Source organism: Sebastes fasciatus, chromosome 3 (genome assembly GCF_043250625.1).
Source record: "Sebastes fasciatus isolate fSebFas1 chromosome 3, fSebFas1.pri, whole genome shotgun sequence".
NCBI classification, from domain to species: Eukaryota; Metazoa; Chordata; class Actinopteri; order Perciformes; family Sebastidae; genus Sebastes; species Sebastes fasciatus.
Window position 1 is genome coordinate 38,043,397 of NC_133797.1, and position 112,311 is coordinate 38,155,707.

Here is a 112,311-nt window from a genome sequence, read left to right on the forward strand (position 1 = left end):
CTTGTCAGGAAGGAGGCTAAATAATGCTCCAAACTTGCAAATTTGCATCATTGCTGGTATAAATAGTCACATTTGCATGTCTTGTATTCGTCATGCGCCTGGTGTGTAAAGGCCTTTATTCTTTAAGTTTTAATCTGGTAAATTCTTGAAACTATAACAAATGAAGACAGGCTTTACATAGCCACGCAGCTTGCACATTTAAGCATTACGTCTATGAACATTTAATGGTTAACATTCAGATCTGTGAGACTTGCATCTTGACTTGTTCTGACAGATGTCAACTGATTTGTTCTGGTCTTGAATGATCTCAAACATCTTCAGGTTCAGATTGAATTAAAAAAGAGAATTGAATTTCAAAATAGCTCTAAATGTCCAGTTTAGTGGAACTCACCTTTGAGACTGATAGAAGTGTTTACATCACTGCTTTTAGACTAAATGAACTGAATCAAGACGCAGTGCAGGCTCACTTTGTAGTTCTCTCCAAAATGGCTTCCCACACTGTGTGGGTTGGGAGCTCATGTTCCTTATTCTCATGAGAAAAGCACAGTGGATAAAGCTGTGGATGGCTCTCTTCCTCTCTGAAATGCAATACAATGTTTAATTGAATTAGCTTTAATTGCCATTCATTTGCCCGTGGACCAAAGGTCTCCTCTTACCCAGGGCCCGTAATCACTTCCATGTTCTCTGGGGTGGAATTTAACTAAAAGGAAAAAGTCTTTAACACAGCCGCGACACAGGACCACCGAGCTCTCGCAGATTGTTGAAACTGTTTAAAACATTTTTTTAAAGTATGTGAAGTGGAGTTCTTGTGATATACTAATGAAAGAATGTGATGATGAAGAGGCAGAAATGGGAACGTTTCAGAGGTTAAATAATCATCTTTTTGTCAAATTATTTTTACAACGAAGAATTTTCTAAAGTTTGCAGAAGAAGAAGCAGCAAAGTCTTTAAATTCCATTAGAGTTCACAGGTTTCCAGGTTGATCTGAATAAAAGGAGGTGCAGTCAGCAGAGGTAACATGCAGGTAGGTGATGTTGCAGTTAAGGACGCACCGATACCGATACCAGATCGGATATTGGGCCGATATTGACTCAAATAGCTGGATCGGGTATTGGTGACAACGGAGCCGATCTCATCTCATCTCATCTCATCTCATCTTCAACCGCTTATCCGGGGTCGGGTCGCGGGGGCAACAGCTCCAGCAGGGGACCCCAAACTTCCCTTTCTCGGGCCACATTAACCAGCTCTGACTGGGGGATCCCGAGGCGTTCCCAGGCCAGAGTAGAGATATAATCTCTCCACCTAGTCCTGGGTCTTCCCCGTGGTCTCCTCCCAGCTGGTCGTGCCTGGAACACCTCCGTAGGGAGGCGGCCAGGGGGCATCATTACCAGATGCCCGAACCACCTCAGCTGGCTCCTTTCAACTCAAAGGAGTAGCGGCTCTACTCTGAGTCCCTGAAGGATGACTGAGCTTCTCACCTTATCTCTAAGGGAGACGCCAGCCACCCTCCTGAGAAAACCCATTTCGCCCGCCTGTACCCGCGATCTAGTTCTTTCGGTCACGACCCAGCCCTCATGACCATAGGTGAGAGTAGGAACGAAGATTGACAGGTAGATCGAGAGCTTTGCCTTCCGGCTCAGCTCTCTTTCGCAATGCAATACCGAAAGTGTGCCGATTCTCCGGCCAATCTCACGTTCCATAGTCCCCTCACTCGCGAACAAGACCCGGTTTCCCAGGCAATCGACCGATTTCCTGCTGAGAACCACTGCTTCAGATTTAGAGGTACTGATCCTCATTCCAGCCGCTTCACACTCGGCTGCGAACCGATGCAGTGAGTACTGGAGGTCACAGATCGATGATGCCAACAGGACCACATCAGCTGCAAAAAGCAGCGATGAGATCCTCACCACACCGAACTGCAAACCCTCCTCCCCCCGACTACGCCTCAATATCCTGTCTTTTAATATCACAAACAGGATTGGTGACTTACTGCCGAGAACCAGATCTGTTCAATTCAATTCTATGTTTATATACTATATATATTATATACTGGAATTTGAATTCCTGTTTAAGTTTTGGCCAATTTGTTGCTGCATTAAAAAGGTTTACATTTCAATTGTAATTCTTGTTCGTTTTGAAGATTTTTTACCAAGTTACTGGTGTACGATTTATTATTTTAATAATAAATAACTATTCTGTAAATGTATATTTATGTATTTATTTGTTCGGAAAGTAAAGTCTAAGTCAAGTCTGATGTAGCCTTACACATCAACGAATGATCCCAGTCACTTCCAAACAGTGAGGCATACAGCTTATTAATATTAAGACACTGGTATCGTATCGGTACCCAAAGCCCAGGGTCGCTATCGGGACTGAAAGAGTTGGATCGGTGCATCTCTAGTTGCAGTGATCTCGGGGTCTTGGAGCAGCAGCTGAGGGTTTATTGGGCTCCAGTATTTTTGCGGGACAACAATAGGCCTTCAGGGCCGGGCAGGGTCATGTTGTGATAGGAGATGACTGCACAGAGCAGGGATTACCAGCGACTTGCACCTTTTTCAGGCCTTCACAGCAAAGCATAACAGACGAGACTAACACTACACCACGGCGTGCCTTCAAACCATCTGCTGCAAACATGCACACAATGTGCAAGAGGCATAAATCATGCATGAGCATGGGAAGGAGCATTCATGCGTGCAGACTGAAACACAGATGCAGAGAGCAGTTGCAGCGCTGATGATGCTTGTACACAGTAAATTAAATCTATCATTTCATCTCCATGGCAACGTGTCCTCTGACAACAGTTTGTATGACACCTTGTGAAAAGCTATTCCTCATTTTTCGTGCATTTTCCGACAAATGTCCAGCGTCAATTTACGCTCCGGTCTTTTTTAAATAAACTTCCTTCTTCACAGGAAACAACTTCATTAGGGTTAGGTAAGAAAACCACTAAGTTAGGTTTAGGAAAGATCATAGTTAAGTAACGCGACACTGGTAGTGGCGTAACTTAACTACGAGAATTTGATATGGCAAGTTTACGTATTTATTTTTTACATTAAAATCCATTGCATGTGCTTCAGCTCAAAGCTAACTCCAGTTGCTTCCCCCGAGCTACAAGCATCACGGAGCTACCTCTCATCCCTGCAGGCGGTGACTATTTGATGGTCAATCGACACATTTCTTTGATTTTGTTATTGTTTATGACTCAAAACGTCTCCTGATGTTCTTGGAGTACTTTCCATCTTTATCTCCTCTCTAAACACTTCACTGCTGTGGGGCTTGTTCCCCTTGACCTCCACCTCTCAACAGGCGACCTTTTGACCTCTGGCAGGAATAGGCCATGGCCAGCCTCTTTATGCCCACTTATAGCAGCAAGAAGGAGGTGTTTGGGGTGTAACTCATCCCATCCTCTTGTCAGCTTTAACTACTTGCTTTCTATCCTGTCTCCCGCTCTGCTGCTGCTTTTAATTAGCGTCACTCCACTCAGCATGTTCTCCCTTCATTTTATGAGACATTCTTTAAATCTTGCTCATTCTCGGGCGGAGTAACACAAGTTACATAAATATTTTAAAATGTTTACCTTCCAGTTTCATTCCTACCTATAGTGGCTCTCCCTCCCTCTCTCCCTCCTTCTGTTTCTTCCTCCCTCAGGAAGTGTCTGGTAAGCCTCTGGGCCTTTCCCCTCCCCTCATCTAAGTGATACCAATTAAGTTATTGAATAACAAAGGGCCTGTTTTACTGCTGTTTGTCAGGCCAGATGTGGAGCAGGTTTTGACATGACCTGACAGGAAGAAGAGGAGAGGGGGAGAAACCGAGGAGAGGGAGGAGGACAACATCAGGTACAGGCGTGACTTTGTGCGGTACGGCTGAGGGTAGGCACAGTTTATGGAACTTGGGAAACATCCAATGGCAGAATTTGGGCTGACCAGCCAACAATGGGCTGATACTTTCAGGGCTTCTTGGTGGGCTCCAACATAGGATGTCCGGCGGTGGGGGACCTCCACAGTACCATCTCCATCTCAATGCAGGAGTATGATGCACCCGTATCCACCATAAAGGGGTATTGTTGTTTGTATATTTACACTGGTATGGTGGGCTCTTCATGTGGTTGTGATGAAATAACTGGTGCCATTACCTCCCCCTTTGGCTCCTTCGGGCATCCCTATTGCCAGTTTGCGGCAGGTCCCAGCCACGGGTTGGTTGGGCAGTCCGCTATTTTGTGACCTGGTTGTCCGCAACCCCAACACTTGAACGCTTCTTCCAAGTCTCTACTGCACCTCCAATGTAGTTCACCTGGTCCTCCTATAGGGGCATTGCATGCGTTTGGCGCTCCTCGTCCTCTCGGTGCACCTCTGCCTCTACCTTGATCGGGCAAAAGTTGCCTTTGCTACCATTGCTCTGATGGTAGTGATGATAGTGGTATTCTACTGGACGTGTAGAAGATGCTTGCTGTGGTGCCTGCGGGTTCTGTGATTGAAATGGTTGCGTTGTGGCGGGTGACGCAGCTTGTGGTTGGAGGCCTGGCTGTGCAGTAGCTATCACAGGTGCCTATACTTCGCCCTTATCTTTATCCTTCTTCTGTTTAGTCAACTCTTCTAGTTGCGTTTCCATGAGTTTGTTGGCCAGCTGTTTGTTGGTTTCCTCAACTTGCCTTTTTTCCCTTCTGCATAACTCCACATAGTGAACAATGTGCTCGGAGAACAACGGCCAGTCCATCTTCATCAATCCTACGACATTATTCAGACGCTTCTGTACTTCAGAAGGCATTGCCTTCTTCAACATCAGTTTGAAGAGCATTTCACTGATGCCGTTGACGTTCCAAGCGCTCCCTGTTTCATCGCTCCATTTGCGCTGGAAGTTGTGCAGGAATTTAGACGGACATTCTCCTTCTTTCAGCACTTCTCTTTCCAACCAAGACGGGTCCATCTTTTCAGGGTAGTATCGCCTCACTGGAGAGGATCAAAGTCTGGTGCAAAAGCAGAGTTTATTGTGTTCTCCAAGACAGCAACACCAACAAACTCGAGCCTATCCCGGAATCAGACTGACTAACACTGCACAATGCACTGTCTTTTATACAATTCTGAGGGGCTACTCCTCCTTTTCCGTTGGCCAGTTCTTATAGTGTCTGTTATTTTGAGAGCGTTATAAATAGTCACGGTGATAATTCTTTGATCCTGTCTGCCTCTGGTATCTTTGGGACTTTCCACTGAGACATCTCACCCATAGAGTAGCAATCACTGACTGTGGGCAGCGCACACACATAACCCCACTCACCAACAATTCTCTGCTGCACCACTGGCTGCAGGTCCATCCTGTCATGTCCCCTTCATGGGTTTGACGAGCAAAACAGGGGCGTAACAAGTTCCCCCGTTAAGAAGAGCGTTTTCTCGCGTGTTTTATTAATGTCATGTGATCAGCATAAATATGTTTATTATTTTTCATTGTGACTTTGTTGCAAATTAACTTGTTTTGTTTGAGGGGGGGGATGTTTAGACGGAGGAGTCGAATTTATAGGTAAAATACGCCTCTAGGTTAAAGGGGCTATAAATGTCTTCTCTGCTGAAGAATGTTGTTAATTGTAATTTTCTATGTAAGTAATACGCCCAGGGGAGGGGCTGTTAGTTTAAAAGGGGGTCATCTTGGCCTGGTGAAGTCAGTCAGATCTTGAAGTGGTTACAGAGAAGGTAACATTCAGTGCATTTACAGATTACATTTTGAACTGAACTGAACAAACTGAATTTCTATCTTTGGTTGCTTATTGCTAAATCTCTGAAAAGTGGTGTTATGGTTTTTTTTATCGAACTCCGAACTCTGTATATCCGCTGAATGTTATTGGGACTTGCATTTGATTATCTTACACTTAACACCCCAGATCCACTTTGTTTGAACAAATCCAACAGCATCCAATCAAGTTTCAGGAAAAAAACATGAAGAACTAACGTTACGTTACTGAGCACCAGTTGGATCCAGTTATTCCTCTTTTAAAACTACGTTACATTTGGTAAGGAGTGCATATGGCTTGTTTAGGACTCGAGATCTGAGTTGGGACTTGACTTGGGACTTGGGACGAGACTCAAGCAAGTTCATGACCTTCTGTCAGGTTGTTTTACACACTTTGGACTTGTCAGTGGCCTGTGAGACGGGCAGCCATCATAACCATTAATGTTTTGAACTCAGGGAGGAGCGTCATGTTTTTTCACTGTGGTTTCTGCAACCAAATGTTGAGCCTGTCTTCTCCAGATTCACTGTTTCCTATACGTGAGATGTTGGTGGTGGTTAGTGGAGCTGTGAGGAGGAAAACGAATGCAGTGGAATATAAGTTCAGTGTATGATTCATACTTTAAAAAGTCATCCGGTGTCCTTTAAAAGCAGGAAATGTAAGGTTTCATATTGGGTGGAGTGTGTCTCGTGTCTCCAATATTTCATAAAACCCATTTTGTTCCCCGCACTTTTATGAGCATACTGTGCTCTTTCACTCTTCCTCATTAAATTGAAAATAGTTTTTCATTTCTCTGCTGAGTACAAAGAGCTCTGTCCTGCATTAATCCTCCCATCCTATACTGTATGTTGAAGAGCAGCCAAGTTCAGGAAGTCTCAACTATCATGAGAACATTGAGATTTTTACATACTTTACTTTTTTAGATTTTTCTATCAGGCTGCTCTGAGCTTGTTGACGGACAAACACCAGCTCATTTCCTGTCACATAGATAAATCCCCGAGAGCCTCTGAACAAATGAGTGACCTCCACTCTCAGTTATGAGTTTTTCCTCCTCAAACAAAAGACATTGTGTCCGTCTCTATTGAAACGGCCGAGTGTGATGAAATATTTCATCTGGTCAGACTCTATGTGGTTAGCAGGTGCAGGCCGGCGGCGAACAATGACTTCACCTCGGAGACCAGACAGACGAGGTCAGCTATGTGAGAGCAACACACACACAACACACACTGAATACGCACATACATATTTATGTTCTCATAAACCATTTATAAGAGGAGGACGAGGAGGAGTTTTTCAACCCTGTCCCCGAAAAATTCTGTTTATATTCTACTTTTACCAAATACATTTTGGAGAATACCTAAAAGCTGTATGGTGTCGTGTTTGGTTACGTTTAGGCTACACTTCTATAGAGTTAGGCTTCTCAGTATTTAAAAGGAACTTTTTAGGAGGATCCATTAACCGAAATGGAATATCACCACGGAATGTACACTATATAAGAAGTGGACGTCGCAATCTTGTTTTTTTGGCCATCACCATCTTGGTTTTTGGTTGTTGCCATCTTGGTTTTTGACCATTACCATCTTGGTTTTTGGTCGTCACCATCTTGGTTTTTGGCCATCTTGGTTTTTGGTCGTTGCCATCTTGTTTTTTTGCCGTCGCCATCTTGGTTTTTGGCCATCTTGGTTTTTGGTTGTTGCCATCTTGGTTTTTGACCATTACCATCTTGGTTTTTGGTCGTCACCATCTTAGTATTTGGCCATGTTGGTTTTTGGTCGTCACCATCTTGGTTTTTGGCTGTTGCCACCTTGGTTTTTGGTCGTCACCATCTTGGTTTTTGGCTATCTTGGTTTTTGGTCGTTGCCATCTTGGTTTTTTTGCCGTCGCCATCTTGTTTTTGGTCGTCACCATTTTGGATTTTTGGCCATCTTGGTTTTTGGCTGTCGCCATCTTTTTGCAACCAGAAGTGACAGGAGAGGGTGGAGCTAAGTACAACCGAACACTGAACAAGACATTTTTAGGCGACCAAAAAGGTTACAATTAACTTTGATGATCTGAAAACACACCGTGAAAGGGTTAAAGTTGTAAGACGAAAACACGGACACTCGCCGTGGTAGCGACCTGTCAATCACAAGGTAGCCCCGCCCTAAAGCATCCCCTGCTTTATGGTCTATCTGACTCTAAATGGGACCATAATTTACTAAATGAACATCATGCTGTATTGAAGAAGACTTGAAACTAGAGATTGAGACCATAAACTCATGTTTACAATGTTTACTGAGGTAATAAATCAAGTGAGAAGTAGGCTCATTTTCTCATAGACTTCTATACAATCAGACTTCTTTTTCCTTTTCTGTCAGTCTGAGATACAAACTCTGAACATCTTTGTGTCAGTCTAATCCCATTGCATCCCTCTCTCTCCTAACACACAGGGAGATTAGAGATCAGGGTTGTGTGGGATCAGCGGTGAGCTGTGTGAACACTGAAGAGCTCACAGGTGGAGATTGAATATTAAACTCAGCAGCAGGCCATGTGCAGACCGCTGAGAGGAGATATGAGAGAGCGCCGTGCTGAAAAACAACCAGGCCTCATGATGTGTTGATGTGTGTGGTGATGGGATGTCTTGGAGAAATCAGCGGGGAAATGTTTGAACACAGACTAACAAAGAGGTGTGTGTTTGAGAGACGAGGAGTGTGTTTGGGGTGGATGTGTTCAAATATTCTAAACAATTAGGGGAAAGGGGAGGAAAAAATCGATTCACCTATGTATCGCGATTTTGAAACCGATTTTTTAATGCCAGAATCAATATATTGGCTTGATAGTGAACTGAACTTCACAATTTGGTGGATTGTTGTAAAATGTGATTTTCTGACAGCATCCTGCCTGTATTCTCCAGGGTTTCTTAGCCAGTAACCTGCTGGTTTCATCACAAAAAACAGGTCATGCAAGTATTTAAGTGACATTGATCTCATTGTTCTCAGCAGGCCGAGACCTCCTAATCATCTAGCATTGTAAAAGCTGTGTTATGTCACATTTTAATTAGGAATAGATGGATTAGACCAATAACTGAGGAACACGAGCCAGCGTTGCACAAGGCCAGCTTATCAAAACCACCGCTGAAACAGCAACTCCCATGATGCAATCTCATTAGGTGGCTATATATAATATATAGTATATATAAAACATAAAGCCGATCTGCATCGTCTTACTAACTGATAAACTTCACTCTGTATATATGTGTGTTCCTAACGTGTTCTTTCAAAACAACCGACCACAGACGGGAGCTTTGGTGTGACGTTTTTCTGAAACGAGCTACCAGAAAAAACAGATGAAGAAATAAGTCGGTCCCTCCAGGAATTTGCGATCGCAACAATTCATGCAAATTCAACCAATCCCCATGAACTTTGCGCAACCTTGAAATTTTGTCCAATCACCGCAACTTCTGCACAAGTTTGACGGATCATATCAGTCCCGCTGGCCGACGTCACAAAACTCACTTCCTCCTTCTTTCTGGTTGCGAAGATCAGTCATAATCTGGGCTCACGTTCACTTCTCCCATTGGACTGAATAGACTCAGGACCTGCTGCTGGTCTCCTAAAGGTGCAGGGCGGTGGCCATACAAAATGTCAGCGTCGTATATTTCCAATTTGCTGCCAGTCACATTTACATACGTGTGCCGCCGCCTCAGAATAGTTGACGTCGGCACACAGCGGCACAGACAGTAACGTTACAGCCACACACACAACATATCGTCAGTGTGGAAGTTCTTCAGCGTGAGTGAAGGAGACATAAAGCTGCAATAACTGCTTTGCATCGGGGTGCTGCATCGCCTTTAACGGGTTTATTTCACGACAATGACCTGCACGCCGTACATTATCCCTTATATAACACACCGAATAATAGCCTAACAATAAAGTTTAATTTGCAAAAATTATGTTTTAAGATAGTTCGCCTAGCAAGTCTTTCAAATTCAAACTACTAGATTATTTAGATTAAAAAAGTCCTGAGGAAGAACCTGTGATACATTAGAAAGCTCCAGAACAGCTTGAATACTGATGAAACTTGTCATGAGATTGTTTTTGCTAATCTGTTATAATAGTTAGCTAAATTAGCTTGTTAGCTTTTCACTATCTTAGGATACTGTCATGAATATGAATATTCTGTCAGTTCAACATATTCTCATACAACGGTTTGTATGACATCTCACGAGAAGTTATTCCTCATTATACGTGCGTTTTCCTACGAATGTCCAGCGTCAATATCCACTCCATTCTTTTCAAAATAAACTTTCGTCTTCACAGGAAACTACTTGAATAGGTTTAGGCAACAAAACCACTTATTTAGGTTTTGGAAAAGATTGACTTTGTTAGGGTTAATTAACAATTGTGGGGATTAATTATATGAATTACAGTGCATTACTTTTGGCAGGTATAGCTACGAACATTGTATGAGCACAGCCTGTTCAGCTGGCTAACATGTGCTCTACGACAGCGTTTTGTTCTGAGGTGGATACACTGAGAAATGTTCCTGTTGTTCTTCTCTGGTTTTCTCATTCAGCGTCTCCGTCTCTCCTCCTCTGAGCTTCACCAGCAGATCGAGCGCTGACTGACGGCCGGAATGGAGAACGTGCAAACGCTCTGGCAACGCTCCCCGCGGTACCTCATAACGTTTAATCAAAACCATGCCCGCCACTTGCCCCCGACTTTCCACCGCAGCTCCTCCGGTATTCTTAAGCACAAATTAAAGCAGTCCTTTTTTTTTTTCATACAGTGGAAAGTTTACACAAAGGCGAGCCTTATCCCTGGAGCCTGCCTCGCTCTCTCCGTTTCCAAATACCTGCAGGATGAAATCAAACTCCCTTTTGAAAATGACATTATAAGTCTCCCTCTCTTTCTCTCCCTTCCCTCTGAGCTCGTCAGATCAGCCCAGCTTTGCCTCTCTCCAGGAGAGGATCAGCCTTCACTCCGTGGGCGTCAAGACGTCGGTCCAGCTCTTAATTAATGCAAGGGGGTTTCAGGGGAGGAAGGCTAAAGAGTGGGAGCTTTCTGCCAGAGAAAACACAGGAAGCTGGAACAGGTAAGATACTGTTTAGATGGATGGATGGTGAGTTCTTGGCTGATGACGCATGAAGCTCAACCAAACTCTCTGGCACCCTCCAAGTTATACGGTCAAAGATGGTGATAAGAGACCCAGAAAATACAGTGTACACAACACTGGATTAACTTCCAATGAAATGAAATACATGAAGAGTTCATTCATTATGTCCTTGAGCCATGTGTGTCTCCGTGTATTCTAAATTTCGGCTGATATACGAATCAGACAAACACAGACGAACAAGTTAAAACCTGAACTGAATGAAACTTGAGCTAAGAAAATGTGTGAACACAGGGTTCACTTTGAAGGTGCTAACGTCAAACAGAAATACTGGTTTTATGGAAAATATTGAGCTTCAAGGAGGGGAAACTTCAGAGGTCAAAGGTCAGGATCAGCTGCAGAAATGAAACCGGAGGGGGATTCAGACACTTAAGCCGCCCACACATGATCAGAGGTAAAACTGCTCTGCGCTGGCTGTGCCATTGTTTTCCTACGGGGAGAACGGTGCCGCCCGACTAGGCTGAAGCTCTACCTCTTGGCGTGGAGCGCAGCTCGAAAAATGAAAAAATAAAAATGCTTATTTGCTTTCATTCCGAGACTCAGATTAAAGACTGATCCACTCATGTCTGTAAGTTAAAGGAAGAGTTTGACATTTTGGGGAATGTGCCTTTTCGCTTTTGTTTGGTGAGAGTGGATGAGATGATCGATACCACTCTCTGTCTGTCTGTCTGTCAGTCTTACACATCTACCGTACAGATGTGAGAGTAGTATCAATCTTCTCATCCAACTCTTAGGATGAAAACGAATAGGTGTAATATCCAAAACTATTCTTTAAAACTCGGTATGGGTGTGACGATTCATCTACTAAGTCGATGTATCGACTTATATTCCTACGATCCAACTACATCGATAGGTACTCGGCAAGTTGTCCTTCACGGGAGACATATATCAATATAAAATCGATTTGCAATGTAAATAATCAATTGTATCGATACTAAGAATTTGCTACTACTACTACTCATTCAACCTGATGAGTAGTTAGTTGTACTTTTTTTGTTAAATAATAATATTTAACAAAAAATATTTTCAACATTTTCAATATTGCACTACCTTTTTATTGAAAATGAAACAATAGCAGCGGCTTAAACCACTGTTCATCAACCTGAAGAAATGTTGGTTGCACTTTATTTCTTGTTTAATATTATTGTTCTACCTCTTATATTTAAAATGAGGACAGAAGCAGCAGGTTAAAACACTGTTCATTTAACCTGAATAGAAGTATATTTTTTGTTAAATATTGCACTGCCTTGTATCTTGAGAAGTGAAGCAACAGGACCTGAAGTTGCACTTTTTATTACTTTCAAATAAAAGGTGTATGTATTTGCCATTAATCGTTGTGTTTACTTAATATTTTATAGTTAACTTAATAGTTTACAGTATATACATAATAAATTTATCCCTGAATACAAGAAGAACTTTGAGGAATCCTGACCGGCACTGTCCCGTATCCAGCTATTCGATTTCAAATCATTGAATCGTATCGTATCGCTCTAGATGAGCCAAATATTGCTGGTGAATTGTATCGGAACCATGGACAGTGATATGTATCGTATCGTTGTAAAATCGTACCGTTACACCCTTAAAACTCGGCCATGCTGCTGTTCGACGACAATCAGATAAAATGGAAAACAGGAAAAACTAGACTACTGAGCCATCTGACAGAAAAGACCACAGATATGTGGACGGTGCTATCCAAAATCTGGTCTGGATATATCAGATGCTAAACAGAGAAAACAAGGACAACAAACAAATTGAATTTTACTCCAAAGATTTTCTTATGTAAACGCACGCCAAAACAACTGATGAGGTTGAATGTGGAACTTCCTGTGAGCCAGCGTTCCTACAGTAGTATTCAGTTATGGGTTTGTGGACCGATGTGGGACGTTGAAACAGGCCATCTAAAAAGGTGTAAATGTGTGTAAACTGGTTTAAAGTGAAGCTTACAGCAGAATCAGTTGAAACATACAGGAACCTTTGTTGGATTAATGAAATAAGAAGAGGGAGTTCACTGAATAAAGGAGGGTGTTCCTGCTGTAAATCTAAAAGGTGTAGCAGCTGATGGATTTACTGCAGCCCTGCCCAGTGATCCAAGGCTCTTGTCATAATTTGTTCTTCTGACTGAAGGTTTTATTCAGAGATGACGAAACAATTCCTGTTAAATTTATACCCCATAATCTAAAACTCATATTTCTGTTTCCTTCAAGTTCATATCCATAAGTTTTTTTATGGCTTCTTTGGGCTGGGCCGTTTTCCCCTCCTAAACCTCATGGCAACCATTCAAGTTTGGAAGGCTTCCTGTAATTCATGTTATTCAAAAAGAGGCTTTAAGAAAGAGAGGAAGAAAAGAAGGACTGAATATGAGTCCATGTGTTTTACTGTTTTATACATAAACATAAACAGCTCCGTTCACCACTGTTAGAGCCTGAGGCTTTAAAACTCAGAGAGAGAGGGAAGTCACAAGAACACTAACGAGAAAAAAGCGGCCGAGAAGACAAGAAAGACAAAAGAGAAGTCTGACAACAGATGTGTGGATCAATTCCAGTCTGAGAGACGGAGTCAAGTCCCAGCAATCGACCCTGTGAAGGCAAACAGCAAGGTCAACATGTCACATGACCCTGACTACCTGAATCAGACAGGCAGTGTGACAAACAGCCGCGCCTCACCCGGGCAAGCCTTTCCCAAAGGAACCAGTGTGTGTAGAATATAACGTATGGGTTTATGTGTGCAGGCAGTAATGGGTTCTGTAAGTCTGTGCATGGAGTAAGAGGTTAGCTTAGCTTAGCATAAAGACTGGAAGCAGGGGGAAACGGCTAGCCTGCTGTCCAAAGTTAAAAAAATATGCTTAGAGAAAATCTGTTGCACTCTCCCGGGAACAGAGTAAATATTACAAAATGTGGTGCCCCTTCATGACATTTTTTGAGAAACCCACTACAGTAATCTATGAGTAGACTTTTTCTTTTTATTATTATTATTATTTTTCTTTTATTATTTTTTTGTCTCATTTTGTATATATATTAATTTTTTATCTTTTCATTTTTTTTAAATTTATTTACCTATCCTATTTATTAATTTTCTATTTCCTTTATTTCTCGACTTACTTTTTCCTTTACTATTAAGGTATATTATAGATATTTTCTCTGTATTGTTGACTATAATTTTAACTTTATTTATCCATAATTTTATAGAGAGGAAATCCATACATTTTACAAAATGTGGCGCCCCTTCTTGACATTTTTTGAGAAACCCACTACAGTAATCTCTGAGTAGTTTTTTTTTCTTCTTTTTTTATTATTACTTTATTTATTTATTATTCATTTATTGTATTTTTTTTTTATTTTTTAATTTTAATTTTTAATTTTCCTATCTTATTCTTTAATTTTCTATTTCCTTTATTTATCGACTTACTTTTTCTGTTACTATTAAGGTATATAATATATATTTTCTCTGTATTATCTCTGTTTATTTATCCATAATTTAGAGAGGGAGAGAGAAGATCTGTACATTTTTATTGTTATTATTATTTTATTATTATTATCATTATTTTATTATTTTATTTTTTTAATCTTTTTTTCCTTACCCTATTTATAATTTTTTTATTTCCTTTATTTATCATCTAACAAAGTGTTGACATTTTTGAGAAACCTACAGTAATCTCTGAGTAGCTTTTTCATTTATTATTATTATTTTATTTATTTATATTTATTTTTTTTATATCTTTTTTATCTTTTTCTTTTAATTATTCTTTTTTCTTCCCCAATTCTATTTTTTTTTTATAGTTTTTATGATGTACAATCATGTATAGATTTCTATTTTTATCAATAGAAATTCTGCTTCTATTTAGTTGTTAACTGTGAACATGAATGCAAATAAACTCATTCTATTTATTTTATTACTTGATATACTAGTACGGTATATTATCGATATTTTCTCCGTATTGTTGTCTATAATTTTAACTTTATTTATCCCTAATGTAGAATATATCTTCTGTGATTGTCTGTGTGTTTGTTGTTTCTGTATGCAGATGGATGTTGTGACACAGGGAAAAACTAAAATCATTTCCCTGTACAGTTCCGGTTTTATTCATTATTGACAATCAGTACAAAAAAAGATGCATCTCTAAAGTTCACAGATGGCATCATAGTAACATCTTTATTTGAACTAATGGACAAAAGTCATTGAGTGCAATACATATGAGTCTATATGTGAAGGTGTGAATGTCGAGCCTGCAGCAGTCGGACAGAGAAAAATAAACTTGACATTTTATTGGTTGCTGTTAATGACGAAGCCTCCCACCGCTGTCGGTCCTGTCACGCCTCATCTGCAGCTCACAATGTGACTTTACTTCAATTTGCTCCCCTTCCTACAAACAGCAGGTCACAGGTCTCAACACCACCTCCATCACCACCTCCATCACCAGCCTCATCACTCTTGGTTTTCTTGCTCAGCTAATTACACTCACTATTCAAACATCAGCGTCCTGCCGACAGATCTGCTTTCATTGAGACAGAAAGAGTTGTTCTATAAAGACACAGAAACTGAAATCATAACAAGGTCAAGTGTTCACTCTGTAAACGGAGCTGTCGTACTGTATTGTGCACCACACACAACCGTGAACACATTTTAACAGCGATCCCAGTCATTCACGAGCTGAACAACATTCCCTTTATTATAAATCTGGTTTCTTCTCATGCGAAGGGCGAGCATACAGAGCGTGTTTTACAACACACAAATCAACGGGCTGCATGATTTCAATTGGGTATTATATGAAGTAGATAAAGTGTGTGTTGTTTGTTTCAGCCTGAGGCCATTCTGCCAATAAACAATCCAGTAATTTCATTTTTTGGTAGATCTTTGGAGGAAATGCCAAGCTTGAAACGGCCTTTTCAAGGGTGTCACATGAACGTATTAGTGAACACGTGTAGAATATGTTGCGTGAGTCTAAAGCTCATTTGTACTGTTTATACATGCCTCCTTCATACAATGTTTTTATGGTGTAAAACTCACTTTACATGCACATATAGTATCATCACAGTGCTCATTTTAGCTTTACAGCAATTCTGATTCTACTGGGGTTAGTCTCTTATAGCCAGAACTACCTCCTAACTAAGATGCAAAACAGATGGCAAAAGGTAGGTGTGGGAAAAAAACTGATTCACCTATGTATAGCGATTTTTTTTTTTTACTATTTTGAAATACATTTTTTAATGCCATAATCAATATATTTGCTTCATTTGAGTCTATGTGGAGGAAGAAGGAAGTTATCGCTTTTGTTGTAATCTGAGTAACGTGACGTCATATCCGTTCCATATCCGTCAACCAAAACAAACCGCAGCGAGCTGAAACGACAAAGTAGAAAACAACGGAGGGTCTGTGTGGATACGACCTGCACCCTCACATTTTAAATCCAAAGTGGTAAACACTACACATCCAGTAAAGTATGGAAACACTTTGGGTTTCACACATTGCAGGAAAAGCAGAGCTAGACATCACGGCTAAAGCTGCATGCTAACTATGTCATGGACAGGAAACGTTATCGTATTGCGGTAACGTGCGGTCAATATCCTCCCGTGGAGCCTCTGGTGACTCCCACCCCTAATTCGTAAGTCAGTATATTTTCTTTTCAAACTGTTGTTTTTGTCATGAATACAGAACGTGAATATTACGTGACGAAAAAGCGACTTTTTTCCAGAACAAGGTTGATTTTCTGAGGTTTCGCACTGCGAATAAAGACATCAACCAATCACGTTGTGCTGAACGAGCATATTCAATACGTACACTATAGTGTCCACCAACACGGAGGCTCCCTAGTCCGAACCAAGACGGCAAACTTTATTACCCCTGTCAACTTTGACAAAGGCAGCGCAGACCAGATCCACTCCTTCCCTTCTTACCTTTCACAATAAAAGCCCTAGTCGTGTTTTTTATTCGTCACGCCTTCAGCGTGTAAAGGAAGGAAAGTGAGGACATTTTAATATGTTGTTTAAGGGTTAAACTTAGATATAGGTTTTAGTTAAATTAGTGTTTGGTTTGGAGTTGCAGGCATTTATTTTGTAATGTTTGAGGTTAGGGGTTCTCACAAGCTTCTCTTCTCCTTAAATTAAAGCCATAAAAACCTACAAGTCAAAGAAATATGCTCAAAGAATGAAACCACTGTCATCACATGTGATGAATTACACAAAGTGGTTTTGAAGGGTTTTAGAGTCAGTTCAAGCAAAAAGAGAGAAAATGACCGATTTGCAAATATGTGTGTTTTCTGCTAAATCGGTTCAGTGTGGCGACTGTTTCCACCACAGCACATTTCCTCAAAGCTGTGTGACACAAACAGCCATTTGTTTTTAGGTTCGACTCCACCAGAAAGAAAGAAAAAAAACACACTCGAACGTGTACTTAATCAAGGCTGCATGCTGACTTGGCCAGAAATAAGTGTGAAATGATTACCCTGCAAAGTTTTTATTGAGAGGGCCTCGTTTTTAGTTTGAAGAATGAGGTGTTGAAGTGAACGACTTGTGCAAGCTCGAAGCAGATTTTAAAAAGAAACTATTTGTTTTTCCATTGCTGCACCACATAGCGTAGGAGGCTGCATCACTTAGTATTGATCTTGTTTTGGTTAAGATGAAGAGAAGGATGAAGAAGAGACGGAAAAGACAGATCCCAAAAGTCTGAAGATAATTAATTAGCTTTCATGGAACATATGACTCACACACATTTCCTGTCAACTGTGATTCTCCTGCAGTTTGTCTAAACACAATCAAACGTACCACACCAGACCTAAGTGAGAACATCTAAAGACCCGTCAGTGACAGCTGATGGACCGTGCGATTAATCGCATGATGGTCCATAGTTAATCATGATTAATCGCAAATCAATCACACAATTTTTTTATCAGTTCAAAATGTACCTTAAAGGGAGATTTGTCAAGTATTTAATATTCTTATCAACATGGGAGTGGACAAATATGATGCTTTATGCAAATGTATGTATATATTTATTATTGGAAATCACTTTACAACACAAAACAATGACAAATATTGTCCACAAACCCTCACAGGTACTGCATTTAGCATAAAAAATATGCTCAAATCATAACATGGCAACCTGAAGCCCAACCCCAACAACAGCTGTCAATGTGTCAGTGTGTTGACTTGACTATGACTTGCCCCAAACTGCATGTGATTATCATAAAGTGGGCATGTCTGTAAAGGGGAGACTCGTGGGTACCCATAGAACCCATTTTCATTCACATATCTTGAGGTCAAAGGTCAAGGGACCCCTTTGAAAATGGCAATGCCAGTTTTTCCTCACCAAAATTTAGCGTACGTTTGGAGCGTTATTTAACCTCCTTCGCAACAAGCTAGTATGACATGGTTGGTGCCGATGGATTCCTTAGGTTTTTTAGTTCCACTCTAGCTTCAAAACCAAAGCCATTGTTTGCAAAGTTGTAGAATATGAATTGTAAACTGGTAAAGCACCAAACCATCTCCGATCTTTTCCACAACCCTTTCCCACTGCTGTAACAGCTGAGAGGTCGAGGCCAAACCACCTGCAGGGTCACCACCGGGGGTTAGTCTAAAACAGGACCAGAGGTGAGGAGGGTCGTCTCTCCGTCTACATGTGGAACGCCAGGAAAAAACAACTCGCCTCTATTTTTATCTTTGAAAACAAACAGGATGGCAGAACGGATTTCTTGGAAGAAAAACGCTTTAAGAAACATCAATCTGATGGAGCGTCGACCTCCATCCTCCCGAACCGTCGTCTGATCTCATCTGCTGCACTGCTGCAAAAACAACACGGCCCCTAAAATTAGGTTTAACACGATAAACTGGCACCATTACTGCAGCGGCCCCTGAAATTAGGACCACTTTGGAGAAACAGTCAGGGCTGAAATGACTTAACGACAACAACGAATTTGCCATTTGTGTCTGAACAGTTTTGTTTTGATTTGTGGGCTTTAGGCCCCAGAAGAAGAGCCGGATCAGCTTTCACAGGATGGAAGAAAAGACCGTTGACGAGAAAAGTTTACTTTGACGAGGAACATTAACACATTTTAGATAAGGTTACTCCTAAAGAAGTGGTTTGACATGTTGGGAAAGTTCATTCACGTTCTTGCTGAGATGAGATTGATACCACTCTCACGTCTGCACAGTTAGTAAGAAGCTATGACGTTACAGCCAGCAACCGCTTAGCTTAGCATGGATAGTGGAAACAGGGAAAAGGATTGACTGGCTCTGTCCAACGGCAACAAAACACGTTTTTGCTAACCCAAAAACGTCGGGGGGGTAGTACTTTCTGAAAGTACCGGAACCTTCAGGGTGGAGTTTGCACGTCACTGATTGGTCAAGCACACACAACGCCGCTGCTTCAACTCTACCGCTTCATTCATAAACAAGGAAGAACTCTTTCTGTTGTTCTTCTAGTAGAATGAGTTAGTGTTGACCGCTGCTACCATACGTATATCTGACAAATGCATTTTTTTAAAGAGGGTTTGAACAGGTCCACCTGACGGAGTATTATTGCTCCTCTGTAGCCGACTGAGGTGTGATCTTGCTGGTAAAGAGCAAACTGAACTTCTTAACATCGACCACATGAATCAATGTCATGTTTTTAACAGTCCAGAATTTATTAGTTAGAAAGTTTCTCACCACATAAAAGAACTTTAAAGCAAGTAAAAAGACAACAATGATACCTTCAATCAGTCCCGACAGACAAAACAGACGTCCTCACAGCAGGGCAGCTGATGACAGCGTTTTGTTTCTTCTCTTCTTTATCTGTTAATTTATGGGTTTGAGCTGTCAGAGCACTTCAACATAGTTTCAAACTTAAAACCAGCACAACACCAGACATCTAACCATATGCACGGACGGATGGGGAAGATAAAGAGATGGATGAGTGACTTGTGGTTGGATGGATGAGATGAAGAAGAAGCCAAGAACAAAGGTAAAGACAGATGGGAGGATCATTTCACAATGTCAGTTTTAATGTCTCCGGAGAAAGAAAAATGGAAAGAAAAGACAAAGTAAAAGACAATATGTGAGACGAAGAGCAAGACTGAGAGAAGTATGTAGAGAGGAGAATAAAGGAAGAGGGATGAGAGAGAGATTGTTACCACATGACAAGACATATTAGATTGTCTCTGACATGCAGAGGGAAACATTTTACTGACTTCAGAGCATTCATTGGATTATTTAAAAAAAATTAATGTCACAAAACTGAAAACAAGGCTGCTCTTCTTAAATGAAAGGTTGACTTTGAAAATCTGAGCAGGAACTTCAACATCTGCTCATCACATCTGTCCAACTCAGCAGAGGAGACACCTAAAGTATAAAAGCCACAAGAGTTCCCACCAAACAGGACGTTTCCACTCAAAGTACCTTGAAAATACTACATATACTACTACAAACACACACAGGTCTGATGTTTACACCTAAACTGCTTTCTTTAATAGTGACTGTGGGATTGAAACTTAACTGGAGAAACAGACACTGAAACTTTCAGTGTGCTCTGTGCAGTCCACTCCCTGGGAGCTGTCGCAATATGTTTGAGGAAATGTAGGAAATTCCTCACTGATCAACCCTGATCTAGGCTCTGGTCATATTAAAATAACAATACTAAAGAGCCTTGACTCAAAACTACAATCTATACTCACATTTGCTGACAGTTCAATGCTCCTAATCAATAAAATGAGTGCACCGACTAGGGATGCTAATTTTGAAAAGAAATGTAAACCGATAACCGATCCTTGTTAACCGATTATTAACCGTTAACTGACATGATTAGGGCATCGTGAATAAATGCCACAAGGCTACAACTCCTCCGCTCTGTGCTCCGCTCCAGAACCGAGCCAACTTTCTGTATCTGTAACGCCGGCTCAGACTCTCTTAAGGTGGACCAGCTTTTCACCTTAAACTGACGAGCCGCTCCTCTGAGTTTTGCTCAGCTTTCTAATTAATTAATAATATTACTTTTAACCGTTTAACCGATAGCGTTAATCGGTTAAAATTCTTAATGTCGGTTAACGGTTAAAGGGACTGTATGTATGTTTTTATACGTAGAAACATTTTTTATATTTTTGTATTGCCAAAGAGTGAACAGGTTGTAACCTAACCTAAAAAATGAGACCTTCCATGACTTTCTGGGTTTCCTCTATCGGCCTGTAAACTGCTTTAAATGTGAAGAACCCGAGCTGTTTTTCCGGGACAATCCAATGGATGCGACATCATATGCACTATCGAATGCCATTACTCTGTTCAGCTCTGCTTCAGGGCTAACGGTGTGCAACCACAGCTAATGTTCGGTTAGAAATGGAGTCCGCTAACGCAAACAAACGACCAGCCCCAACTACAACTCAGACTGCAACGCAAACTCCACGGAAGCACAGAAAAAACAAAAGTTATATCTGGTGAAGCCCGTCTTGCATAACAGGAATGTGACCGACATCGGGGGGGAAACTAAGATCAACGTCGGACAGGCCTTTGATTCATGGAGGGACCTTAATTTGGTTTTGGATATCAAAACAGACCCCGAGCTGACAAAATTCCTATTGATATTATAGTGATATTGTGGTTTTAGCTGGCTAATGTCGCTAAAGTTAATCTACATGATGCCTGTCAATCACGTTCAGTCTTGTGTGTGTTCACTGTTCTGACCGATGCTCGCTCGCGTCTACGTAGTGCGAGCATGGGAATTTCCAATTCTTACATCTAGCCCCTTTTAACGGTTAATTATTAACATCCCTACAGTAGCACTGACTGAAAACTGCAGGCAAGTTGAAAGAAAATAGGTCCATAAAAAGTACAGTACGTATTGACAGAACTACTGGAATGCTTTGAACATCACAGGTTGATATGAGAGTAATAGTATCTGAGGTTTGGATGAGAATAAAAACAGTGTCTTTATGTATAGAACAGTAGTTTCTTTGTACATCGCAGATGAAACACACTGACAGTAGATGAATGTTGTCTGTCACCATCGCCTGCTGCGTTCTTTACTTCTATACACAGAGATGTGTAAATACGTGGCAGCCTCGGGGCATCACGGTGGCTCAGGTTGCTTTCATCTCTGCACCGGTATGTTTTTCCCACATGCAGCGCAAAGACCACCAATGTTGTTGAACTTGGCTCCCTTTCAATATGAACAAAATACGACATGCACACCAGCGCGGCGGTGTTCGTTTCTCCTGTAAAAACCCACTGGGTTTCAGCACGGTTCTGTTTCACAAGCTGCAAAAAGATTTTCACATGTCTGTGTGTGTGTGTTTTACTTCCCAACTGGATGCTGACAAGAACACAGCGACAGGAGGACAATACATTGAACAGCCACACATTCACATTTGTTGAAAAGATGTTTTCTCTGGCAAATCTGCCTTGGAGGGAGCGCTGTGGTTTTTTGGGGTAAAGTACAGATGGTTCTGAATAGTTTGTAACAAATTGTGTACAATTATGCAAACAACCACAAACTTAAAACTGCATGAAGTTAAAGTATCATAAAGTCACATGAAGCCTTGAAGGTTTAGTTCCCGTCATCGCAACTTAGGAAAAAAGGGTTGACGAAGCCCCTAAAAATGTGGTTTTAATATGCGAGTTTCTCTGTATGACATTAAGAAGTCACAATTAAATAAGCAACAGTTAAAGTTAAAGTTTGAAAAACAAACTTCTGAAGTAAGTTTAACCTTCAAAAAGGCTGCTCCATCAGGACTGTGTGGCTCTTTCCAAATACAAAAATCTCTCATGAGAAATAATCAAAACTAACCTGGTTCAAACATTTTGACCTAATCAACCTCAAAGTTAGAGCTGATTGTGAAAACAGAATATCAGAGCCTTTAAAGCTTGATAAATGATGTATACAGGGTTTATACATTCTGGCACATAAAAATATACGCATGCATGCATCTCTATAAACCAAGCTAATTAAACCGTACAACATATTTGGAGTTAATGTGGGAACAACTGAGCACAAACTCTCCAAGACCTCACATACTTCACATCCATCCCTTCATCCCTTCTTCTTCACGTTCTCCTCTTGATCATTAGTTGATAATCATTAGCACACCACACACTGACAGATTCATTCATGAACAACAAGTCCGGACTAAAAAAAAACATAAATCCCGCAAAATATCTCGCGTGAAATTGATGAAGGATGGATGGATGAAGTCATGGAGACACGTTAAATAACGATTGTGTTGTTGCCACAAATCAACAAGTTGGTCCTCCATTTCTGAGCTCCATCTTACTATTACACTCTTGCACCACAGGAACATCTGGAAAGATCATCTTTAGATCCATCAAACAATCAGGGCTTTGCTGTTGATTATCAGGAGGAATCAGACCCAGAATCAGATTGATTCTCGTGTAGTGTGCGGCATTAACAGTTTACACTTATTCGCATTCTTGCCGAGAGTTAGACGAGAAGATTGATACCACGGTCATATATGTAGGCTACGATGAATGTGAATCTACAGCCAACAGCTGGGTCTCTGGTCCTTTAATAAGAAGCAGAAAGTAAAAAGATGAAGAAGAACATGCAACAAAACTGCAAATGGATCTCTGAGGGGTAACTTGTTAAAGCTGTCGCTCTTTTCCTCCCTCTCTCCAACCCTTTCACATATTATTCTTTCCTCTGTATTCTTCATCTCCCCACTTTATCTCCCCCATCCTCTCATGCGGCCTCCATCAACAGACCTGGTATATTTTTCTGACTCAGCTCTGCTCGCTTCAGTCAGACTCTGTGTCCTGAGGTTGTTGATGCTGACTCCTAATGGCTTCTCCAGACTGAGCATTATTCTCAATGTGCTGTGAAACCACTGGCCAAAGACAACAACGGGGCCCAGATAATCACTTTGATCATAGCGAGGGCCCGTCTTAATGGCTGCTAAATGCTGTAGAGTGGAAAACTTTCTGGCATCAGGCCGACGGTTTGATTCTTGCAGGAGCGGAGGACCCGACTCTTTTCACGCAAAAAGCAATTGTGGTGTTGTAACTATGTTTTTGGGGTTTACATTTTCCAGGAACAGTTTTTGCTAAGTATGCGTGCTTGTTTGAACAGTTTTTGCTAAGTATGCGTGCTTGTTTTAGCACCATACTGCTTCATACAATTTGATAAATTCACACTCGGAAGCTGCCCGGTGCACCACAGTCTTCTACTGTTGGCAACTGAAGCTCTACTCTGGAGAAACTCTGGGTTTTGGTGGACCCCATGGTACCTTATTTCCCTCTACCTCTATGTTCCCCCATCTGACGTCACCGACGTCACCGACGTGTTTAAACCATATTAACTCCACAGCGGATGCAGCCACAAACACACATATCACAGCACAAAGAAAAGCTTTGGTACAATGAGCGTGTTGTTGTACTCACCGGTCTGAAGTCCTCCCCAATCTGATTCTGGTTCAACTTCTCTGCTCGTTCTATCTCAACGCATGTTATGCAGCCTCTCTGGTCCCAGTATAACCAATCCACCAAAAGCAGCCAGCAAAAGTTAGCAACAACCTGGTGAACAAAAAGCAAAAAGGAGACAACAAATCAGTGAAAATGTTGCTCTGTGTCTGCTGGATGTGTTACATTTGTTGACATATTTGCCAGGGAGGAAGCAACAACTTACATTTCTTTGTGTTACTATAACAAGTCTTTTTTTATTATCTTATACTAGTATTTTTTTTATATCAATGCACTTCACAACATTTCAAGCTGCATCCGTTACAGAATAAAAACAAAATAAAATGTGAGAGAATGGAACAGAAGACAGAAAGGAGATAAATCAGCTGCAGTTGAGAAGAAGCTGCTGGTTTGTCTGCGGCCACAGGAAGGCACTGGTTTAATGCTCCACCCGGCGAGCACGCTAAGTGACACAAATCAAACACACCTACGATGTTGTATCCCGAATAGGTGCATGTAGGTCTGGATAACATGGTAAAATGCTCGTGGTGGACCTTCCGACAGTGATTTCTGCGTTCACTTAGTCGGCTACCCAGTGAGTGATATCTCTCTCTGTGAGCATGCGTTTATATTACATCTAATCATGTAATCAATTATTAATATAAAACTATTGATTAATGCAGATCTAAGTGCTTCACCCAGTGGTGCAATCTTCCGGTAACAACCCCTCTACCCTTTTTAATTGTCTACCTTTTAGCTGACCTGAAAACTGTTATTCAGAAGTGTGTATTCTTTGGATAAGCCCGGTAACAGACGGAGGAGATCAGTTTCAGATTGCATGCAATGTGAAATAGTTGAGCAACCCACAGTGAGAAGTGGACATCTTGAGCTGGACATATGAGAGTAGTTAAATTGCTTCTGGCAGCTCTTTGAGTGCAGTGACTGAAAACAAAACAGCAGAGAGAGCGAGAAAGAGACTTCATAAAAAGAAGTGCTGAGTAAGGCCAAGGGGCACTGGGCTGTGAAAGATGAGAAATGAAAAGGGGATTGAATTGTCAAGAGCAATCTGAGAAGTGAGAGATGTTTTCCTTTTCACTGGAATTTAACTGGTTCTTGGTGGATTATTTGCTTTAATAACATCAGTGATGCAGAGGATTTCTCCTCAGTGACCTTTTCTTTCCTCATCTTCCCTGAATCCTGCTCTCATCCTCCAACACTCAGCACATTCAACTCAAATCCAACTTCTGTACCAACCATCTATATCCAAAGCGTCTCCAAACCTATGGAGGACGGAACCTGCCAAAATTGAAAATAAATTAATGAATAAATAAAGGACTCGATAAATAAATGTCATTAAATGTAGCAAAAATAATATTAAAAATAAATATAGTCATTAATTAATTGATAAAATGTGACATACTGTAAATTGATATTACTGTTTTAATTTGCTTAATTATTAATTATTAATTTATTTTTATATTAATTATCTTATTTATGTATGCTTCTTTTGAATTTTCCCCTTTTTTATTTATTGAGGTATTTGTTTTATTAATTTTTAAATAAATTAATTCATTTTTGCATTTGTTTTTTATTTACTCATTTATTTTTGCACTTATTTTATATTTATTTTATATTTATTTTTAAATATGTGTATTTAACAAAAAAATAAATGCAAAAATAAATAACAAATAAATGCACAAAAAAATTAAAACATTTAAGAATTAATAAAAATAAATACATATCTGTGAATATTAATATTAATTTAATATCCACTTAATATTAATTTATTTTTGCATTTATTTCTTAATTATTTTATAACTATTTTTAAATATGTGTATTTAATGAAAAAAATAAATGCAAAAATATATGTACAAATAAATTAATACATTTAAGAATTAATAAAAATAAATACATAAATAAATAAAATGGAAAAGTCTCTCATGTGAGTACACACGACTCAAATCAAGGACCTGGGCCCGATTCCCTCCTTTAATCAACAGTCATCAAAGCTACAATTATTTTTTTTTGGTTCTAAACATTATCTTGCCAGATTTTCCTTTGCTGTGAGGTTGATTAGGTTAAGAGCATTTTTTACATCCCCCAATCTAAATATTAAAAACGTTCAATATATATGAACCGATATACTGTTGTGAGGGGGAAACCCTGAAGACAGCCACGGAGGCAAAATCACACTCATTGCTCTCCACACACTATAGGAACAAAACTGTTAGATTTATCATTACATGTGGTTTTGTGTGGGCTCTCTCACATTTTACACATCTGTTAAGATTTTTATAAATCTCTGTGTGGGCCAGCCCAGTTATTTCCTGTTATTTATTCATTAAATTGTAAACAAAAAAAGTTTAAAAATGTGCAATGGACTCTCAAGTAAACACTTAGATTGCCATGACACATTTAGTGAAGAAATTCATTGACCCAAGAGGATAAATGACTAATGATGACTTCAAGATGCTTTGAAATACACTCTTCTCACTCCTCATGATGAAAAACTAGTTGATGCACATTGGAGGAAGTTTCATTCTACATCAGATGACCTTATATTGGATGCGGAGATGGTTCTGGGGTGAAATATTACACAGCTAGCTGTTTATTTGGCAGCTGAGCGCTCCCCTGCTGACAGGAAAGGTAGAATCATCACAACCACCAAGAGAAAACGTGTTATTCCCTCTCTCCCATTTCACTAATAATTCAGAACACAGTATTTTCTCTTTAATGACCTGGGAAAGTTTGCAGGGGAGGTGTTCAGAGACTTAGGGAGGGAGATATCTGGAGACAAAGTCTCACAGATATGTCTTCCAGCGGTATGCAGCTGAATCAGGTTTGAGGGGCAATAAAGGCGACTGGAGCACACCGACTGATTGATTTGCAGCCTTTAATAGTTTTTTGGATGTCTGACGGGAATCCTCGCTGTGCTTTTTACTCTTTACAGCCACTTAGCAAAGAAATATGTGCATTTAAATGTGCATTACGGGGTACGAAGGGTTTGTACTTGTCTTGCATGAAAGTCTGATGAGCATCCTTACTATCGGTCTTGCCATATGATGGTAACACTACTTCCTGCACTAAATGCTAAATGAGTTGCCGAATCGTCCAATATGGACATAGTTGTTGAGGACTGTGCTGGGTTAGATTAGTGTAGACGTCTAGGGATTAATGTAAGATAATGTAATATCCAACTAGTACAGTATTAATCAAGGTACCTGGCGTGTGCTCTCTTGAAAAACATGATAAAACAACTTTCACAACAACGCAATCTCATCCCTACTCATCATATTTTTGCCAGGGGCAGCCTTTTGAGTAGTATCTTGACTCTGAAGGTTCATGCATGTGTGACATTGTGAAATGGTGGCAGGTTTAGGCAACAAAACTATTTGGTTAGGGTTAGGAACATCATGGTTTGACTTAAAATACACTAAAATACGACGCCACATCTGTAGCTTAGGTTATGCTTGTAACGTAACCTAAGCTTCGGATATAATGTCATGTGACTCACTGATGTAGCGTCACGTGACATAACGTCATCAGTAAAAATCACTCAACTTTTGGTTTCAGGCGCAACAGGAGCGCAACCTCCCAAGCACCTTGGATAAAAGGATGAAAGCGACACGGCTTGCGTTTTCCACACGTTTTTAGATGCAGCATGTGTGCGGCCCCTAATAATGATGCGGATGGATTTACATTGGAGTCAGTTGAAAGCCTGGTGCATCTCATACAGACGCTAAAGAGTGCCTTGTGCGTTGGTATGAAGACGCCCAAGGATGCTGAGACCAAGCGTCTTTGTGTATTGGACGCCCTGGGAGACCAGGGTTGGAACAAAGGACAGTAATCTCATCTCAGAAAATGTAAAGTCTTCTTTCAATCAGCTAATAATCCTTCAGTCCTGTTGTCTTGTCATCTTAATCATCAAATCTATGTCACAGTTTACAGTAATGTCTTCTAATTCTCTGCTTTGAAGTTTGCAACCAAAAAAAATGAATGTTTTAAATGTTTTTGGATCTTGAAAATGTAAAATAACTAAGCTTTCAGGACTCCTCTTTTTCTCGCAGCACGTTTACGTGGAAATGTTACATCTGTATCATCTACTTCTTCTTCTCGTCTTTTCAGAATAAAGCTCAAAGTCAAAGTTGTGCTTCTGATCGTGTGCAGTTTGTTTTCTCAGTTCCTCCCAGTCGTTTAGGTCATCACTGTGCGTCAGGTTGGCGGTGCGCTGGGTGCCGTCCCGCAGCTGTGGAGCATCAGGCTGGAAATCCCCTCGTCCTCCGTCCTGGGCCTCCGAGTGTGTACACAGGGAGCATGAGCGTACCGTATGTGGGGAGGTGTGTGTGTGTGTGTGTGTGTGTGTGTGTTGAGCTTGGCTGCCAGTGTGTGTATTTAGGTGCTGGCTTTTGTGGACGAGGTATTTGTGAGTGTTTTTGTTTTGTGTGAGTGTGTGTAGGTGGATGGTTTGGATTCTGGACTCTCTCAGCACACATGTGGACCCGGCATGTGGTGGTGTGTGGCCCACTGAGAGGAGGCGTGTGGCATCCACTGTGTGTGTTAGACGGAGACCGAGTACAAAGTCAGTTTGTGTTAACTTTCATAACTCTGTTATCTTTTATGTGAGAGAGAGAGAGAGAAAATGAGGACAAGGTCTGTTTGTATAATAAACCTTCCTAACTTTCTCTCTCTGCTTCCTTCCTTCCATCCCTCCATCTTCCTTATCGTTCTCCGTTTCACCCCGGCGCCCCCGCACACGTTCATACGCTGGCTCACTGTTTACACTTGGACCCACAGAGCCACCTCTCCCTCTCTCTTTCTCTCTGTATTCCTTCACTTTCTGCCCTCATTTTCTCCTCCCCCCCACTTAACTTCGGTACACTACCCTGGAGAGTTGTCCCACTCCCCTCGAGCTCCGACGCCCCCGCCTTCCCCACCGCACGTTCACACAGAAACACTCTATGACCAACACCATTTGTCTCCAGTTAGTAGTGTGTTGTTTTCAGCCACCTCTCTCTGTGGATGAATGGTGGAGAGAGAGGCAGAGCTGAGGGTTCCTACAGGATGCTGTCTTACAAATTCAAAGTGGCAGTCCATAATAGTTTTTTTGTTATTCCATCTCCATCTTTGGTGCCAAAGTCTCCTTCGTGTTTACGCACTGCACTTCCCACCAGTCGACCACTTGTCAATCAAACAATGTGGGTGGTAATGGGACATCTCAGTCATCTGTTTGGCCCTGTTCAGACCTGGTATTAACATGCATCCTCAGTTATCGGATCTCAAGTGGACAGCTCTAAGTACAGGTGTGAACGCACTCAAGACGCATTGAGGACACATTGAGATCGGATCTTTCAGACCACATTCAGAGGTGGTCTGGGCCACACATGACCACACAGAACTACAGTAAGGCTTCTTTACATCAAAAGAATCTTGTTTATATAACTTTTAAATGAAGCGCTTAATGCGGGGTACACACTACACGAGAATCAAGCTGATTTGGGGTCTGATTCCTCCTGATAATCAACAGCAAAGCCCTGATTGTTTGATGGTTCTAAAGATGATCTTTCCAGATGTTCCTGTGGTGTGAGGTGCAGATGTTAGGAGTGTTTTTTACATCCCCCGATCGGCTCAGAAGTCCATCCTAGCCGCACCGATTTCAAATCGTAAATATTAAACATGTTCAGTATTTATGATGGGATCTCCTGCTGTGTGTAAAGGAACCCCGAGGACAGACGATGACGCCGTCACGTGGGAAAGAACGACAGCCAATAGAGAACCAAGCTGACTGAAGAAGGAAGGAGGGCCACCGTTGTCATGGCGGCCGCGGCTAATGCATGAGCTAATGCTAAACGTGAAGCATAAAGTAGTAGTGAGATGGAGCTCAGAAATGGAGGACCAAGTTGTTGATTTGTGGCAACAACACGAGTGTTTATTCAACATGTCTCCATGACTTCATCCATCCATCCTTCGTCAATTTTCTGTACAAAGTCAAAACTAACATCGCTAATTCTTCCTGCTCGTCGTCCGCCATGTTTCTTTACACTAAAGTCACGTTTGATCTGTTTTTTAGTGGGGACTCTTGTTGTTCATGCATGAAACTGTTAGTTTGTGGTGTTTTGGCTGTTTTGGCCAAATTGTTGCTCTCCACACACTACAGGAACAAAACTAATACATTTAACAGAACATGTCGTTATGTGTGCGGATTTGAATTTGATTTGAAAAATCTTTTAGTGTCGGGCCAGCCTCAACTTATTTACTTTATAGCCACTGATGTACTTTTCCAACACTGGTGCTGAGAAATTGTATATAAGTCTGTTTATATTATGTATTAATAGTCGATAATCTGAAACAACCAGAAGAAATACAAATACTCCTTACAAACACTGAAATACACACAGAGGGAGGAGGAGGGTCTCCTTCGTCATCTGTATCTAAATATAGTCGATGAATTGGTTTATTTATTCCATCTCATTTTATTTATCTGTTTGTTTTTGTTTTCAGGCAGGAGTATCTTCCCACGATCTATCTGGGATGGAGCCAGCAGGGGGAGGAGGACGAGAGTCGTCCTTCACCCCTGATCACACACACACACACACACACACACACACACACACACACACACACACACACACACACACACACTAACTGTACACACACTAACTGTACACACTCAAACACTGGCAGTGAGCCGCTGGCTTCACACATTCATCTCTGTTCTAACTGGCTCCAGCTCATCACCCTTCCCCCCGTCTATATTATGACTGATAACATTCTAACTATAAAACAGTGTGATACTGGTGCATACGCCAAATCTAAAAAAAGAGATGACATATTAAAAGATAATATGTGACATAATTACTCCAGCGGAGCTACTCAACGGCAAATACAGTGATGACACTACGATATATGATATGGTACAAATCTGAATAAAACGTCCACTTTCAACATCCGTCCAGGATGCACAGTAGAAAAGAAGTATAGGACCTTTAACAATTAAATTTAACTGAAAAATTCTGACTTCGATATGATACCCTGCCTAAATATCTCTATACCGATACTGAAACGATACCACGGCAAAAATCTAAAACATCAGGAAAAGTAATGAAACAATAGATGACAGAACATGGAACTTAAAATTATTTTTTTCTAAATTAAGAAAAGTTTAAAATCAAAAATGTATTAATTAAAAAAATTTAAATGGTATGCAGTAATCTGATGTCCTCTATACTTGTGTTTATGTGATTTATTTGATAGTTAATTTTATATTGGCATTTATTTTTGAGAATGTACACATATATTATATCCGTATATTTTTCTGATTCTCTATTTTTATATATATTTTTATTCTAAAATGGAACAACTGTAATTTCTCCCCAGGGATCAATAAAATATTTCTGATTCTGTTTTTTTTTTTGTAAAACAGCGCCCCCACTAGCGCATCAGTAACAGTTCAGGCGGAGAGTGGTACTGCAGCACGGAAGACAACAAGAGTTCTGTGAGAAGTTGATGAGAGAAAAGTTGCTAAAATCAGGAAGACACCACAGTAACTGTAGAAAGAGCTGTGTTGTGTCGAAGTAGTGTGAAGAGAGAGAAGAGTCACTCTCACCGGACTGCTTTTCCTCTACGTTACAGAGACACACAGTAAAACAATACTTTAACAACACTTGCTCTTTGGTGGATTATGTGTTACAGGAGATGTTCGGACAGATTAAAAAAAGACGGTTGATGTTATCGGTACATTTGATCGGTAATTAGAGACGCGCTGTTATTTTCCTTGTTTTTTTAAAGGAGTTCTGCTGATAGAGACACCAGTTGGAGCGGGATTGTGCAGCCAGTGAACGGTTCATGACCTGCTTTAATCTTCTTTTCAACATCACTTGTTGACTCCATCCTTCTGGTTATCACTACAGTTTATTTTTTGACTGGATCCCAATCCTGATGGCGCTGTAGACACACACACATGCGGTTGCACATCGACGCAACTCACGGCTCGTATTAAGACACTGTCATTCTTAAAGTACCGGTACTAATATAACGGGATATCGTGCAGTCTTTAACGGCAGGGTATCGCAATACCTTTCTAGTATCCGTATACCGTGCAACACTACTTAACCATCACTGCTTCATTTCACTCACATGTATCACACTTCTTGGTCATTTCTGCTCAGATACAGTAACGCGTCAGCTGTCCGTTGGGTTTATTTGCCTTCCAGCAGACCTCGGGTGACTTTCAGCTTCATATTGTTGTGCTAGAGTCCAGAGAGGCAACACTGGGATATTTACTGAGGCAGACAGGTTAAGTGCTTCTCTCTGTCCAGTAGCTAAAGTGGGACTCAGACGCAAACCACTGGAAACTGACTAACTCTCCCCACAACTTGTTGCTTTTGGAACCAGGAACCTTTTTGGGCTGCGGTTCAGGAAAGAAGTGGACTATTATAAGTTGGTGAGTTAGTTGGCGTTCATGTCGAACCTGCTGAGCTCAGAAGTAGTCAGTGAGATGTGACTTATTCCAGCCGTGGGTTGAGCTGACATGTTGGGCAGGGACACGTGGAAACATACTTTATATATTCAAGACACATCAGTTTTTAAATCTATCATGTATTAGTTTTGTTTATAGCTCCAACCCGCAGATAATGAATGACCTATGAGGAGAAAAATGGTGAAAAAGGGGGGAACGATTGGGTGGAGAAGGTTGTGTGGGTGGAAAGATTCAGAGGGGAGATTTATCATAAACCAGGACGGCGTTTGGAACGAAGGAGGAGGACGAGGGAAAGTCCCGAAAGGTGGAGATGAAGAGAGAGGAGAAGCTGGAAGAAGTGAGTCAAGGCCTGTCTTTATTATTGTTGGAGAAGGAGACGTGTGTTTCAGACTGTGTGTGGTGACTGACTGCTTACTTGATATCTATGGAGGACAGAACCTGCCAAAATCCAAAATAAATCAATAAATAGATAAATGACTTGATAGATGAATAAATATTAAATTAAATGTAGCAAAAATAATATTTCAAATAAATTTAGTCATTAATTAATTGATAAAATGTGACATAAATTGATATTTCTGTTTTACTTTGCTTTTTTGTGTATTTATCTTTGTGTTAATTCCTTTATTTATTTATTCTTCTGTTTAATTTTCCCTTTTATTTACTTATGTATGTATTTTTATTAATTCTAAAAAACTATATATTTATTTATTTATTAATTTTGCCTTTATTTTCTATTTATTTTTAAATGTATGTATTTACGCATTTATTTATTTATCTATTTATTTCTGCATGACTTTCCATTTGCATTTCACCCCTTATTTATTTCCCTAAACTTCTTTATTTCTGTATTCTTTTCTTTACACATTTCTTTATGTATTTCTGCCTTGTTATGCAAATGAGGGGGCTATCACAAAATTAATAAAAATAAATACATAAATAAATAAAAATTAAACGGAAGAGTAAATAAATAAGGAAATTAATACAGAAATATCAATTTATGTCATATTTTATCTATTAATTATGGCTACATTTATTTTTCATATTATTTTTACTATATTTAATGACATATTTATATATTTATTGAGTCATTTATTTATTTATTCATTTTTTGGGCTAGAAGGTAGCCAGCAAATTGGGGAAACTCTTGCAAGATAGTTAAGGTTAGGTATGGATCTCGAATGGTTCAGGTTACTCGAATGGTTCAGGTTAGGAAAGGTCGTCGGGCAGCGAGTCTCGCGAGAGTTTTTGCAGATCTCATATCAGATTTGGCTATTTGCAGGCTCCCTCCTATCCACGACCGGGGGGGCGGGTGAGATGCTGCGAGCTCACCTGCAGGCATACGTCATAAGCAGCGTTGACAGTTTTTGTGTAATTACTCTCACTGCCAGAGGGAGGGCTTTAAAGTAGAATTATAAAAAGTAACAACAACAGTGTGGAAGCACAGAAGAATGACGACCAAATGAATGAAAATTGCATCTTGCATCATCTAATCATGACGTCCCATCACTATGCTGCATCGCTCCCAATAAAACAGCTTTTCAGTTGCTTGTAACTAAACTGTAATCTGCTTCTCAGATAAAGACGCAATGATTCGTAAGCCTTCGTGTGTGTGTGAAAGCAGAGAAGGATCGAGCCAGGGAACAACACTGAGTAATCAAGCGAGCTGAGGAAGATCCAGGCTGTATTTCTCCCTAAGCTGCTAAAAATACCTGTTGGTATGAGAGCGGCGGGTCGAGGGAGGCGGGTGGTCTGTGCTGCTGATACGGCGGGCCGCGCCAGAGCTGCGTTCTCACCGGTGTTGTCTTTCAACAGTTGGCACTGAGCCCCCCCCGCCAGAGTAGACCTCCAGCCTCATACTGCTGAATCACTGATGTTGAGGTTCACGTGAAAGAGTGTTTATCACAATGTGTGATGAAAGATGTTTAACAGGTGAAACAACTTCTCACCAGTACTGTTCGTGTGTTGTGTGCGTTCGTGGAAATGAATGACAGTAAAAAAAACTAAATGGTCCTTTAAAAAAAGCAACACAAAGGCTACGTTCAGACTGCAGGCAATCTTGCCTAGACTCTGTCCACACTGTTATTTGCAAGTGATCAGATCAGATTTTTGTGTCCAGACAACACCAACCATGGATGTATAAAGAGAACCGGATACAGCGTTGGAGGCGGGGCCCCATTCATTCCTTTGAAAATAGCTCCACTTCCGAGTGGAAAAGTACCCGGATCTTCTGCATGCATTGGGCTCACAGAGCAGGCGCAGTAGCGTCCGCGCAGTCACATGGCTTGGTCACGGGGTCATGGGGTCACAGCCGTCACGCTGTCGTCGTGGCTCGCTAACCCCGCCTCCCAGCTCTCGCTCTAGCCTCGGTATGGGTCTATATTCAGCAATTAGTGCGTTTTACAACTTTTAGGACCTAATAATTTAAATAAGGACTATTCCAAGTTTTCGTACTGGGAAGTTGATTCACCTCAAAAAAAATTATCCGCTGAGTTACTTTTTGGCCCAATGGCATCATGTGACGGACACGGAAGTTTTAGTACCGCCGTTTGGCCACTACGAACATTTGCATCAATGACCGGCTCTCTTCCTGGGGGCTTGGTCCAGACAACACCAACCTATCTGCATGGGTTGCTGTGGTAATGACGTAGGCGCCAGTAGCTACGTCGCTACGCTTGTGACGCCGCTTTCCAACATAGAAGCATCAGAAATGGAGGTCCATCATCCGCTTTAGTTATTGCCATCTTCAATTTCCTTGAATTTAGTTTTCAGATTTTGTATTTTTCTTTGGCACTGCAACCACAACCTACGGAACCCCCCTTTCTTCCACGCCACGAGACATCTCTTGATAAATTGTCCTCCAGCTTTGCCTCCTCCCAAAGTGCCAGAAGAGAATTTATTTCACTGTCCACAAACTCCCCTCCTCTGTTGTCCTCCATACAGTAGCTCTCTGCTAGTAGCAGCATGGATTCTGCTCAGCACTTCCATCACTCTGGACTTGACGTCGTCGCTGTGCGTCGCGTTGAGAGTGACGCAAAAAGACACTTTGAAATCCGCATCTGTATCTTGCATCTGTAGAAATCCAACCACGGTCTAAGTGGTTGGCTTTGTTAACTCCAAGGAACAAAATCAGATATGCTACAGAACAAGAACATGCAGACTGTTGACATACAATATAAAATATTTAGGCAGGAAAATACAGGGAATTAAAGCCCTACGTATGTTTAGATTTTGGCATTTCTGACTTGAAGAGTCCTGGTGATAGCGCCAAAGCACACACAGTGACAAACATCAGTGCAAGTTCACGCCGCCACACCAGGAATGACTCTTATTTCTACAAACACGTATGAAAGATGCAACTATCACATACTGGATTTACTAAATATCCAGTGACTTGGCCAGCAGGATTTCATTAACTGTTCTTTTACTTGAGTAAATTATTCCACAACTTTGTCATTTAAAAGCTCCGTCATAAGCGAAGACGTTACGCTTCACAAAATCTCATATTTTATAAGAAACATCATAAAAACCAGAGAGAAAGAAAAAGAAGGCAGAGAGATAGAAACAGAAAACAGGCCTGAAAAGAGTGAAACCAATTAGTGGCTGAAGAGAGAGAAAGGGTGGTCTCCTGTTTGAAACCACCAAACATGACCTCAACAAGATCCAAATGGAAATTAAAATGCATTAAAGTCATTAGAGGTCTTAGTAAAGAGACCACTGACCACCACTGGGATGTAAACAGCACAGTGTTCATTACGTCACTCACTGATCTGGTGAAACCACTAACTGAGCCATTTAACCCTCTGAGACCCACAATAGACCCGGTTTTGTCTTTTTTGGGGGGGTACAGGGGGTCTTTAGGGGGAGATAGCAGGTCAACAGTAGATGTCACATAGAAGTGGTGTACATCATCTGAAAGCTGAGAACCTGAAGATTAATTTGAGATGCAGCTCAGCACTGTGTGTCAAGTTTGTCTAGTCATAAATCAGAAATAAACGTGAATTAATTAATCTCTATTATGTCTCATAAGTCGTTGCAGCAATTTTAGGTTGATATCATTTGTTACACAGATTTGGTGCTAAATTTAACACATTTTTACCTATTGAGAATTGATCAAAATAATCAATACTTCCTCCAAAATACCACATTAACACACAATGACCTTGAGGAACACCATAGAAAAAGCCATGCTGTGATTTCGGATCAAAAACTTTTGACATTTGGAGATTTCTGCAAGAATTGCATTTTTCTGAGATTGGATGGCGAGCACTTCTGTTGTGTAAACTGCTCAGAAACCCCCTTATTGTCAATCTAGCTAGGAAAGCCATCCATCCTCTGAATGCTCTAGGTCTCTAGTTTGTGGCTGTAAAGTTTCACGAGACTGATTATACTAGAGGTCACCACAGGTCATTTTATACAGTGACGTCCAGTTTCATGGGGACTAACATCATCACACATGAATACAGTTGGGCTCATTGGATCCACAAGAGTCTCAACTTTACAGTGATACCCAATTCATGTAATTCAAGACTGTTTAGGGACCCCAGTATGCAGAAATATTCAAACACACCATTTTAGAATAGGAGACAACACATTTATACTGCATGAAAAAAACTGCATATGATTATCATAAAGTGGGCATGTCTGTAAAGGGGAGACTCGTGGGTACCCATAGAACCCATTTACATTCACATATCTTGAGGTTAGAGGTCAAGGGACCCCTTTTAAAATGTCTATGCCAGACTGGTACCAATGGATTCCTTAGGTTTTCTAGTTTCATATGATATCTGTGTCTTCACTCTAGCCCTAAAACTGAACCTACTAGAGCCTCTCAAAGAATGTAAAGTCAGTCAGGATCGCGGGTCTCAGGTCTGACCTTAATTCATCATTCATCATGTGTTGTTGCTGTCATACAGTTCACATGTTCCACACTTTAACTCCTGGAGACACCGCTGTGTTGTCAGCCACTGAGCTGCAGGAGGACGTATGTATCTCACTCTATTATTATTATTGTTATATATCATTATTCCTGAAGCAGACGTCACACTGTGAGCTCCATTAACGTCTTCTAGTGAGACATCTGGGACACCTGTGTTGACGGATGGACGGTCAAGAGGCTTCTTGCCAAAACAAGTCATGTCATCAACACCTAAATCAGATTTACACACGTATTGTTGTTTCATTAACATCTTCTCTATGTGTATATTTACTCAAGTACTGTACTTAAGTAAAGTACCTCAGAATCGTGACTGAGTAGTTCAATGTTATAGTACATTTCAAAGGGAAATGTTGTACTTCTACTACAGTACTTGTAAAGTGCAGTACTTAAGTTGACATTTGAGAGACATTTGAGGATGTCATCTTGGGCTTTGAGAAACACTGATCAACATTTTCTGACATTTTATAGACCAAACAACTAATCGATTAATCGAGAATATAATCGATTGATTAAACGACAGTGAAAATACTCGTTAGTTGCAGCCCTAAACACACACATACAGACACACACACACACACACACTTGTACAGACTACATGTTTAAAGAAGACACACGATGAGCCCTGGCTCATCAGATGACAGATGATGAGTCTTTGTGGAGAGGAAATGAGCTGGATCAGTCGTAGCAACAGACCTGTTACCACGGGAACGCGCAGTGTAAACACACACACACACATATTCAGACTGTAATCAAAATCTAATGCCAGAGGTTTTCAACTGGGTCACTAACACATGCCTCTCTTTACTGAACCGTGATATGGATATTTTATTGTAGGCCAGTGATTCTCAAAGGGGAGTCAGTGGCACTCTGCCAGAGTGTCCGGGAAAAGTTTTCACATTCAATCATTTCAGTGATTATGTTATTATAATGTTACACTTGTTACGTAACGTTACAGAAGAAAGTCCGCTAAGGACGGTTGTTATTTATTTACTTAGTTACATTACGTTATGTTATGTTATTTTAACGTAATGTTTTATGTAACGTTTTACGAAACGTTTTAGTAACATTATTTTAGTAACATTGTTTTACTTAACGTTGTTACGCTTGTTACATAACGTCAAGTAAGAAAGTCCACTCAGGGTGGTTGTTATTTATTTACTTAGTTACATTGTTAAATTTTTATTTTAACACAAACCGTGATCTTTTTTCTAACCATAATTAAGTACTTTTGTTGCTTAAACCTCACCAATCGTTTCAAAACGTTAACAACGTGGCATTTGTTTCTGCAAGCGTGATGCGAGGCTGATTCGAAGCGTATTTATGAGACTTTTTTTGGGGTTCAGAAACATCGACATTCAACGTATCCTGTAGTTTTCAGAAACGTATAATACCCAAACTTTTTCTGACGAATGGGTTGGTGTAATAGTTCATAGATTACGTTCTAATCGAACAAATCTATAACTCTTAGAATCTGCAAATATGTTTAATATGCGTCTAATATCTTTCAAATCAATTTCTCGTTTTGTTTTTTCACATAACGAAAGCTATAGAAATGTAAAAAAATAGGCTACGTCAAATTATTCCAAGGGACAAACATGAGAGGTCCCCGGTATATTCTCGGTATGTTCTCTATCTTTAGGTTGAGGACCTCTGGTGTAGGTGAGTATGTGAGTGCTCTTCTGTACGTTATACGTCTCAGTGCTTCTGCCATGTGAGAATGATTTAAGGTGGCAGGTAAGGTTAACATGAGGGAAAGGTGATGAGAGACTGAAGGTTTACCAAAGATGGAAAGAAAGATGGGCAGAGAGAGAGAAGGAATGAGACGAACAGCGGTGAAGGGCAGCGGTCACATCTGGTCAGAGTTAGTGATGAAGAGAGGAATGGATGCAGCGACAGGAGGTCTCACTCACGTGTTTTTGTTACAGTCCTTGCATAAATGTCCAAAATATTCTGACGCACGCACACAAATACTTTGACATTCAGCCACATCATGTTCTCTAAATCCTAAAAATCTACATACACTATATTCATCATCATTCAATCCAAACAATAAACAGAGCCTGCTGTAACTGTAATACTTTCATGCTCAGAGAGATTCCCTGAAGATTTCTCGGTTCAGCAGGAGTTCAGAGAGAGATCAGGGTCAAGCCTTTGTATATTCCAGGAAACATTAAAACCGACCTCCGAATTAGTTACCACTTATGAGAGATGCCCGGATAAAAACAAAGGGATTTTGTCAAACTCTACTCTCCAGCCGGTTCCCTGATTGGTGTTTGATCGTTAATGTTTCGGTTTCATTGGTGTGTGAAGGGCTTGAGCCACATGAAAGATTCAGCTATAACATTCATTCACGCCAATTTAAATATGTGGCCTGCCTTTTAACTCCTTAAAATGGACAGTGTGTAGGATTTAGTGACATCTAGTGGTGTGGTTGCAGATTGCAACCAACCCAGTACCTCTCCGCTCACTCCTCCCTTTACAAGACTGAGGTTACGTGAGCCGCCAAGTGTAAAACTGTGGTAACGCCGTTAACATCCTTACCATAATAACACTGCTTTAGGAGCTACGGAAGTCGGACGGCGTCTGGCGGTAACTAAACCGATTTATGGCAAGTTGTGGACTCGCCGAGGTGAGGTTCTGCAGTAACGACTAAATGACCAGTGGGGTAGTAACATTACGAAGTAGGAAAGCACATTGCTATTGCCAGGCTCATTTTCTGTAACCAGTGTAGCGTTAAAGCATGGTGGAATTAGCCAGCTACCTATTTAACTAGCGGACAGATGGCTAGTTAGCTAGCTGGCTAATTCCGCCATGCTGGTGGAATGTAACTAAGTACATTTACTCAAGTACCGTACTTAAGTACAATTATGTGGTACTTGAACTTTACTTGAGTAATTCCATTTTATACTACTTTATACTTTTACTGCACTCCATTTTGGAAACCAATATTGTACTTTTGACTCGGCTACATTTCTTTGACAACATTAGTTACTATTTACTTTACAGATTTATATTATTAATATATAATTAACTAATAATTATGATGTATTACTATAGGTTAAGCTACCCAGCAGTATAGAAAGTAGTTGAAAGTAGTTCCACCATCAGTAATTATAATCAAGTGATATAAGATATACGATTCTGAAATGAGCCATTTTGCATAATGAGCACTTTAAGTATATTTTGATGCTAATACTTTTGTACTTTTACTTAAGTAATATGTTGACTGCAGGACTTTTTCTTGTAGCAGAGTATTTTTACACTGATCTTTTACTTCAGGAAAAGTATGAAAACCACAGAGTACGTCTTCTACCACTGGAGGAAACAACGATTTATCACAGCTTTGACTCGTTCCGCTTTATTGTGAATTTCTCTTTTACTAGTTCCTCTTTCAGACAATCCCATCTGTTGAAGGACCATCAGTCTCCTTCTGTCTCTAAAACATCTGTAACTTTACACACCGCCGATCAAACACCTGCAAATCCACTGAAGGAAATCATAAAACGTCATCAGCAAACACAGAGACACCTCAGATAGACGCTGTTACCGCTCCATCATGAATCCCACCTGCGTGTGGTCGGCCATCAATGGCACCATGTGGGCAAAGCAAACAAAGACAGAGGTGTTGTAAATGTTTCAGTATGCTGTGAGAACTGTTGTGTCCTGGTGTTTATAGCTGACTGGAAAGAGGAAGATGTTCATCCCATAAACAGGAGGTTTGGTTTGATCACTATAGCAACAAGCACTGCTGACCTATCTCCATTTTTGCAGACTTCTTGTTTCAGTCAAGTGGCCAAAATAGGTCACATTGCAAACAGATGTTATTTTTAAAAAGAAAAACAGCTTGGTCCAGACTGTTAAACATCAATCTGGTCCCGAGTGCTGGTTCACACTAATCCATCTTTCCGTGCTGTCACAGCAGAATTATGGGTACTTGGGTTTGCATTTTTCAAAAGTTGAGAGGTAAAAGTGTAAAAACAGGGACTATTTTTATAACCTCCATAACACACGAATGTTTCTCATTAGAGAATACGAACTGGGTCTTGGACGCACAATGATGCATGAAGCAGCAGGAGATCTGGAGCCGCTAAATACACTAAAGTCAGGAAAAAATGAACAAAAAAAATGTTACATTATGGGCCAAATCTCGTGTTGCTTTCCAAAAGTGGAAAGGCATTTCATGTCCAAAGATCTTATGACTTCGGGGAGACGAGCGTCCAACGGAATCTCACATTCACATCTCTTGATTGCAGCAACAAATCTTCATCCCAGTGATTCGAGGCAGAACTTGGCACCAGACTGAGCTGGGAGTGTAAAATGGACAGAGAGAGGTAGGAGAGCCCAGTTTGAGCTGCAGACGTAGTTCAGGGAGTTGATAAGTCTTTCTTTCCTTCTGACGTCCTCTTGAGTAATTAACATGTAGCCTTTACACGCTCCATTTACAGAGACAGAGTCCTCTGCTGCTGCTGGGAGTTGGAGGAATGTGCTCCGTATAAACATTAAATTACAAACTGTGTGTTTCTGTATGCGTGTCCCTCCTCATGCAATCAGGATAATCAACACTCGTAACATATAAAAGGCCCAGTGCAGTGTTAATATGTGCTGATGGTTTCTCTCCGCACGACCACAGCTGTTACAACAGAGACGAAAAATAATAACCCCCTCTGTGTCCACAATGCAACACATCTCTCTTCCTCTGTTGTTTCTCTCTCTCTCTCTCTCTTTCTCTCTCTCTCTTTTTCATCTCCACATCAAGTTATTTACTTTGTGCCTTTTTGTTCAAGACGTGATGCATTCACATACATAGATATTTTATACGCACTTATTTTCTTATAAAAAGGTGCAAGGAAAGGGGGGGGTGATCCAAAACTACGTTGTTGAATTCACATTGTTCCGTTCATTCTTTGCTCGCCTCACTTTAGTGACAACATTACTGTAAGACGGTTGCATTTTACAACGTCAGCAAAACCGCACCTTATCCACATTTCTTTCCATCACTGGTGTGGAATCCAAAATGCTTCTCAGATGGTTCGTGAAGGAGGCTAAATAAGGCTCCAAACTTACGGTAAATTTTGGTGAGGAAAAACTGTAATGGCCATTTTTTAAAGGGGTCCCTTGACCTCTGACCTCAAGATATGTGAATGAAAATGGGTTCTATGGGTACCCACGAGTCTCCCCTTTACAGACATGTCCACTTTATGATAATCACATGCAGTTTGGGGCAAGTTATAGTCAAGTCAGCACACTGACAGCTTTTACCATGTTATGATTTGTTACAATTTGTCATTGTTTTGTGTTGTTAATTGATATCCAATAATAAATATATACATACATTTGCATAAAGCAGCATATTTGCCCACCCCCATGTTGATATTGCGTATTACATATTTGACAAATCTCCCTTTAAGTATCATCAAATTTATCCTCTTGTATAACTCTCAGTGAGAGAAAAAGTAGAAATAAGTCTATACTAGTTAATAAATAAAGGATTTACCAGAACACTTGCTTATTTTTTTTATTTTAACTAAACAACACCAAGTATTCTGTTACTACTTTCTAAATGTATGCATATAATCAGATATATACATAGATGCCTGGCTGCAACCTGAACTCTTGTTCTGATGTTTGAGTGTTTTCTCTCTGCTCTGTTCTGTTCTGTTCTGGAGGAAATGGAGACTGATGTTGTAATCAGCTCCAGCGCAACACTACAACACAAGCCTGCTCTCCCTCTCTCACTCTCTCCCTCTCTCCCTCATCTCATCTCACTCCGTTACTCAACCGGTCACTCATTCACTCCCACTCACTCTGTCTGCTTCCCTCTCTTTTCTTACCCCCAGCTCCACCTTCTTCTGTTTCACTTAACAAGCCCCAAAACAGAGCGGCAGAGGCGATGAAGAAATGTTGAAATGTTGGGCCAGGTTTCAGAGCTTATTCCCCGACCGCCTCCCCCTCCCCTCCACCACAGGCCCCGTCTCTCCTGCCAACACAGAATCACAGCAGTATGAGCAGCGTTTCCAGACACATCTTGTGTTATTTAAACACATGCAAACTCACACTGCAGCTAATTAGGTTCTCCATGCTTCGTGCACGTAAAGGGTCATTAGTTGTCATTATGTGTTGATAATACACACAAAAGCACACACATTGCTCACATAAAGCACACGACAGACGCAAGCTTCTTCCTCCCCCTGCTGACATAGCGCTGCTCTGAGTTCACCTTTTCCGGTCAAGACCGGCTGCACGTCTGGAACCTCACAGCCCAACAGGACTGACCCAAGCCTGGGGAGAGGGAGCGCCGAGTGTGGGAGTCCAGTGGAGAACCAGAGAGAGACAGAGAGGCAGACAAATGGCACGTTTCCACCAAGCAGTCCAGTTCGTTACACATTAGAACGGTTATTTTAGCGTCTCCATTAGCAAAAGTTGTGGCTGGTACCAATAGAACCACTCCATCCTTGGTACCAAGTCAATGCTGAAGTGCCTTAAACCTGCATTCTTTCTAACAGCCAGCAGGGGGCGACTCCTCTGGTTGCTTAAAGAAGTCTGATTGTATAGAAGTCTTTGAGAAAATGACCCTACTTCTCACTTGATTTATTACCTCAGTAAACATTCTAAACATGAGTTAATGGTCTCAATCGCTAGTTTCAAGTCTTCTTCAATACAGCATGATGTTCATTTAGTAAATGATGGTCCCATTTAGAGTCAAATAGATCATAAAGCAGGGGATGCTTTAGGGCGGGGCTACCTTGTGATTGACAGGTCGCTACCACGGCGTTGTTCGGTCTGGGAGTTGTCGTTGTTTTTGTCTTACAACTTTAACTCTTTCACAGGTTTGTTTTCACTTCATCAAAGTTAATTGTTATCTTTTTGACCAAGATGGTGACGGCAAAAACCAAGATAGTGACAACTAAATACCAAGATAGTGACGGCCAAATACCAAGATGGCGATGGCTAAAAACAATGATAGCGACGGCTAAAAACCAATATGGCGATGACCAAATACCAATATGGTGATGGCTAAAAACCAATATGGTGATGGCTAAAAACCAAGATGGCGATGTAAATACCAAGATGGCAACAGCCAAAAACCAAGATGGCGATAGCAATCTGCAACCACACCACTAGATGGCACTAAATCTTACACACTGTCCCTTTAAGAAGACATTGGCATTAGATAGAAGCTACTACTCGTCTCCATCATGGTCTCACCGATGTGGTAATTATAGCAATACAATGGATGTAAAAAAAAAAAGACGAATGCTTGACATTTATTCATGTTGCACCAAAAGGCATTTAAATAAACCCAACTTCAACAATCCTCCATTGTGTATGATGCTACAATAAACAACAACATGTTATGAATGTCTTGAGCCAACAACAGAGGAAACAGTTTTGTTCCATGATGAAGAAACACTGTTAAATACCAACTTTGTGGCTGCAGCCAAAAAAAGGTATTCTGTAACTAACTGCTTATTTTATCCACTTGGAACAGAATCCAGACTCTTGGTTGCTTATTTCCACATCATCAGTACCGCACTCATTACAGTACTCTCTGGGTTTTTACTGCTCCACTTTCCACAACTGTAAAAGCCAGAAGAAGGAAACAGTGAGCAGTCAGTGTTGATTTTCTTTTGACTTGGTGTGCTCTGCAGAGCAACACGCTACCAACTTCTGTTCTAAGAAATAATGAAACAGTTTTAGAGGACAGTTTGACTTTTTATACCAAAAAAAAGACTGCCTCGTCTATCAGAATGCCTTTGAGCAAGGCACTTAACCCCCAGCTGGTCCAGTGAAGCAGTAGTACAGTAGCCCTCAAGTCCCAAGACAAGTCCCAAGTCAGGACTGACAAGTCCTAAAACAAGTCAAGGCTGACGAGCCCCAAGTTAAGTCCCAAGTAAAGACCGACAAGTCTCAAGTCAGGTCCCAATTCAAGGCCAACAAGTCCCAAGTAAAGACTGAAAAGTCCCAAGTAAAATCTCAAGTCAAGACCGACAAGTCCCAACTCAAGACCCAAGTCAAAACCGACAAGTCCCAAGTCAAGTCATAAGTCAAGAACCAAGTCAAGACGGACAAGTCCCAAGTCAAGACCCGTCAAGCCCCAAGTCAAGACGGAGGAAGTCCCAAGTCAAGACCGACAAGTCCCAAGTCAAGTCCCAAGTCAAGACCCAAGTCAAGACGGAGGAAGTCCCAAGTCAAGACCAACAAGTCCCAAGTCAAGACCCAAGTCAAGACCCAAGTCAAGACCGACAAGTCCCAAGTCAAGTCCCAAGTCAAGACCCAAGTCAAGACGGAGGAAGTCCCAAGTCAAGACCAACAAGTCCCAAGTCAAGACCCAAGTCAAGACCAACAAGTCCCAAGTCAAGACCCAAGTCAAGACAGACAAGTCCCGAGTCAAGTCCCAAGTCAAGGCAGACAAAAGAGTTTGACTTTTTATACCAGATGGAAAATGAATGAGTGTGCGTCTATCTATCAGGTTGCCTTTGAGCAAGGCACTTAACCCCCAACTGGTCCAGTGGAGCAGTAGCCCAGTAGCTCCAGGTGTGAATGTGTGTAACTGTAAATGTAAAGTAGGATAGTCCTTCTAGTAAAAGACACTGTCAGTTTGAAGTGGAGCGGCTGCAGTCTCTCCTCTCTGACTCGACCCCCTCTGGACAGCCAGTCCAGTTGTGTTTACACCGCCGTGTCAACATCTGTTTACATTTCACCCAAACAAAAGCTGCACCGAGCGCTCCACAGAGCCGAGATTAAGGCAGGCGTCTGCTGTAAAGCTGACAGGAGGGGAGAGAGAGAGAGCAGGACCCTCTTAACCTCCACTCATACTGCTGCTATAGACACACACTTTGATCACACAGGGAAGAAACACTCACACCCTCCATTTACACCAGTGACATTTAGAGTGCTCACACACACACACACCGAATGATAAACACTAAAACCACAAGAGCTCAGAGTGTTTGTGTTTTCTATGCCATAGTGACTAAAGAGGCAATAGAGGACTGGTAGTTGCACCACAGTCTAAACATTATGGTCACGGAAGGCAGAGGAGGAGGCTGACTCGCCATTAAGCCTCCAACATACCAAGAAGTTGACTTTGTTACAGCATTAACTGACATCCTGTCGTGTGGTAGGTGCAGAGCCAGCGCTATAGGCATAGACGGTTTAGGCAAATGCAAGGGGCACCATCCATTCATAGAGGCTCCCAAAATGAAGGAAGAAAAAGAAATCCAAACATTTGCTATTTTTTTAATACCATTTTAAAGGGACTCTATGTAAGAATCAGAAATTGCTTGTTAACAGCGACACCTGTGGCCGTTAAGTCAACGAAAGTCAGCTTCCTGTTGCTCGCACTTGTGCTCGCTCTACATAGACATGAACGAGCATCGTTCAACACAGTGAGGCGACACACGTCAGCTAAAACCACAATATCACTCTATATTTCACCTGCTTGGCAGTAATGTTAGCTGACCAGACCAAGGTCTCTCCATGAATCAATGCTGATCCTAGTGTTGGCTTTTCCTGCCTCAGCCTCCCGACCGCTGTTGGAGGGAACAGGGGATCTCCGAGGTTTGGTCGGAGACGATAACGCTACTCGCTGCGGAGCCCCGTCACTTCACAAGACACGGAAAACCTCTGTTGGTCTGGAGGAGCTGCAGCAGTTATTTCTGCACAAACGTCCACTAGATATTCTCAGATCTAAACTAACTCTTCTGCAGTGTGTAGTGTGCGCGCATGCACGTGAGGTGGAGCGAGCTGTGCGAGCGAGAACGAATGCGGTGTGTGAGTGAAGGCAAGCAGGCAGAGGAGCAGAGTACAGCAGAGACTCCGGCCCTCGAGACCAAAGCTACGGTCTCCCCCGCGTCCTCCGACTGCAGCCAACACTGTTTAACAGACGGGCTTCACTAGATACAACCAAGAGGTTTTGGTGCTTCCATGTAGTTTGTGTTGGAGTCTGAGTCTGAACAGCGTAGCCACACGTGAGCGTGCATGGGACACCAACCCGCAATGATTTATACGTGTAAGAAGTTACAAACAGTCCCTTTAATATAATTTCGAAATATTACAAAAAAAGCCCACAACATAACTATGTAGCCTATTAAATAGGCCATATTTCTGGGTTTTTGAGTTAAAGGGAAACAACGACCATTTTTAAAACATTGATACTATTCTGGAGGCTATATAACATGTTGGAAAAAATACTGAGTTTATTTAAAATATTGTTTTAAGGTTCATATACACATTCATTTAGTGATAAAACTGCTGGCGCCTCTGGACGTGACTGATGTGTGTTGGCGAGGTTCATTTTTCCCAGTAACTACAACCCATGATGTACGACGACTCAGGACACAACGAGTCAGAGGTAAGAAGGTCATGTTGAGGGTTACAAGGTTGTTCAAGGCCACATTGCCCCGTAAAGCTAGTATGGTTCCCACGCCCCCCCGAACGCTGGGTTTATTCAAAATGAAGAATTATTCAGACCATCAACCACAAAGTGTCTTCAACTTCATTCAGTTAGTCAGTCACCACAATTTTCGGCAGGTGATGTTTACCTCTGACCTCCCATTTGGCAACAGAAAAAGAAGAAAATACCCCTATAAGATCCCATATATTATGGTATTTTGTTGAGGAAACAGAGCGCTGAAGAGAGAACATTTTGAGAACATTTAGAAACCTAAAGGGACATCTCAATACCAACATTATACATGAGACGCTGGACACTTCCATGTTGACAAGTTAAACTCGTGACCCTTTCAGCAACTTAAACATTTATACACGCCCGACCGCCAAATGACAGAGTTCAGATACCAAAATGAGAAAGTAAGAGAGGACTTTATTTTCTACTGGGCATTCTGACACCTTTGTCTTAAATAATCTCGTCTGAATAACACAAAGTGACTCTATTTCCATTCCAAGTAATTACAGAGCCGGAGCTCTTTGCGCTTGTGTGTTCCTGTAATTAAAGACAAAGCGGGGGCAAAGTGAGGAAGATTCCCATCCGTTCTGGATGCGAGGCCGCAAAGCGCTGGTTAGACTGGCACATTGCTTCTGTCTGAGTCCAGTAATTATCACTAGATGGATAAATGGAGGGAAGCCCAAAGCAGAAAGATGGAGCTACTGAAATAGAGAAGACTTTCTTTTCTTGAAAACATGAGACTTTTTCCTGGCTTTTATTTATCCAGAGAGTGTTTCCGAACTAGGGCTATAACAAAAAAGGAATTTTTGGATTTGACTCAAAGATTTGGCTGTTCAATACAAGATTTGACTATTCGTCCTTTTTTTTTTTCTTCATATAGACGATCTGACAATCAGAAAATCCATGGCCTGAGTTTCAGTGATGATTTTGACCACATTAACATCAAATGAGGTCCGGGGCTCCTGGCACGACTGGCAAACCACCCAACCCGTGTTGAACCACAGACCCCGCCTCGTTTACCATGCTTGGGTGTGACTTTTTTTTGCTTTTTTGTCATCACCATACATGTCTATGCAACTAATGTGTTTGTGCATAAAGTTCTTCATAGATCTAGCCTCTAAAAAAACTTCAAGAATTTCAAGTTGACGATGATTCAACTTTCAGGGGGCAGCCCGACTGAGAACGCATTCAATTTCTAATGTCCAAATCCAAGCTCAAGACTTCCTGTTCAGGTTAATCATTCATTTACCTGTGCAACGTTTTCCAAGTGGTTCATGTTCAACCAGCCATCTCTTGGTCAAATCCCACTTTTCTTTAGACTTAATTGACTTTTTCACCAATTAATAGACCCTAAAAGTGACACAGTTCAACAGCTGACAGGACAAAAGTACAGCAGGTACAGCACTTGTCTGGTTGCCTGGAAACCACGGGAACAAGAAGTGGGAATTTTTGCAAATCTCACAAATCGATTTAAATTCTTATCGGATATCAGGATTTAATTAAAAATCGATTCTTGAGTCAAAACCAATTCTTGATTCCACAAAGGGGCGCTAGTTTCAGGCTGTTTTTCTGTTCCATCAACATAACACTATTCAACCCGATATCACGCCAAAGCGTGTAATAGACCCGCCTTTCCACCAGAGAATAGTGTATCAGTATCATGTTTTGCCTCACCGAGGCGTGAAAATTACATGCCTAGGTTTAGGAAAAACATCATGGTTGGGCTCAAAATAAGTACGTAAACTAAGTACAATACGTACGGAAACAACGGAACATAACTACCGAAAACACGTCACAAATGTCCCTAACGTAACTGACAAAACTAAACAGCGGTCTCCTGGTTAAAGTCCTGTGTTTGTTGGACCCATCCACCTCCCCTCCCTCTATCATCAGCAGTCTCTCTCTCTTTTTATTCTCCGTCACTAGCTCTGAGCGTAGCATATTCACGTGGATCTACATGGTGTAGAAATGACACGCCAAAAGCAAGAAAGGCGTTCTTTCTGCTTTTACATTATCGTTTCATTCATACGCCTTTTCGTGCGACCAAGCTGCATTATTAAATGAAGTGATTCAGACGCCCAGTTCTTATGTGATTTTTCCACCCACTTATGATGGGGACTGCTGGAGACGAGGCTTTATTTAAATCATGAATATCTGCGTCTCAGAGCGCTCAAATCCAGACAGAAATGCTTCAAGGTTTACTTCACCTTCCTGCCAGAGTCCCACAGAGTTAAACACTCCCTCGGTTCCTCTCCGTTTCACTTCACCGCTCGCAATAAATGAGTTTCAAATAAGTCAAGAAGAAAAACTCAGAGTGGACAATTTAATTTTCCTCCCAACCATCAAGTATCCTATTGAATACATTCAAAGGAGCATCTATCTCTCAGTAAAATGACCACCAGCTTCTCTTTCTTTCTTTCATTTCTCTTGGCTGTAATCATATTTTCTGTCTCAAAATCCTTCAGTTGACTGTTTTCCTTTTGTCTATTTTCTTTGTCCCATTTTCTCCCCCAACGCTTCTTGCCAGACTGTCATTATAAATAATTAGTTCTTAATTGACTGTCCTGGTTAAATAAAGGTTAAATAAATGTTGAGAAGCAGATTGGACCAGAACCACACCTGCAGCATGGGAACAATCAGCCGGGTTGGGTTGCGTTCCTGACCCAACAGAACAGCTCTGGCTCGCTGCAGCGGTGATAAATCAAACAGACCCACCCGCCGGTCAGCTAACTCTCTCTGCTCTCGGTCTTTTCTTTTCTCTGGCAGCTCTGAGATACTGTGACTACAGCGTCTATCTAGATATTCTTAATGCAGCCAGAGCAATAAACAAGATGATCTTACTTGTTGAGGCATTCTGACAGCTTATCGAGTTTCACATTAATAAAGCATAAATAGCATCGTGGCTATGGGGAATCCTCAGTTTTGATTGGCTGGAGTGTATTTGTGAATAAAAACACAGTACACAAAGCTGCATCATCTGTGATTTAAGTTATTACACAAAGCTGAAAGGCTACACAGTTTTCATTTAAAAAAAAAAAAGGTATTCCCAAATTATTGAACATTACTAGTTGACAAAACAATTGTTTTGACATTTTGAAATATTATTTGCTTTCTTGCTGAGAGTTAGATGATATTAGAAGATATGAGCTGCAGCCAGGAGAAGGTTAGCTTTAGCTTAGCATAAACGCTGGATTTACACACTCTTTTTTGTATGGATTAAAAAAACAAGATATAACGTGTAAATTAGCAAGTTTAGACTATAGACTGTACAAGAAGTAGACGTAGTCAATGTGACGTCACCCATTGGTTTGTGGACTACAGTTTTGTAGACTCAAGTTTCGCATTTTAGCCACCATCTTGGTTTTTGGCCATTTCGGTTTTTGGGCCATCCCCGTCTTGGTTTTTGGCCGTCACGATCTTGGTTTTTTGCCTTCGCCATCTTGGTTTTTGGGCCATCCACATCTTGGTTTTGTGCAACCAGAAGTGACACAAGAGAGTGGAGCTAAGTACAACCGAACGCTGAATAAGGCATTTTTAGGCGACCAAAAAGGTTTTAATTAACGTTGATGAAGTGAAAACACACTGTGAAAGGGTTAAAGTTGTAAGTCAAAAACATGCACAACTCCCAGACCGAACAACACCGTGGTAGCGACCTGTCAATCACAAGGTAGCCACGCCCTAAAGCATCCCCTGCTTTATGATCTATTTGACTCTAAATGGGACCATAATTTACTAAATGAACATCATGCTGTATTGAAGAAGACTTGAAACTAGCTATTGAGACCATTAACTCATGTTTACAATGTTTACTGAGGTAATAAATCAAGAGAGAAGTAGACTCATTTTCTCATAGACTTCTATACAATCAGACTTCTTTTGCAACCAGAGGAGTCGCCCCCTGCTGGCTGTTAGAAAGAATACAGGTTTAAGGCACTTCAGCATTGGCTTCACTTCTAAGACCTGGATGTTGTCTCTGTTTTCGAGCAGCTGATAGGTGGATTTTGTTACCTTTGGCTATTTCCCCCTGTTTTCAGTCTTTATGCTAAGCTAAGCAAACCGGCTGTGGCTTCATATTACTATACAGAGAAAGGTATTAATCTACTCATCTAACTCCAGACAAGAAGGCAAATGAGTGTATTTACTAAAATGTTCTTTAAAAGTCCATTTAGTCGCTGCTCTACATGGAACAATACTGAAATTTCAACTGTTCCCTCTGCTTTATTTCTTCTTCAAACACACACACACACACACACTCAGTCCTTCCGCCTTTAAACAGCAGTCAGATTTACCATAAGTGGCTGCAGTTAGTAATAATACTCCATGCTGTGCTTGTTGCTGACCATGCTGCTAAAACTGTGTGATTTATAGCGGGGGGTTTGTTTGCCGTGAGGCCGACAAAACCCACCAGAGGAGCCTGGTCGGGGGAGCGAGTGGGTGGGAGAGACTTTCCTTCACTGAATGATTTAGTGTGCAGTCCGGTCGGCTTCTCTCAGGGACCGAGAGCCTGATGATGATAAGATCCTGACACATGCAGAGGTGCATGTAAAAACATACATGCACATGCGTATGCATTTAAATAAGTATGAAGCCAACACATTCACATGTGACAGCATGCGTCTCCAGCCCAGTATACAATGACTACATGAACTTCAGAACACTCTCCACAGAGTACACCAACACTGGTTTAATCCACAACGGATATAATCATGGTTAGTTATCACGATACTTGGGTGCCAATTTGATATATTTATATTGTGATTTTTAAGTATTGCGATTCAATATTACGATTTATTGCGATTTTTGTTAACGTTTTTAACACTAGACCACGGGAAAAAAGTTGAATCATACACTTTTAGGGACTTTTACTTTAGAAAATATCTAAATTAATACAGTAGAAATGTTTGATTTTCAGCATGTATGTAGTCAGAGATGTCCTGAAGTCATTATCAGGAACTATTTATTAAATCTTTTTTCCAGCATCCCAAAAATCAAAGAATAAAGACATTTCTCTCACATATTAGTGGTATTTTCTTTTTAATTTATAAGGGACAGTTTTATACTTTATTAATTTTATTTCCCTATATGTATTTTGTATATACAGTTCCCTTTGTTAACATCTTATTTTGAAAACCGGACGTAGTCACACGTGTATACTTGATAAATCTCCCTTTAAGGTACATTTTGAAGAGATAAAAAAATGTGTGAGTAATTTGCGATTAATCGTGATTAACTATTTTAATCGATTGATAGCCCTAATTTAGAATAAATTCCAGGTATGAAACGCTGGATGAAATGAACGTACAGTACATTACACACACAGCTGCAACGCTCCAGCTCCAAACCATTTCAGCACATTTTGTTTTTTGGCTAAACGGATGGTCTCCCAGAGACTGTCAGCTCAAAGGGGCCGCTGGTTTTATGGAATAATTATCCAACTACGGGTTTTCACCGTGATATTTCTTCTCTCCCAGCAGGACTATAAATCAAACCCAAAACCTTACAAACGTGTGTTTTTGCAGGCAGGGCAAAGTGGTCGCTGGGTTTGAAAGTGAACAGCGTTACAAATCTGAAAAACATTACCAGGCATGAGGTCATCCGTTAGTGTGCTCTGAGTGTGTCACTGTGTTTCTGAAGCTGGGTGAGAGCTGGAGGGACTGGGGCCAAACCAGTACATCAGCCAGTCAGCTCTGGATTGATATGGAACCACCATATGGGAATCATTTGGCAATCTGGTAATCTGATACTGAATCTGGGGTCAACCTTTTAATAGTAGGTGAGGAGAGGAACATCTCCTTGACCCCTGAGATGGACGTAAATACACACAACACACGCACACACACACACACACACACACGGCGGTGTCGGCCCACATGCATGTGGCAGCGATCTGGAGCCCTAATTAGTGGAGGATGTGGGGTGGAAGGAAGGGGAGGGTGAAATTGGACCTGAGGTTCTTCTGATTGAGGGGAAATGGGAAACAGGCTGGAACCAGTGTTACCCTTCAGCCTCACACACACACACAGTGCAGCTGAATGATGGTTACTGGATCAGCAGTGAAATATCTCTCCGTTGGCCCGCTGCTCGGTGCACATGTATCCCCTGTGATTAAGGCCTCCAGTCCCTGGATGCCAATACCCGTTGGTCCAGAGACATGTGAGTTTGGAGGCTGTGGTCACAGAATGAATCACTGGCTAATCTGATTGGGATTACTCACTCTTGCCTCTCTGTGCTGTTCATTCTCTAGAGATGACTCAAGTTTTAATAAGTCAGATCCTTTTATAGAATTTAAGAGCTGACACGTTTATCCTGAGAAATCACATGTAGAACAGATGAGGAGGTTAAGAGATCAGACCTTAATTATGAGGTTCTCTGCGAGGACACGTGGGCCTTGTGGCGAGGAAGAGGAGGAGCCAGGATCTAGATCCATCGAGGCAAGCGTCCATCCTGCTGAAGAGTCCTTTAGCATTACAGTGATGGAAGGTATAATATTAGAACAGAGAAACGAACAGAACCATCTATAGCACACCATGATTATATAGCATACTGTAGAGATTAACAAATAATAATAACCCACAATAGACCCGTTTTTGTCTCTTTTAGGGGGGTGCAGGGGTCTTTAGGGGGAGATAGCAGGTCAACAGTAGATGTCACATAGAAGTGGTGTACATCATCTGAAAGCTGGAAACCTGGAGATTAATTTGAGATGCTGCTCAGTTGCTCAACATCATCACACATAAATACAGTTGGGCTCTTTGGAGCCACAAGAGTCGCAGCTTTACAGTGATACCCAATTTATGTAATTCCAAGACTGTTTAGGGACCACAAAAAAAGCTAAATAACTGCATGTGATTATCATAAAGTGGGCATGTTTGTAAAGGGGAGACTCGTGGGTACCCATAGAACCCATTTTCATTCACATATCTTGAGGTCAGAGGTCAAGGGGCCCCTTTGAAAATGGCCATGACAGTTTTTCCTCGCTAATATTTAGCCCAACTTTGGAGCGTTATTTATCCTCCTTCCCAACATGGTAGCATGCCATAGATTGGTGACAATGGATTCCTTAGGTTTTCTAGTTTCATATGATATCTGTAGCTTCACTAGCCTTAAAACTGAACCTACTAGACCCTCTGACAGACAGTAAAGTCAGTCAGGTCTCAGGGGGTTAAAACAACAGAGCTCAGAGGCCACTTTTAAAAGACAGTAAAGCATCAAATGGCTTTAGGGATTGAGCTGGAGATGCTCAGCACATGACTGAACAAATCTTTAAATGTAAATGAACTCATTCACACACACACATGACAGATACCGTCAATATTTGACGCTCTGAACGGGCTGGTCAAACCCCCTAACTCGTGAACTGTGCAGTAAGACTCTGTAGATGAACCACTGAGGACCAAGTCAGCGTCTACTGTCGGAGCTCAGAGATAAAACCCTGATGATTTGTGTTCTGTACATCCACATAAAGTTTCTGGTTTGTGGGCGATCCACTATATAAAAGGATTATTCACCATCCAGGTCTCAGCCCCTGCGCCTCACTTCCTTCCAGGGATGAGGAGCTTTAGGCCCCATCTATAACCTCAAGTGTCCTCCTCAAGACCCGGAGAAGCCAGTGGGAACATGGACAAATCCCAGGCTTAGGTGCTCTCCACATAAAACACCCCCCTGTTCCCAGCGGACAGGCTGAATAATCCCGGTGAACCAGGTGCAGGATGCATGGAGGGCACTAAATCTCTCCCTGTCACCAGCTGTGAGACGTCCATACATTCATCCTCTCTAATGCTTCCTGTCACAAACAGTCGCTGCCTTTCTGTCCACACAGATGCCATTCTTGAGGTCAAAATATAATTACCCATCAGCCTGCAACAGTAACACAAGAGAACACACTCAGCTTTTGACCTTAGTGTGCAGCCCCGTGAGAAGGTGTTTGTACTGTAGTCACTCCCCATGATGCCTTCCCACTGTTCCCAGTTACTCCCAGCAACCAGCTGTCAGTCACGCGTGATTGGCAGACGAAAGCTTTTATCTGTTTGTATAGCCGAGGGTCTATACGGGGTCCTTGCCTTTATGACCGCCAGACGAGGTCAAAGTAAAGTCTTTAAGTTCTGTCCAACATTTAATTAGCTTTTATAAACGTTGGTAGAGTCAGTCTGGCTGGGACTAAATGTGTCACTCCATCATGTTGTAAAGGTCCCATTCAACATTTAACATAATGTACAGCTCTGGATTTGAATGGCGAGCTGTTGAGTGAAAGCCTCCCAGACCTCCTGGCTGTCAGCTTTTCAGGAACTTGTTTTTAACTTAGTGTCGATCTTTGTTTTGGGTTTCATCAGCCCAAAAAGGTCAAAGGTCACCTGTACCCTCAGAGGAGCATGCATTCAATTAAATAAAAGTCAAATGTGTCTTAGAGCAGCTATTCTCATTCTTGCCAACCTTCCTGATTTTCTTGGGAGACTCGCGTTTTTCATCGCCCTCTCCCGGTTTCCTCCGTGGGTCACAATTCTCTCACACTAGGGATGCACCGATATCACTTTTTTCAGACCGAGTACAAGTACAAGTACTAACATTTGGGTACTCGCCGATACCGAGTACCGATACGAGTACTTCTTTGTGCCAAAGAGCCTCGTTAACAGCCAGCTGGAGGATGTGAGCGACACATGGCAGGCTGGGGAGTCCCGCATACGAGGCGGTGCGCCGCGACCGGCTCTAAGTCGGCTTGGAAAGGCTCGTGGCGAAGGTGCTTCCTGTGGCCGTGGCCAAAGTGTCACCAGGGCGGACTGTCACCAGGGCGGACTGTCCTCAGTGCGCCCCAACCGCGTCGTGCCCCAGGGCGGGGCTCGGCCCACGTAAAAGGCGCCAGGGGTCTGCGATGTCGGCAATCCGCCCGAACCGTCTTGAATCACGGACCAAGGAGTCTAACGCACACATGAGTCAGAGGGTGAAAGTAAAACCCCGTGGCACAATGAAAGTGAGGGTCGGCGCGCGCCGGCTGAGGCGGGATCCCGGCCCAGCGGGGTCGGGCGCACCACCGGCCCGTCTCGCCTTCACCGTCGGGGAGGTGGAGCGTGAGCGTGTGCGATAGGACCCGAAAGATGGTGAAGAGAGATTAACGTCACACTGCCGTAAAGTGGTATCGGTGCCGTTGTAATAGGAGCCGTTTTGCGATTACGAGTACATGAGCACAGTATCGGACCCGTTACCCGATACTGGTATCGGTATCAGTGCATCCCTATCTCACACCTTCACACCTTTTTGTTATCTCAACCTGTTTTTGGCGCTGTACAGTGTTCATAATCCCTGCTGTTTCCACCAAGACAACAATACAGCTACACCAAATGTCTTTTACCGGCGGAAGAGAGCTGCTCGCAACAAATCAGCAGAGTGAACACATGGAGTTTAGCATGCTAACCTGATAACATTTGTGCTCATTTCATTAAGCATACTGTCAACATTCACACTACTGGAATAAAGAAATGTTTGTGAGCATGAGCTCCAGGTTACCTGCTGGTTCTGGGTCCAAACTGCCAGGCAGGAAGTGAGAGTATCCAATGTGCTTCATAGTAGAGGGACAGGCCATGTTGGAGAACAGAGCAGGGTTTCATTGTTTCAGGGAGTCGTCTTCATAAAGTTCCCTCTATGTTAGGACCATAAACTGGATCTAAAGATGGACGACGTGTCTCCTGTTGCTCCCGCTGTACAAGAGTGAAGCCACAATATCCCGGACACAGGAGCTGCCATCTTCAGAATTTGATGTCACTTGAAGCCAGAGTCTGCGCAGTAGTGAGAAGTGAAAGTCATTCTATTTGATCATCTATTGAACACGTGTTTGTAGATTGTTTTCATGCTAATTCTTTTTGGTTTCATTTACAGAAGAATCTCTCAAAAAACATCATACTAACAAAGATTGAGATATTACTCACTGTCAACAATCCCAGTCTTTCAGCAGATGAGATTTACATAATTAATTTGATTATTATCCTAGCTAAATATTACATACATAAAATTATATGGCTTAAAAGAATACCCTCCTTTTTTACTTTTAAAGATACTGATTTTAAAACATATTAGATCATGATTGATAACTTAAAACTCAAAAATTCTAAAATTTTAAATTTATTTCAACTGTTTAACAGACCCCGAATGTTTTTTGTTTGTTTTTTATTTTATTTTTATTCATCTTTTCCTTTCCTTACATTTTATTTGTTGTACAATTTATATTTTTTTTAAATATTATTTTTATACTGTAAAATATTTTTTCAGGATTGTAATGACAAATGTGAAAATGTGAATATATTGTAATAAAGTATTTAAAAAAGAAAAGTCAGTTGTCCCGCCCACACACCCGCCTGAGCCAATCAGGAGCCGAGCACGGCCGCAGCTCGTTACCGTTAGTTACCTAGCTGCTACGTTAGCACGACGTTAGCTGTTTGGCTAGAAACACAACAACTAACAACTAATAACATCTCTAGAACTACATTTATGATCAAACTGACTCACTCAGACTAGTGGCGGTTATAGAAAGTTATAGTTAGGTCTCCTCTCGAGCATCCGGCTGCGACGACTTCACTCAGAGCGGCTGTCAATCACAGCTGTCAATCATCTTCTTCTTCTTCGTGTGTTTTAATGGCGGGTGGCAGCGGTCGTTAAAGGTGTGTTAGCGCCACGTGCTGGCTGGAGTGTGAGCCTCAGTTATTCCCTGAGGGCTAGTAGACTGGAAAAAACTTTTTTTTAAGTCCCAGCAATGAAATGTTGCAGTGCACTGCTTGATAAATATATATGTGTTATTACGCATTTTGACATAAAAAATAATTACTAAATAATATGATTTAATACAATTTATGCAGCTTTTTATGGGTCCAAATACCACTTTTCTTCAAAATTGAGCTGATTCAATTACAATATGACATTATTTCAAATGCAGATGTTTCATATATATATTACTTTACACCATATTAAAATTATGTTTTTGTTTACAAATCATTCATAGTATTTACATACCGCGACACTGCACAAATACCATAGTAATAGTTTTATTCAAAGCCATGGAAACAGAAGTTAGCAAGTGAACACATGGATGACAGGTTGGGTCACCCAGATAGGTGACCCTCAAGATCAAGAAAAACAAGGTGAAGACCGTTTCTCCTGAAGTATTTATTGTGAGTCAGGGTGTAGAGAAAGTCATGAAAATCCCTGTTTTAAAAAAATGTTTTGTCTTGAATATTTTAAAAATATTATAGAAATTTAAAAAAGCAAAATGTAAAAAATGAATATTATTATATTAATATTATTTTATATCATATATATAGAGAATGGATGAAACTCTGCACGTATTAAGAGAACAGATACATTTATCATTTTATAAGGAAGGACATTAAGTAAGAACAAGTGATGAAAACTATAAAAAAATTAATGCATCTGGAAGAGCTAGGATGGACCTGTGACGTATAAAAGAGGCATGACACATTCTGGTCACATTGTGCCGTGTTGTGAATACATAAAATACAGCAGCATAACAAAACAATTGACAGCTGAGCCACACTCCACATTTAACTGACTTTAAAATGACGGATCCGAGTCAACGATGTCTCATTTTGTTAAATGCCTGTTGAACTTGACTCCTCTCTCCTCCTCCCCACTTCCTCCGCTCACATCTCAGGTGGGAGGGACTAAGACGTGAGGAGAGGAGGCAAGGAGAGGAATGGAGGCTGTACAAATTGAGAAATGAGAAGCTCCTTGAGTCAACCTCACCATAACCATCCTGAACTGCTTTGTTAGTCTGCTGTAAAATACAAATAAAACATACAAGACGACGTGACGATTACTCCTACTTCTGTCTCCTCAGCGAGGAAAGGAATAAGAAAGCACATAACATAAACTATAGCGTGGGGATGAAACACAGCCAGCTGTCTGTTCTACATGTAACTGAGACTTCACATCAGGTCACAACAACATGTCCTGTTTGGGGAAGACTGACCACTTTGAGTCTGACCACAGCTGGAAAACCCCGTCTGAAGAGTGACCTCTGTGACCTTCAGCTTCTGTTCAGACGCTGCACACGGGGATGAAGAGGGAGGATGAAGACACATAGTGGAGGTTGTACAGCACTGAACAAGGACAAATCCAGACTCACACCACCATCTACTGTTGACTTTTAGTATTACAACACACACGTTAAAGCTTAGTTAAAAAAAAAAAATGAAAGAATGAAAGTTGAAGATGATTTGCTTCAGCATTTTATTAAATTACAGTTTTGTTGCCACACAGAACAACAAATCATACCGAGTACATCTATAGGTCTCTTTTATTTCTTGCTATAATATTAGAATATTCTCCCAATGCATTTCACAGAACTGGGTGTTCAGTGTGCTGTGGAAGTTTTAACATCAAGTGAGTCTCAGGATTGATTAAAAAAACTAAACCGTCTTTACAACTTTGTTGCTTTGCCAATTACTATTCTGCTTTTCATTACGCTAACTTGTGCTTCCTCGCGTCCTCTCTCCTCGTGTCCTCCTCCGCCATCATGGAGGATCTTCCAATCCCTTAAAGGCAGGGTTGGTAAAGATTTTGGAAAGATTTTTTGTTATATTAGTTGAAATTCTCATTAAGTCACGACAGCAAGCAATCAATCAAATGCTCTGACAAAAAAAGAAAAGAAAACATCCAGTATCTGTGGCTGTGGCAGGACTGGAATAAATACAATAAGTAATTATTTTTCTTTCTTGAGAATTAAAAGTAAAATTAAAAGTTTAACATAAAAATGCTTTTGCAGTTTCCTTATTAGTTTGTTATTTTAATTCTTTATAAGTCACCAGAATGCAGGAAACAAAGTCTCTGAAACTCAAATTTTTCTGAGGGAACCTCCGTATTTTTTAGGTCTCAAGGTTGGCAAGTATGATTTAGGGACTTTTGGAGCTAGTGCTGCTTTCATTGGATAGGAGTTGGCAACACTGGGCTGTTTTTTTCCCCCCACCTGGATCATTTTTAAAAATCTAGTGTATTCTTGCTGGTTTCTAAAGATCGCCCACCCTGCCTTTAAATACACCTCATGGAGACGAGGAGAGAGGAGGCTACTGGAGGAGCTTAGAGCGAGGAAACACAGGTGTATTCTACATTTTATCAAGTGGCGTGACGTATAAATGACGTATAAATGATGGCACACAGTTTGAAGCAACTGACACTAGGGAATGGGAGATTTCTCATTTGGCAGCTTCGGCTCCTCACGTCTCTCTCTCACATCCTCGCTGGAAGACGTGAGTGAGGGAAGCGAGGAGATACGTTAGCATAATGAAAAGCATCCTGTGTCTGTTTCATTCTTTTAACTAAGTTGTGAGGTGACTGAAACACTAAAATCGTAGGTGCAGTGTCCTATTTAGAGAGAGGGTGACTGCATAGGAGAATCACCAACATTTGTGCCTTGGAAAAACTAAGTTGAAATGTCGGCGTCGACGATAAAGTCATTCGAGTGTTGTGGGTGGTCGTCCTCTCTTTTCACGTGGTTTTATTTAATAGAGAGTTACTGTCTCTGATGAGCAGTGCAGGTTCACATGAAGCAGGGATGAGAGCTGTACCACAGTTGTCCTCTGTGGTCGCCACCTTGTTTCTCCTCCAGCTGTTGTTGAGTTCCTGAGCTCAGCACCTGTCTGTCTGTCTGTCGGTGGGTGTGTGGGTGGACCTGGCGTCTACGTGGTCTGTTTGCCGACCGCAGCCTCAACAATGTGTGACTGTGTCAACACAAATACCACTCCGCCTCTCTCTGGACAGCATGGAGGCCCCGTCAGTGGATTTCTTTTCTTCATTCACCGTGTTTACTGTGGGTTTCTACCTGGAGAGAGAAGAGAGGGCGAGTTAAAGTCTGACACATAACTGGAGCTGTTTCTCATAGAGTCCCCCCACCAGCTCTGAGAGGTTTACACATCCACGAAAGAAAGTCTGTTAACCTTTTCCACTCCAGCCCTCTTTATCATAGAGCCGTTTTTGTCTTTTTTAGGGGGGTGCAGGCGGTCTTTAGGGGGAGATAGCAGGTCAACAGTAGACGTCACATAGAAGTGGTGTACATCAGCTGAAAGCTGTGAACCTGAAGATTAATTTGAGATGCAGCTCAGCACTGTGTGTCAAGTTGTTCTAGTCATTAATCTGAAATAAAAATTTATGAATTAATCAAAATAAATGTCGAAAGTGTATCCGAGCTTATAGAACATTAGTCAGAAGTCAGATGTTCTGTGACTGTTTGAAGGTCCCACCTGCAGCCGGAGTGTCAGCTGAACATTTTCTTTATCTTGGAGAAGAAGCCTTCCTCTTCCTGCTGCTGCTGCTGCTGCTGCTGCTGCTGGTTCTGGTTCTGGTTCTGTTCTTCCTCTGAGCTGGTCGTCTTCTCAGCAGAACCTGAGGATTTGCTGCCCCCTGCTGGACACAAACACACACTGCATCAGCTCAACTACTGACATCGCTGTGTGTCTCTGGACTGGACTGATGTATTTACTGAAGGAACACTGACCTGCAGAAGGCTGGACACCGTTGACCATCCCCTGAACATCCGTCTCGTCTTCAGCGTAAGTCAGCAGCAGAGAGCGCTGCCGACGAGTCAACTTCCTGCAGGAACACCAGACCAGACACACCGTTTAATGACACACACTGAATCCTGTTTAACTATTTAACCACTTCACAGTGTAAGGATGTCAGAAACAGATTTATCAGAGGAAGAGAAAAAATATATAACGAAAGAGAAAAGAAAACATAAAATAGACATTTACAATAAAAATAAATACTTAAATAAAGTGAAAAGAGTGTTTAAAATGAAGAGAACAGACAGAAGGAGATGACGGTGTGAAGACAAACCTAAGACAAGTTTTAATTTAACAAAAATATTTTTTAAATCCACAATGAATGAATCAGATTTGATTTAAAAATGCTAATAATTCAGTTGTTATTATTTTGTTACTGCAATAACTGGAACTAATAACAGTCATTTATTGTCGTGATTTGCCAAAACAATTGTCTTTAGGGATGTCACTAGAACCGGTACCAAGTCGATGCCAAAATTCTGAACACGTGACGGTACTCATTTTTCTACAGTACTGTAGGTACCGTCAGGGCTCAAGACTAACCGCATCCCATCGTCCCGGGAACGATAGAAAAAGTATTCCGGATGCAGTAAACTCACTATCAACGCGTCCAAAGGATGCACCTTATATTTTCCCTGATAATGCTGCATTGTGAAGAATAAAAAAAATCTGAGTTGAAATCAACAGGAAGAGAGCTAGTTAACGTTAGCTGTTAGCTCCGTGCAGGACTGCGCTGCTTATTTGCTGATTTCAACACGGGAGGTGCCATTAATTTATGTTATGATGTTCTGTTCAGTTCAGTTCAGGCTCTATTCTGTAAAAAGGAGTATTGTGTGAAGGTCAATTCTAATGTTATCATGATGTGTTCAAATGTAATCTCGTAAAATGTAGTTTTTGGTGAAACACTTGAATAAATCCAGATGTTTGAAAGAGATGTTTTCACAGCAATATAAAATAGATATTAGAGAGAATTATGAGCTGTTTAACTTCCTCACAAAAAACAGTTTGACAACGGTAATAAAGGAGTGGATGTTGAACAACATGGGATTTATTGTTTTACTGTTGTTTTTTACTGTGGTGTCAAATTGGTATCAAGGATCGTGGAATTTCACTGGTATTAGTATCGACTACTAGATTTCTGGTATTGTGATATTTTATTAATCTATCCATCTATCCATCTATCTATCTATCTATCTATCTATCCATCTATCCATCTATCCATCTATCCATCTATCCATCTATCCATCTATCTATCTATCTATCTATCTATCCATCTATCCATCTATCCATCTATCCATCTATCCATCTATCCATCTATCCATCTATCTATCCATCTATCTATCTATCTATCTAATAACAACACTGACACATCTATGTGGGTCTTACTTTGGCACTCTGATCTTGATGTGTACGTAGTGATCTCCGTAGCTGTAGCTGTTCATCCTCCGGATGCCTTTTCCCTCCAGCCGGATCACCTGATCGGCCTGACAGCTGGCAGGAATCTGAAAACACAGATGACTTTCAAACAGACAGACAGAAATTTGCTCTACTGAAACTCTGTAATGAAACGTATTTGACTGTTTTTGTCATGAAACCTTTCACACCGGATGTGAGTATTACATGGCAAAAAAGCGACATCATTTTTCTACATGGCCTTAAGCCAGCCCTGGATCGGGAGGATGTGCTTATATCAATACACTCACGTACCGGTACTGCCTATTATGATTACGCTTCGCTCACAGAAAGTGAATGCCCGCCCACGGATTTATGTCTACTGCCAGGTCTGACTTTCATTCAGGAATATTGAATGAAAGGAGACTGGTCCTAATTCAGCATGAAATTAACTCACACTTGACTCTTCTAAAAGAAGAAATATCAGTTTGGCGGTGTATTCAGAGTAGGAAGAACAGTCCCAACTCTGATGGGGAGATGGAGTGATGCTGTATATTGTCCTTGTTCCTCACCATGATGCTGATGGTCTGATAGAGGCCCGGTGCTGTGGCGGTGCCCCCCAAGACGGCCTGAGCTACAGAGATCAACACGTCCGAGTGGAGGTCGAATCCATCACGTCTGAACACCGGACTTCTCTGGACCTGCAGCGAGACATTTCAGATAAAACACATCGGACTCCAACACGCTGCTACAAATCAATAAGCCCTTAAATACTAAAAATACTCACCCTGAATGTAATCAGGATCTCTCTTGTCCCCACTGACATGCGCACTGTCTGACCATTTTCCACTCCTGTGAGAAAAGGTCACAAAAAAATATTACAACATTTTCCAAATCTCACAAAACATAAATTCACAATTTGGCACAAGATGAAATAAACGGACTATCTATTCTGAAACAGATGTGTGAATGTGAAACCTACCAGCCGGTACCGGTACAGTGACCGTCTGCCTCTTCTTGGTCTGTCCTGAACCTCGGCACAGAGCGCAGGGCGTGTTGATGATCGACCCCTTCCCACCGCAGCGTCGACAGGTGGAGCGCATCATAAAAGGACCCGTGTTGATGGACTCCTGCAGGAGGCGACACAGACAGTGATATCATGTTTAACGGCTGACTAAACTCCTTTTTCAACTGCAGGAACTTTCTCCAGGACCTAGGAACAATTGAGGAACTCAAATTTTGACCTCAGGGACCAGGGTCTAAATTAAGTTCTGGGGACATTTGATCCCCCTAAAAAGCCCTAGTTGATGGGTACTTTCTGAAAGTACAGGAACTTCCAGGGTGGGGTTTGCAGGGATGACAGGAAACTAAAGGACAGATTAAAGAGTTTGTAGATATCTCCACAGGTTAAAGATAAGGATGCGATGGTGAGGAAATTTTCCCACCAGTTTATAAACTTGTTACAACACCGGTGTTACCGATTACTATGGACCTTTTACAAGAAAAGATGACGATCAATATGTGTAGCGCGCTTACTTTGATTTTTAGCGTTGGGTGGCGGTGTGTCTGGTCTCTCCGGTAGAGCTTTTGCTGCGAGGCTGCAGAGGTCTAACGTTACCTGGCACCGCTGCGCCACGTACACCGGCTGTGACCACTACGTCCTCTTCGTGGCGATTGCCTCAATACCATTATTGCTCCCTTATAGTATTGGGTTTAAATCAGAAATATTGCCAAATAGGCGCATTTGCTTTTCACTTCGACATCAAATCCTTCGCCATCGTCTCGTCTGTTAACTCTCTCTCGTCCTGCGTGTGAAATATGACTCCTGCTACTCTGAGCTGAGACTCCTTACGGAGCAGATGCATTCACTGTCAGTTTATAGGGTCCGTCGTCTGACTATCTGTCGATAACATGCTGATACACCAAAATTAACTAAATGGGTTTTATTTCTATAAAAAAAAGCAAAACGACGGTGGGTACGGTGGGTACGGTGGGTACGTAATGTAATCGGTGTGTGCCCGACCACCGGGTAACACCGGTAGCAGCGACTACCGCGACAAGCCTAGTCAAAGACCCTGCTGCCACCTGTCGGTCTGAGACTCACCATGCCTGTACCGTTGCAGTAGTTACACTGAGACACTTTGGTGCCCGGCTCGTTTCCCTTCCCGTCACACCGCGGACAGGCGTCATCAATGTTCACATTCAGCTCCTTGTTGGCGCCCTTCGCTGCCTCTGTAAACGTCAGCTCCATCACAAACTGTGGAAAGACAAAAATGATTCTTAGATAGATAGATAATAACTTTATTGATCCCGAGGGAAATTCAAGATGAAACTTTACAATGAAACGGCTGACATTCACACCTCAATGACCCGTCACAGTTAATGCACGCATGTTTAACTAATTCTTAAATTTACATAACGCTGAAAAGGTTTGAGTAGCTGAATAAAAGACCTTCATGTAGGGTTAGGGTTTACCTCGGGCCTTTGTTCGAACATGTTGTTGATGTCTCCGAAGCCCATTCCTCCAGTAAACTCTCCAAAGATCTTCCTGAAGAGCTCCTCGGGGTTTATGTTGGTGCTCCCGGCCCGGTAATACTGCTGCTGGCCCGCTGACCCAGCACGGCTCGGGTCGAAGCCTGCCGCTCCGTATGTCTCATACTGCTTCCTCTTCACCTCGTCACTCAGCACCTTCACACAAACAACAATGAGTGAGCTTGAATAACACAATTTGATGATGCACTTTATCTCTAACTTTGTACCTCGTAGGCTTCAGCCAGCTTGGCAAACTTCTCTTTGGAATCTGGGTCATCTGGGTTGGTGTCCGGGTGGTACTTCTTAGCCAACTGGAGAGACACAAACAGTAAGAAGAAAGATGAAGGCAGAGAATGAGAAACTCTGGGTGTTTCTCAAAGTCCAGGAAGGATCCTTCAATGGCTGAATTTCAAGGACGCTACGTCACTGAATCCCGCCGAAGGACTGTTCCACAAATCATACCGAGGACTGAGTCCTTTCATTCAGACAATTCTTAAGGATGTGTATCCTCCGCGCTCCTAAAACGCCCAAAATCCTATGCACACGATGCATTTCCTGTCCCCAGACTGAAAATACACTAGTAAACTTTCAGATATTTCACCTCAGAAGTCCGCCAAAATCTGTTTCTGAACAGATTTGAGGCGAGAAATTGGCAATCCAGTTGCTGAATCTTATACTCATATTAGATCTTATAACCTAATTCAAAAGTTTATTCGTTGCTCAGCGACAGACTCACTCAGCGAGCTAACCCAGTAACATTAGCACACAAACGGCAGAGAGAGACAGCGGGAAGAAACAGCGTGTAGAGCTGGCAAATTTTCACATCTAACTCAGTGAATTAATTAAGGGTTTATTTTGACCAAACCAGAGCTAAAGGTTGTTGGAACAGTGGAAAGACTAACTAAGACGGGTTTGGTCAGTTTTATTTTGTTTCTGTTGAGTTTGAAGTTTTTGTTTTTGTTTTTGTACAATCGGCGAGGCAAAATTACTGGTTTTTTTTCTATGGAGTCTGGTAGCATAACAGCTGTTTCTTTTCACATCTAACGTGGTGAATTAAGGGTTTACTTTGACCAAACCAGAGTTAACGGTTGCTGGAACAGTGGAAAGACTAACTAAGCAGGGTTTCATGAGTGTTATTTTGTTTGTGTTGAGTTTGCAGGGTGTTTTACAATCAGTGAGGTAAAATTACTGTTTTTTCTATGGAGTCTGGTAGCTTAACGGCTGTTTCTTTACACATCTAACGTGGTGAATTAATTAAGAGTTTATTGTTGGAACAGTGAAAAGACTAACCAAGACGGTTGTGATGAGTTTCATTTGAATGAAGTGTGTTTTACAATCGGCGAGGTGAAATTACTGTTTTTCAATAGAGTCTGGTGGTTTGGAGAAGAGCATAAGGGCTGTTTCTTTTCACATCTAACTCGGTGGATTAAGGGTTTATTTCGACCAAACCAGAGCTGGTGACCAAGACGGTTTTGATGAGTTCTATTTTGTTTCTGTCGAGTTTGAATGAAGTGTGTTTTACAATCGTCGAGGTAAAATGACTCTGTTTTTCTATGGAGTCTGGTGGCTTTGAGGAGAGAATATTAATTGCATGTTTTGTATGTTAATAAATAATAATTGTCCAAATCCCTGTTGATTTTATTCATTGTTAATAGGCCTACATGTTTTGAATATGTGTATATCGTTTTGAGGAATGAGGAAAATCATTGTAATATAATTGTTCTGAATAAAGTTTAAAAAAAAATACCACATCCATTTCTTCCCTACACCAGCGCAGAGTCTTGCCTCGTCTCTAGGCCCTGAATTGGAAGGACCCGTCCTACCAAGGAAGCATCCTTAACTTTGAGAAACACTCTTTGAGTTTTAAACATCTTTCTTAAGGTATCTAAACTAAAGTGTGTCTCTGACCTGGTAGTAAGCCTTCTTGATGTCCTTCTGTGTCGCAGCGCGGGAGACGCCCAAAACTTCATAGAAGTCCTGCTTGTTGGCCGACCTGCTGCTGGTGTGAAAAGAGTGGCAGGTGATGCCATGAGGACATCTCCAGCCTAGAGAGGAAAAGATCCAAAAAGGAGACTGTTTGATCAGGAAGTACTAAATGTACATACAGATCTTCTGCAATGTTTAATATGAGGAGTTTTTTTTCAAGAAAAGCATAAAGAAGCTCGCTGTTAATCATCAACATGGTCCAGTTATTGCATTTAGGCCCTCAGGACATCATTTATGGACCCATAACATGCCAGCAAGAAACATAAAGTTCCTGACTGTACTCCAGTCAGCAGACACTAGATATTAACCATTATAATACGCACAAAGGATGCTGTTGCACTGCAGTGTACCATGCTGTGAGCAGGATCACTGGGGTGTTTTCACAGCACATTAAAATGGATAAACTGCTCTAATATCAATTGAATACTACTCCATTTAACACAAAAGTCCTACATGAAAAAAATTTAGAATATTATTATTATTCAGTGTGTTTTATTTTCCATCTTATGTTATGCATATTCTATTTAATTATATTTTATTTATCTAAGTGTGATTTATTTTTCCATCTTATTTTCCCTGTCTTTATTGTTCACTTCATGTCTAATTTCCTTTATTGTAAAACACTTTGTGCTGCATGTCTTGTATGAAAGGTGCTATACAAATAAAGATTATCATTAAAGTTTATCATTATTATTTAAAGAGTAATACAGTTTGACAGTTTTATTACTTTTTTCTGTGTTTATAAGTTTTAGAGACTTAATATATATATATATATATATATATATATATATATATATTTTAAATTCACATAAAAAATCCAATGAAATTGGGAGGTAACTTTTGTTATTTTAATATATATATAATTTAAAATGTCCCATATATAATCAATAAGTTTACAATTAATGCAACGTTACATTTGTGATGTTCAAAATGTATAATGACCTTTTTACAGTCAAATTTGATATTATGATTTGTTTTACATCATTCTGATGTCATCATACTGTTAGTGATGATGTCATCGTACTGTCAGTGATGTCATCATACTGCTAGTGATGATGTCATCATACTGTCAGTGATGTCATTTTCAATTTTTTTTTTATTTAACCCGGTTAGTCCCATTGAGATTAAGAACCTCTTTTCCAAGGGAGACCAGCTGGCCAAGACGGTCAGCAAGAACACAAGGTTGCAGACACATCGACACAAATAGAGATAAAATACAATTCACAAACACTAAAAGCACTACAATTTGCATTAAAAGAGAACTATCTAAAGACAGATGGGAGGACAAAAAGGAACTTCTCTGGGAGTCAGCTGTACAACAAGGGAGCTAAAGACATTGGCATGCCATAGAGTCTGCTTCTAAAGCCTTTATTTTAGATTTAAACATATTTAATGATGCCAGCTCCTTGATTTTTAGGTCATTTTGGAGCAAATTCCAGGCTGAGGGTGCAGAATATGCAAAAACCCTTTCCCCAATTTGTGTCCGAGCTTTTGGGACAGAGAGCACAAAGAGGTCCTGTGAACTCAGTGAATACTGTCCACAATGTTTTTGCGTAATAAAAACACTTAAGTATTGTAAGTAAGCACAGGAACATTTTGTAACCTATACACTTTGCTTTGGAAAACAACATAAGTTTGGTCTTATCTGCATTTAAAACAAGCTTCAGCTCATGCAGTGTACTTTGCACTACAACAAAAGCATTTTGCAGATATTCAACAGCCTGTATAAGAGTCATCATACTGTCAGTGATGTCATCACACTGTCAGTGATGTCATCATACTGTCTGTGATGTCATAATAGTGTCACACTAACAGAGAGCAGTTACATCACACTAGTTGTACCAAAGCTAACCAGCCTTTATCTGTATGTGTCTGTAACGTTAGACTCTCTGCAGCCTGGAGGACGCTGTTGGTGCATTAAAACACACGGTGTTGTGTTTATGTTATATATATATATATATAACAGGTGACAGAGGACTGCTGATGTAAGAACCACTGAGCATGTTGTGATGCTAAAAGTTAGCCTGTCCTCACCTGTCTGTCCTCTGAATGTCACGTCATTCTCAGGTGTCCCGGAGCTCCGGCTGACCGCCAAGCCTCCCCGGTGTGTCTGCCATACCGAACCCGAACAACCTGCTGCATGTCTGGAGGAGACTGAGAGGAAACGACCGCTCCGGTGTCCGGTAGAGAACCAGCGTGCAGTCAGCCGGGCAGCGGAGGACGCCATCTCTAACGTCACTTCCGGTGTCAGCTGGTCGGTGTGCGCATGTGCGGGTTGTTTGTGTACTGAAGCAGACCAACCATGTGGACTTGTTCTTCTGCTCTGTTATTTTAGTCCTGTAAATTTGCATAGTGACTGTGGAAAGATGTTAATCATTTTATAGTTGACAACATTTTCTCAGATTTTGCATTTTACTATAGAAATATTATATTTGGCTGTTATGTCTACAGTGACAAACACAGAAATGCATTTTTCCTTATTAATCTAAGTTTAATTATCACCAAATTCCACATTCACAAATGTAAATTTACCAAAAAAAAAGCTGAATTTTTTTGTATTTATGATGGAAATAGAACAATATGTGTCAACAATTTCTTCCTCACGAAACACAAAAGCTATGAAAACAATAAATGTATACAATATCTTCACAGTTTTTAATTGAACTTACTGTCATACTCTCGCGTTTTTATTTTTTATTTATTTTATGTTCGATTTGTTTCATTCATTTATGTTTGGCACTGGTTTTTTTTTTTTTCATGTTTCTGTTATGCTTCATCTGTATGTGAGTGATTCTAATGTTGAAATAAAAACTATTTAAACAGTGTACTTGTACTTAAGTAGCCTATTTCCATGTTGGCCTACTTTAGATTTGTACTACACTACATTTCAGATGGAATTCCTACATATACTATATACATATATAATATATACTTTTTACTGTACTGCATTTATTTGCAATGGTGAGATGTAATTAAGTAGATTACACACAAGTATCCTACTGTACAAATTTGAGGTAGGTTACTTGTACTTTACTTGAGTATTTCCATTTTATACTACTTTATACCTCCACTCCACTACATATCAGAGGCAAATATTGCATTTTTTACTAATCCTACATTTTAGTAGGTATAAATATACCATAGTTAGATGTGGAATTAACTTCTAATCTTTAAAAAAATAATAAAATTAACATTCTACTCTTGAGAGCACAATAAAAATATCTTTAACTCCCTTAAATTGACGTCAAAGGTCATTAGAATCAGATTTATTTGCCAAGTATGTGTGCACAAACAGGGACTTTGACTTTTGTTTTGCATTTCTCTCAATTTACATAGAAATAACAGCGAGGGACAAGGACAACAAAGCTGGACAAATAAAGAAAGAACTGTCATGCACACAAGTAGTGAACACAAATAGGTGTATATATAAATATTACATAAATAAATATATATATAAAAGCACCAATAAAATAAGAATTAAAATGTCTATATACATGTCAAGTGTTCTGTAAGTTGTAAACAATACAAATAGTGCAAAATACATCCAGAACAGCATTTTTATTTTGCTTTTTTATAGAAGACGTTTTAGTTTCTCACCATTTCATGAGACTCAGAAATAACCTGCAGTAGTTTTGCATTTCATTCTCATGAAATGTGTTCAGAGAATGATTTAACTGAAATGTAATTATATTTAAGAGACTGAAATGCAGTTGTACTGCTGATGAAGACCCTTCCTCATGCACCACAGAGACAGTAGATGGCATCACAGAGCTGTGAATGACTTGTGTTTGATAAGACTCGGTTCCCTGCAGCTGCAGTCAGACTCTAATCTAACAATCTGAAAACTGTGATGGGACGTTGATTTTGCATCCTACTGTAGGATGAGGGTTCAAAGGTCACCGAAAGGGTGGTGAGATGTTCCTCCGAATCAGTCAGGAGTCAAGACCGGGGTCAGACATGTTTTGTAGAGCTTCATGATTGAACATTTCTGCATAAAATGACAGAATGTAACTTTTTATTTCCATAAAAAACTCATTAGATTTCAGTTCATGCTCAAAAGTAGAAGTATAGAGTATGACACCACATGTAGATCTACTTGTTGACATTCGTCCACTCTCCTTTATAATTATTAAAGCTATATTTATAGGCTTTACTGAACAGAAAAGATGGAATAGAAGCAGAATATATAACAAGACAAACGATAAAAACAATAAAAAGGAGATAAAGTGACCAAAATAAAAAAACGAGATGCAGCAATTTACCAGCTAAAAGGCAGACGACTGGTTCCAGAGAACTGTGCAGGAGGTCAGAGAGTTTCAGGGTCATGAGGTTTAATTTCTAAAAGCTATAAAGTCAAATTATAATACTAGAAACCCAAAACTATTCTCTCATATTTACTTAACACCACACAAGCAAAGAGACGCTGTCTGACATGACAGGAGGACGGGACGAGAGACAGAGGACGAGCAGAAAGATCAAGAGTTTGGTGTCTGCCGTTATGTCACAGGGTTTATAAGGCGGCGAACATGTTGAATGGATGTCAGTGTGTGTGTGACCTGATGAAAGAGAAGCCAGCGCTCCCCTCCTTCTTCTCCGCCATCTCTCTCTCATTCCCCGCCGTCTCCACGGCGACCTGCATAACAGCATCCCAGCTGTGTGTGTGTGGGATGTATTACCAGCTGACATTTGCCATCCAGTAATGTGAATATCACTGAGCAGTATCTCAGTAAAGATGCTCTGACCTCTAAATATTCAGATACATATTATACTGACGTGTCTGAGTGTTGTTTGTGTCTCATCATCACGTGTGACTGGATTGTTTGAGCCGGTGCTTCGGGTCATTCTTTGCTTTTTAATCTCTCCAGCTATGAGATGGAGGGTCTGAGGTCAAGTCATCCCATCAGTGGGAGGCGGGGCAGAGGTGTCAATCTTTACTCAGCTACTTATGATCCTAGTACCCCACCGTGTTGTCATAAAGTGCCGGTTCACAGCACCAGTGCTCATTGTGAGCCTGTGGTTGTAATTAGAGAGTTGGGGGTTATGAGTGATGGTAGTAGAGCTCCTTAAATCAGCCTCACTGCTTCATCACCTCACGACCAAAAACACCACTGACGCACATCGCTCCTGTGCAGCTCAAAGAAACGCACAAGAAGAAGTTGCAACATGAGCCACACGGGCCAAAATCTGATGTCAACAGTGCTGATCACAACCAGTGCTGGCTTCAAATGAAACTTGTGAGCTTGTGTTTACAACACGGGAAGTCGTGTTCACGATGTGCTTGGCATTCAAGTGGTTAAGTGGTGAGAACACCGCTGCTAAGCAACGGCAATATTAAGGTTACTGTCGGCGTCTAGAAGCCACAGAGGCTAACAATTTGAAGGCAGCAAGCGGGTAACATAATGCAGGAAATGCAAAGGCATAATGACAGAGGAGATATATACAGAATATTCACTTATTATGCACCATTTCTGACAACGTCAACAAACGCGTCAAAACTCGTAAACTTGGAGCTTTCAGAAACTGAACAGAAACTATATACAGTATATACACCGATCAGCCATAACATTAAGACCACTGAAAGTGTTGTATGTGTTGCATACTGTGCATACAGTGTAAAAGAAACATATGCCTTATGCCTCCCAGCATGCACCCCTTCTCCCTCCTGCTGGTTGTTTTGACTGAAGAGGTGGTATCATGGGATGTCCCATCCTCCCCCCCCGTGGCCGCTGACATTTTCATGTCACGAATAAACATCAGAGAGATGAAGAGATAAACCGTCTGAACATTAATCGATTGGCGTTCTGCTACTTGAGGTTTGCGTGTGTCCAGATCGTGACGACAAAATGATGTCACAGCCGGCGGAGACTGAACATCCCATTCATGGTTCAGAGGCACACAGCTGCTGATATCGCCGGAGGGCAGAGCGCGTTAACAGCCAGAGAGAGAAGTCCAACCATGTCCGGCGTGACGCTCCACACTCCCCTCTGTTGTGGAGATGATGTGGCTGTTATGGTTACAGACTGGGCCACTGGATCACTGACTGAAGTCTCACACTATCTCTCTCTGTGTGACTTTACCCTGCAGCCAGGAAGCAGCAGCGTCTACTGAGTATTTAAGCTTCTGATCATTAATACTGCATTATTTAAATCAACATTATGTAATATTCGTACCACATGGGGCGGCACAAGAAGCTGTAAACACAGCATTGATTATCACCGACTAAAGTTAATATGGTGAACATGTTGCCTATTTACACATCCAGCGGACACGGAGCCACGTTAGCATTCATTTGGACTTGTGTTTCTGTCATAAACTGTTTATAAGAAGTGGACGTAGTCACCGTGACGTCACTCATTGGTTTGTGGACTACGGTTTTGAAGATTGAGATTGGCATTTTGGCCTTCGCCATCTTGGTTTTTGACCGTTGCCCCCTTGGTTTTTGGTTGTAGCATCTTGGTTTTATTGGCTGTCGCCATCTTGGTTTCTAGCCATCAGCATCTTGGTTTTTACCTGTCGCCATCTTGGTTTTTGACCGTTGAGTCATTTCATCCATTGTTAATGTAAAACATGAATTAGAGCAGATTTAAGAGTTGTTGCAGGAAGTGTCCAAATAGTTTCCTCCTCCTGATCTTGTTGATTTCAAACTGTATCATGTTTCAAACCTTCAGTAGATTACAGTTTGATACTCAACAGACTCAGCTACTTTATATCACTGTTGACTACATTGTTTCTCTCCTTCTGTCTCATTATGTGCCAGTAACTCTCTGAGAGCGGATGTTGGATGAGATATTGTATCCTCCCAACTGCCCTGTAGGTGGTCCCCTCCTTTATTAGATAACTCCTTCACTAATATGAGTCCAGTCTCCCTCTGGGAGTGCTGGGATTACACTGCCCTGTTCCAGCCTTTAATCACGTCTGTTTCATCCGGCTGCCTAAGCCGAGCGTAAAATGCCAATCAACCAGTGATGAGCTCATGTGTTGAATCATAACATCAGACTGCAGGATGTGTGGAGCCCAAGCATGTGAAAGCAAACACACTGTGAGAAACTAGGGCTTATATACATGGCTCAGGGTTTGTCCTTCATCAGTATGGCTGCTATGAATGATGGAGAAAAACAGCAAACGATGGCGTTGTTAGTCGTTAGTCCACGGGTTTGTGCGAGCAACCCGATGGCTCTCAGGATGTGAAGTTGCTTTTTCGCTGCGTAATATTTGTATTTTGTGTGTATTGTAAGTATTCATGACAAAAACATCACTTCAAAAAAACATATTGACATGCAAATTAATCGTACGAAAATAAATGCCCCGGTGCTTTAAGGCCTTTAGGAGTCGTCACTGCCAAGATGGCGATGGCGATGGCAACAACCGCTCTTCAGTATGGAGGATGGAACCTGCCAAAATAAAAAAAAAATAAAAAAAATAATAAATGACTTGATAAATAAATATGTAATTAAATGTAGCAAAAATAATTTAAAAAATAAATGTAGCCATTTATTAATTGATAAAATGTGACATACATTGATTATGATGACATGAATTCTGTTTAATTTGCTCCTTTAGTTATTTATCATTGTATTAATTCTCCTATTTAATTACTCTTCTGTTTAATTTTGCCTTTTATTTATTTATGTATTTATATTCATTTCTAAATTTATTTATTTATTTAAACATTTTTTTATTTATCATTCATTTTTGCATTTATTTTTTTACTTACTTTACATTTATTTTTAAATGTATGTATTTATGCATTAATATATTTATTTATATCTGCACAATTTCCCCTTTGCATTTCACCCCTTATTTATTTCTGTATTCTTTTCTTTATACATTTCTTTTTGCATATCTTTATGCATTTATGCCTCATTATGCAAATGAGCATGGACTTTAGAAACCTATGGGTGACGTCACGGTGACTACGTCCACTTCTTATATACAGTCTATGGTCCTGAAACTGAATTAATATATGATTCAAATACTTAATCCAGGCATTTCTGAGGTTTTGTCCATTAAAAAAAACAACTAATACCAGCAATTTAAATCCCTTAAGAAGAAGTATCTTCCCTGTGGGTCAGTCTTTACTCATATTCTTCAGCCAAACATTATTCAGACTCACAGAACTTTATTTTAAATTCCCAAAGAAGGCTGAGCTTTGAGGAAAAGTTATGAAATGATGCACAAGACATCTAAATATGTCCATTTGATGAAATGGATCAGCTTTAAAAAGCACATATTTATTTCCAATATTTCACTCAGTGTAAACATGTAGTTTCAACAAACGGAGTAGCAACCTTAAAGTTTCTGATGGGGAAACAAACAGAGAAGACTGTTTGTTAAGAGCTGGAGGGTTTACTGGGTCAATACCTGCCTCTCTGTAAGAGTATATGTGTTTAAACTTTAACAAGTGTGTCTAAAGGTTTGCTGAATAAAGCATCACGGTGGACTGGACAAGAGTTGTGCAACATGTTTTAATTTCGATGGACTGCACCTTGCTGTGTGTGTGTTCTCAGAGTACGAAATCAATTTCAAATAAACAAATTAAATGTCTATTACACGTCTATTAAACCACAAAGCAAAAGTGTTTGCCTCGAGGCTACAAAGTGTGTAAAAGCTTCACGCCCTGGTTGGTTTGGCAGCTCTCCAATACACCTGGAGCTGCTGTAACACTCTGGACGGGGTGTGTGATGATAGCAGCACCTCCACGTCTGGTTCTCACACATTTTATATGTTCATTGTTAAAGTTGAACAAACTGCAGTGCAGCTACATTGAGATTGGAAGTAAAGAAAATAGATTATGTAACCAGCGCTGCTCCTTCTTCAGCATTTATTCCCTGAGAGCAGCGGAGAGAAAGGCCGTCTTTGTGTGGTTATATTAAGTCACTAATCTGCAGAGTCAACAGACAGAGGGTTTCTCTGCCGCTGTGGTTCTGTGGCAGCCGTCCTGTTTGGCGGACGGCTGCCATGGGGCTGCTCGTAAACGTCTTGGTGGTTACCTCTAATTCTCTTCTTCCCCAAGCCCAGCTCTGTGTGTGTGTGTGTGTGAGTGTGTAACTGATGGATATCTGCTGCTTCAAATGAGAGGGAGAGTCTCTCCAGTGGTAGGACTTTGGGGTTTTGGCCCACAGCAAATTATTGCCACCAATATACTGAGGCAGTGTTGCTTTTTCACTGAAAACAGCTGCAGCTGAATAAACGGCGCTGATGAGAGCTGAACCAAACAGTGAAGCTGCCGGCTGGAAAACCAAAATAATGAGCTGAAAGACGCTATAAAACTCTGGAGAGCTGAGAAGAACTGTAGTCTGGTGTCATAGTCTAAAAAAATTATTATATCTGCTTTAAACATACTTTCTATGTCATAACTTAGAAAGCAAGTATTTTAAAAACGTTGCCAAAGTTGTCATTGAATGTGTTATGTTTTGTTAGATACCAATCAATCAAGCTATTTCCTATTTAGGTTTTTATATCATCCTGTATCTTCCCAGTGGTGTTCCTTATATATTCAAATCCAAACATTAAAATTTTGGTCAAAGTATGTTTTAGCGTCAAAATGATAATGTCCCTTAAAGTCCTTCTAAAAACTGTTTCCCACATCGTGACCTGACGTAGGTTTCTGCATGATGACGCTGCTACATGTACAGCATATATATACATCCTTATAGTCAGTGTATTAACGTTACATACAGTAACTTAGATGGCGGTCGGCGTGCTCCCAGTTTGGAGAAGCAGACAGGAGGATCGGCAGGAAGCTAAGCTAATGTACTGCTGTGGACGCCACGTTAGTTCAGATCAGAAAGTCACACAATAACACAAACAGACTAACCGATGGATGCAGCGGTAGACCAGAAACTCACGTCTTCTGAGAGATTAAATTACTGTTTTTGTGAAAGGAGTCTGGTGGCTTTGAAGAGAGCGATATAACAGCTTCAGTTCCCCGACAGAAAGATCTGACTGAGCTAGTGCCTCGCGTTCACATTATTCATAACCTTATTGATTAGCTTACTGTGGTAACCTACGTCACTGCGTTCTGCTAACGGCTGAGTGGAGGTTTCCATTTGGAAAAAAATGGGAAAAAATGCAGATGGAGTCGACCTTTAAATAAAAATAGTTCATAGACTGAATGAAAACCTCATGGAAAGTCATTATCTTTCCGCTGGCCCAGCTCCCTCCTTCCTTGTTTCTGTTTTTAGCCCTCTATCACTCCACCAAACTTTATCCCTCTCAATCTGCCCTAAAGCTCTGTAAACGGCGCTGTGACGTCTTGCGGCTGATCGTTCAAAGCGGTTGCCGGTTGGACTTCCAGTTGGAGGAGCATTTTTGTGGTTTCCGCGGGGAAAACATTTTCATATTAACTGATAAAAGCCCTCAATAAGTGGAACACAGTGTATGTTTTGTGTGTGTGTTGTATGTTCATGCATAAAGGAGATGAAACCATGTGCAGATCTGGAAGAGGCCACCCACTCAGAGACTGTGTGGACTGGGCCGGTCCCAGGACTCTTAACCAGGCCAAACTTAACCCGGCTCCATCCTGATCCTGGGAACATGCTGTACCTGCACTATTAATGAACACTAATGTGCTTTCTCAAGCTGTTTTTCATAAAGACTCCCAACGGTAGGTAGTTATGGACTTCATCAAATACTTTTAAAATGCTACGTTCAGTAAATCACGTCGGCTCCACGTTTGTTTTCAGCCTGCTTCATAGTCACACACAGTCAGTCCACAGAGCTCTGCTGGGGTTGATGTTGGAGATTTCTATGTGTAAACTTCACCCTCACACAATACATTTCCTTGTAACTGCATTTAGAATATATATATAAATATAGATTCACTATACAGTGACAGATACGCAGCATAATATGTATGACATCAGCTGACAGTTTGGCAACACAAGGCCTTCTTCAGAGCACAGAGAAGTGGAGCCCAAAAATAATAATGATGTTATAAATAGCTTCCAGAGCAACTGGATGAACTGCTGTACAATCAAAAGTGGAGATCCTTGAAGCTGCAGTCGGTAGAAATGGAGCAAATATGATTTAAAACGGTCACTATATCCTGACAGTAGTGCATGAGACAGGTAATCTGAAAAAGAAAATCATGTGCCTCTGTGTCCTCCGGTGCTCCTAACGGCATCTGCAAGATTTCACAGACCGGAGGAAAACAACCAATCAGAGCCGATCTGGAGTCTGCCATCCAGCTGCCGTCTATGAGAGAAACGAGTCAATCACTCGCGAACTCCGATCAAACGGTCAAACGAGGCAGCGCTGATCAAATATGAATCAATATTCTGTTACTGTTTTCCAAAACAAGGTCCCATGGTGGTGCACCGGAAGGGGAGTGACTTCAGCTCTCTGTTTGTAAAAGTGTTCATGTAAGACCACTCCCACACCTCTGACCATCCGTTTCCCAGGAAGTATCTATCTGCTCCATCAGCTCTCTAACAAAGAGTCCTGCTGGTTGTTCTGCTGCAGGCCGGTCCTGTCTGACCCCCCCTCCCCTCAGGTGACATGTGAACCATTTGGCCCACCTGAGTGCAGCCTCTGGCTAGAATGACCAGCTCATTGTTGACAGAGGAAGAGGTTCCTGAGGTCATGTCAGATTCGTTATACCTCATGACAAACAACAGAGCAAACACCTGTAAGGAAAAGTGAAAAACAAAGAGACAGACTGCAGAGCTCAGGTCTCTGTGTTCCCTTCCTTCTCCTCTCTGGGACCAAAGCTCCTTTTTATCATTGGGAAAGGTGTCTGGCGCGGCTCCAGTAGCGAGGGATGAGAGATGTGCGGTGAGGGGAGGACGATCACGGTTGAAGACACAAAGACTTGGCAGGATGTTACTCTCTCTGAGCTGTTTTGTCAACAGGTGAAGATGTGATCGCACACTTGACTTGTGTTGTTCTGACTGAAGTCTGCATGGCCAGGAAGAAGAACAACGGACGTTTAAAGACAGAACAAAAGGAGGCTGTCAAGCCGGCTGATTGGGCGTTGATGTGACAACACTTTCCCCCGTCAGTTTGAATTGTTGTCGTGACACGGTTAAGTCTTACCCATAATTCCTCCTGTTTGACCAAGTGTGAAAATGAGTGTTACAACTCTGTAGGTGTCTAGGGATAAGGGAGGCAACAAGACTGCCGATGTAGTCAGGCAAGCACTGCCATTTATTGTTCAGCGCGCAGTGTTAACACAAAAAGTACAGAACTGTGAGCTTCTGCTGCTCCGAAGTACAAAACAGAAAGAAGTTAAGAGAGGCGTGGAACAAAGGCCCGGTTCAGACCTGGTATTAACATGCGTCCTCAGTGATCGGATCACTTCCCCCTGCTCTATATGCAAATAAACACAGACATCATTTCCGTCAGCAAAGACCAAAAGAGTTGTTGTTTTTAACCGCGGGAGGCAGCATTGCACTTCCCGTACCGACTCTGACGGAAAGAGACAAAGAAACGAAGCGGGAAAAGAAATCAGAACAATACAGACCGGTCTATCCCTTGGCGTATTCAAGGCAAACTAAATCGCCCAAGATGTTTGACGCACTTGTAATATATACAGTATCTATGGGCTTTTTCAAACGTTCAGACGTCGTGGACAAAACCAGCGTACGCGATTTGAGACCCAACTGAAAATGAGAAAGAGGAGGAGCAAAAGGAGAGCCACGAACGCCAGAACGTACGTGATATCTGGCCGTCAGCTGCATTGTTTGCGGTGTGTTCAAGTGCAACTTGTCGACCAAAACAAAGGCGACGTGAGGCGACTCAACAGGCGGCCTTCATCGCCGCTAGTTCTTTGATGTTGGGAGTTTGTTGTGTCTAGGCCTTTAGCAAACAATTGCCTAGCTGATAAAGAGCAACGTTAGCATTCACTCTTTCTGTCCACCTGATGAATTTAACGCTCTCTGTTCAGTTCTCTTTTATGAACTCTCTTTAGCTGCTAAATGCTCCACTATGTTTTCTATCTTTGTTGCTGAGTCGTCTGGTGCTAGACAGGAAGAGTACAGTGGGTTTAATCAGAGTTTTTAACTAGAAACAGCTGCCTGCTGTGTCTGGAAACTTGACTTACAGTATGAGAGCGGTGAGACTGAACCAAAGCAGTAAAGTCGTGAGCCGTAAAAAAACCAAAACCAACTGAAAGAGGCTAAATATTTAACTGCAGAGTCGGGTGATAATTCTCTCTAGGTTCATCACTACGAGCGAATCTTTCTGACATTTTACACAGTCAATTTCTGCATTGTTAATATAAAATATATATAAGCACCTTATTGTTTTCTTTTTTACTGGCGATATTTATTTGAATTGTTTCATTCAGTTTTTTGTTCTAAAGTTTTAATGTAATCATTCCAACTGGGCGTTCGATCGTTGCATGAGACTTATGAGTGACTTTGTTTTAGCATGAGAAGGAAAATATCATATACAGTATAACTTATTCTGTTTTGTCACTTATATAATCTCACTTGGCAAAATGACCAGTTTATGCAACACTTCCCTCCGACAATAGTTTGAATATGATGCATTGACTTATCGTCTTATGAGTTTGAACTGTTCCTTTAATAAGTATTATCTTAAAGTTGTTCAATATAAACTGTGTTTATCGAGCCGCTGGCCTGAATCAGCTCAACAGAGGAATGAAGTCAAAGTTCTCCTCTAATGTAAAGTGCTGCATGAAAAATAGCCTCAATAAATTCACATTGTGGAGGCAGCCCTAAAATGGCACCAGATGTTTGAAGGAGAGGAGGCTGAGTGGAGATGAGAGGGGGATTACGGCGAAGATAAAAAGATAAAGAGTCATTTTGAAAGAAGGAGAAGAGCCGTCGAGAAAGACAACATCACAGAGAGCTGAGATTGAAGACGATGAAGAGGATTATGATCATCCACTTACAATTTACCAATATGTAAACCTAAAGACATTTTAACTTCAGGTAAAGGAAAGCCATGTGAGCTGAGAGAGCCTCCTAAAAATGTTACAACAGACACCAATAAAAGGCTGATATCCTGAGCTAAAAGATGTATTGTTGACCTGAACAGCAAAATGATAACTTGAGATAAATGTCTGCATTCACCCTCCACACATACTTCTCTTCATAGAGGTCAGAGTTTCACCCACCGACTCCTGCAGTTAGTTACAGGGGTGAAAGTTGGCCGGTACGATCCAGTACTCTACCACCACTAAAGGATTCAGTGCCAGTACGCTGTACCAGGAAGAGGGGACAGCAGCTGCCTGGCTAAACCCACTAACAACCCGTCACTCACCATCGCATTTCAACAAGAAAACACATCTGCTAACATCAGGTCAACATACAGTTAATTACCTCCGCCAAGGAGGTTGTATTTTTGGTTTGGTTTATCTGTTTGTACATGCATCATGGGATGGTAAAGAAGAGAGCGAGTAAGAGAGAGTCGGCATGTTGCGCTAATTCTTGTCTCATTTGTGGTCTGATGAACAGTAAATTCATCTAAACTTGTTTCATCTAAACTGGGTTGAAAAACAATGCAATCTGGTTGCCATGGTAATGAATTGCGTCTGACTATTAACAAAACCCCCGTTCTCTGTTTGAGAAAGAACATTAACCAAAAAACAGGAAGTAAAACTGGCTGAAGGGAGGCTTTAAGCCACTGACACACCAAGCCGACGGTCGGCCGTAGGACAGTTTGGGCGTCTGTCGGTCTAGTTTTTGCGGTGTGTCCCGCACCATCGGCTCTAGTCTGCCCGTGTTGGAGGTTTTAGGACGATTCAGCATGTTGAATCGACAGCGGAGAATGTACGTGCGAACTAGCTGTCTGCTGTAGTCTTTGCGGTGTGTTCAAGTGCAACGTGTCGGCCAAAACAAAGGCGACGTGAGGTGACGCAACAGTCGGCCTTCATCGCCGCTAGCTCTTCAATGTCGGGTTGGTGTGTTTGGGCCTTTAACTGGCATCTTCACTGCTCCTCTCTTCTCTATCTCTCTGTCTTTACACCCGGCAGGCATGAACACACTTTATGACTGCTCCTCAGATGTCTCCTGGCCTTAATCCTCTGAGTTTAGGAGACAGAGAGACAATTTGCTCCTCACTTCCTGTTTGATCTCACATATTGAGCTCCTCTGGTAGGTAGAGAGAGCAAGGTGGAGAAAGAAAGGAGGATGAAAACAAGGAGTAAATTCACTGTTGCCAAGATGGATATCTTCTGTTTTTGAAGTCGGGATGATTCGACTCCGTCCCCCTGGCTTGATGCTGTTATTATGTATCGTGATGAGAGAGGGATGAAGAACAGAAGGAGAGGAGGAGGAGGAGGAGGAGGAGGAGGAGGAGGAGGAGGAGGAGGATGAGGAGGAGGAGGAGGAGGAGGAGGCATGTGTGATATGAATTCCTGTTGGGGAGGACAGCCATACCAAAGCCAACCTGCAACAGATTTAAAAAGACTGATATCTCTGCATGAGAGCGGCAGCACTTTGATCTCTGACAAGATGTTACAAATCAAAGAGGAGGGGAAGAGGGAGGCACAACGATTTCATATTTTCCTCCAAATGTTTTGATGTCTTTGTCTGAGATTGTCTGGCAGTCATCATGCCAGGAGAGACATGTGATCTGAGATGGGAGAAGGGAAGAGTCCTGATGAAAACCAGCAGTGCTGTTCATGGCCACGGGAGTGCGATTGGTGATATTTCTTTCTTTGTCCAGCAGAGACAATACCGAACCCCCCTCCGGTGAGAGCATCTTGAAGGAATCCCGATCCCCGCGGAAGGCAAGCTGGCACCTGACGGCCGGACAAAGCCGAGGTCAAGAGGCTGTGGGTCAAAGGTCGGGAGCGGAGGCGTGACGTGGACGCAGAGGGGAAAACCAGTGAATCACCTTCTATCGTTGTGTCTCCTTCTTATTAACCGTCTAGCTCCTCGGGAGGCAGCGGGAGAGCAGCGGTTGCTTTCTTCTTGGCTGATTGATGAACTCAGTTGCATGTTTCCAGCGCCTCTCATTTTGTCTCATCTTCTCTAATTCTGCTTTCATCATTGTTTTCATTCTACAGCTACAGTCATGTTTAATTTCTAACAAGACTGCGAGGCTGTATTCAGACCTAAATGACAACGACAGCATGCTAAAATGCTCACAATGACAATGCTTACATGCTGATGTTTAGCAGGTATAACGTCTACCATGTTCAGCATCTTAGTTTAGCGAGTTTTGCATCATAGACTGTATATAAGAAGTAGACGTAGTCACCATGACGTCACCCATTGGTCTGTGGAGTACGGTTTTGAAGCGGTCTCTCAGTGCTCTAAAGGGGTTTCTTTCACAACAATGACCCGCTAGCTGTACATTATCCCGCTCATTACACGGCTACTTAATGAAGAAATCAATAATTTGACACAAAAACAGTCCGCCAGAGTCCGACATCAGGACTACGCCCATAGCAACGGTCTGTTATAAAGAAATAGCAGACCGTAGAATGCCGTGATTGACCAATCAGAAACGTACAACGGACTATTAGGGCCACATTGAGGGAAAAAAAATAAACCTGAGATTTCGAGAATAAAGTCAGAAGATTATAAAGTAGTAATTTGACATGTTATTTTGGAGATGAAATAGAGCAGCCGGTGTGAAAATGAGGAACGTTGAGCATCTTGTGAAGTTATACTTTAGTTTAGGTTTCACAAATAACCAAATACGTCAACTTTTGGCACATCAGCACCACGTTATCATCAGTATCAGAACCTTGAAAGAATTGTTCAAGAAACTGTGTTTATTCTGAAGAAAGAACCAGATGGGGAAACCGACTCTTTTGTGGAGGAGGAAAGGACTTTTTTTCTCTCGTAAAGTTTTGACTTTATTCTCGTAATATTACGACTTTTTTTCTCGTAAAGTTATGACTTTATTCTCTAAATCTCAGATTTTTTTTCCCCTCAATGCGGCCCTAATAGTCGGGTTAAATCAGGTATTCAACAACGCCGTGTAATAAGAAATAATAATAACCACCACTGAGTCAAACTTTTCTTGTGAATCACCACACGTTTTTTTCATGGGAGGAGAAATACAGAGAGGAATGTGAAAGAGTGAGTTTTTCTGTTCTGTTGTGACTTTATTCAACAGAATGAACATGAATATCAACACGCGGGTCTGCCAGTGTAGGGAAAGTGCTCTGCGCTCCACATTCAGAGAAAGAAAGGGATGGTTTATGGGTAATAAAGAGGGAAGTCATTGTAGATCACTGCGTGGCTTCCTCTCTGAAGTCAGACCTCCTTTATGCAGACTTGAATGAAGCACATTTACTGGCTTCAGTCATGTGATGGCTATCTTTTTCTTTTATGTTGGTGGTGTGTAGCTGCGGGACGTCTCACCCAGATTCCTCTTCTGGTGCTTTAAAAACGTCTTTACTGTGTTCATTGTGTTTTGTTTTTTTAAAATGTGGATGAATTCATGTTGCTGTCTTTGAGGATCTGATTCTTGATCTAAGAGGGACTAAATAAGATGCCTGTTAGTGGTCAAACTGTCACTGACTCTCTGCTGGTTCATTCACTGAAACATGTGCTGGTCTGTTAATGTTCATTCAATGATAAAACCAGATTTACTATCATCTCCCCCCGCCTTTATATCCATCCTCTCTCAGCCTATTGACGTCTTTCTCTCTTCAGTTTTAGGATCTACTCAGAGAGCTCCATAACTGAAATCAGCTCAATTCAGCAGTGAAAACAAGCAGAGCGTCACCACACTGAGCAACAGTTACACAATAGTGAGAGGACACTAAAGGTACGTTCACACCAAACGCCAAAAAAACTTTTCCCGCGGCGCGATTGCATACAGAGTCAATGCAAATAGACGGGAATGATGCGACGCAAAATGTGCGTCATTTGCGTATTTGCGGGAGTTGTAATATTTCAACTTGAGCGAGAAATTTGCGTGACGCTGTGTCGTGAAAACCAACCAGCGTTGAGATTCTCCTCCTGTCATCACTGACGTCACCCAGAGCTACGATAGTACATCATATCTGTACAGAGACCGGACCAAACTCTGTATAGAAATGGATGTGTATAAACCACAGACTGTCTATGGTAGAAACAACAACGTTGCTGTCGTATTTATGCCTAGATGACTTTATATTAAGTGTTGATAGAGCAGCTGCATAGTCTGGCACTGATCCATCCAAACTCCATTCAGAAAACAAGCATTTTAAAAGTTGTTTGCTTGTCGTCTTGCGGACAGACCTGACAAAGCATGAATTCAGACTTCCTACAAATCAGCATCATTATGTAGTTATTTCAGCATCATTTTGATCTGTTATTTCAATTAAATCACAGCACAATCTGTTTATTTTGGGTTCATACCGCAGTAGCGACGTGTGGCTTACTAGATACAGTCAGTGCAATGGAATTGTATGTGAATACAGCTCGCCGCCGGGTGATGTTTTGAACACAGATACGACTGCGTTTGGTTTTCTGACATATCTGGGACTTCCACAAAATGTACAAAGCAGCAACAGTGGTTATTTCTTCGCTGGTTGATGGTGGAAAGAAAAGTTGTCGGTATCTATGGAGACAAGCTTATTCTCCTCTTCGGCGCGTCTAGAGCGAATGAACACAAATGATACTGGTGGTCCAACTCGCGCGAGTAAAGCGAGGCAAAAACAGACAGATACAATATTTATTTCCTCCATTTCTGATTCAACATCATCAGTGACGACAGGAGGAGAATCTCAACCCTGATAGGCTTTCACATCACAGCGTCACAAATTTCTGGCTCGAGTTGAAATATTTCAACTCCTTTAAATACGCCAATTTTGCTTGTTGGCGTTGCGCCACTCGCGTCATTCATTTGCCTCTTTGCATTGACTTTGTATGTAATCACGCCGCGCGAAAAGTTTGCTTCGCTCTTGGTGTGAACACACCATTACAAGTCTACTGTTATGCTGACATGCACAAAATTACACTTTTCACCTGATGATGGCGCCGCATAAAAAGAGTGAAAGGATCATCAAAGTTATAACAGTGCATCCTGAGGAGGACTTGAATGTCTGAACCAAATTTCATGGCATAGTTATTGAGATGATTTCAATAAAAAAAATGTAACGTCGGGATAAATAAAGTTTTATCTCATCTTAAATGTCGACCTCATCTGGGTGAGAGAGGAAAAGTTCACCAACATCATCAGGATTCATCCTCTGGGAACCGTGAACATCTGTACAAAATTGATGATTCAAAAATGTCTTTCTCCGTGTTGCGTCACAAGCGAGCTACGTAACTACTGAAGGTATTTCAATATAACCTTCACATGGCTCCTGCCTGAGGAAGTGACTCTGCTTTTTAGTTACTGTTTAAACATTTCCGCCAAGCCGAGCGCACCACTATCTTCCATTCTTTAAACTTCTTGTCAACTTTGTGTCTCCCACTCTCCATAATTCCCCAGATTATCATCTCCTGAGCCTCGCAGAGTTCATAAACTGACCTCATTCCTGCATGCAAACTCCAGCTAATCCTCTTGTTACAGCAGCAAATGGATTTCATCAATCTGGTTCTAGTTTTTTTAAAGAGAGATTCCTCCCATTGCTTTTACTCAACAATATACAGCCAATTGTTTCTTCGGAATAAATTAGGTTTTCTCATAATGTAATTCTCAGGAGTCAAGCAAACATGAAATGAAGTCAAACTTCGCTTCTAATGAAGCGTAAATGTTTAATTCCCACTGGAAGTCATTTTTATTTTATTGATTTATTTTGTGAGCGAAACACATCCATTTCCTTTTTCTATATTATATAAAAGTAAAAAAACAATAAATAAAAGGTGCCTAATTAGGTGACTATAATGCCAAAGGAAATGCATTTTTTTTTAATTCACTATGACCCTTTAATAGAGTCGCCACAGTATGCAGCAGTTAGAAATGTACATGCGTAGATGTGCTGCATATGAAAGGGATCAAGAGAGCGGCAGGTCTCACATGTACAGTAATATTCATCCTCAAAATATATAAATATTCCAGAGGAGATAAATATGATCTTTCATGCTCTCCTCTGGTATCACAATGACTCTTAATGGCTTTGTGGTAAATGAGAACTCAACCGCTGAGGGATTAAAGAGAGAGAGAACATAAAAATAACGACGATACACAGACTTTGCTCACAGCTACATGTGACTTCATCTGGATTAATCTCAGCGCACGGCTCCTGTAAAATAGGTTAGATGAGAGTCGCAGCTCTCTGAGGAAGATGTTTAATGTTTCATGTAGGGCTGTCAAAGTTAACGCGATAATAACACGTTAGTGCAAATTCGTTTTAACCACTAATTTCTTTCACGCAGCTTGTGATTTTTAGATTGTAGCAGACTCAGTTTTAAAGGTAGAGTGAAGATCCTGGTATCATATGAAACTAAAAAACCCAATGAATCCATCAGTACCAACCATGTCATACTAGCTTGTCAGGAAAAAGGCTAAATAACGCTCCAAACTTGCCCTAATTTTTGGTGAGGAAAAACTGGCATGGCCATTTTCAAAGGGGTCCCTTGACCTCTGACCTCTGACCTCAAGATATGTGAATGAAAATGGGTTCTATGGGTACCCACGAGTCTCCCCTTTACAGACATGCCCACTTTATGATAATCACATGCAGTTTGGGGCAAGTCAAAGTCAAGTCAGCACACTGACACACTGACAGCTGTTGTTGCCTGTTGGGCTGCAGTTTGTCATGTTATGATTTGAGCATATTGCTTTATGCTAAATGCAGTACCTGTGAGGGTTTCTGGACTATATCTGTCATTATTTTGTTGTTAATTGATTTCCAATAATAAATATATACACACATTTGCATAAAGCAGCATATTTCCCCACCCCCATGTTAATAAGGGTATTAAATACTTGACAAATCTCCCTTTAAGGTACATTTTGAACAGATACAAATTGATAATCGTGATTAACTATGGACAATCATGCGATTAATCATGATTAAATACTTTAATCGATTGACAGCCCTATATGAAACAAAGAGAAATGTTCTCCCCTCGTCAGGACCGGGACCTTTTTGGGGGGGTAAAATGTCCACGGAACTTAGGGTGCTTTCACATCAGGGACCCAGACCCAGATCCAAGTACCCTTGACCCCAAAGTCCAGTTCGTTTGATTAGTGTGAACGCTCCGTACCGTACTCGGGCACGGTTCGTTGATCTGTACCTGAGTCCACTTGAAAAGGTGGTCTTGGGCACGGATCATGTGTACTCGGGTACGGTTCGCATCAGGTGTGAAAGCCAACCGTACCGAAACACAGAAGTGGACTGCTATTTAAGGCGAGTAACGTTAGCAGTCAGCGAGTAGTTTTGAAAGGACAGGCTGTTTTCAACGCCGTCTGTCTCCGAAATCTGTTTACATATAAAACTGTTTATCCATGTCTGTATATGCGCGCAGCATGCACCGATCTTATCCTCTGAACTGTACGGCCGCAGCCTAGGTGATAAAGCAGGAAGGCAGGCGAGACGGTCCTTAAAATATAGAGAATAGTAGGCGATGGGGTCGGGCGATGTTTGTTATTTTATTTTGCTAGTTTAATGGTCTGCCTTGGAAGAACGAGAGCCGCTCAGCGGGCAGAGAGAGAGAGACGATATTTTCTCATCAAACCGTGAAATAAGAGTTTATTTCAACCAAACCAGAGATGGTGATTGTTGGAAAGACTAATGACGACGTGTTTTACGATGCTCCGCCACTAGAACAGCTGATCTCAACATAAACAAATACACGTGAGGGATGACGCAAGTGTACTCGGGTACGGAACAACTTTACTTATGTGAAAGCTGAGCGGAGAGGGGGGAGCAATCGTACTCGGGCACGGTGAGGATCAATCGTACCTGAAAATGCCCTTATTTAGACCCTGGTCCCTGAGAATGGAAAAGCAATGAGTTCCTCATAAGGTTCCTAGTTCCAGGGGAAAGTTCCTGCGGTGGAAACGGGGCTTAATATGACTGCGTGACATTATTTCAGCTGGGTTTGACTCCGGCGTAGAGAGCGTACACTCTCACACCTTTATCCTTTAACAATCCAGCTCCCTCCTCCAGTGAGTCCATCAAAAAGCACTTAACCCCTCCCACGCTCATTCCCCCTCTGTTTTTATTCCCTGCTCAGCCACACTGCTGCTTTTCTCTTTGTGTCTCTACAAACACTCAGCAGCAGCAGCAGCAGGCCTTTGGCTCGGCCCGACCAAAGACAATGGTGGAGCTGCAGGAGATGGAGACGACGATGAGGAGGAGGAGGAGGAGGAGGAGGAGGGGGTTTATTCTGTAGAGTGATTTGGAGTGCTTGACAGCAGGGCGGCTTTTTTTTTTTTGTGTTTGTGTAGAAGAGGCTTATGACTTTAAAAAGCTGTGCTGAAGTCAAACAGTGAATAGCAGAGCAGGAGGTGTGTGGTTGAGAGGGTGTTTTAAGGAACATTTGATAGCGATCAGGCAGCTGTTTGCCCTGAAGGCTGCAGTGAGACGGAGACCTGCAGGGTTAATGCTTCACGTAGGAACAAACACAAGGTCATCATGTCATTCCAGCTAAAAACTAATGCATGATTTGGCTTCGTCTATTTCTTGAATAGGGAAAATAGAACCTGCCAAAAATAAATGAATAAAAAAATAAATTACTCGATAAATAAATAAATAAATAAATATGCCATTAAAAGTAGAAAAAAATATAGAAATAAAAAAATAAAAATAAAAATAAATAAATAAAAATAACTTCTTACTGCAGCGGTTGTTAAACCTGACATTTGTTGCTAGGGAACTCATCATGTGATGTCATTGTTGAGCTCCAAACTGACCGCCTCTGTGCATAATCTGATACACTTTTACTAAACCCATCTGGCTACATGACGCTGCATCACACGAGAGCATCAACTGGCATCAAATACAATCAATTTGACTTCAAAGTCAGCGTCATAAATTCCTATTAAGCTGTAGGCTAATGAATGTTAAAATTAGGTTCATCGTGTAGAAATTCAAACACATGGTTAAGATCAAAATTTCAGATGAAATCCAAAAGATTGCAAACAAACATCTCTGTCTCTTTTTCCTTCCAGTCATTTTTAGGAGTTTGCCAACAAGCATCTCATTATCGTCCTCTCTCTGCTCTCTTCTAAACTTGACATGTGGAACCTGAGCATATTATCTGTCCTCTGTGTGTATGAAGGTCCTTCAGGAGGAAAACAGGAAATGACTTTAACCAACAAGTAGAAATGAATTTGTTACGCTCCATTACAACGAGAACGTACTGTCACACCCTGCAGGGTGTCACGCTGTTAACGGACTCTGAGACAGCTGGGCTTCATTACAAACATGTACAACACTAAACACATTTACTGAAGTACTAAAGTACAATTTTGAGGTACTTTCACTTTGTGTGAGTAATTCCAGTTTCTTTACACTTTAACTAAATAACATTTCAGAGGGAAATATAATGTACTTTTTGCTGCACTACACTGAAGTTTTAGTTACTTAGAAGATTAGATTAAGATCATTAATACAAAGTAGTAATAGATTATTGATCTTGACTTTTCTCGTTGGCTTGCTTTCCTCACATCCGTTTCTCTTCTCGTGCACTGATTCATTTAAGCTGAACAGCCAATCAGAGTGATTTCTCTCACCGACGAGCTCCGCTGCCGATTCAACACGCTGAATCAGCCAAAAATCCTCAGACAGACAGGCGCTCACTGACGGCCCCGACCTGTCCGACAGCCGACCATCGGCTTGGTCTGTCAGGACCTTTAAGTAAAAGATCTGAGTACTCCTTCCACCTCTAACCTGACCGGTCACACAGAAAGGCGTATGAATGACACGATAATGCTCAAGGCAAAAGCGTGCAATGACAATGCCGTTCTTGCTTTAGGCGTGTCATGTGTACGCCATGTGGTCTGTACTGTCTGCAATGTAAACGTGAATATGCTACGCTCAGAGCTAGTGACGTAGAATAAAAAGAGAGATAGAGACTGCTGATGGAGGGAGGGAGGGGAGGTGGATGGGTCCAACAAACACAGGACTTTAAACAGACCACGGTTTTGTTTTATATGTAACGTTTGCGACGTGTTTTTTTGGAACGTTTGTGACGTGTTTTCCGTACTTCTGTTTCGTTGTTTATCCTCTCGGGAGAGGTGGGTCTTTTACACACTTTGGTGTGATATCGGGTTGGACCAGCTGGATATATGAAAATTGGCATCATAGGATAGCAGGTAATACCATGGGAGGTCAGAAACATCCTTTTCTACCTCTTACCTCGGCTCCTCTCTCTCTCTCTCTGAATGTAAAGTTTTTTTCATTTTGGACAGGAATCACTCGCATCATAGGAATTAAATCTAACCTCTACACAGGATCCAGCACCAGAACATCAGCCTCAACAGCACAGCAGTAAATCTTCGTCCAGCGATGCCAAACCTCGCCGCTGCTCTCCGTCCCTGCTGTGTCCAGTGGTGGGAACCAGTCAGACGGTGGGAGGGAGGAGGACATGTTTATCTGGTAAGATGAGAGTTCATGAAGCAGCTCTGTGGACACATAGAGAGGAGAGGAGGAGATCAGGGAGGAGAGGAGATAAAACAAGACTGTTTAGTTTTAATCAAGACTGAGTTTGACATCACTGAAGACAGACGTTGAGTTGATAATGACGTTATACACTGACCTTAAATTCAGACACTGGATGCTGGCCCAGTCTTTTTTTCCACTGCCAATGTGATGAAGATTCCTCCCAGACCACAGCTACAGATCTCCTGCTCCCAACACCTCCTCCTGGTCAGCCCTGCATGTGAGTGGCCTCCCTAAAACAGAACTATGAGTGGTCATGGGAAAATAACTCCACAGGGGAATATGGGACACCACGCGGGGCTCGCACACGTCATCCAGCAAAGCAGTGGATCAAATCCACACATAACAGACATAACATAATGTGTCCATTAGCTTCCAGTAGACACGTTATATAATGTAGACTGGGAGCTGTTACTGGTGTTATGTAACCTCCAAAAGAGTCTACAGCCATGCAGCAGCTCTGAGGCTTTACTTAGACTTTGAGCTAAACTTCTTTGAGCATGCTCACAATGACAACGCTAACATGCAGCAGGTATGTTTACCATGTTCACCGCGTTAGTTTAGTGTGTTACATGCTAACATGTGCCAATTAGCACAAAACACAAAGTACAGCTGAGGATGATGAGAATAGAGTGCTCCAGCGATGACACTGAAGTTAGCATCGCCCTGGTTCCCTCGACAAAAAGCCAATGGGATTGTTCCATTGGGTTTTGGATTGTTGCAGAAAATAAGCTCTGTGGTAAACAAACGTTTATGATACTTACACGTTTAGTTCAGCAAGATAATCTCCACAGATGAACACCACCTTTATGTTTTTTGAAGTGTGAATGCAATTGCCAGAAGTAAAAAGCTAACGTTAGGCTATAAACAAACTACACCACGGTCACATGAGCGCAGGTGACAAATTAAATGGAAAAAAGAGTGAAAAAATGTGAACATGTGAAATTCCTATATTCTCCTCCAGGTTTGTCATTTTCATTTCCACCACATAATGTCCATGTAAGACAATCGATCGACATGTTCCTGCCACCATCAGCTCGAATTGTGCCCAAAATGTTTTGAAAAAAATGCAAATCACCCCTTCGCAAAGCCCGAGGTGACGTCTTCAAATGTCTTGTTTTATCTGACCAACAGCCCAAAAGTTAACTGTGATATAAGGAAAAGAGATGAGGCTAATTCTGCCATTTGAGAAGTTGAAACATGAGAATTTTTGCATGAAACATGACTGAAATAATGAATTGAACCTCTGCTGACCCAGAGTCAGATCTGCTTTCACCTTCTCAGTGTCTGGGTGTAGGGATACTGAGGTTTAGTAATCTGATCCGAGATCTGTAGCTGACTTCCATCAGCTTATATCAGGTTGTACTTGACCTGCGGAGCATTCAGCATTTTAGCTAGCATGTTGTTAATCTGCTTATCTGAGCTTTACAGAGAGGGAGCTTCTCTCTCTGTGTTTCACACACAAATCCACGACACACCCGACACACCCACACACACGTCTGTTTTCATTTCCTCTCTCACCTTTCAGACCTTGTTACACAGTCTTATCCCCATCTGTCTCTTGTTCCCTCTAACACAACTTTTCATTGCTTTCCATCCTCCCTAATTTCTCTTTTATACGTTCTATAAACTATTATATATTATATCACATGTTGGATATTTAGCTGCATCCTGAGAACATGCAGATGAATCTGCAGCGTGCGTCTCGTTGCTGCAGTTTTCACAGATTGGAACCAAAAACCAAAGCTTTTTTTTTATTAGGTCTTCATGCACAGTGTCGTCTTTGTGCAGCTCAACTAGAACCACTCAATTATAAATTTATGTATTTACACCAACTGCCCGCTCTGGTTACAGCGTTGGCCAGCATGGTTTACACCCGCTCCTCCAAGAGCAGAACGCCAGCGAGTTACGCCAAGCGGCCTCAAGCTTGCATGAAGTCACCCGGCTGTCTGCCTTGTCTGCTTTTTCACCACCACAACCAACAAACATTTGTTTTGTCCTCTGCTTGTTGTAACTGCAGTCAGCTGTTGAAGCATGTCTCAATAAGTGTTTCACGTCTGAGACATAAAGAGCTGTTTCAGACGGCTGCGAGCGGCGTGGAACCGCAGCATAGCAGCAGGACTGTGGGATGCCAGCAGGGGTTGGAATGGCCTCATGGGTACAAGGTTCGGCTCCACGGCTTCACCGCCACAAAAACAAACCCTACAATTTTCTCTTTAACCAGAGAAGCGGTTACATAAGAATTATTTTACTGTTGCAGAATGAAACAAAGCAGCGATGGTTCTGGTCTAAACATGTTACAGCTTGACTTTAGATTATTTTATCACAGATATGTTCATAAGATTCAGGATGAATCTCCATGCTCCAATGAGTTGCATCTGTTTCAGCCTGTACTGTAGATACGTCACTGTCTGAAGCATCAGAAAACCCACTAATAACCTCTTTCAAAGAACACAAGCATAGAAGCTCAGTCTCTACAATACTCAGCATCAGGTGAGGACTGATAACTAGGAAATCACCAAGAACGCAACGCAAGACGATCAGTCAGTGAATAATTAATCACATCCAACCTTCAAGGCCGAAAGAGCCTTTTTGTGTCGACGTCATGATGAGGTCACGGTGTTAGGCAAAACAAAGGAAAGACTGGAGGTTAACACTAGCAGTGGGCTAAAGTTACACATCTAAAATGTCATCTTGCTGTGCTGTTGGGTGCCAGAATCCAGATATGACATACATTTTGAGCGAGCTACAATATCAGCGAAACGTTTCAGAGATGTAGAGTAAATGTTGCTAATATTTAGTCTTCTGCTAACGGCAGCTGTGAGCCGTTGGCTGCAGGTGGCAGAAGGCTAAACTATTAGCAACCCTTTCTCTCCATCTCTGAAACGTTTCGCCGATATCGTACGACTCTCTTTTTGACTGACTTTACTGAAGGATAGTTAACTATAGGCATCCAAAGATTTATACGCCCTCAATTTATCTTTACAGCGCTACCAGCCCGCTAATTCCACCATGCTGTCATGCAACACAGAAAATGAGCCGAACAAAGTGGCGATAGCACTGTGCTTTCCTACAGCGTGACAAGAGTGCGTGGATGAAGCATTAAGTTGTTAAAGTTTACTCGTTTAGCAGCTGGCTAGTTAGCTAGCTACCTAGTTAATTCCACAATAATACAGAAAATGAGTCCAACAGCGGACAGCGCCGGGTCACGGTCCCTCTGCCTCACTCCTCGCCGCAAAGAGAGCAGCTGTTAGCCATCTTGTCAGTCTCTGGACACTGGTCCTTTAAGCAGTATTACTACCAATCCATTGTGCATCATCACGTGTGATTTTTTCCATGATGAGGGAGCTAAATAGAATTTTTGTGAAAATTGAGGGTGAAACAGAGAGAGTTCATCCTCATCATCATCATCACAAGCACTAATGAGTACGGACGCTGGGGCGAGCAGCTGACGGATGTGCTGTGTTTTGGTATGAGGTCACCGTCTCCTCCACGCCGTCCAGCGTTTGTCATGGGATGAGGTCATCCCTCAAAACATTTACCTTCCTCTTTACTGAGTTAATTGTCATTTCCTCAGTTTGAAATAACAACAGAAGCTCTGCAGCAACACTGAAAACAAATCACCTTTTAGCTGTTTATATATATATATATATATATATATATATATATATATATATATATATATTCCACCGGGTTAACGGCATACACGTCTATCTCTATTCCCTCTATTGTATGCGTGTGCGTTACTCTACATTCAAAGGGTTTTAGCTTCAGTATTATGATCCTCCAGATAATCTCTCTCTCACACTCACAAACCTGCTCAGTTCCTCTTTCAGGTTTAGATAGAGTAATTTGTGCTTCAAAAGCTGTTTTCTGATCGCCACGCTCACTTTGTTTTCTTATAAATAGTTTATTAGTATCAGTAACATGTCAGGAGGATGTGTTTCCCTCCATTCTTTAAGCAGGTAACATACCAGAAATACAAACAGACAGCAATAGAAAATGAGAGGTTATAAAAAAATAAGAGGATATACGTGCATGTGTGTGTTTTGTGGAGGAAGAGTACAAAAACCTAATCCCAGTCACTGTTTCTTGAAAGGATTCCACCCAGTTTATAATCCGAGTCGCTGAGCGGTTTATACTCCGGAGAAGGAACAAGACGCAGGCAATAAGTCCTTTGATATCCCAGAATCAACCTCTGTCGGCATCTGTCCTCCATCGAGGAACCACAGCGAGGAAACCGTCAGCCTGTTTTTTTTGTTCTGGCAGTTTGTTCAAACGTTTCAAAGTCCTGCATGAGTCAGTTATCCTCCATTAAACCTCCCAAAGGTCACTGGTCTAAATATATACTCCATCAAACCTGTCACAGTCACTGATGGCAGGTGGCGATGAAGGTGCTCGTCCTCTGGTTCAGGTCGTCCTCCTCTTCCTGTCCTTCATCTCTCTTCACCTGATGCCTGTTGGAAGAAGATGAAAGACCAACTCATCCTTCAACATATTTACTTTTCACACTCAGTCTAACTTGTTTATTTCTTAATTAGGAAATTTTGTTTTCTTTGAGGCTGATAAAAAACAGAAATGTCCTGTCTTATCATGTTGTTGAAGCCTCATCTATTTATTTATAAATTTTTTGACACCAGTTAGCCCACATTATATTTTTCATCTTCGGTCCCTGGACAGATGTTACACTAAAAAAAGATTATATTAAATAATGACCACTGTTGAGTGCTAGGGCAGTCACAATATCAGATTATCGTGGCCAAAAGAATTCATGATAACGATATTCTGGTGAGATCTATAGAAAATTAAAAAAAGTAATGCTATCAGTCAAATTCATCTTCAGCTTTGTTTGTCGTGCGTTTTGTCTCTTTTTTGGCAAATGAATTACAAACAAAATACGAGTGTAGGGAGAGTGTGTAACAATAACTGTACAAAAACGTAAAAAAAAAGAACGCTAACAGAGAAAAGGCAACAAGATGAACTGATAAACAAAAAATCCACAAGCTCTAACATCTGCCAACAGGATAGATTAGTAATTCTCGCGTGTTTTCGTGACAAAACGTAGTTTGTTGACCTCATCGGGGATTCCTCCTGATGAAAGATCTTGTAGTGTGTGACCTCCCCTCGCCGGTTAGTCATGTAGTGTGAAAACCACAACGACTTAAAGACTCCCGATTACAAGACAGCAAGTTGTGTAGTGTGAACAGCACTGAGATCCGACCACTTTGAAAGTCGTGTAGTGTGAACTAAGCTTAACTGATTGAGGCAGCGGTAGACCAGCAACTCCAGTGTTATGCAACATAAAATTACTGTTTTTGTCAATGGAGTCTGGTATCTTTGGTGAGAGCATCAATAACGTCTTCAGTTCCCTGTCAGAAACTTTGACTGTATATCTGTATTACGGCAAGGTAAAGAGGTGAAAATATTCTAAATATAGCGTACACTTAAACTGATATAGATGTTTTTAAGTGTCTAAAATGCGTTTAGCTGCTGCCCCCTTCCACAGCAGTACATTGCTTTGCTCCCATGCTGGTACTCCTGTCTGCTTCTCCAAACTCCATCTACTGTAGGTAATATACACTGACTATGGAGAAGAACCTCATCCAACCACACTGAGAAACACCTTAACTATCCCTTTAATGTCACAGATGCAAAGCTGCAACATTCAGCTTGGTTTTAATACATGTCGGAACTGGGAAAGAGCATTTTTATCAACTCCGCTGTCTGTGGTTGGCTCGAATTCAGGAGAGGGATTTGGATAATTAGGAGTGTGTGTGTGTGTGTGTGTGTGTGTGTGTGTGTGTGTGTGTGTGTGTGTGTGTGTGTGTGTGTGTGTGTGTGAGTGTGTGTGTGTGTGTGTGTGTGAGTGTGTGTGTGTGAGGGGGTGTTGCCCTGAGGGAGGACTAATTCAAGGAAGAACCAAGTAAATACCTCAGATCTCTTATCAGCTCCTTTTGGTGTCAGTAGACACATTCAGACAGGAGCAGCACACACACACAATCACGCACACACAGCTGTATGCTCACCATTGTCTGTGTCTGAGTTTGGGCTGATGTGGCGTTTGTTGGTGCACATGCACTCCAGGTGATCCTCCAGCCTCACCTGCACCTCCCTCAGCTTGGGCCGCCGCCGCACATACTCCACCTTCGCCACCTGTAGAGGCAGAGAGAGAGAAAGTGTCACATGGAGGACACAAAAAAGAAGGCATTTTCTAAACTATACCAAAGAACGTATATTGATAAGAAGTGAAAGTCAATTGTTTGTTCCATCACAACATCAGCGCCCAGCAGCACAGCCACGCTTCCACCATTTTAGACTGAAAGCAACTACCAGACTGGCGTCTCCTCCTGACATGTTGCCGAGGTCTGCTCTTTGAAATACCATTTCGGTACATTTTGGAGGTGCACCGTCAACCAGCACCTGCCGCTCTCGCCTCAGCTCCCAGCACCGACACCACACCGGGCTGCACTGTGATTCGTTTATTTCATTATCGGGACTTTTCTCTTGTTTTCTTTTGGGCTGAAAGTTGTGTGTTCCTCGCCATCCGGCCCTGTTAGAGGCCTGCAAACCTCCGGTATCGGCTGCTTTCCGTTTATTTATCTCCAGCAGAAGGAGACGGTAAAGAAGAGAGCGAGTGAGAGAAACAGTCAGTTTAAGGTAGAGGAAACTAAAAATGAAATAAAAACCTTCAGTTAGCTGATGCAACAAGTTGTGCTTGCTAACCATATCTAACTACAGTAGTGAACTAACTAGAAGACAAACTGACAGACAGATAAACAGATTTATCGGTTTGTCGCTGCTCAGACTCAAACGAGCAGGAGTGCACCTGCAGCTTGGAGGATGACCTTTGACCTGCAGCTTCTACTATAGTCATACATCATATTCCTGTTGGCAAACAGTGTGGCTGATTAACTTAGTCAGGAAATGACTCAAATAAATATGAAATATCATAGAAATGCCCAAATACACTGGAGAGGGTCTTTAAATTTAGCTACCGTAACCAGCCTCAGCAGCCTGTTAAGTGTTAAGAATGAATTGAACAGTGTGTTTGTCTGCTGAGTTTAAGGGAGCACCTAATGCACCATCTCAAACAGGACTCACTGTAAATATGTAGTACAAGTACTGCAGACAAAGTGCCTTCCTTATTCACCGATGACAGCCGCGTCTCTGCTGTGGCTGTGTAAACACACAGGTGTGTCTGCTCTTGTGTGGATGAATGTAGAGAGCTGAACGCTGCCAGGAGAAACTGATTTCACTGACACCAAGTGAAGCATTTTTTTTGTTTTGTGTCAACACACATCACACTGGCTGCTGACGCTGGATGTCTGAGCCTGGTTACTGAAACACACAGATATATAAACAGAAACCCGCGAGCATATGCACCAACGTACTGCGCATACTGTAAAAAAACAAAGACACACAGTCAAGTCAGTGAAGCTCCTGGTCTGATTGCACAAGCACCTCTGTTTCAAGTCTGAACAGACTCAGAGACCGCCGAGCGCGAACTTTACAGCAGCAGCTCAGGAGGTTCAGCTGAGGTGAGGAGGCAGGCTGCTGAAAGAGTGAGCCCTGACAAACACAAAACATGTTTTATATGCTGATAATTTGCTTTGCAAAGTAGTTTTGGAGGAAACGTGTGCTGCCTGGATTACATTCAGCGACAACACTTTTGCAGTCCAATAAGTGTGACCTGCATTGCTGCACAGAAGTGACTGGGAGGAGGTCGGGTGGATGGTCATCAGGGCTGGGTGAGGTATTATATCGGTCCTACCTGGTATCGGACAACTTCGGAACTATTGAAAAACTAATTTCGGTGCTTTACCGTGATTGTAAAGCAAATGCTTTTTCCGCAGCCAATCCCTTCCGGTGTTATATTATCCAACGTAGACTTGACTGACAAATCACCATGAAGCTCTTTGGCCCAAAAAAGGCGCCTATTCGCTATTGCCTTAAGGCCCAGACACACCAAACCGACATCAAAGAAATAGCGGCGATGAAGGCCGACTGTTGAGTCGCCTCACGTCACCTTTGTCTTGGCTAAAAAGTTGCATTTGAACACACTGCAAAGACTACAGCCGACGGCCAGTTAGCACGTACGTTCCGCACCTGATGATGAAATAACTCTTCACACTAGTCTGTATTCATCATTCAAAAAGGGAAACAGGAACACCGAGGACGGCGGATATACAAGCCGTCGTTATGACACGTACATGAATCAAAGTGGAGTCTGCCGACCATTTTCCCACCACTCTCACCCACCACTTAGCTTCATTCCAGATGGCCATGTCGCTGTGAAAATATCCGTGTTGTTGTTTGCTGTCGTCACGTGACAAACTACCTGCAATCAGTTCTTCTTCACTGCTCTAAAACAATAGTCGCCAGTGGCAGCCATGATACATCCAGGTTGTCAGCGCAGTGAAGGCCGCTGTTTTGGAGCGGCGAAGAAGAAGAATTGATTCCTGGTTTAACAAGTTGACTTTTTTCTGGGTTAATAAATGATGGTATCGAATCGGTGCATAGACTGGCGTATTCGCCGATACCTGATACAGAATTTTGGGCAGTGTCCGACACATTTCCGGTACTGGTATCCAAGAAATGGTCTCGTGAAACTCTGAGGTCACAGCCTGATATGACAGTGGTGAGGTTAAGATGCTAATGCTAACTCTCTTTGTCTTTGTCTCACACATGGACACAGCACCTGAACCTCGGCCCTGCCATTTCCCCTCTGGCTGTGTGTGAGTGCATCTTGACCCTCTGAATGCCGGATCTCAGCACATGTGAGAGACTTTATTTTTGATTTCCTCTGTAAGCAGACAGAGGACGAGTCCTTTCATCTCAGATTGGGTATCAGCAGGCCAAAGCATGGAGAATCAAACTCTCCTTCTCTTCCTCCACTCTTTCCCTCTCGACCTCTGGCAACTAATACCATCTTCATTCTCCACCTTTCACTCTGTATTTCTCAAAAAGCAGGTCAAGAAACTCTCGCCGGCTGCACAGCTCTGCTCTGAGCTGGTGTCTCTATCAGCAGAACTCCCTTCAAAAAACAAGGAAATAACAGCGCGACTCTTTTTACCGACCAATAAAATTAGATTCACCATCTTTTCTGAATCTGTCCAAGCATCTCCTGTAATTCGGCAAACACATAATCCACCAAAGAGCATGTGTTAAAGTATTATTTGACCGTGTGTCTCTGTAACGTGGAATTGACGAAGAGGAAAAAGCAGTCCGGTGAGAGTGACTCTTCTCTCTCTTCACACCACTTCAACACAACACAGCTCTTTCTACAGTTACCGTGGTGTCTTCCTGATTTTAGCAGCTTTTCTCTCATCAACTTCTCACAGAACTTCATCCGAATTAATTATCGTTTTGTGGGTTTTTGTTTAGGAAGCATCTCGCCGTCTACCGTGCTGCAGTACCACTCTCCACCTGAACTGTTACTGATGTGCTGGCGGGGGCGCTGTTTTACACCTGGTTGCAAATATAAAACTAGAATGGCACTCGGAGGGCGCAGACCTCCGCCCCACTCTCGGTTCAGCTTGCGCCATCATACACGTGTATTTTTGTTTATGTTGAGATCAGCTGTACGTAACGGAGCATCGTAAAACACTTCATTCAAACTGGACAGATTATGTCAGACATAATAAACAGTAGAAACAGGTTATTGTTTTGTACCTTGACTGTGCGGTGGTGCTTGCGGGCCGCCTGGCATCTCATGTTGCTGGTGTTGCAGCAGCCAGTGCAGCGTTTCACCTCGACGCAGGGCGGCCAGATGATGAAGTTGGCCGAGGTGGGATCCACCTGGCTCCTGGGGATCTCATAGATCGTTGTCCGCACCTTGCACACCGCCGGCAAGGCCTCCTCCACCACTGCAGGGGAACACAGAGGTCAATGGTTACAGAAACTCAGCAGAGTAGAGAATCACTGTTTCAAAAAAATTTTCAATATAAATGACTCAATAAATAATCAATAAATGTTGCAAAAATAATATTAAAAATAAACGTAGCCATTAATTAATTGATAAAAATGATGACACATGGTGAGTAGCAGCCCCCTCGTTTGCATAATGAGGCATAAATAGATAAATAAATACATACATTTAAAAATAAATAAAGAATAAGTGTGAAAATAAATGAACAAATAAAAATAAGTGCAAAAATAGATAAATAAATTTAAAAATTACTAAAAATAAATGAGTTTGGGGAAATAAATAAGGGGTGAAATGCAAAGAAACAATTGTGCATAAATATATAAATAAATAAATAATTAATTCATTCATTAATTAATAAGTGCTAAATAATAAATTAATAAATAAAAAATAAATGTAAAAATAGATAAATACATTTTAAAAAAATAATAAAAATAAATACATAAATAAATAAAAGGGAAAATAAATTAAACAGAAGATTAAATAAATAAGGGAATTAATACAAAGATAAATAAATAAAAAAGCAAATTAAAACAGAAATATCAATTTATGTCACATTTTATCAATTAATTAATGGCTACATTTATTTTTAATATTATTTTTGCTACATTTAATAACATATTTATTCATGTATTTATTGAGTCATTTATTTATTAATTTGGAAGGTTGGAATTGGAATAATTTTTTTTATATATGATAAATATTGACTTAATTGTTCAAGTTATAGAGAAGGGGTAGGACCATGTGTCGGCTGTACTTCTAACTACTCCTTTTCGAATGTAATAGTAATTTATGTTGATTATTTGTTTATTGACAGTTTACTATATGTTTACTGTTCAATTTATTTTTTAATCTTTTTTTTGTTTTACGTGTTCAAAATAAATAAATAATTAAAAATAACGTGATGGTTGTCCACTCATATTTATCAACACAAATCCCAATTAGTATATGACTGTATGAAAATAATATGCAAGATAAGCATATTGTTTCTGTTCATGAACGGCAGAATGGTGCATCGCTTTAAAAGTTGCGGCCGCAAGGAATTGTGGGACGGCATTATCTCCTTTCCTTTGGTAAAGGATGCTCCAGTGTATCCTATGCTATGCTATAAGGAGATAATAAAGGAAGCATTGAAGAACCTTTCCTTAGCATTTAGAGAATTCAACCAGCTCTTATCATGGCTGCTACTGAGATACTTATATTATTATTATTATTATTTCACTCCGTTAGGAACCTTCCTGGGAGAAAAATACTTTTCGACCGCAGCCGAAGTGTACATTTAGCCGCTGTGTTTCAGTGTCTGAGACCTTGATGGTGTGTATGTGTGTGTGTGTGTGTGTGTGTCTCACCGGTGCTCCTCCTGCGTCTGGTGTGTGTGTGGTCTCTCTTCAGGTCGGGGAAACTGTGAGAGAAGTCCTTGTGGTAGCTGTGTTTGGTCTCCTCGATCACCTCGTTCTCTGGATGAAGACAAAACAACACGCACATTCAAACGTCACACACTCTCACTGTTAAACAACACCATTCATAATATTCCCAGAGCCCTGTGAAACACACACAGGCACCGCTTTAAAGGATAAAACACATGGAAGAGGTTCGACTGGCTATTTTCTCATTAGACTGGATTGCTCGTGTACAAAATGACATTTTTATCCAAGAAAAAGTTCAAGGGAGTCACAAAAAACATTTCACAAAGATCTGCCCATTCGTTGTCAAGATACCTAAATATGAAGCAAAGTGTAAGTCAAGGAAAAGAAGGGAATATCTGGTTATCAGGACATCCTGATGACTAATAAAAGTGAAGAGGAACAGGATGTTTACATGCTGCAGCGAGTTGTTTATGACTGACATCTTGATCAAGTCTGTCCTGATGAGAGCACAAGTTTAACCCGGTTACTCTAACTGAGTTTATGTCCGTCAACAGGTTACTGAGTTCTCTGCATGTAAGTGTGGCCAGTGAGAAGCAGCGTGGATCAGATATAATTTAAATCTAATTCACATTAAGACTGAGGTCACTGGTGGGTCGTCGGAAAGAGAAAATGCTGTTTTGTTCTTTAGGACACTAATCTAAGTGAAACCAAACTGACCTTCTTTCTGAGTGCTGGTACGGATGACTGAGCTTTTATTGATGACTTTTTGTTTGAAAGTTTGATAAGAACGTTTGTACGACATACAAATCCTGACTGATTTTGAAATTGGGTTGAATCACATATTTTATATAAGGAGAAACTTCACAGATTATCTTCTCTCTAATCTCAAACATGCACACACTACAAGATCTGAAAATAACGCCGCATCACACACTACAGGATATTATTAAGATTATCCAGAGGGAGCAACGCATCGCCTCACGTGATCTCATGGGGAAGCAGATGTAAACAAAACGGAGAGTGACGCACGGTGCTGTAGTGATGCTTTGCAGTGAGAAAGAAACAAAAGCAGAAGGATAAACAAGTCTGGATGAGAAATGGTTGGGGAGACGCCGTTAACACAGATTGTCTATTCTTCAGCGAGAACTGGAGGTGAGATTTTAACTTAGTTAGTTGTGTCTGTCAGTCGTAGTTAGCAAACACCGTCAGCTGCTCCGGCTTGACTCTCTCATTGGCTATTGTGGTCCTGACTCGGGGGGGTATTGAGCACAGCAGTGTGTAACGGGTTCAAACAGAATCAGATCCTGTAACGTGTGTGCCATACCGTATAAATTGTTGTATAGTTTTAAAGGGACTCTATGTAAGAATCCCCTGTTCCTTCTGACTGCAGTCGGGAGGCTGGAACGTGTAAGAAGCTACAAACAGTCCCTTTAAATCATATGTTTCATTTTGCAAAAGATTTGAGGTGTTCTGCTACACACTGTGTGTGTGTGTGTGTGTGTGTGGTTGTGTCAATTGTGTGAAGTCTTTTGACAAAATGAGAACTTGTTTTCAAAATTGTGCTTAAGCAATTGTAAAGAACTGTAACAGGTTGTATAAAGAGGTTAACATTGCGGGAAGTCTCTTCCCATCTGGGACAGAAACCAACCGTTTATTTCAGGGTTACTTATTATATTATTATAGAAGCGTGAACGTATTTCATTGCATCATAGAAAACACATTTTATGCAATGAGCTGTAGAGTGAAGTTTCTAGTCTGTACCTCGACAGCCAAGTTTTTATACCTTTGTGTGTGTGTGTGTGTGTGTGTCATGAGATGCTGTAAAAGTCAATCAAGCGTTTCTAAAGTGTTCACAGATCCATCAAACTATTCCAATGCTGCCAAACCACTGGATATCCACAGAGAGTGGCGTTAAAAAAGAGAGAAAGTTTCCCAGAAATCAGTGTAGATGATGTCTGAGCAGGACGGTTTGGATTTGGTTCTTTGTGTGTTTGTGCAGCCGCCACGCTCGCCTGCATGTGTGTGTGCAAGCGGTCACGCACACATGCCCGCCTATATACACAATGTGCTTCTAAAGCACAACAAAGTCCACCTTCGACATCTCTCTCTCTCTCTCTCTCTCACTCTCTCTCTGGCCCTGACATGCAGGAATTTGAGCATGAATTATACATAGCAACGCAGCAGCCTTCCAGCGAGCCCTGCTCTCACACCAATAATGGGCAGCATGACAACAGCATAATGAAGAGAGCCACTTGACCCCCACCGAGCCGGGGAGCCGTCACACTCGCCATTTGCATCTCAATGATGCCAGGATTAATGGTGGCACCGCTCGGAGCTGCGCACACTAAAAAATGAATCAACTGTTTTTCACACAGAGAAGTTCAGAACAGGAGAAAGTTTGTGTGGCAGGAAGTTAAAGTCAAATACAATAAATGTTATTTCCTCCTGTCTCACCTCACTGAGTCAGATTTATTACCTGGGTAAGGGGAAATGGCATCTATTGTGTGTATTCAAGGTGAATGTTGGTGTTATTTAGAGCTAATTTACTTTACTTAGACAATGTTAAAAGAACAAAACCCCTTTTTACATCAGCTAGGAAAGATGCCACAAAAAGGAAGACAGAGAAGTCAAGTATTTAAAGGGGAAAATGTTTTTTGTTTAGATTATTTCCTGGTGCGGGGACTTTGATTTCCTCCCAAAGGTGGGTCTATGGTCGCCGTAGTTAAACCGGCGCTAGGTGTGCGCTGAATTGGCCGATAAGCCTCCGACATAGGCACAGACCGACAGACGCTCACCGACGGCCCTAATCTGTCCGGCAGCCGACCGTCGGCGTGGTGTGTCAGGGCCTTAAAATGTAGTTTGTCTAAACACTCTGTCACTGACCTTTAGGTGGTCGTCACACAGGGTGCTTCCTGATTGAAGATTGCTCCGCCCTAATCTACGATTGGACATTTGAGAAGTCATGTGATTTTGATCACTTGACACCACAGCTTGTGTTAACCAATAGTTTTAATGACTTTTATTTGTTTGAGGAAGACCTACACCCACTGGAGCTTAGGTGTCCAACATCACGGCGACTCACCACAGTTCTTTTCACAGGCTGAGCTGCACTCAACACGACCAGTAAACTGATTCTGATGTGTGAAATCGGTGCAAAGCTCCTTTAAACAAACATTTTCTTCACACGTCTACACCTCGCTCCTAGTCGACCGTCGGCAGCGGCTGATGAGCACAAAGTTAACTCTGTCTCAGAGTTCATGGAGGGAGTGCAGAGCGAGACGGGCTGCTGGTCTCCTAGCAACATCCGGTGAGGCATCTCAGTAATGAGGCGAGAGGACAGCATCCTCTTACTGTGCACTGAACCAGATGAGACTAATACCTCATTCCAGAGTCTTTCAAGGAGTAGCGGCCCCGACCAGCACATCTGAGGGCTGATGTTTGTCAGCACTAACTGTGTTGAGTTGGAACCCACTCACATCTTTCAAGGCTGCAGGTACATTTCTTTTTCTTTTGGGTTTATGAAATGCTAAAATAAGATTGACCCTAACCCTATTCCTAATTAAAAAGTTCAAATTTTATCCTCATAATAGTCCTTTACCCTGAAAAACAGCTGAGCAGGTGGCTGTGCGTTATCATGCTCATATCACAAACAGAGTTCATTAATCCAGCTTGTGGCAGTGAGAGTGAGAGAGAGAGAGAGAGAGAGAGAGAGAGAGAGAGAGAGAGAGAGAGAGAGAGAGAGAGAGAGAGAGAGAGAGAGAGAGAGAGAGAGTGAGAGAGAGTGAGAGAGAGTGAGAGAGAGAGAGAGAGAGAGAGAGTTGTATTATAATGAAGCGCTTTACCTACGGAGTCTATCTCTAGCAGCCGCTGGAGGTCGCTGATGCTGCGGATCTCGCTGCGGGAGAGCCGCTCCAGCAGCTCCCGGGGGAGAGGAGACTCCTGTGGGAACAAAGTCAGTCGGTTAGCCGCTTATTGGGGATGGAGATACAAAGCGAGAGGGCAATGTAGAGTCATGCAAGCAGCACTAATCTGCAGAGACTCAGTGCCAACTAGTTGCATTTAATTAAAAAGGAACAGCACTCGTGTCTATCTGCGCCAAAAGAAAGTTTGTGTGTAATTATGCATTGTGATTTAATCTGCTGCATGTGCCGCCGTGCGAGTTGCAACAACAAATTGCGTATCGTAAATTTGTGAGCCTGGTTTGATAGCTCATTTCCTATCCCTAAGAAACCGTTGGAGGGAGGAGAGAGGAGATGGAGGAGGAGCCCAGTTGGTGTTGAGGCAGCATGGCCCGGCCAGTTGAGGAGTTTTCTTTTTTTTCTTCTTCTTCTTCCTTTTCCTCATAACAAAATAAAATAAAAAGAAATATGGATAAAACAAAATGGAGAGAAAAATAAATTAAAGAAAGAAAAAAAAGAAAAAAAAGAAAAAATAAATAAATAAATAAACAAATAAATAAATAAATAAAGTAAAGAAAACTAAAAAAAGAAAAAAAACGTTAAAAAAGCCAACATAACTGGGCAAGATCAATATCATGTGACTGTGTGTGTGCGCTTGAGAGTGGTGGTGGGGGGTTGCTGGCTGTCAGTCAGGGTGCAAATTAAAGGTCCCATATCGTGCTCATTTTCAGAATCATACTTGTATTTTATGTTTCTACTAGAACATGTTTACATGCTGTAATATTGGAAAAAAACTTTATTTTCCTCATACTGTCTGTTTGAATATGCCTTTATTTACCCTCTGTCTGAAACGCTCCGTTTCTACGGAATTGTGACGAAATTGCAACAGAATTGCCTTGTTAGGCAACAGCTTGGGTCCATGTGTACTTCCTGTCAGCTGATGACATTCACATACACTGCAACCAGGAATAAACTGGGACACATTTAGAATGTTTACGTTGAAAAATGTGTAAAGGGTCTAAATATTGTATATTTGTGACATCACAAATGGACAGAAATCCTGGCAGCTTGTTTCAATGCAGAGTTTCGGAATGCGGGCTGTGTGTATTTTCCTGTGGATTGAGCATTTCGATACTTTCACAGTATTTATATAGGACTTAAAGGAACTGTTTGTAACTTTTTAAGCGTATAAATTTACCGGGTCTGGATCCCATGTGCGCGCTCGCGCATGCGCGCTCGCGTGTGGCTGGAGTCTCGTCTCCTCTGCCTGCTTGCCTTCACACACACCGCGCGTGTTCTCGCTGTCTCGCTCCACCTCTAGACGTGAACGCTCGCTCACTACACACAGCAGGAGAGTTATTAGCTCTGAGAATATCTAGTGAATTGCACGATTATCTAGTGAATTGGACGTTTGTGCAGAAATAAATGCTGCAGCTCCTCCAGACCAACAGAGGTTTCCCGTGTCTTGTGAAGTGACGGGGCTCCGCAGCGAGAAACGGAATCGCCTCCGCCTGGGTGCCGCTGTCTCCCTGCGGGCGCAGTCGGGAAGCAAACACGTTTCTCTTCCTGCTTCAGCCCCGGCACCGACCCGCTTTTGCTGAAGCAGGAAAAGCCAACCCTAGAATCAGCAGTGATTCATGGAGAGACCTGTCTCGTTCATGTCTATGTAGAGCGAGCACAAGCGTGAGCCCGACACTGACTTTCGTTAACTTAACGGCCACAGGTGTCGCTGTTAACAAGCATTTCTGATTTTTACAAACAGTCCCTTTAAGCCTGCTTTATAATAAAAAAAAACATGAAAATCTCACTTTTTTTATAATATGGGACCTTTAAGGCAAGATTAACAAGAATAAGATAAAATAAAATAATATAAATATAAATAGGTAGATAGATAGAAGTAAAAGAATGATGGTGTTTAACATGGTGATGGATAAAAAGATGATGTTTTAAAAGAGAATGATGGATAAGATATGCGTATATAAACATCAACCACAGAGATACTTCACGCTTGGCTCACCTCAGCAGCGGTGCGCAACAGGCAGAGGCAGCCGGCGAGGAGGAGGAACACCGCGGCTCTCATCTCCTCTCAGGTCCGCTGCAGAGGCACCAGGACGAGGCGGAGGTCAGCTGCAGGAGCCGGGCTGTCGCTCCCTGGTCCCGGGAGACCAGAAACATCCCTCGGGAGAACTGGCCACCACCAGCAAGAGCTCAATGAAACGACGAGAGAGGCGCGTCCAAAACTTCAAATGATGTTTAAACTCCCGAATGAAATGCGGTTAAAGAATAAAGACCAGATTCATTCAGTGCAAAAGTCACTGCAGCAGAATAACAGAAGAGTGACTGTAAAGCAGGTTTAAGCCAGAGCTGCAGGAGGTCCTAACTGAGGTCAGGTAGATGTCCAACAGTTCTTCGTTTTGGCATCAAAAGAAAATAAGAAACATGCACACATCCAACAATATCCATCATGTTGTCCTCAGTATAATCCTTTCAAAGTCACACATCCTGCAGCACCATGACACTCTGCAAACATGTGAGTGTAATCTTTGAAATGGAAACTTCTAGAAAGAACCACTTCTTTCCTGCATACGAGGAGGAGAAGTCTCCAACTGTCCTGTAGTCTCCTGTAGTCAGTCTCTGGCTGAATGAAGTCAGGATGCTTTCAGTCTCAGGATATTATAGCCGTGCGCGTCCCCGTGGCGTGGCACTGAACTGTGAGCGCGCTTTGCTCTGCAGCACATTGGAGGAGCTCAAACTCAGAGTACCAAACTCAGTACCACAAGTGTGTTACAACTTCAGACCAATTATATGGAGCCATTTTCTGGAAAACAACATAACTAACATTTGATTATACACTGTAAAAAAAAAAAACATTTTTTTTTTTAAATTACATGTTTCATTTGTGTTTTATATGTAAATGGTCTTAGATTTACAGTATTTTTTTGTAATCACAATCGTAATTATCTGTATTTAAGCTTTTCTTGATCATTTTTAAAGATAATTATTCTGTTTTTTAGATGTTTATGACTCTATTTTAACAATTAATTTGTTAGAAGAAAAGGATTTCATGGAATTCTAAAAATATTTCTTGTAAAAATACAGATTTTTTTGCAAACCTTCTGAGAGTTAATGTAAATTTGGGCTTTTGCAACGTAAAATTACGTGTTTCATTTGTGATTTATATGTAAATGTTCTTAGATTTACAGTGTATTACTCTACTCTAACAATAAATATATGTTAAAAGTAAGATATTTCTTGTAATATTACAGTTATAAAGGCTAATTATATAAAGATAATTACTGTTTTTTTTTACAGTTTATTTATGCTAATTAACGGACAGTATTTTTCCGTTTAACAGACATTTTCTGGCGCCCCTGCTGCCGGAAAATTTCTGTTATTTTACACTTTTTTTTTACAGTGTACCACAAGTGTGTTACAACTTCAGACTAATTACTGTATATCGAGCAATTTACTGGAAAACAACATAACTGACATTTGATTATACATGTATCCCCTAATCGCAGACATTTTTTGGACGCCTCACCCAAGTACAAATATAATTACTGCAGCCAACACAAAAGGTTATTTAACATTCTTACATTTGCTGCTAGAAAAACATATATTACTACAGTGGATCAGTGATTAGAAACCCTCTGTTCAAGGCTGGCGAAAAGTCATATTTGAGATGGTCACTTTGGAATATCTCACAAATATTCTACATGCCAAAGTAGATCAGTTCCACAATATCAGGCAGCCCTATCTGAATTATATTGGACCTGATCTCTCCCCCATTATCTCACAAGGAGTCTCTTGAACATGAACTCATATATCCTGTGACTTCCCTGCACTATGGACTATTTCCTATGACCTCCTATATACATTTTTTTGATCTGAGCTGTACCAGTGTTGGTTGTTGTTTTGTTTTTTTATTGTGTTTGTGAAAATAAGAAAACCCAATAAACATATTAGTGAAAAAAACCAAAAAAAACCCCATTTGATTAGACTGCTGCTGTGATGTTTTATGAGCTTTAAATTTCATTTACGTACATTTTTACTTCATCTCTGCTTTCAGTGACAGATGAAGCATGTTGGACTTGTTATACTGACTGTGATCATTAACTCT

General features: G+C 41.4%; 2 protein-coding genes and 3 long non-coding RNA genes across 11 annotated transcripts; all 5 read right to left on the reverse strand.

Annotated features, from left to right (window-relative positions):
• Positions 1 to 24,312: 24,312 nt before the first annotated feature.
• On the reverse strand, positions 24,313 to 58,756 carry LOC141765008 (uncharacterized). The gene is made up of 3 exons (XR_012593347.1): positions 58,555 to 58,756; positions 57,559 to 57,827; positions 24,313 to 24,351 (listed from the first exon to the last, which is right to left on the reverse strand). It is a non-coding gene; the product is annotated as an uncharacterized LOC141765008 (long non-coding RNA).
• Positions 43,025 to 54,536, reverse strand: LOC141765009 (uncharacterized). Of its 4 annotated transcripts, XR_012593349.1 has the most exons (4): positions 54,413 to 54,536; positions 43,805 to 43,931; positions 43,484 to 43,629; positions 43,027 to 43,312 (listed from the first exon to the last, which is right to left on the reverse strand). It is a non-coding gene; the product is annotated as an uncharacterized LOC141765009 (long non-coding RNA). The 4 variants fall into 4 exon arrangements; XR_012593351.1 differs by having other exon boundaries at positions 43,025 to 43,629; positions 43,870 to 43,931; XR_012593348.1 differs by having other exon boundaries at positions 43,025 to 43,629.
• A 2,267-nt stretch (positions 58,757 to 61,023) lies between the features above and the next one.
• Positions 61,024 to 70,827, reverse strand: LOC141765010 (dnaJ homolog subfamily A member 3, mitochondrial-like). 4 transcript variants are annotated; one of them, XM_074630809.1, is made up of 12 exons: positions 70,563 to 70,826; positions 68,451 to 68,587; positions 66,770 to 66,853; positions 66,486 to 66,698; positions 66,115 to 66,267; positions 64,993 to 65,140; positions 64,798 to 64,862; positions 64,583 to 64,711; positions 64,005 to 64,120; positions 62,552 to 62,646; positions 62,298 to 62,460; positions 61,024 to 61,879 (listed from the first exon to the last, which is right to left on the reverse strand). In XM_074630809.1, exons 1-11 carry the CDS (start codon positions 70,753 to 70,755, stop codon positions 62,312 to 62,314), a joined length of 1,482 nt encoding a protein of 493 aa, XP_074486910.1. In that variant the 5' UTR covers positions 70,756 to 70,826; the 3' UTR covers positions 61,024 to 61,879; positions 62,298 to 62,311. The 4 variants fall into 4 exon arrangements, with proteins under 4 accessions (XP_074486910.1, XP_074486913.1, XP_074486911.1 ...); XM_074630812.1 differs by having other exon boundaries at positions 62,298 to 62,457; positions 70,563 to 70,825; XM_074630810.1 differs by lacking the exon at positions 61,024 to 61,879 and adding an exon at positions 61,896 to 62,131 and having other exon boundaries at positions 70,563 to 70,827.
• A 3,167-nt stretch (positions 70,828 to 73,994) lies between these two features.
• LOC141765371 (uncharacterized) lies at positions 73,995 to 93,406 on the reverse strand. Its single transcript, XR_012593466.1, has 3 exons — positions 93,098 to 93,406; positions 92,783 to 92,963; positions 73,995 to 75,919 (listed from the first exon to the last, which is right to left on the reverse strand). It is a non-coding gene; the product is annotated as an uncharacterized LOC141765371 (long non-coding RNA).
• Positions 93,407 to 96,890: 3,484 nt separating this feature from the next.
• Positions 96,891 to 110,985, reverse strand: pdgfaa (platelet-derived growth factor alpha polypeptide a). Its single transcript, XM_074630835.1, has 6 exons — positions 110,209 to 110,985; positions 108,135 to 108,231; positions 104,275 to 104,382; positions 102,673 to 102,866; positions 99,027 to 99,153; positions 96,891 to 97,457 (listed from the first exon to the last, which is right to left on the reverse strand). Exons 1-6 carry the CDS (start codon positions 110,269 to 110,271, stop codon positions 97,447 to 97,449), a joined length of 600 nt encoding a protein of 199 aa, XP_074486936.1. The 5' UTR covers positions 110,272 to 110,985; the 3' UTR covers positions 96,891 to 97,446.
• Between the last annotated feature and the right edge of the window lie 1,326 nt (positions 110,986 to 112,311).

Excerpts from the sequence above, each read along its gene's own strand:
- pdgfaa (XM_074630835.1), bottom strand. The coding sequence starts at position 110,271 with ATGAGAGCCGCGGTGTTCCTCCTCCTCGCCGGCTGCCTCTGCCTGTTG. Across the intron at positions 104,383-108,134 it reads GCTAGAGATAGACTCCGTAG|AGAACGAGGTGATCGAGGAG; the intron begins GTAAAGCGCTTC and ends GTCTTCATCCAG. Across the intron at positions 102,867-104,274 it reads CAGACGCAGGAGGAGCACCG|TGGTGGAGGAGGCCTTGCCG; the intron begins GTGAGACACACA and ends GTTCCCCTGCAG.
- LOC141765010 (XM_074630809.1), bottom strand. The coding sequence starts at position 70,755 with ATGGCGTCCTCCGCTGCCCGGCTGACTGCACGCTGGTTCTCTACCGGA. Across the intron at positions 64,863-64,992 it reads CACTGTACCGGTACCGGCTG|GAGTGGAAAATGGTCAGACA; the intron begins GTAGGTTTCACA and ends CTTTTCTCACAG. Across the intron at positions 62,461-62,551 it reads CGGTGTCCAGCCTTCTGCAG|CAGGGGGCAGCAAATCCTCA; the intron begins GTCAGTGTTCCT and ends GTTTGTGTCCAG.